At 44.3% G+C, this 139,608-nt stretch overlaps 11 protein-coding genes and 2 long non-coding RNA genes across 16 annotated transcripts; 6 read left to right on the plus strand and 7 right to left on the minus strand.

Annotated features, from left to right (window-relative positions):
• Positions 1 to 8,693: 8,693 nt before the first annotated feature.
• keap1a (kelch-like ECH-associated protein 1a) lies at positions 8,694 to 14,414 on the minus strand. The gene is made up of 6 exons (XM_076972056.1): positions 14,205 to 14,414; positions 13,406 to 13,762; positions 12,386 to 13,062; positions 10,257 to 10,462; positions 9,972 to 10,148; positions 8,694 to 9,498 (listed from the first exon to the last, which is right to left on the minus strand). Exons 1-6 carry the CDS (start codon positions 14,412 to 14,414, stop codon positions 9,332 to 9,334), a joined length of 1,794 nt encoding a protein of 597 aa, XP_076828171.1. The 3' UTR covers positions 8,694 to 9,331.
• A 362-nt stretch (positions 14,415 to 14,776) lies between these two features.
• Positions 14,777 to 36,361, plus strand: crlf1a (cytokine receptor-like factor 1a). 2 transcript variants are annotated; one of them, XM_076972058.1, is made up of 9 exons: positions 14,777 to 14,906; positions 15,059 to 15,252; positions 25,986 to 26,264; positions 27,538 to 27,667; positions 28,003 to 28,172; positions 28,959 to 29,116; positions 32,981 to 33,149; positions 33,964 to 34,145; positions 34,986 to 36,361. In XM_076972058.1, exons 3-9 carry the CDS (start codon positions 25,988 to 25,990, stop codon positions 35,007 to 35,009), a joined length of 1,110 nt encoding a protein of 369 aa, XP_076828173.1. In that variant the 5' UTR covers positions 14,777 to 14,906; positions 15,059 to 15,252; positions 25,986 to 25,987; the 3' UTR covers positions 35,010 to 36,361. The 2 variants fall into 2 exon arrangements, with proteins under 2 accessions (XP_076828173.1, XP_076828172.1); XM_076972057.1 differs by lacking the exons at positions 14,777 to 14,906; positions 15,059 to 15,252 and adding an exon at positions 23,647 to 23,963.
• Positions 36,362 to 38,005: 1,644 nt separating this feature from the next.
• Positions 38,006 to 41,714, plus strand: odf3l2a (outer dense fiber of sperm tails 3-like 2a). Its single transcript, XM_076972059.1, has 4 exons — positions 38,006 to 38,389; positions 39,461 to 39,571; positions 40,065 to 40,178; positions 40,805 to 41,714. Exons 1-4 carry the CDS (start codon positions 38,341 to 38,343, stop codon positions 41,305 to 41,307), a joined length of 777 nt encoding a protein of 258 aa, XP_076828174.1. The 5' UTR covers positions 38,006 to 38,340; the 3' UTR covers positions 41,308 to 41,714.
• Positions 41,715 to 43,715: 2,001 nt separating this feature from the next.
• ebi3 (Epstein-Barr virus induced 3) lies at positions 43,716 to 50,893 on the minus strand. 2 transcript variants are annotated; one of them, XM_076973120.1, is made up of 8 exons: positions 50,737 to 50,868; positions 49,243 to 49,400; positions 45,466 to 45,518; positions 45,160 to 45,363; positions 44,923 to 45,040; positions 44,649 to 44,830; positions 44,121 to 44,278; positions 43,716 to 43,885 (listed from the first exon to the last, which is right to left on the minus strand). In XM_076973120.1, exons 2-8 carry the CDS (start codon positions 49,311 to 49,313, stop codon positions 43,736 to 43,738), a joined length of 936 nt encoding a protein of 311 aa, XP_076829235.1. In that variant the 5' UTR covers positions 49,314 to 49,400; positions 50,737 to 50,868; the 3' UTR covers positions 43,716 to 43,735. The 2 variants fall into 2 exon arrangements, with proteins under 2 accessions (XP_076829235.1, XP_076829234.1); XM_076973119.1 differs by lacking the exon at positions 49,243 to 49,400 and having other exon boundaries at positions 50,737 to 50,893.
• Positions 50,894 to 59,595: 8,702 nt separating this feature from the next.
• On the plus strand, positions 59,596 to 67,278 carry wdr48b (WD repeat domain 48b). Of its 2 annotated transcripts, none has more exons than XM_076973667.1 (19): positions 59,596 to 59,752; positions 60,900 to 61,040; positions 61,293 to 61,368; positions 61,457 to 61,539; positions 61,647 to 61,776; positions 62,160 to 62,248; positions 62,723 to 62,824; positions 62,944 to 63,168; positions 63,577 to 63,651; positions 63,740 to 63,842; positions 64,172 to 64,269; positions 64,361 to 64,468; positions 64,570 to 64,666; positions 64,812 to 64,907; positions 65,006 to 65,114; positions 65,215 to 65,302; positions 65,436 to 65,512; positions 65,644 to 65,839; positions 66,068 to 67,278. In XM_076973667.1, exons 1-19 carry the CDS (start codon positions 59,705 to 59,707, stop codon positions 66,161 to 66,163), a joined length of 2,037 nt encoding a protein of 678 aa, XP_076829782.1. In that variant the 5' UTR covers positions 59,596 to 59,704; the 3' UTR covers positions 66,164 to 67,278. The 2 variants fall into 2 exon arrangements, with proteins under 2 accessions (XP_076829782.1, XP_076829781.1); XM_076973666.1 differs by having other exon boundaries at positions 59,601 to 59,752; positions 61,290 to 61,368.
• Positions 67,279 to 67,308: 30 nt separating this feature from the next.
• On the minus strand, positions 67,309 to 68,639 carry LOC143475748 (uncharacterized). Its single transcript, XR_013121109.1, has 2 exons — positions 68,495 to 68,639; positions 67,309 to 68,372 (listed from the first exon to the last, which is right to left on the minus strand). It is a non-coding gene; the product is annotated as an uncharacterized LOC143475748 (long non-coding RNA).
• Positions 67,891 to 71,929, plus strand: blvra (biliverdin reductase A). Its single transcript, XM_076973668.1, has 7 exons — positions 67,891 to 68,042; positions 68,634 to 68,757; positions 69,027 to 69,146; positions 69,896 to 69,993; positions 70,149 to 70,256; positions 70,354 to 70,522; positions 70,831 to 71,929. Exons 2-7 carry the CDS (start codon positions 68,639 to 68,641, stop codon positions 71,093 to 71,095), a joined length of 879 nt encoding a protein of 292 aa, XP_076829783.1. The 5' UTR covers positions 67,891 to 68,042; positions 68,634 to 68,638; the 3' UTR covers positions 71,096 to 71,929.
• Positions 71,930 to 72,076: 147 nt separating this feature from the next.
• Positions 72,077 to 74,906, plus strand: coa1 (cytochrome C oxidase assembly factor 1). The gene is made up of 5 exons (XM_076973670.1): positions 72,077 to 72,520; positions 72,693 to 72,819; positions 73,602 to 73,753; positions 74,153 to 74,229; positions 74,564 to 74,906. Exons 2-5 carry the CDS (start codon positions 72,726 to 72,728, stop codon positions 74,646 to 74,648), a joined length of 408 nt encoding a protein of 135 aa, XP_076829785.1. The 5' UTR covers positions 72,077 to 72,520; positions 72,693 to 72,725; the 3' UTR covers positions 74,649 to 74,906.
• Positions 74,907 to 77,225: 2,319 nt separating this feature from the next.
• On the minus strand, positions 77,226 to 79,962 carry LOC143475746 (regulator of G-protein signaling 21-like). The gene is made up of 5 exons (XM_076973669.1): positions 79,166 to 79,962; positions 78,952 to 79,038; positions 78,808 to 78,869; positions 78,547 to 78,713; positions 77,226 to 78,270 (listed from the first exon to the last, which is right to left on the minus strand). Exons 1-5 carry the CDS (start codon positions 79,228 to 79,230, stop codon positions 78,088 to 78,090), a joined length of 564 nt encoding a protein of 187 aa, XP_076829784.1. The 5' UTR covers positions 79,231 to 79,962; the 3' UTR covers positions 77,226 to 78,087.
• Positions 79,963 to 80,983: 1,021 nt separating this feature from the next.
• Positions 80,984 to 83,413, minus strand: rgs13a (regulator of G protein signaling 13a). Its single transcript, XM_076972368.1, has 5 exons — positions 83,258 to 83,413; positions 83,081 to 83,140; positions 82,929 to 82,990; positions 82,391 to 82,557; positions 80,984 to 82,144 (listed from the first exon to the last, which is right to left on the minus strand). The coding sequence occupies exons 1-5, from the start codon at positions 83,317 to 83,319 to the stop codon at positions 81,959 to 81,961; spliced, it is 537 nt and encodes a 178-aa protein (XP_076828483.1). The 5' UTR covers positions 83,320 to 83,413; the 3' UTR covers positions 80,984 to 81,958.
• A 2,423-nt stretch (positions 83,414 to 85,836) lies between these two features.
• On the plus strand, positions 85,837 to 92,824 carry LOC143474778 (uncharacterized). The gene is made up of 5 exons (XR_013120854.1): positions 85,837 to 87,760; positions 88,361 to 88,743; positions 88,820 to 88,949; positions 90,748 to 90,918; positions 92,084 to 92,824. It is a non-coding gene; the product is annotated as an uncharacterized LOC143474778 (long non-coding RNA).
• A 740-nt stretch (positions 92,825 to 93,564) lies between these two features.
• rgs1 (regulator of G protein signaling 1) lies at positions 93,565 to 96,955 on the minus strand. Its single transcript, XM_076972369.1, has 4 exons — positions 96,912 to 96,955; positions 96,539 to 96,618; positions 95,808 to 95,974; positions 93,565 to 95,277 (listed from the first exon to the last, which is right to left on the minus strand). The coding sequence occupies exons 1-4, from the start codon at positions 96,920 to 96,922 to the stop codon at positions 95,101 to 95,103; spliced, it is 435 nt and encodes a 144-aa protein (XP_076828484.1). The 5' UTR covers positions 96,923 to 96,955; the 3' UTR covers positions 93,565 to 95,100.
• Positions 96,956 to 102,430: 5,475 nt separating this feature from the next.
• On the minus strand, positions 102,431 to 106,975 carry rgs18 (regulator of G protein signaling 18). Its single transcript, XM_076972367.1, has 5 exons — positions 106,831 to 106,975; positions 105,732 to 105,848; positions 105,433 to 105,494; positions 104,654 to 104,820; positions 102,431 to 102,954 (listed from the first exon to the last, which is right to left on the minus strand). Exons 1-5 carry the CDS (start codon positions 106,950 to 106,952, stop codon positions 102,709 to 102,711), a joined length of 714 nt encoding a protein of 237 aa, XP_076828482.1. The 5' UTR covers positions 106,953 to 106,975; the 3' UTR covers positions 102,431 to 102,708.
• Between the last annotated feature and the right edge of the window lie 32,633 nt (positions 106,976 to 139,608).

A 139,608-nucleotide genomic window follows, 5' to 3' on the forward strand; every position in this document is an offset into this window, starting at 1 on the left:
CGTTAATGACATGCAAATGAAATGCAGGCACACCGACTTGGCGTATCTTTTCTCCACAGTCTAATGAGAAATTCCGTATTTCTTCTAGCACACACACACCCACAGAGCGAGGGGGAAGCCCTCATAAGGACTTGATGTCCGTAGGTAAGTCGCCTACGATGCCGCACGACTGCACACCAGGCGCTAATGACTTCCTCCGCTTTCTCGGATATTAAATGTGCAGCATGCGCAAGAAGAAGTTCAACCTCACTGCAGTTCATTCGCTTTTGCAGCTTTCCTGGAAGAGTTTATCGTGTAGTGCTTTCCTGGACATTTGCAGGACGGTCTCACCTTGGAGAACCGCAAAGTTAATTCCGCACACTCCAGAGTGACGCATAGTTTATTGACTTTATGCAAAATCAAAACTGGCCGCAAACTCTACACCTACCGGTATAGCGCCCGCTAAAACAATAAAATGACCATTTTAATTCAAATAAAGTAAATGACATTTCAAAATGGCAGGTACATTCTCCACAGGTTGCGTCTGTCAAGCCTCGCTCCTATATTATTTATTGATTTATGCTCTTTGACAGCAGGACAGCGAAGAACAGAATAGCATTCTGCAGCCCGTGTAAAAAATGTGACCGGTTTCTCCATAAGCGGTGTGTTTGGGAGGAACCTCGTTAGGCACAGTTTAATTAGCATAGCTCACAGGGTTCAGGATTCTTTGGGCGGGGCCTCGGTAATTAGAGATTAAACACGCAGTCTGATCTGTTGCTATCATCTGATTGGTTTATTTATAAGGTAAAGGTGACATTGTTCCTCCTCCAGACCTCTCGCTCCGTCAGAGAGGCCGGCCTGGCCTTCCATCCCTCCTTACACACTGGCTGCAGTCAATTATCCAGAGCTGCACTTCTCAACTGTCCAAATACCGATTTTTTCAAAGCGCCTCTATTCAAATGGCATGCTAATTGCATAGACATGTTTGCATGTCAACTGTGTTTTTCTGCCTTGCCTTAACGGAGTTCCAGCAAATGCAACCAGGAGGGAGAAGTGAGTGAGAACATGTACTCTGATCTTTAAAGCAGGGAGCAAAGATCATATTACCCAGTGGAGAATACCAAGACAGAGAGTCTAACTGTGAAGAATTCAATAAATAATACAAAATTAAACTTCTCTTTGCTTAAAATAACTGCTGAAGTGCTCTAGTAGTTCTGCGGTTAATTTACTAATTACTTTTTAGTTAGTTCATATTAATATTAATATTTTCTTTCTCTATTCTTTCTACAGTCTGAATGTAATCCTGTCTTTCCCTCTGGCTTACATTACTAATACGTGAAAAAAATCCTGTTTGCCTCCAACAAGCTGATTTGGAGCACTGCCACCAATAAAGCGTGTCTTGCAAGACCAGACCCATAAAAAGCGAAATTTAAATTCTCCAGAGGTTACGTATTGGGCGTGAATGGGCAACTCCAGAGTAATCACTTCCACAGCTTCAGCTGGATTCGAAGTGTCAGCGAGGTCACCGGGAACGAAACGTGACTGGCTGGATGTCTGGCACGGGGCCAGCGTCCTCGCCAACGTGACCGGCGTGAGTCAGGACGAGGCAGCAGCGAACGAGCCCACCGAAACGCGGAGTCGGAGCATGGCGGGCGGGCACCACAGTGTGAGGAGAAGAACGTTCTGGGAAAAAAATAGGGGAGCAAGGTTGATGGGGAAAACAAGAGCCGGGGGAGAGCTCAGGGTGTGTGTGTGTGTGTGTGTGTGTGTGTGTGTGTGTGTGTGTGTGTGTGTGTGTGTGTGTGTGAGAGAGAGAGAGAGAGAGAGAGAGCATGAGCGTAAAGAGGCCATGTAAGATTATCAACCAAAGCCTGACCTAACCTGGCCTATTTCTAACCGATTCTCAGCGCAGGAGCCGATGGGTTTTGGAGAGGCAGGGACGTTGGGAGTTACCAGACGTCACTCTGGGGTGAAGTATTGGGAAACAAACAAGGGTTTAGACTGGCCTGGTGTTCATGCTATTTGAACCTCAACTGCCAATATTTAATTTTTGCACTAAAAGCCATATGTTATTCATAAATTCATAAATCTATTTAAATTTTTTGTCTGTGGATATACCAGACTTTATTTCCTGATGGGTTATTGCTTACTTCCTTTCTTTTGCCAAAACATCAAAATACTACCATACATGGTCATGTTTGACCTCCGAATAAAGAGGACCGGGCCTCCGTCCTCTTCCTTATTCACCAATGAGATACACAGATTGGGGTCTCAAGGGCAGGGTCAGAAAACGCACGTTTCTCCAGTTAAATCTACCTTTTGGCTGCGGTTTCCCCTTCTCCCACCCTTCTGTGTGATTTCCCAGCAGCCAGCAGCAGTGCGCTCTGTAACCACGCGAACCACGTGGTGGTGAGGAGCGTCCTGTGGTGTTTCTGTGGCCCTGGTACTTGTTGTGTGAGTCGTGGAGCTGTGCTTTGATGGTCGCGCCCTGAGCCAACCCCACTGAGGCTCTTAACCTCTCCTTGCGGGGGCCTCTGTGCTCTCCCCCCTCCCCCTTTCCTTTACACACACACATGTACACACACACATACACACTCACGGCATGTGTACAAACTGCAGACACAGAGAGGTAGAAAGGGCCAAGGTTCTCTTTAGTCTCTTCTGCTGAAATAGCTTCGCTTCCGTTCCTTTGCCCACAACCAGAAAACCTATGTGTGTTTGTGTGGACATTTTCAGTCATTAATAATTGCTGGTTTTCCTACCTACACACAAAACAGGAAGTATGGGGCTTTAGCATATTTTTCGCAGACGACGGGTCCTTCTTTTCATCTGTCCGAGCTCTTCTGTTGGGCTGAACATCTGTGGCAGCCCCTCGAGTCAAAGCTCTGCTCAGACTTCCCTTCCGCCTGTGATAGTTTCTCCCCAGCGTTCTGTGGGAACAGCCCCGGGCTGCTGGGCTTTGTCCTTCTCTCCTTCTTCCCCATAGCTGATCGTGCTGGCGATGGCCGGCCGAACGGTGCCGTGGGACCACACCAACCTGTACGGGGTCCGTGGTTTCCTAAGTAGGGAGACAGTTCTCACTACGGGGGTCTTTTCTCTGGAAGACGGCGACGCATTAAGTGAGAGAAAGAGACGGAGAGAAAGTGTGTGTGTGTGTGTGTGTGTGGGGGGGGCTGATCTGATCTCTAGCTGATCTGTTAAAAATGTATAGGTGCTGCATACACTGACAATCCCACAGCCCTAGCACAGACTCTAACATTCAGCTCGGTTAGGAAACATGGTAAGATGGCTGGAGACAAACGGATGGGAAAAAGGACGGAGTCTTTTGTGCCCAGACGATCAGGCGTAGCTGAACATGTGCTCCACAGAGCTGGCTGATGAACCCCACCTGCAGCGCTATGAAGGAGTGCAGGGACTTCTGCACCCACAAAGCTGGACAGTGTGTGTGTGTGTGTGTGTGTGTGTGTGTGTGTGTGTGGGCTGGAGTAGCAGGTCCATACCAATCCAGACTTCTGCAACTCCAGAAGAAAGTTGTGGGACCACGGAGGAGAGATGCATTCTGGGAATGCACAAGCTGCCAGATCATCAAATCAAGTCTCTTGCCCTGGAGGATCTCCACTGCTGTCTGGGCTTCTGCCAGGTTCTCAGTCAGAGTCTCCACACCGATGCTCACGACGTATGACGCTCATTAGGCCATCATCAGGTTCCCACCTCTGTGTCTCCTGCAAGAGAGCAATTGGGGTAAAGGGAAGAGGTTGTGGTGGTATTTGGGGATACGATTAACAGGGACCACTCCACTTTGCTGTATTCAGAAATGAACACAAAGAGCAAAAATGACCCTGGAGGAAGACCTTAAACCCCGGTGGGTTTAATCTGAGCTGGGATTAGACTCCACGTTGTAGTGTTTTTATACACAGGCCAACTGGAGAGACGCAGCTTGTGTGAATTCCATGCCTTATTCAACACGAGTTCACCGCCAGTGCATAGTGAAGCTATAGGCAGAATTACCCCACTAGGCAAAATTACCCCACCAGGCAAAATAACTCCACTTTTCTTTCTCTCTGCTTCATCTGTTCACTGGGAAATTTGCCTTGTAGTTGTGGGTCTTGGCCTTGATCACTGGGGGTCTGGCCATGGAGCTGTATAAAGCTGCTTTTTGACATTTTAAATACCCTGAAACAAATAAAAAGTGGTTTGAGTCGAACCGAACTAAATTCTGCCTCGTAACGCTCCCCCTCTGGACGTGTTCCTGCTTGTCTGCGACCTTGCTCTACCGCGACGTCTAAATTGCCATTTGACCTTGCTCAGTTCCTCCTCTGCCACTTTTGTTAATGTGCAGTATATCGGAGGCTCTCGCTCCGGTCCTCAGGTGCTCCAGCCAGGTCTGCTCTTTGTCTTCTTCCAGGTCCTCATACACCTTAGCCAGGTAACCAAGGGCTGCCAAGCTCAACCTGGCCAAGGGGCGTTGGGAGTTGGGTTAGAGTAAAAATGTCAACTGGCTACGGTTCCATATGGACTGGACTGAGAACAGTACAGACCTACTGCACACGTTACTAATCCAGTCCTAAGAATTCCAACCAGTCCATATTTTTGTTCTGTCCTAAATCACACACCAGTGGTAGGTAGGCAGTGGCCTGGAAAATGACGATTACCCTGCTCAGGTGCGCTGTCTGCTTCTGGAGCCCTGGTGATTCAGACCCAACTTGCACTATGGAACGCAGTTATTCTGAGCCATGTTGACAATAACATGAAAGGAAAAGTCAGGATCGATGACCTAATTTGGTGTGTCAGAGTGGTCGAAGTATCTATATTAGGAAAGCTTCATAAAGAGGAGAGTATAGTTTAGGAACATTCCAAGTTATTGCGTACAGATATTCAGAGGCCAAGTTTTGTGTCCCGAGAAAATGTCACTTTCTGTGCAATTGCTCTTGGCCTTCATTCCTGATTAAGTTTATCGATGGCGGACAGCAATGGCAAGGGGCCCATGCATCGCTCCAACTAACCAAACTAAAAACCAGCAGAGTAGACGGCCGCGATTATCTGGTCCAAGTCTGCGTCTGAACTCCACCAGGAACCCCATGTCCCCGGGGGCTCGGGAGGTCTGCGTTAGAATCGCAGAACACTTATGCGCAGTGGGTATCTTGCAGCTGTTGCAATGGAAGTCAGGCAGACAGACAGCCAGACGGACGTGGTATAATATTTCAGGATGTCTGGACTTCGCTGCTCATTCTGCCGTGATTCCAGACGAGGGGTTTGCTGGCGAAACTGAGAGCGCGGCCGGGCGGCTTTTAAAAAACACACGCCGGCCACTGCCTCGTTATTTCCAAATCGCTTGGCGCCAAGTTCGGTTACACTACGAGATCGTGCAGCACCAACGCACTCCTGTCCCGCCTAGTTTAGGTTGGTGAACACATCGGAGATGCAAAGGTTTGCAGACATGCTCTCAGTATCTGAATATGAACACACCGGAGGAAACTTTAACTGAAACAAGTGAATAAATATATTGTGGTTATTTTATTTATTAAATTTTTTTTTACCAGTGACTCACACTCCTAGAGGCAAGAACGAACCATAATCTAGCAAGTGGAAGTCATTATGATTTGAATAATTTATGGTAACTGTTAACACACAGGATGGACATTGTAATCGCTATGAACCTGACCTGGTCCCATCGATACTGGTGACAAAATCAGATTGTGTGTTTTGTTTAGAACCTTATTGGATTTGTGCATTATTGCATGCACAAAACACTATGAAAAACAGCTATAGAAGAATTATGCTTACTCTAATATTAATATTGAAACAGCAGATTATAATGTTGAAACTTCCTGGATTTGTGATTACTAGGCTATTTTAGTACAAAATTTGTGAAAGTGTGTTTATAAAATAAAGCAAAAAAACCCTTTATGCATCATGCATATAATATTTCATTAAAGTCGTATGCCGTTTACTAAAATAAAAACTCAGCTTGCGCTTTGTACGGTAAAAATCTTACTTATCTAATTTAAAATGTACTAATTTTTTATTCTAGCGGAGGGAGGATGAGACACTGACTTGAACAGCTGCTTCATGACCCAAAAAACTGTCAGTCTTTCCCTGGAATAAATTGTGGAATGTTCCATTTTTTAAGCAGGGAAAACCAAACTCTTTCGTCTGATAGAAAGACCAACGTGAAAGAATATGTTTTCACATTTACATGCCGTTTAAAGTTTAAGACAAATTATACAGTAGTGCGAAGTATTGTACATACGTACATTGCATATTTTAAAGAATAAACGTGAGCAACGCACTCTGTGCCCCCCGCCTCTTGGAGCCCACTTTTAGGCGGACCTATAGTAGAATCAATTCACAGAGTGGGGAGCTTGAAACCGTCGACTCATGCTTCTGAGCTGAGTTTAGAGAAATAAGTGTTGAGCACAGTTTAGATTTCAGTACTTGGCGATGTGGTCCGTGTATCATGCTTATGTCGTATGTTCTGAACGAAACGAATGGTTTGATGTAATCAGTTACGTGCCGATACAAGCACAATATGGGCTCCAGGTAAAAAGTCAGTTGTAGGAATATGTCCTTGTTCGTCTTTGATAGGTCTCATCGCAACAGCGTGTTTGAATTGTACATCGCATCTTTGGCGCAAGAAATCATCGATGTTTTCTGCATCGTTTATGATAAAAATACCTATGCAAGGTCATAGAGTTTCTGTTAGGTAGTCTGAATAAAGGCCTATATTTAATGAGGTCTGGTCAGGTTTCGGTAGGTATTGCGTCTTAGCACATCTAAGGAATTCCGAGTATAAAAACAGTTTTGTGTGTTTAATGTTTTACCTATTTGAAATAAGAATCAAAATAAATCGCTTACGAAACACCTTACCGCTGGATTGCAAAGTTAGTTTCGGTTTATACAGATAACTACTTTCAATTTCTGGAATTTCATGTTATAACAATTGTTAGACGTTGAGTTCCAGTTAAAAAAAACTAATTGTCTTTCAAGCTTGAACAAAGGCAAATTATCCTTAAGAAAAGTTTAATACACACAAAGAATAAAAAATGGAACATCACCTTGATAAAACATAATAGACTCTTACAAAGTAAATTAGTCTGGGCTCCTGTCAACGTCGTTCAAAACTCGGGTCCATAAAGAGTCTCATTTGCACGGATTTACAAGAGGCGAAGCTGATTGTGCTTGGCAAGATATTGGGCTGAACAAGGTGATGGATATGGAGCGATGATGAACACGTCGCACGCGCCTTCGCTGGAGCCGCTGTGTGGCTCGCGCGCCCAGTAACGTGACGACTGGCACGTGGAGGTTTTTGCAAGGCCGAGACGCTGCAGGACACACGGATCTCCAACCCTGTGGCCTTGGCGTTCAGTGTGCAGGCGCTGAACTTCTCGCTTCTGCTCGACCCCTGTGGGAAGACTCTGGTAGTGCACGTCGGCAACGTTGGGACTGCAGCTATACGTTGATGTGACATTATCTTGTAATGTAATTGTAATATATTGTAATCATTGAGATGTCGGGACATCTTGTGGGACGTGTCGGCGCAGTCGTAACGTATAAAAAATACAGGATGCGTCGTAGCAGTCTGAGAATCAAGCAATAATATGGTCGTTTGTGTCTTCGTTACAATGAAACGAGTCCTTTCCGCTGTGAAACATATAGGTGGGCTACCGGTATGAGCTGAATCAGTCGTTCTCCCCTTTGTTTGGGCCGTGATGCTGACACGTTAAGGAGGACAGTGATGATGCATCATGGATGGAGTGATGCTATGCGTGCGCCTGCGAGACACGCACGAGAGCGCACACGCACTAGTGCGTCATGTCTTTGCTCTCTGAGTCATCAACTAAAGCTCAACAATACAACGAACACACACACATATACACGATTTCTCTGCTACCAATCAGATATGAGCCCCCGGGCCTTTACTGCATGCAAACTTCACTCGTTTCGATGTGCGCGTGCGAGGGTCACGTTCTGTTCATTACACACAAACGCACGAACGAGTCGCCCGGTTCCTCCACGACCGGAACCGCGGACGCTCCTGGCGCTGCGCACGCAAAACAAGCCCGTTTGGCCCGCGTGCCACCTGATAAGGCTCGGTATCGATTTCGTCACGGTGCACTTTGGACAAGCGGCCTTCCGTAGGCAAGTATTAAAAAACAAACAACCTCACCTTGGAAACGTCACGCGTCACAAGTTTTACTCATCAAAATGTGTTTATGCTTTGTATAAGCTAAGTAATATAAAAGATAATAAAAGGCTCGTTTTCCTCCACTGTACATTTCTTGACTGTAACAACTAAGTTCATTGTTAGTATATCCCATGAACGTTGGTGGTGTCTTCTAACCTTTCACTAGTGGTCACATTTGGCTACAGGATTGGATATCTCTGGCAAACTCTCACCCGAACTGGGAACCTGCTGTGTCCGGTGAAGTGGCACCAACATCCACAACCAGGTCTGCAGGCCTTCCAAACTATATCTGGTAAGAGGATGTGATCAGAAACCGACCAGGCGATGTGATGTGGCGTGCACACCAGTTTATGGGCTGCAGTGTAATTATACACATATAAACTACTTATTTTATAGGCATTCTTAACAAAGTGGCCGATGAATGATGCAGGTAGAGGTTCCCAATAGGCAGATGTTTCCTATGAGATTGCAGAATATATCTTTGTATTTAACTGGATTTTTAAAAAGTATTAAAAATAATAGATTGATATGAATATAATTAATTTATTATTTATTGATTAAAATGTATCTTTGATACAAAAAGCACAGGGGAAAAGACGATAAAAACCACGCCGAACCTTTGGACATGCGCTTTCCATAACCGTGTGTTAAAAGTGCTCCCATTCCGGAAGTCATAGCCCTCCACCTAGTGGTTATGAAAAATACTACACCTCATAAAATATGAGATTGTCAATTCGGCTCAGTGTATCTTTAGAAAAACTAGTTTCACAGATAGGTCCTGTTTTCACAGGATGGTCAGAGTAAAAACACACAATAATTTGAGTCCATATGAACCTTCAATATTTTTTGTTAGATATTTAAAGAACATATACAGAACAAACTGATTAAGATTGAGTCTTCCGAGGTCAGACAGTGAGTCAGTATACGTCTGAGAGGCAGTGTATTCTCATTAGAGAATCGTGTGAGGAGTCCAGTGATTGCTTTCTAAATAACACACACAAGCACACTGTGACCAGCGAACTTGTCTAAAATACTGCAGTGCTGAAACCATTTGAAATCTTCATGAGGGAATTGTTTTCTAGGGCAAAGCAGTCCCCGCGCTACCTAGCCTGACTGGGCTAATGGCTGGACTTTGAGGGCGTGTCAGAGTCCACTCAAAAGGACCAATCACACCGCTTCTTCCTCCTCCAGGAAGCAGCCCGGGCAGGGCTCCATGGTTACGGCCACGCCCATTCCGCTCCGCCCGACAGGCATGTCCGTCACGTACGTCCACTGGTTGCTCCCCGGACAGTAGCACTCCACACTGGACACGAATCCGCCCTGGTTGAAGCCACCTTGAAGGTACATATGGAACGTTCATTAGTAACTTTTAAACAAAAGTCTTGACTGAATTGACCCTTAGTTCTGGATACACGTCGAACACATACAGATAAACATGACTTACAATTGCTAATTCAACATATGAATAAAGAGATTACAAAATGCAATGCAAGCTGCTATCTAAGCTAGGTAAAGCTAGGTAATCACATCTAAAAGTTTTCAGCTCTGGCTGGGCAGACACAGAGGCGCCTCGAACAGGCAGAATAACGGAGGTAAGTGGATTGCACTGCTGATTAAACCTCCGAGTGACTGACTAGCACCCCCTGCTGACTCGGAAGGGGGTTTGACGCGTGTGACAAATGCACAAATTCGTTTGCGCTTATATTTCACTGTGGAAACACCACGGGGGGAGAAGAGTGGATCGCGGATCTTTGCTTAGCGCCTGACTGCACGCAGAGCTCCGAGTTTCTTGTCGCCGTGGGCTCACCGAACACGAAGAGCCGTCCCTGGTAGACGGTGATTCCATGTGCGCTGCGGCAGTGGGACATGGACGCCACCGTCTCCCAGACGTCTCGGGCGGGGTTGTATCTCTCCGCGGTGTGGAGCTGCGCGTGGCCGTCGTAACCGCCCACCGCGTACAGGAAGGTATCCAGGCACGCTGCCCCTGTGCGGAAGCACCATCACAGAGGAGTTGATGGGTTTAGAAACATCACTCGTGCAAAAACGGCCGTCCCCCATGCCCGGGGAGGGTGGGGCGCTTGTGGTCACTTACCGAGTCCGCTCCGCACGGTGGCCATGGGGGCCACGTGCTGCCAGGTGTTGGCGTCCGGCTGGTAGCGCTCCACCGTGTTCCAGCGGTTTTCGCCGTCGAAGCCGCCCAACACGTAGAGCGCCCCGCCACACGCCGCCACTCCCGCCCCGAGGCGAGCCACCGACATGGGCGACACAAACGTCCACCTGTTCGCCTCCGGATCGTATCTGTGAAAACACACGTGACATTCGGGGTGGAAATTGCACGCCTGTATTTATTTCCACATTATTCATTCTTTCGCCACTGGTTTTCCATGTCCATTTTTTATTTATCTTATATTGGTATGTTTAAAGCATCTGTACTGAAATATGATAAATGAAATACGTAAATATCACAATGAATAAAAACAGCTTATTATTATTATTACTGTGGTTATTATGCAGAGTTTTTATTTGCACAAGAGCAAATGCCTTATCCATAATATGCCGATATTCTTGAAGCACTCACTCCATCAAGTGTCCATTTCCTGATATCTCACAGAGGTTTCTGAGCTGGAATACATCCTGCAGCAGGATTCAATAAATGACGACCTAGGATCAGTCTGACTGCGGCACGAGGCTGTGTTACACAAGCTGCCGAAAACCGTGCGAGCGACCACGTGGCCTTTCGAGGAGGAAACCCCAAGGCTGCAGGAGCCAGCTTCCATTTCGAAACAGACTCATTACAGTGGCTGTCGAGGGACAAGACTTTACAGGATCCCCATATCTGAAATTCCTTTCTCGATAAAGCGATTTTTGGTTGCTTTATATGCCGTTAGTGTCTCTGCTACGTTCTTGCTTTGGATCGGACTGCACGCTCACCTCGACCGACGGCATTCTTAGCGAGGTTGGGTCAGCTCCGTTCAGAGAAGCAAAGAAAAAATAAACACTATCTGTAGGACACATTCTGAAGCATCTGCAATACCGGAGTTCAGGATGGCGTTTTTATTGCCGAGTTATGCATTTCATTAATTCAATCGTATTCAGGTTCTGTTCACAGTGTGCAGGAAGGCAGCGGGAAAGGCACCTTTTCCATTGTGTGACGTTCGCAGTGACTCGGCGTGTACAGTGAAAGTATCTTACGCAAAAGCAAATGGCCCCGTTTGATTAACCTTTGACAGGTGGACGTGACTAAGGAGTGGGGTCAAATCGCAGAGCACATACAATCAAAACGCACGTGAGATAAACACACAGCGTCATCGCCGCACAGGGGCGGTGCCGTCCTTTCGACTACTCCGCCTGCAACCTGGTCCGACTGCTTTTCCAGGGTACCGTCGGATGGCTCGACTCTGGTATGTTGGTTATGAAACAGCGCAACTCGAAGCCTGTTTGTCTAGTGCAACTACTACGACTGAAAACAGACTTCTGAGAAGCCCGTTCCTAGAGGGCGTGCTTCCCGAGTCGAAACGTTCCGAAGCTGCAGGAAAAAAGATGTAAAGCCTGGGCCGGTACGAAACTGGACCTAAAACCTGGAGAAAACCTTCTGCTAACTGGAACCATTGCTCTTCAGCAGGATGTAACAGAGAGTTGAATGTTTGGGGTTAGTTTGTGACCTAGTATTTAACCAAGGCAAAACGCATTTCCAGTTAGACTACCCGACTTTTGTTTTGACATTTGGCAGTATTCAGACAGGTGAACGGATTAGCAACTTATTGTGCAGTATTGCAAAAGTATGTCAGCTTGTATAAACTCATTTCATACCCCAAACAAATTAGCGTATGCTCTGCTACTGCTCAGTTGGAAGCAGGTTTGAAAGGGAAGTCTCGCCTAAAAACTTGGCCTTGATTCTGTGTGATTGACGGAGCTATTTAAAGGCTCCTGTTTACTAAAAATGTCTGCATGCTGGTGTGAGCTGATTCATCAAGTACAAGCACATCCTGTTAAGAAACCAGGAAATAACTAGAAAAAAATGCTTGTTAAACAAATGAATCAGCAAAACCACAGCAAAAGAGGAATCTCATATATATTAGATATCTCACAAAGAAACATAATGTCCGAAACATTCTATCTTTGTGTAAATTTCTGCATATCTTACTAAGGTACAATGGAAAGTACCTAGATTCTTCTTCTCATATATATACAGTATGTATTCTGTGGAAATATGATGCTCACCTCTCTACAGTGTTGTGGTGCGTGGAGCCATGTGAGCCCCCGATGGCGTAGATACTCCCGTCGAGTTCCCCGACGCCCACCCGGTTCCGGGGCATGTTCAACGGAGCCAGCTGGGTCCACTGGTTGGTCATGGGGTTGTAACAGGACAGTGCGGCCGAGTCCACGTTGCTCTCCAGCGAGAGGTTGCGCCCGCCCACGGCGTAGAATAGGCCAAAGAGCACGCAGGCGCCCAGGCCGCTGCAGGGCGTGGCCATGCCCGCCAGGTTGAGCCACGCCCCCCTCCGCGGGTCGAAGGCCTCCATGGTGACCAGCGAGTGTTGCCGGTAGCCGCCGGCCACGTAGATGAGCTGCGTGCCCCGGAGCGGAGGGGGCGGCAGGGGCTTCCGCAGGGTCATGTCCTGGAAGATCTTGGAGAGGAAGTCCTTGCAGGAGTTGGCCTTGCTCAGGATGGGGCACGACTGCAGCTGGCGTTTGAGGAACTTGGCGGGCAGGGCGTAGATGTGGACGGCGTTAAGCAGGGCGTGAAAGTACTGGGCCCGGCCCTCCACATCCCAACGCACCCAGTCGATACAGGCTTTGTACACCTCGGTCTCGCACAGCACCTTCAGGCTGTCCTGACTGATGAGCTCCAGCAGCTGACAGTGGGACAGGCTGAAGAACTCCTCCTCCTTGATCACCTGGGACGAAGCAGACAGGTATCACACCGCTCGACATGGCAGGCCTGATTTTTACCTAAAATCCTCACACAATGCAGGATCGTAGGCAAAAACACCAAATTGGTGACTAATTAATTCGGTTATGATGGGCTTCGGCGGGAGCAACAAGTTGTGGTTGCCTACCTAGGATGCCTACCTAGGCTGCCTAACTAGGATGCTCATACGCTGCATAAACAGAATCAAATTTCCTGAATCGGCTCAAACCCCCAAGCTACCACGGTTCCTCGTGCTATTGGCCAATATGCAGCCGTCAATATCCCCCCCCCACCATCATGGCACCCAAATCGCCCGTCTCCACACCTACCTCGCTGAAGTGCGTGTTGATGTATTCGCGGCTACGCTGGTGCAGCTCCACGCAGCCGATGTCCTCGGCGAAGCGGGCGATGCCGACCACGTTGGACGGCTCCAGGTTCTTGACGAGGAAGTCGCAGCAGGCCTTGGCCACGTCCTCCATCTGGTAGCGCATGGCGGCCAGCAGGACGTGCAGGACGCACTTCTCGCCCACCGTGATGCGCGAGGTATAGGCGAAGTCCACCAGCCGGCCGATCACCTGCGGGCACACGTCCCGCAGGGTCACCTCCGACGCCTGGCACTCCCGGAAGTTGCTGGTGAACATGGCCTTGAAGTAGGGGCTGCAGGCGGCCAGCACGAGTTTGTGCACCTGGGAAATGTAGGCGCAAGTCCGTGACGGGCATAACCAGACTAGAGCGCGGGACGTGCCCTGAAACCACTCGCCTCGCATGCACGCCCTTCTGATCCAGAGCTAAACTGGTCTCAGCCTCACAACAGGTGCTTGAACGAAGCAAACAACACAAGTGCAAAACCAAGGCTAACCCTAGGATCGCTATGCTAAACGCTAATGCTAATTTGGATTAACAAGTGGTCTAAAGCAGCTTTCGTTATTAAAAGGTTTAGCTAGAGCGCTCCTGTATCTGCAGCTACACCACACTTCACATGCTACAGAACCAGTTCTGGTCAGGTTTCGGTTTCATTCTCCCCTCCCTCCCCCGCCCTGGATCAAATCGCGCTGACTTGTGCCCCGACCCGAGCGCCTGCTCCCTGACGCTTTCGTTTCTCGTTGACCGACCCCTGGAAACTCTCACCTTGAAATCCACTGCCATGTCTTTGTAGGTCACATGGAGCACCAGGTCGCACAGCAGCCCGTGGTGTCGGAGTTCGTCCATGAGCTCGAGGGCTCGGGACGGGTGGCTCTCGATGGTGTAGTCGAGGTAACCATGGCCCTTCATGGAGGGCACTGCGATGGCTGAGAAGTCCTCATCCTTGGTGGGCTTCTTCTTCCTTGGACATATCATTCTCTAGAGGCCTCGGGGGTGGAGATATGACAACGGGTTGCGGAACGGGGAAGAGCAAACGGTCTAAACCCAACCGCGGGTCATTGGGAAATACAGACACGACTGGTGGTCGCGGGGAGATGGAGAACTGTGCCGTGTCTGTATGGTTTGAAGGCCAGCATGGTGATGGACCCTCTGGGATCGAATGGGCATCGTTGGAAGAATCCAGAGAAAGCTGCCAGGGAAGAATCACAAAGACATCACCTCTACTCCACTCCTCTGGACAGATGAGCGCTCATCTTCTCGTGGCCCAGTACATCAAATCCACTAACGGACAGGAATTCAGAGTCTGTGCAAAACTGTAGTCAGTTCTCCAGATGTTAGGCTTACACGTTCATTTCGGCCGTTTTCCTGGCCCAGTCCTGTCTTCACTGAGTTGGGTGTCTACAACTCCTGGTCTGTGAGCTGAAGAAGGAATGGAAAAAGGAAGAAATAAAGTCAGTGAGTTCATAAGTAAGCTGGTCGGTAATACTACAAATGGTTTTGTAAGCTTAATAAACAATTTTCATAAAAGTCAATAATATTAAGCCAACACACACAAACATCATATGTGTGCTTGGTGTCCTGTACTTTGCTGATTCATGTTTCACTTCCCTTTTCTCAAGAACGGCTGGCAGGGAGGCCACGCCCACATGCACAAAGCCAACCAGTGACTTCCTGAATACCACAAACCAGTGTGAGCGCCTCGGACCCAGCCGATACTGGGTTTCCACGGAGACGACCCCCATCCCTCACCCTCGGAGGGCAGTTGGCAGTGAACGGTGAACCTCCACTGGATTTCAGACCTTGTTTGCTGAAGGTCAGTATAGCTGAAGAGACTTTGCTCCCCAACACTCACGGCCGACACGCCGAGTGGCCCTCGTGCAAGTGCTTGTCGCGTACACGCGATCATCGCGAGCGCCGCCAACCCCAGCTGGGCTGTAAAAGCTCACGGCCCTACATGGAGATGGCCGCTGCGTATATTGACACCGGTTCCTCCCTCCCGAAGCGGAGAGCTTACTCATTAACTCATTAACCAACCCGAGGCCGCGGCACCAGGAAAGACACGTACGTCGTGTGGCCGGGCCAACGTTCAGTCCCGTTGGTGTTGCGGACGCAGCACTCGGAGGGTCACGTGGCGTTGGTGTGGTTATAATATAACCCCAAAGCCCCAGAGTTACAGAGCTGTTGAAACACGTTTCTGTAGATAGAGGGGGTTGGGGGGGGAGCCAGACTGACACTGAAGTGTCCCAAGGATTCAGAAAAGTGCTGTGAATCAGTAGGCTGTGAATCCAGTTATTAAGAGTCTGTGCATGCAGACAAAAACAAATGGTTGAACCCTTGTTACTTCAATGCGTAATTATTAATTCTTTCAATTTATAAACATTACTAAAAGTGTAGACTAGTACAGACTCTCAAGACTCACTGGTTAATATATAACCTTATAAAATAACAGGAAGCATTACGACAAAGAAGCCAGACCTGCATGACATTCACGTCACTGTACAAATGGCCACATAACAAACCTGTCAAAGGAGCGTTAGTAAAGTTACCGCCAGATAAAAATCCCTCTTCATAAACTTGTGACGTTAAGGCAAATATGTCGGCCCACGTCTTTGTGCCAAAGGATGCTTTATTAGACTTTATCAGAGGCTGGCGGTGATGCATCAGTTCTCAAAAAACAAACAAACAGAAAAGACTCCATGGAATCCACCCCCCCCCCCCCCCCCCCCAAAAAAACGCCCAACACACACACACACACACACAGAGGTCTTCCCACGCTCGACTGCACGTACAGCGACTACAGCGGGATGCTATCACATCCGGAGTGGATAATAGCTCAATGTAAGTTAAATACGTCTGCTGGGATTAGTCGTTGTAACCGACGAGCAGACAGACGCACGGCACACTGAGCATTGTCATATACAACAATTTTGTTTAGACAAACTATCAAACGTTAGATACATTTGAGCAAAATTTGAGTTTTTTTTCCAGTGTAGGTCTATGGCTAACTGCAACTTAACCATAAATTATTGAAAGGAACCGAAACGTCCCAAGTACTTCCCATATAAGTACAAAGGGGTGCGAGCTACTGCCTGCGACAAATGACACCCTGAAAGTCGGAGTTAAGCCAAAGTGGAGCAGCACCGAACTCCTTCATAGAAATAATGTACCGACGTAAACACGCGACAATTCTGGACAACGTTGCACAGCAAACTACATTTCACCAGCGCCTAAACACTCACCGGAAACTGCGCAGAAACAGTCGGCTCGTAAACACAGTGTGGTGCCAAATATCAATCGCTCTTAAACTTTTTAAAACATTTCACGCGTTCATGATAGACCGAAGGTGTAGCCTAACCGAAATGCGCAATAATAATTTGTATTCTAGTAATGAAAACAACTCAAGACTTGTGCATGCACCTTTACAAACCTACCTATCCCTCCAGCTGTCCAGTGACGGTGTAGTGCACGCACTGGCAGCGTTCCACCAAACGCTCGCACGATTTCGACATCAGCATGACGATGCAACTCCGCACCGGTGCAGCCCAGACCGACTGCGTCACGGGCTCGGCGCGCGCGCGCCTCTCTCCTCCGAGCGTTTTCACCACTAGCGAAAGTGAAGATCCCCCCGTCGAGGAGCGCCGAGCTGTAATCTGCTTCTCGAAACATGGCAGATATGACAAAGGGATGTTGGGCGGTTTTATTTCGGTTCGTTTAGCTGTAGTGAAAGTGGATGGATGCGGTACCCGGATGCGTACCGGCGGCACAACACACGCGGCTTGCGACTGAGCCCGGGTTCGTGTCGCGCGAGCAGGGCGCGGCTAATAACAAAACAGCGACTTAGAACTGGGCTGCTGAAACACTCCACTGATGTTAATGCAAAAAAAGCATCTGTATAATAAACAAGCCGTAATGACTAAGTTTGTTAGAAATGAATACACGTAGGCCACAATTAATATTAAGGCATCGGGTGTCTAATAACTTCTAACACTGTTGACACTGAAATTTGGATTGTAATTGTACAGTTTAAATCCTGTCAAATGGTCGTAAACTGTAGTAGGCCTACAAACTATACATCAAAACACAACAGGTGCGCGCAGGTAGACCAGCGAGATTACTGTTTGCTTTTAATCAACTATGGGCCGTTTCTAATGGTTGAGACAAACCTGGGTTACACACTTTAGGCTAGTTACATAGCCAAATGAGGTGTAGGAGCAAATAATATATAAAAAACTCCAAAAGTAAGTGTGTAAGTTGGTGGAAAGACCTTGAAAATTCAGAGATAACACGCATACCGGCAAATATTGAAAGGGCCTCTATAAAGTGCTGGATGAATTGTGGATATAGGATGACACCGCAAACTGGCCGTGTTCTGCAAAGGTTGAGGGAATCTTTAAAAAATAGAACTCTTACACTCTGATAAAGGTGTCGAAATCACATAATGAATGACTGGGATGCAAAATCACATAATATATAATGAATTAGTTGTACACCAATGTTGATCTACAATAAAGACTCTGACCTGTTATTCTCAGGTTATGACCTGTTAATCTGCCTTCTTAATTTTACTGAGTATTGGTTACTTTGTTTCTTGACCATTAAAGGTTTATTAATTGGAATTAACTATAGTGTGGGAGGTACAGGAACCATACTAATAAATCCAAATATATACCTATCAGGAAAGGCACCACCTTCAAAGGTTGCAGTAACTGTTAGGGTTTACAACGCCCTGAAACTGCTGTGAGTCAGAACACGAATACCCTCCAAGTGGCATTCTACAGCAATGAATCAGCAAATTAGGACACTTACAGTGAAAACATGCCCTAAAGTTTGAAGTGCGCTGTAGACCAAACACCCAAGGCCAGAGGACAAACCTTGGGTTGAGCCTGCCGGAAACGTCAGGAGGGTCTGGTTTTATTTCTCTAATGACAGCTTCTAGATCACGTTTTTTTACAACTCATCGTCCAGGGTGTACCGAAAGGTATCACAGTGTTCCGTAAAGTTTCACTGTGTAAATAAATAAATAACGCAGGTCAAGTGAGGGCAGTCGTGGCCTGGTGGTTAGGGAACTGGTCTTGTGACCGGAGGGTCATGGATTCGATTCCCAGACCTGAGGCCATAACTGAGGTGCCCCTGACCAAGGCCCTTAACCCTCAATTGCTCACTTGTATAAAAATGAGATTAAAAGATTCTTTCTTTCTTGTCAGCCAGTTGTTATAAGCACAGGGGACATTCTATTATTTTGAGTAAATGTTGTTTGGGGTACTTGGAAGTTCTTTTTGGTGGGTTACACCCAGACCTTTGACCCCTGTGTGGCTTTGTTTTGACAGAGGTTGTTTTGAAGACTTCTATCTTGTCACAGTTTTGAATAACTTGAAGAGGATTATTGTTTTGTATCTAAATTCCATCTGGGAAGGGCAAGACGAAGAAACCATTTATAGCCACGGGGGGAGGGGGGGGGTAGAGAGAGAGAGAGAGAGAGAGAGAGAGAGAGAGAGAGAGAGAGAGTTAAACACAATTGTAGACACACCCAAAACACAGCAAGGTTTGCTACATGGCTTCATTATCTGCAAGTGTTCTTCGCTTGGCACACAAGGCTGTTTGAGTTGACCATTTACATTAAATCTTTAACACGTTTTGTGAGAGCTTGGCTACAGTTTTCTTTTCGCCCATCATAGTATTGCGAAGATGCACAGTAGAACAAAGTAATTCATAATGCCACGTTAATTATACAGTATCGAGTTCTTACACAGTGGGTTGCGGATTTAGAGTGGATGCGCGTCAGCATAGATGTGTTAGGTGTGTTAGTTTACACTTCCATGCGTGCGTGAACGTTGCATCTCTGCCGTCCTGAACAGCAGAAGGAACCAGAGGAAATCCTTTTACACAGCAGCGAGACAATAAAGTAGGCTGAAACAAAGCTGGCCCCACGGGGCTGTTTTAAACGGCAAGCATTCACAATCTGCAACGTTTACTTTTCATTCAGCCTGCAGTTCAACATGGTCTACACGTAATAATAATAAAACACCAAGCTGCAAGTCAGGAGTGTAGTCAATATACGGTTTATTGGTTTGCAAGCGCTATGAAAGTTGATGCAGTAGTGGGGTTGATTAACTGTGCGTCTGCTGCCCTCTAGTGGTCAGCAGGCGCAAAAAGCAACGTGCTGGCCTGCGATGGTGTCCAGGACGTGACAGATGTGACCACTCTCGTGTTAGTACGTGGATGTTCGTTGTAATAAATTGTGGCGGTGGTGCTATGATCTTTGTTTAGAAAAGAACAGGAGAGCCCGGGCAGTACAAATGCAGCTTTTACACGCAGCTGCAGAGCAAATCCGGTCTGATGGTTCTGAGAGGCATTTTGGCAAAGGCTCGTGCACGCGTCTTTAGCCTGCCGGTAATTTTATCCAGGCCTTTTGAAGCGCAAATGCTGAGCTGTAGTTTGAGTAAATCAGCAGTAAACTGGAGACAGTTGCCTCATTATAGCTGATTGCCAAATAAATACGTTTGGTACGACAAATAAAAGAAGATCAAATGAGTAGAACCATGAGTGGCTTCCCTTCAAGAGCAGAAGACTCCTGGTGCTGAAACACCGTGTTTGCAAAAAGAAGAAAGAAAAAGAAAAAGAAAATGCATGATGTTTGTCTGCCTGACTGTGGCACGCAATACAGCCTTCCCAAGCCCTTAGTACAGTGGACCAAATACTTAAGAACACGATTGAATTACGGAGAAAAGAACAACGAATAGGATCAAGTGGGGAGAGAAAGTTTGGTGAATGGATAAAAACTGGCATGGGGACAACAGAAGCAAAGAAACGATCATTTCTTGGTTTATTGTTGGTCAGCACCACACAACACACTTGACGCATCATCAGATTATCATCTAGATTGCCCAGAAGAAAGATTTGTTTGACTTATTCAGCCTTTTGTCCTAGCAGTAGTGAAGACATGGTTGACACACATCTGCCATGCATTATTGCAGTGGATGTCAAAGGTGCTTTGCCGGAGTCGGTAACTACGCAAAGGGAGCTCCTTCGCAAAAAAAACAATCGGATTTCACTTTCTTTGGCTTTCCTCGCCGCTAAACCACACCCCGTCTCTCACCGACAGCCCTATGAGGAGCAAGCATTACGGGCCCTTAAGCCAAGTTTGGCCAAACCCTGGAAACCTCTGACTTAATTTCAAATACAAGGTCCCCCTCCAATCAACGAGCACCGCACCACTGGGGTCGTTGGCTGTCTCCGCACATTACGAACAAACGGCGTGATTTACGGCGAGCCGAGCGCCGAGCCTCTCCCGCGCCCTCGAGGCGGCCCTAAGAGCCCCGTCCATGTCGGCCACGCTGATTGGGGAAAGTATTGTCGAGGTGGGTTCGGACCGAGGGTCCGCCTCCCCTGGGTAATCACCATTACCTCACCGGCACGACAGCCTGACCGAACACCCCTGCAGTGAGAAGCCAAAGACGTTTAGTCTCTACAACTGAGCCTGAGTCCCCGTGTCCTGGAGAAAATCCCCCCCCCCAGAAAACTTTACGGTGGGATAATGTGTTCCATATGCCAATGGACTCCCACTAAATCACTGTGTCCTGATAACCGACGTTTCCCTTGTCTCATTAGGTTCATGTTGTGCTGTCTTAAAGAGGGCTTCTGGACAATGAATGGCCTCGTAAATTCAGACATAATGGTTTTTCTTTTTGGTAATACACTTATGGCGAATCCTCAGCATGAGGATCGTTAAAAGTTTATTAATGTGGTATATTGTCAGCTTCCTCCTGCATTGTGCAGTTTGGCTCGTGATTAACTCCATACATTGCAACAGCCACAGAGTGTGAGTGAAAGCCCACCACCTCGGGTTTACACGCGAGAGAACCCTGCGAACGCCAGGTGAGATCAATCACTGCTGACGGCTTACACCTGGTCCTACCAGGGCCTGCAGCACTGAGGGAGTCGAGCTCGATGACGGAAGAACACAGTGATGGCCTGTGATATTTCACTACGCAGGAGCCCTGACCCTAGAGACAACAAGCTGCTGCATTATCTGACGGTATCTTGACAAGTGGCCACCGACCCTCCTTCACTTCTAAACGGAGGTCGAAACACGAACGAGATGTTTTTAGATCCAAAGCCACGAGGGCGAGAAATCTGCACAAGGCCTCGGTCCTGGGACGCCAGCCGCGTAGAGTGGGCTTGCCAGGGATTGTGGCTTCTGGCCTTACAAGAAGACCAAGACGCAGAAGATGTGAAAGAACCTTTAATGCAGAGTCCCACACCGTGAAATCCCACTTTGCACTAAAGCCACAGCCGTAGACTCCTTCAAGCCTCACGGTTCTTTAAAGAAAACCGAGTCAGAAACCGCCTGCATGTCCTCGTGCTTTTATGTCAATGCTATGAACGCAGTACTGCTGCTCTCTGGCAATTACATTCATACAAAACCAGAGGAACGCTGAACTGCTCAAATCCACGTTGCCATAACCAAAGAATCTTAAAGAACTCGTACCCTGGAATGCTTGACGTAGACTGTTGTCCTGAAATCGGAAACAGGTCATGTCTTTCAGTTATGGCACAACTAGAAATAAAATGTAGTTTTATTGAAAGTAAATTTCATTGCCAGGGCCTGGAGATACCTGGAGATGCCTTCATTGAATTTGGGTTTTTTGTTTTTTTTTTGCCTGCACCTAACCCAAGCACCGAAGTCTTCAAACTTCACCTTTCTAATCCACTATTAGTTCATTCGTGCCGGTTATCGGAGAGATTGCTATACTTGTCTACTTGCTCGTCTACACCACATACAGTGGGCACTCCAAAAGTATTTTGAGCATATCAGTTGAAAACAGTCAAGGACATTGTTTGATCTTGGATGGAAGTCATATATGATAGTTGACCTCATCTAGTTTTGATGAATGAATTTATCTTTATGTTGCTGTTCACTTCTAACCCCTTCCAACGCCTTCACTGTCCTCAGCAAGAGTTTTAAGACTCATGTTTTTATTGTGATTTACATAAAAATTATGACACACTGGTAAAGAGTGAGCAAGAATACTGTGTGATCAAAAAGTCGTACTTTCCAAAACCTGAAAGAGGCATTTAAAAGGGTATCTGGATCTCAACTCATCATATGCTACAACAGGCACCTTTTCAAAACGCAGTTCCCATAAGAGGGTGTTTCAAAAGTTTCACCCAAAAAAAAATCTGTTTAAAAAACCTTCACACAGTCTGTAAATACTCAGGGGTAAAAAGTGTGTGCGTGTGTGTGTGGGAGGGAGTCTGAGTATCCAGATTCCAGCCGTGTCATTCACGTGGATGACTTCACATTTCCCTGAAGTGCTTTAACTCTCCGAGACATATATTGTGGCTGGCCCCATTCATGGAGCTGCAATAGCAGCTTTCTTTTTTGGGCATACGGGGCTAATAACCGGAAAGGAAATTCACTCACTCATTTACCAGACATTGGCCTGCATGGGATGAGCGGTAAACGTGGCCCTGAACAAGAGCCTCGTCTGTAGCAGATAACACACACCATTGTAGAGCACTGACCCCTGGTCGAACCAGGCGTCATGGTTGTTTCAGTGTCCACACTCTCACTGGGCTAGTGCCTGAGTCACTGACTCCTGCCACACACTACCCAGGGCTATTAGTCAAACTGTGCTCATGTCACTTACATGGGCTGCTAACTCCATATACAGAGACCTTTTTAATAGTTATTCTTATTTAGAGCGATGATACTTTCCATCTCATATTTAAATTGTTGTACTTTTCTTTTGATCATGTTTTGGTTGAAGTTTTCACAAATTTCATTTAGAAGTTTTTATGTTTATTAATAACTTGAAGCAAATAACCATTCTATTGTTTTTGGCTACAGTTAAAAGCAACGGTTAAATCTGGGAAAGACGTATGACAAACCTAAACTTAAACCTAACCCTAAACAGCTCAGCATGGAGTTATGACAAACTTCTCCGTAAGCATCACTTCCCCGTTGAAGGATACGGTAAAGCGCATCAGAAGTTCGAGTCAAACCGTTTCTCGTACATGCTCTTTTGTAAACTTCTCAGGTAGGTTGTGAAACTCGGGTACAACAGGACAGCCGAGTCGACTGTGTGGAAGTTGACTGTATTGGAGGACGTGTAAAGGGTAGGAGAGGGGTAGACGAGGGGTAGGAGAGGGGTGGGGTGGGGGGGGTAACTTGGAATTGAGTGGGAAAGGAAGGGAGGAGCTTGTAATGTATAAACTTGGATGCGTTTAGCTGCGGTGAAGATCACCACGCTAAACCATGACAAAACTGGACGAAGAACACGAACGCAGCGCCATATCTCAGATATAATTTGAAATCGGGCCACTCTTGCTTTCGGTACCATCCGCAGGACGCCTGGTGCGACACGGAGGAGAGCGAGTCCGCACGCAGCTTTCGTGTGAAATATTAGCCAAAAGAAGAAGAGGATTTATAATAGGGGGATATAAACACACCAATCACCTACTGTAATATGATCACCTTGTTGCTGTTCCTGCTGTGTGGTCCCGGTGTGCTGTCCTCGAACCGTGAGTATGATCCACATATGAGTCGTGGCTCGTGTTCGAGTCGGTGCTTCATCGATTGGACTCTCCCCGAACTTGCTTAGCCTGTAAAGATACTGTGCGCGTTTTTTTTTTTGTTTAAAGCTGTTATATATCAAGACAGTTTTGCAATACATATATAAATAGTCTGAGACACATAAACGGAGGCTCAGAGAAAAGTTACATAGTTACATAGACCTTCAGATAAGGAAGAAGAGAAAGTTTCAGTGTCCCGTTCCTAGTTTCCTTGCATCAGTGAACTTTGCAGTTTTGTGTTTATCATAAGTTCACTGCCTGGAAAGTGACTTCTATATATGCACTACAGGTGTATAAAAACTGCATTATACGTTTAAAATAATGTCTGGGTGTACTGGTGCAAAACGGTAGTAACTTATAACAAACTGTCCCTTGTGTTGAGGATTTCTAGAGGACAGGCTATAATTCACGTCCACTTCGGGGTTTTTATGAACTGTAACAAAACTCCTAACATTTTATTTTGTTTCTTAGATTTGTAATCAATGTTTTGCCAAGGTTACTGAGGGAGTCATGTTATGTAGCCTAATGTTATTATCTTGTTTTCCATGTGTGGCATGAAGTAACCCTAACATAAACACTTATAATGCTTTTCCCATCCTGTTTATAATAGCCCCTTGTATTGTTTTAGTTACGTCTGCGGAACAGAAATTGTTCAAATTGAAAGCAAAATCAAAGCTAATCCTATTGATAAAGGATTGTAAAGTTTAGTCTAACGTGAGAATAAACGTGTGGTGTCCTTCCGTGACACGCACAGGTGTGGTAGGAAGGAGGGAGAGTCAGACTGAGACTAATTACACCCCATTAAGGTCTGACACAGTCACACCCTCGTCCCCTGAATTAACAGCCCCTGAAAACGTGGCCACGGATGACAGGATTGTAAGACACTCCTTTTCACGTCTCGTGTTTGAACAGAAGAGCGCCAGAACCGCTTTCACTGGGCCTCCGTTGAATGTAAACAGAGGTAAACCGGGTGGGACTGGACGGGGGTGACATGGTGAGCAGGAATGTCGGATCCGGCGCTAATCCAGGGGATTAGAAAGCGCTGCCTCGGTTTACACCGTTTCCTCAGTCATCACAGGGATACGTGGCTTACCTCACGGGACCTTATCAAAACAACAGATATTTTACAGGCCATTTCCTATTCAGACACGTAAAATAAATAGGCGTAATTGCTGCTGTCGTCAAAGTGTTTAAAGTAAAAAGGCTCTTCGTGACGACTCTGATTTTCGGACTGGGCCTAAGCCTTTGGTCAAATGCGCTTACAATTAATACCAATTCAAGCGTATCTCAAAGGGCTCTGATCTCTTAATGTGTGTTTTACTTTGGTTTGTTACTTTATAAAATATTTATATTTACATAATAAAATAAAGAACAATAACATAGGTTTGTTGACCCATATGAAAGCGTTATTATATTATGATGTGTAATAAGCACGTTATTGCAGTTGCCAGTATAAACATCGTGATTATCAGAATTATGATGAATGGTGCATTTGTGTGCAATTACACAACAGTTGTTGACCAGATCCGGTTGTGCTGGATCTTCTCATTTTTGTTAGCAGTTTGGATCTAGGGTTTGTCATGAAAGCAACCGAGAACATTTTCCCACCAGACTTGCATATTTATTTGTAGGTATCTGAACACATTTTGTATCTGAAACTGTCAGATATAATGTGATTTCCATTTGACATCCAGAGTGTTTTCTGTCTCACTGCCAGCCTGTATCACAAAACGTTAATTTAAACTTAACCAAGCACACAAACAAACAAATAAATAAACAAATATCCAGGTTCAGTTCAGTTGGTAGACTCATTCTCTCTAACAGCACTGCCTGTAGCTAGTTATCCATTGTCTCCAGTAATAACATTGCCATTCAAACTTAAACCTACCTGGATGTGTCTTCATGATCTTCATTAACATTGTGTCTGCAACCCCGCCCCCTGTCCCGCCCCCTTGCCCCGCCCCCCTCCAGAGATGGCCAGCGTTCACCCCCAGGATCCGGCCCTGCGGATGGGAACAAGCATCACGGCCACGTGCACGGTCAGCTCGGAGCTGGGCCTGCACGCCGGCGCCCTCTACTGGACGCTGAACGGCAAGCGTCTGCCCAGCAGCGCGTACGGCGTGTTGAGTCCCAGCACCCTCAGCGTCACACTGACGGACCTCGCTGGGTCACGCCAGCGCTCCGGAGACAACCTGGTGTGTCACAGCAACAGCGGGCACGTGCTGGCTGGCTCCTGCCTCTACGTGGGCAGTAAGTGCGTGTGTGTGTGTGTGTGTGTTTTGCGAGCCTTTCGGCACCGTCGTCCATTGGTACCTGTGAGGTTACAGTCGCTGAGCACTCTGCAGTTCTGAGCAGAGGAGCTCGGCCCGACTGGAGAGATGGAGACGTGGCAACATGGAAAATTCCATTTGATGGCATCCTGAGAGGCAGAGGGCAGGGGGGGCGTGGCAGGACGGAAGGGGCCGGACTACAGGACGTAATGGGCGGGACTGCAGGACAGTGTAGAAATGTGTGTGACAGTGTAAGTCATAATGAGAGAGTGCGCATGTGTGTACGGGTGTGCATGTAGAATGAGGTAGAAAGTGAACCACGGGACTGTTTATATGTGCATGTGTGTGTGTGTGTGTGTGTGTGATTAAGTGAAATGTCATATTCCATTAGGTAGAGACAGAGATGTGTGTGTTTGTGTGTAAGAATGTGTGTGTGTGTGTGTGTGTGTGTGTGTGTAAGAAGCACTGAAGTGCCACCATCCATTAGGGAGATCTCTCCTAGTCTGTGAGGTCTGCAGTGCACACTGGCCTCTCTGTGATGTGATGTGTGTGTGTGTGTGTGTGTGTGTGTGTGTGTGTGTGTGTGTATGTGTCATGCATTAGTTAGATCACTCTTTATCTCCAAGGTCTCCTTTACGGTGCATGCTGGATTATCTGTGTGGTGTGTGTGTGTGGGCGCTTGTGTGTGTGTGTGTGTACCATTAGGTAGATATCTCCACACCTCTGAGGTCTCTGCAGTACACGTGTGTGTGTGTGTGTGTGTGTGTGTACCTTGTGTGTACCGTTAGGTAGATCTCTCTTCCGTCTAAGGTCTCCTCTGTGTGTGTGTGTGTGCGGCGCACGCGGGCCTCTCTGTGCGGCGCGTGCGTGTGTGTGTGTGTGTGCGGCGCACGCGGGCCTCTGTCCGGTTCTGACACTTCCACTGCCTTTTGTTCTCAGTTGAATGGAATCTTGGCGCACGTCCTGAAGTTAATCGAGGGGGACAGGCGAAAACACTCGTCCGTTGTTGCAAATATTTAAGTTGAGACATTATTTTCAGGCTCTGATTTCCCCTCTGTTCCCCCATACGTCTTTCCTTTATGCACTTCTGGCTTGGCAGATGCAGATAAGGCTTCAGAGTTGAGCAATGTTCTCACCGAGGGTTTTCTGAGGTCTCGTGAAACCTCCACGAGGGTTCGTGAAATCTCACGCTAGTTCTGTGTACCTACAACAGGATGACGTCGTGACTCACTTCTTTTCTTTTGCCTCGCCAGTGCCACCCGAGAAGCCCGTCAACCTTACGTGCTGGTCTAGGAACACCAAGGACCTCACGTGCCAGTGGGCCCCTGGGGGCCAGGGGGAGACCTTCATCAAGACCAGATACACACTGAAGTACAAGCTCAGGCAAGTGCTACAGGTCTTGGTCAGAGCGGTGCTTGTGCACAAGATATTTCTTTATGTGTGTATTTCCTTTTAGGTAGGTAGGGTTAAGTGAGGGAGTTTTGGTATCCAGTCGGATTTGTGTAGTGGATAACAAGCTCTTTCCTGTGGAGGATTGGGGTTTAATCCCCCAACAATTCACCTGTGCAATTCTGCACAGGTGAACGTACATGAAAAGTCACTGTGTTTATTGTTTAAGCCGCTCAACAGTCGAAGCATTCAGTGGTTAATTTTACAACCCACCTACTTTTAACTGTACACCAGAGCGACGGCTTAGCTGACGTTGTGCTCTATCGCAGGTGGTATGGCCAGGAGAAGGTGTGTGAAGAATATGGTACGGGGCAGCCGTACACATGCTACATCCCCAGGGACCTCGCTCTCTTCACGCCCTATGAAATCTGGGTGGAAGCCTCCAACCGTCTGGGAAGCGCCACCTCGGATGTCATCAACTTGGACATCCTAGACGTGGGTGAGTGCACGAACTCCGACCCCATTCCAGGCACCACCCCCAGGGGCGTTCCCCAGGAGGGTGTGAAAAACTGGGTGGGGGTGGCCCGTGACTAATTGCCCCACTCCCACCCTTCCCACCCTCTTGACAGAGCTGCCCAGCCCTAGTTTTAACCCCCACCTACTCGGCGGCTCTCCCGCATTCTCACACCACCCGCGGTGAGCTTTTTGTCGCATGAGAACGGAAGTTTTACGAGCGTTTGCTAATCTGAATACCACGGGGCGCCTCGGGCTATGCTTAAACAGTGATACACAATGAAAGGAAGATGGGGGCCTCTGAAATCTCTCGGGACGTTATTATCTTAGAGTACCTCCTGACTTCTGGACCCAATAAAAACAAGATTTAAATCATGTAAAGAAGCCATTGCGCTGAGGGCAAGTTCGTCCTTGGTGAGAAAAGATCGCAGTTCTGCGGGACACACCTGTCGACTCAGGTCGGAGGGGGAACAGCAGGTGGAGGAAGAGGGCGGGGTCTGGCCAGCAATGCCAGAAGGATGACGCACCTACCCCACCCCAAACACTTCCGCTTAGCTACACGGCAGCGCACCAAAACTATTTTTCGTTATGTCATCAGCTGCGTGTCTTACAGTCAAGCAGTGTACAATTAATATCCCCACTTGAAACTGTAAAAATTCTCGCAACTTGTAAAGCTAGAAAAATCCGTCCTGGCTTTGCCGGCGTAGCCTGTCAGACTGCCATCCGATCGTTTTGTTTTCTCCACGCCAAGTCATGCTGTCATCTCTCGCAGTAACGACCGACCCTCCGCCGGACGTGCAGGTGAGCCGTGTCGGAGACCTGGAAGACCAGCTGACCGTGCGCTGGGGCACGCCGCCCGCCCTCAAGGACTTCCTCTTCCAGGCCAAGTACCAGATCCGCTACAGGTTGGAGGACAGCACCGACTGGAAGGTAGTGTGTCGCTCGACGACCACAACCGCTCACGCACGCTTTCACCAGTACTTGTGCAACACCCAGCGACATACTGATGAATGTCACTCGAATTGGGCGATCTTCCAATAATTTAATGATGTGTCCACTGTTTTGTTTTACTGATTGATTTTTGAGTTTTGTTTTTAATATGACCAACTTGTTTTGTTTCTGTTGGTTGCCATATGAAACTCTTTGGTGGTGCCCTTTGGGTTCTGGTATAGCAGTATGGCAGAACTGGGTATCGTGGGTGGTTGATGAAACGACTACAAAGAACTGAGGATATTTTTACTGGCTTTTGAGCAGAGGTGAAGGAGAAGGTTTCATGGTGATATCACATTTAATGGAAGAGGATGTAGATTTATTGGGTAGAAAGAGGATATCCTCTGTCTCTTACAGGTCAGACTCATCGTTACTCCATACCTACGCAGCTTCTGTGTTGAAGGCTCAGTGATACAGAAAATTAGGTGGTGTACTTCCTTAGGCACGTAAGAACTACACCGCCTAATTACCAAGGGCTCTATAGTTCAGACAGACCAACATGAGGGCACTTCCCCAAATTACTGTCAGCGATTGGGATTTTGTAGTTACTAATTAGCGATTAGCAATTTGTACTCATAAATATTGGCATTCCCTGTCTCTGTGAACCATTGTACTCAGTGAAGGGGACTTTAACACCTGGGTATGTAAAATCGTCCCCAGGGGTGACAGGAATATCCTGGGGTAATGTTACTGAGGTGTCATTCTCTATGGCCACGAGGAGAGATTTATTGCTTTTTCCCTTGTAACACCCTAATTCCTTAGGCCAGAAATTGGCTATAATCTGAAAAGAAACGCACTGAGAATCAGAGACATTGGTGAGAAAAAGGGGAGCCGTCGTCACCGAGCATGCCACATGTTTGCAGCCAAGAACAAAGCACTTCATCTCAAAAAATCACAATGGAAAAAGCTGGAGACAAAATGGTGAAACCTGATACCATTTACCCAAAATGGCCAAAGGGAATACACCCAAACTGGTTATATTTAATGTATGGGGCTATTTATGATAGCATTATAACAGTTCTGCGGTTCATATAAATAGTGTTTTTTTTTTTGGTTAATGGATTTAGTAATTGGAGCAGTTTAGAGATGTGGCACCATGGGGAGAGATTATTTGCTGTGAGCAGTAGATGGAATCACTATCATAGATACAGTATTCTTAGTCATGATTAATCTACAGGAATTGTGTTGGTTGGTGAGGGCACTTTAATTACATGAAGTCCTCTGCAAACTGAGCTTTGGGATATTCTGAATAAGGCAGCAGCGTAGAGGTTTGAATCATCTAGATCACATATGTCAAAGTCAAGGCCCGCGGGCCAGATCCGGCCCTCGAATTGATTATCTATGGCCCCCTGGATGATATTTAATTACTATTAGAACTGGCCCGCAGGCCACAGCCGCCCGCTGGTGTTTTGCACGCACAAACACTACATTCCCCACAATGCAACGGTAGCCCGCGAAGTCACTGCAGTGCACACAAGCGGCGAGGGTCCGCTCTGCGAAAATGACGTAATCGCAGTGGCTCCGCCCGTGGGCGAGGGCGTCGCGTGCTGTCGAATTGCGAGGTCATGCACCTCTCGAATTTTGTAACTTTGCGCGCACCAGCACGTTAAACTTAATTAAGTTAAATATTTATACATCTATTCGAAATGATTCGAAATAATTCGCTTTTTATTCACATTATTTAATGGTTGTTTATTTTCAAAACGCCCAATCTTAACGTCTTCACGTTCTCTCATGTTTCGTCCATGGAATTTCGTCCTGGAATAGATATTTGTTGTGAAACGAAGTAATTAAAATTTCAAGCATTTTCAAGTACTTTAGCCTAAATTCCAGCACTTTTCAAACCTTTATTACTTTATTCATTTAATGTACCTTACAGAACATGTTTTCTTTGAAGGAAGTTTGTTTTTATCTGTTTGCTTGTTGAAAAATGTTTTCACTTGAAATTACTGACAGATCCATAAGAAAATATTGCTTTATTCATTTAAGCATTAAATAATAAACACTGTGTTAGGTCTTGGTTCAATAGGCTATGTGCAATCATTTCAATATGTTTTAATAAACATTGAACCAGTCTGGCCCTTGGCTTGTAGCAAATTTGGTTTTTTGGCCCTCGGTGCATTTGACTTTGACATCCCTGATCTAGATGAATCCATAATCTGTGTCCACATTTCATGATTGCCATATACTTGGGGCCCTAGAAAGATCTGAAGACCCACACAAACATACTGATATACGATTTTGATAGAATTCTGGATGGATTTGCAGTGGTGTAGTTGCAAAATGCATACACACAATATCTTGTGGGTTAAGGTTTAGAGAAGCATTTAAAGCCAGCTAGAACCATATCTTGGTGGCTGCATACCAAACGTCATTGCAAGAGCCAGATGAAAAACAATAAAGAGTCCAACGGTGTTCTCCAAGTCCAGCTCTGGGAGGTTCACATAACTGCACTCTTTTTACTGGTTCAGTCATCAAGGGGATGTCTTGATGATTGGCAGACGTGTCGATTCAGGTGTTTTCAGGCTGGGAAAAATGCTAAACCCTGCGGTGGTGTGGTCCTTCCTGGAGCGAAGTCACAGATCCAGAAGCTTCAGGCAGTGCTTCATCCTTCATGGTTTCCTTCCAGGAATCTCCAGTTGTGCTCACAGTCGTCCAGCTTTTTTGAAATGTCATACCCAGCAGGAACAGAAGACCACATGGTTCCCAGTCCTGCTGTTGCGGTGATGCACAGCCCACAGATAAACTAAAGAACGCTCTTCGTGTTCTTCATATGGTTTCAATCAGCAGGCAGGTTCTCTCTGAAGCCGGCTGAAGAGTTGGGTTACATTAAACACAACATGCCGCCATTCTCTCTTTTTTCACCCCCTTCTTTTTGTTTCTTTTTAACTTGTCACTGAGACCCCTGCTCGTCCGACCGCTCCCAAGTCTCCGGCCTTTATTTGCGAGGTTCTGTCGTGGCGTCGCCCGGCCGCGCTCTGTCCGCCCTCTTTCGGCGTTCTGTCAACAGCTCCGGCAGACGGCTGCTCAAGCCCGCGGAGCTGCACCCTGACGAGGCCGTTGCCGACAGGAGTTCCGGTTTTAACGACAGGCCCGTGATGAATCGCAGAGCGATCCATTTGACCGTGGTGACTGCGGTGACTGCGGTGAAACTCCCGGGCGTTTGCTGTTTTCCAGTTGGGAAGGGAGAGAAGAAGGCCCTCAAAGACAGACTGAATCATGCTGGGAGGGCTGGGAAATAATTACTGGGATGGAGAAGGGGGGGCTCCTTATTATCCGGCTTGAAGGCGAGCGACATTCCTGCATTTCGAACTCCTGCTCTTCTCTGCTCCGGCATTCTGTATTCCGAGGGGAAATTAGCCAGGGCGGAGTCAACAGGGGCTGGCTTGGCTTGTGGCCCCGTGTGTGTGCCGTTGGTGCTGTCTTCACCCGTCCAATTACTCAATCTGTAAGAAGTAATAGATAACAGATTTCCTCTCAGGGCAGTGTAGGAGTGTGCCGCGAAGAGCCATTTGCAGCTGAAACATGGGTCTGTATCATTTTCCTGCCCCTGCCTGGTGTTTGTATATGTGTGTGTGCGTGTGTGTTGACTTTTCTCTCCAATTCGTGTTGGATCCTCTTCTGAGAGAGAACAGTAGGGGGTAGGGGGTGATTATTGTCTCAGGCCTGTGCTAGCTCGCTTGCGGGCTTCTATGAATAGCTTTGCTCTGTCATTGAAGTGTGCATGTGTGTGGCAACATTAGGGATGTGTGGTAGTTGTTTATTTTAATGTCGTTCTCTTTGTTTTGGTTTCTGCCTCCTCAGGTGGTCGATGACATGGGGAACCAGACCTCATGTAGGCTGGCTGGACTGAGGTCAGGCACGGTATACTTTGTCCAGGTGCGATGTAATCCAGTGGGCATACTGGGATCCAGGAAGGCCGGTATCTGGAGTGACTGGAGCCATCCAACTGCAGCGTCCACACCACACAGTGGTAGGAGACCCAATGACTCTGTCACATTTTTAAAATCTACGATAAACGATAAAAATGGTTGATAATGATAAAAATGGTTGAATTGTTGAATTGTATTTTTTAAATAACCGCATGGAGTCTTGGTTATATGAATATGCATCTCACTATAGTTGCAATATCTTGTGCTTATGTACACATCTGTAAACAGGACTACCCATAATTCAAATGAGTAAAAGCAGTTTCAGATCTCCTTAATAGTTTTCAGATGATTCGGCTCTTGACGCGTTGCTAAACTGATCGTTAAAGGAGGAAAAAATAGAATGTGTGAAAAATGGCAAGAAAGAAATGTTTAAAAAAGCAGTCATGTTAAAAGCTCACTGCAGACCAAACATCATCCAGCCTCCATTACACCAGTTCTTCCTGATCATGTCCTGCGGTCATTCTCCTAATCCTAATCAGATACACATTCCAGACGGCGCTAAATCCAGCAAGCTAACCCCGCACATGAAAGAGATTACCCATCTCGTACATCTCTTCCCACTTTGCGGTTCGCCAAGCACCCGCGAAGAGCGTTTGATACAATTGTCTCAAAAGACTGTTTCTGAAGATTAACAGATTAACTCCTCGCCATGCTCGTCTTTCTCTCTAACTCGCACGAAACATCTGGAGCAAAGAAACGATGCTATTTATTTAACGCAAAACCGGGTTTATTTTTTGTGACGGCTGGTGTTTAGCTGGGCGGCGTACGCCGTATTCGGGAACGATGACGGGACCAGCCCTCGTTCGTCAAGTCGAGGTGTGTGTTGACGCTCGTGTGATTGTTCGGCCCCTGCAGTGCGCTTGATGGCGGGCTCGTGCGACTCCAAGGCGGGCCAGCAGAACTCCACGCTGAGGCGGGACCTGAAGCAGTTCTTCGGATGGGTGCGCAAGCGTGCCTACGGCTGCAGTGGCATGAGCATCAAACTCTACGACCAATGGCGTGTCTGGCTGCAAAAGTCCCACAAAACCCGGAACCAGGTAGGTGTGCCTCCTCACCACTCAGTTCTGGCTGTGTCAGCTGACTTGAAACTGCTGAATTTATATGCTTCGATGACCACTGGCACATGTCCGGCTGCCTAACCTCAGACTCGTGGACTGTATTTTCTTCTCAAACGTTTCCTCCCAGCCCCAATAAACCGACTATTGTTCCACTGTTGCGAGAAAACCCAAAACACTTTTTCAAAAATGTTGGGTTTTCCACCATAAATATCATATTATTCTCCAGGATGGCAAATACATGGATGGGGTAGTAAACTTTCCGGTTTTCAGTTTCCGTACTAACTCTAAAATGTCAGAATTGTCCAACAGCTGTCAGATTTACTCTTGAAGGAAGTTACTCAAATGTGCAGTAAGGCCAGGTGCAGAGAATAAAGGCCGTGCAGACAGCACGAAGGGGCAGAGGAAATCTCTGCTTAGCACGCAGCGTTCAGCACCGAGTTTGCACTCTGCGTTGCTTCTTTGTTTGGGTACGTGCAGGGCAGAAGTCCAGAAGTGGCTTAGCCGAACACATCCAGGACCCAGAGACAGTAGGGCACCGTCCCTGGGGCTGAGGTCCGTCTCACCTGGGCGGTGGCACATTCTCTGTGCTTCTCCGATGTACAAAAAGAGTCTCATATCACTCTTCCCTATGCAGCATGAAGCTATTCCGATATGGAGAGGCCTGGTGTTAATTATACCACCCAGATATAAAGTGCGCTGGTGTATACTTTTATGCTTCTCCTAATATCGCACATTAACACGTGTTAACAAGCTCGTCGGTCTGAGCATGTAATTGGCCTGTCGACTTTGTTTGATGGCAATAATTTCGTCTGCTTTCAGGTTCTACAAGGGGATAAATCATAGCACGTCGCTCCTGGCAACCAGAACGCTTGATGTGAACCGCGTGCCGCAGAAGGTCTGACTTATTTTTCCGAGATAGCTGGGAGAGGCGCCACAGCTGGACTCGGAGGGGAGGAACGCTCAAGCGCTCCAAAACCGGCGAGCGGTCAGACCTCTGGATGCCGCTTAAATTTGTGCCTTCACCTCTGTCCTTCAAATGCCTTTCACATTACCAGAGAAGTCTTTATTTTTGACTGACAATACCGACGACGACCACGTAGAGGACATCTCGACGGGACCGCACAGCGGACATCTTGGTCTCTCGGCGGCTCCAGAGGGCAGTTTTTCCATGTTGTCTCTGCGGGTGGCGGCGCATGGTGGAACCAGGGCCCGCCGCTCCGCTTGTTTCCGTGGTTTGTTTCCATGACGTCCGACGAAAAAAAAAAAACGGGTTCTTCCTGCCGCCTAGTTCCGCTGAACCTTGTGAACGAGCGGGTCTTTGAACGGACAAGCGGAACATTCCAGGCCGCGGTTTGCCAAAGGTTTTATGCAACTTGAAGGACAGCCTTGAAGAGCGTCCAGTCTTACCAAAGATAACATTCAGGCGTTCCATTCCAGACTTTTCCAGTTTAACACAGTCATCAACTGTGACTGCACCCTAGCCGCTTTCGATACATGTCTTGACACGAATACCTCGCAGTGAACAAAAGAACATTTAGGTCAACAAATACAATTCTTTAAGTTCATTACGACGAATCATTTCAAATGAGTGACGAAGCATTTAATTACACCCAGACTGCATATGTTCATTCCAGACAGGTTGAAGCAATATTTTAACACGTTTTACTATGCGCAAATCTTTTACCACGCACAGCTAAAAGAACACTCTTCTTCTTCATCTACTTTCTCTGTAGAACTGAATGAGTCTTTGTCTTCACGGATGAAAATGGCATTTAAATAGTCCCTCTCCCCTCTCGTTAAACCGTGGCGGTTTCGCTAGTTTTATCACAGCAGGACTCACGGTAGAACCTTGAAGCGTTAGCTACAGTGTTTACATTCACAAACACAAGGCCAGTGTAGAAGAATGGCCTATAGTGTCATGGTTGAGTGTTTGTTAGCAGACCTCCCCAGCACGAGCGGGCGTTGCACTGACCTTCTCGACGGAGCAGTCGAACTTCCAGGACTGTACCTGTAAATTGCAACATTGAACTGTATGAAAGTAATTGTATGCATTTACAATTGTACTGCCTTTATTTTTGTACTGAATTGTAGCAACATATTTAAGAAAAATGTAAAGTTATGTTTCTGCCTCTTAAGTTATAAGTAGTTAGTTTATATTATTATTGACTGAATTATTAAACACCATGAATATAAAATCATCTTGTGAAATAATTATTAATGTCATAAAATTATTTGATCCAATAACTCGAATGTGGTCTTCTGGTCTCGCATTAGTCCATTATACAACCACAGAAATGACATGTCTCTAGACACTACGGCAGGCTGCAAAAACAGAAGTGGTCGAAACTGAAAGGAAAACCCATTTCTCCTGTCTACAGGGAGATTAATGTGTGTGACAGAGGCTGCTTGATGAAATTAGTTCTCCCTCTTGCTAGTGTCCGACACGGTCAGTATTTCTCAGCCCCCATAAGTGACACTGTAAAGGAATAGGAAAAGCATGACTGGTGTAGAGGTTTCCAGCGAGATTTCTTCTGTAACCGCACACCCGGCATAGCGGTCACTGTGCTGGGTCTTGGTTAATGCGGGGATCAGGTTTAATTTCTGCATCACTATTTAGCAAATACAGTCTCCAGGAGCACGGATGACCTTGGAATCTCTCAGGTCTCAGATCAGCATAGCGTCTCAGGTTACACATTTCAAATACGTATCTAATTGCCTGCCAGCGAGACAGCTGGCCTAAAGACATAGTTCACCAAAAATGTTGATTTTGCTAATAGTAAATAGAAACTAGCATCAGAGATTATTACCATTATTCATATGAGCTCTCACAAGTGGATGAGCTTTAGTAAACCTATTAATTTTAATGCCTTTTAAAGTTGTATAATTAAGCATCCTAGTCAGACCGCATGGAATTTCAATACTGCAGGTCACTGTTGCATCCTCACGCACACAGGCTGACTTATGGTCCCAGGGGTGCATTTGAAGGGTGCATTTATGTTTTTTCAGCGGCACAGCAAGACTGCCTGCTTGGAAACGGTCACATTGATCAGCGAAAGGGTCAGGTTGTCTACAGACCCCTTTGACTCAGCCTACAGGTCTAAAGCAGTTGAATATTTAATGCAGCACTTGGAACGGTCCATCTCTGTCCACAGCTACTGAACCACGAGCTCTGCTGCCAGTTCTACATGCAGCACCATCTCTCGTATTCTCTCTTTGCTAAGGAATTAGTGTTCTAGCTCACACAACCAGTGTTTAGTGTTACATCAGTGAGATAGAGAGAGAGAGAGAGAGAGAGAGAGAGAGAGAGACAGACAGACAGACAGACAGACAGGCATTTGATCTAGGAGCTTGTCGAGGTTTTTAATTAAAACATGCTTTGGGACTTGTGGAGCCGTGTGTCCAACCTTCTTCTTAGTTAAATAAGATCAAAAAGAAATAAAAAGCAGATGTAGAAACTGACAAAACAATCGTATCTATAAAGTAACGACAATATTGTTTTTCATAAGTAGCCTAGATCTTTTCCCATGATACTTCAAAATGCAACATTTCTTAAGTATACTACCGATTCTTTATGACAATATGAGAACTGTTAGGGAGTTGTTTATTAATGTTACCTCACCAGGCCAATCACTCTGTAAGATCCGTGTTCACTCACGGGCCCTATACCGTTTGACCTGTTCCTGAAGTCTATAAATCGTCTATAATATAATCCGTCTATAATAAGTCAATAGTGAATGTCCTATACGTATGTGAAACATATCGTATAGATTAAAAATATATGTTATGTAGATATCAGAATCATATCCAAAGACTTGGATTTGTTAAAGTCCTATCTTTACTACTTTTTAAAAAGGAAGTTTAGGATTACAGGATACTTGAAAATCTGTAACACTACATGGCTACCAAGCTAGCGGGTGCATACCTGAAATCCTGCAAGACAGAAAGCTGTAATTCTGGATGTATTCATTGTGGGGACAAGGATAATGTTTCTCGGCCGTGTCACGGTCATCTATAATTCACGTTGAAGTTGTTCCTTCGGTGCGCGTGTCACTGAACGCTCAACCTGTGCCGGACCCAGACAGGAGCCGTGACCAAGCGCGCGCCTAGCTCGAGCCCAGCGCGAGCCCAGCCTGAGCCCAGCGCGAGCCTAGTTTGAGCCCAGCGCGAGCCTTCCATGGCCGGAGTGGTGAGAAGGCGCCCGCTCATAGCTGCCAGGGAGACGGGTGAGTTCTACAGCTGTGGAAAATCAAACAGCTCTTTATATTTACTTTCGGCAAACGTAGAGAATAAAAAAAAAAGTTTTCAAAACGTGCATGCTGGTTTTGTTGAGCCGAAAGTATATCTGTCAGCGTGGAAAAAAGAAACCAAACACGCTATTAAAAGGATTCCACTGGAACACCTGCCCTGCTAAAGTTCCTCCCTAAATAAAAAGTGAGCCTTCTTAACGGTATGAAATTTCACAAGGTAGTAAAAATTTATATGATTTTGAATGAAACTTTTTACAGCCGTGGTTTCAGTACTTCAGAAATATGTTTTGCATGTGTGAACTAGGTTAGGTGGACTGAATTTTTGGACAATACCTTTAAGCTATCACACTAACAAAAACTACAGGTGTCCTTGTTACTGACATTACTCGCAAAATGGCAAACACTAATATAAACGACAAACATTTATTTTTGGCAATAGTTTATTATTATGTATATATAAATGTCTCTTTTAAATGTCGCTAATAAATGCGTAATAAATGTTTTTATGTATGTCTAATAAATGAGTAATATGTCTATTTAAATATCTAATATGCTCCCCTCTCCCTTTCTCTCTACATCACCACTCATTTTAAAAGAGACCTTCATTCATTAGAAACAACGTTTATAAAGACTACAGTCCATCTGTTTCCACACATATTTGTGTTCCTGTGTCTTCATCGGTGCTCAGCTTCTGACCAGAGTTCTGCCGTTAGCTAGGCTAGTTGAAGCGGCAGACTGCGCTCAACCTCTCAGCAACACTGCATATACTAATAATACCAGCACAGCAGTCTCAACCACATGCCACGAAAGTCCTCCGACAACCAATCCCTGAGGCCAACAGTGGGTTTGTGGTCTGAAACAAACTGGTTCATTAAGGACTGGTTGATGTTGGCTAACACTAATTTTGAAGGGCACCTGACGGACAATAGTCTAACTATGTTATAAACATGTTCAAGTAATGAATCATATCTCAGTGATTCTTATTCTTATTAAAAATGCATTTTTTATCCATCCATTCCCCTGCTTGTTTACTGTCCCCCACCCCAGGTCCTGGACCGGGCCGTTATGCTCTGCCACCGACCATCGGCCACGTGAACCACGACTACACCAAGCCCAGCAGCCCGGCGTACTCCTTCCACAGTCGCCTGAGCAGTACCAGTGAGTGGCGTCTGGCCCCGTGTGCTCCAAGCTCCTCTGTTTACGTACGGCTAAGCTAAGAGCTCCCGGCCCTCTGTGAAGGCGAGGCCCACTTGGACGTTGTCCGTGTCAAGCGTGGAGATGTATTACAGAGCTGGTGGGGTATTCGATATCTAAACTACGGTCACATGTATGCTTTTAATAGGGATTGTTGCGAGCGTCCATTATAAACAAGGTTTATGTTATGTGGTACGGTGACAGGATGACAGTGATTGTAATACGGGGAAATATGTGAGACACAGACGTCCTTCCTCAGACCTTCTACATATACCACGGGCTTGTTCAATGTCATAACAAATAATGATAACTACACGTTTTGATTAAAGGAACAGTGCCAGCTCAACCACAGCCAAAGACCTAACCGGCCTTGGCTAGCCAATCATTAGGAGAAACTTCAGGTTTTTGTTTGGATGAGCTGTTTCTATCATGTTCTGTTCCTCTGCGCTCCATGTAGTGGTCTCTGTGGACTCCAGCCCTGGGCCTCTGTATCACGTGGACTCCAGAATCACTCGCTTTGGACGAGATGGCACTCCATCGTACTCCATGCTTGGGAGGACGAAGCCCGGAGGTAAGGGTGTCGCTGCCGTTTGATGACTGTACAACGCATTTGGATTTCAAGCTTCAGAAAAACCACAGAAGAGTTTTTTTTTTTCAGCTAAACTCTTTGTATTCTGATCATTGTTATTAAAGTAGTTTGTCTGAGAAAAGAGAAAGTTGATTAAACTGCCCAGGGCTCTGAAAACAGCAACTAAAAGGTTCAGCACAGTCTGAAAGTACTTATCAATCTAGAAACTACTCTACAAGGAGACGGACGTTCTTAGCCTTACAAATTGCTTTGCACGTGTGCGTAGAACACAGAAGGGTAGGCTGAGACACCCAATAATGGAGAGAGAGAGGGGCTGTGGAGAAAGGTTTGGATGGAGAGTGTGGCATTGAAGAATGGGAATGGGCCCATTTGGTAGCAAACTGAGGTCTACTGAAGTCTGCTGAGGTCTACTGAAGTCTGCTGAGGTCTACTGAAGTCTGCTGAATTCTGTTGAAGTCTATTGAAGTCTAGCAGGAATTACTCAGAACTATTACATCAATTACAACAGCTTTAGTCTCCTCATGTCTTTTTTTCATTCTTGATCATGAATGTAAATAGAGAGGAAGCAATGCTGCCAGAAGTTCTAAATTAATTACTGTGTCTCCTAGCTGAGACCTTCCAAACTCCTGGTCCAGGAGCCTACAGTCCGGAGAAGGCCCCCCCGTTGAACAACCACCGCCAACCGCCCTCCTACACCATGGCCTTCCGCACGCGCTACCGCAGCTTGGACTCGGTGCCCGCCCCCAACCGCTACACCCTCCCCAACCTCATGGGCTCGCGAGCGCCCAACAAATGCTCCAGCGCCAGCTACTCCATGCTGGCACGACGGAAGCCCGGAGGGCCGTCGGAGGACCTGGCCCTGACCCCCGGGCCGGGCCACTACAACAGCACAGACCCCAGCCTCTACCTCTCCCGCCAGCCGTCCTTCTCCATCCAGAGCCGCCACAGCTTCCCCAACGACGCCACGCGGAAGTCCGGCCCGGGAACGCCCGGCCCGGGAACGCACAGCCCGGAAAAGGTCACGGCACACCTGCGCCGGCCGCCCTCTTTCTCGCTGGGGGTGCGCCACACCGAGTTCGTCATGCCGCTCGTGGTTGACGTCATCGATTGAAAGGAGCTCCTGACGTACTTTTACAGAAGCTCCTGGATCGCCGATATTACGTAACTGCCTCGGTGTGCCACCGGAAGGCAAATCCCAGCATGCTCCAGTTGTCGTTTGTGTTTTGAAATGTAAACTTTTGTTTTTTTTATATAGCCGCTTAGTTTATTGTACAAAGCTAATTAACAGACTGTCCTCAAACAAAGCTGGTTTACGTATGCCTTCAGGCCTATAATTGAACTTTATGAATGATATCTTACACCATGATGTATGCCTTTGGGCTGCTTCAAGGCCTTTAAGGATTGGTTGATGATGGTTAGTTAATGAAATAAGATGCAAGCAAATATTATCTTCATTTTTTTTTCCAAATTAAACAGATATGAAATATCCTGATACTGACGCAATAATACACGAGAGGGAGTGCTATAATGGGTAATATCGGCACTGCTGTTCTGCGGTCGTAGCGGCCGAGTGCCGTAGATCAGCACAGCAGTGCCGATATTACCCGTTATAGCACGAACCTCGAGTGTATTATTGCGATTATACCACAGTTCCATTATCGCTGTTTATTGAAAGATTTTGAGTAAAAGAGGACGAGAAAATACGACCTGTTTGGTTAAAAACACTCCGCCAGTTAAAATAGTTCCATTCAATGGCTCGCTGCTAAACTTACACACAGTGATGTCAGTAACTCTAATCTTGCCACTTTTTTCGGTAACGAGTAATATAACGCGCTACTATTTCCAGTCCAGTAATCAGATTAAAGTTACTTATCCAAATAGCCTAACTATGCGTTACTATTTTTATTTTCCCTAGTAAAAATATATATTTTTGCTTTCTTCTTGGCTCAGTTCTACTTTTGCGTCTGACCGTAGCGCTGTGAGACCCTGTGAGAGCGCGAGCGCGTTTTACAAGTCATTTTTTGCAGTGTCCTCCCGTAACGATATGTGGTAGTATAAAGAAACACCCCTCAAAAACAGGGGAAGGAACATTTACCTGAAGAATTTTAATTTTGCACTGTGTTCCACGTTTGAAAAGTGCTGGAATTTTGACTAACGTCGCCTACTTTAAAATGCTTGAAATTGTAATGGTATTTCGTTTCACAAGCTGTCTGACTGAACAGGGGTGGGTTTCCTGAAACGTTCGTAGCGCTAAGTACTTCTTAACCTCGTACGTTTCATACGAGGTTACGAAGTACTTGGCGCTACGAACGTTTCGGGAAACCCACCCCAGTTCGCTTGTATTACGTTTACAAATAAATTTACAAATAATACCGCGCAGCTACACAAACGTAATGTCAGGAGAGTCTTGCCCTTTAAGTGACACTGGGGGGGGCGACTGAGCGCGCCAGGGTTGCGTTATCAATAAAGTTTCCCTCCTCGGGATTTTTGGATTAAGCAGTTTCTGCCTCGGTTACCGAACCTGCTTCAATACATTGTTACTGTTAAAAATGCACTTCCAATAAAGTGAGTATTGGAAAATTTTATTTTGCTGCTGAATGTAACTACTAAAGTAACTTGTAATCTAACGTAGTTACTTTTAAAATCAAGTAATATGTAACGTAACTAAGTTACTTTTAAAAGGAGTAATCAGTAATCAGTAATCGGATTACTTTTTCAAGGTAACTTAGCCATCACTGCTTACACAACACTGGAACAGCCTTACCCAATAAATATTATAGAGGTAAATATACACAAAAACAACTGTTGATAAAGTTGTATTTATTAAAAATAAAGTACAATTATTGACCATCGACGGCTGATTCGTTCAGGTATATGTTCAGTCCAGCTCTAAACCAACGAAGCTGCTGATGCCATATAACTCTCCCTTCACGTTTCTGATGGATCCATAAAAACGTCGTAAAAGCTGATTCATTTCATTTTTGTTGATAATACTAAAATTGACTGCAGTGTTGTTGCTCTTTAACCAGGATGTAAATACGTTAAGAGCCCAGGACGTTTGTTTAATGGTATTAATTTCGTTTTTCTGCATTTCCAGCTCATCCAAATCATTATTTGTAAGCATGACAAACCTTGGAGGCTCATTGGAGGAATCAGGCTGGTCATTTATAACGTCATCCTCCAGTTTCAGATCGAAACAAATGGTTTCGAAGCCAATAGATTTAATTAAATCCATGTAATTCATTTTGATACTTTTGATACTTGTTTGTAGTTGCGCTGTTTGGCTTGTAAACGCCGCTTCGTTGCTAGATTACCTGTATGTGGCGGAGTAATACATGGAGAGCTTCGGTTACAGTGCTATAACATGTAATATTGGCACTCCTAGATCGCCTCTCAGCCAATCACATTGTAGGGTCGGAACTAACTGTGGTATAATGTAATTTTTAGTACATTTTTAGGTAAGGTGAATTGGAACATTCTTTGGTTCTGTGTTTTAACATATGTGCTTCCACAACTGTGTGTTTAGGTGGCACTGCTGATTAGCTTTTGGGTACAGTTATGCTCACGGGGTCACTCCACTCGCTGCTCTGCCCATTACCCAGGACGTCCATGGCAGACACGCGGATGTGATAAGTCCTCCCTGCCACAAGCCCACTCCGGACCATGCTCTCGGACTCGTACGGACCCATCTGGAACACAAAGCCTCAGTGTTGATTATCAGAACAAAATCTATCCTATAGAGAATCAAAATAGAGCTCACCCCAAAATGACGAACAATGTTAGTTATAAAATTAATAAATGCAAATTGGCGGGGAGTTATTTGAACAAGTGTTATGACTTTATATCCAAAGAAGTCATTTATTTATTTGTTTAATAGCACAGTTATCATCTTTGACTTGGAATAGAAGTAAGTGGTTGACTCACAATGCTGGCTATGCTATGTTTGTCCCTCTGGACCTCCACTTTGTATCTGAGGGTGAAGTTCACCGGGTCTGGCCAGGTTGGCGGAGGGGACCAGCGCACAAGGAGCTTTCTGCCTGGCTGTAATGTCACCTTCACCTCAACGGGGGGGTCGGGTTTCACTGCAGGCCGTTCATGAAAGAGAGAACGCTTAACTTGGAAAGGTCTGTTTGAGAGAAGATATTTCTGAAGGAAAATGCTAACGTAGCCACCAACAGAGGAGGGAGGGGAACACTATAGATTCTCATTCATTATTACAAAACACATATTTTTTTTTGTTGAATCGTTCCGTTAAGGAACATCGCACTTTTATCAGAAACTGAAAACGTTCTCTTTCAGAACAGCAAAATGTCACAAAGAATAGCGACCACCAAATGTATAACGAAACAGTAAAGTTCCTGTGTTTTTTTTAGGTTGAGAATGATCACGTTCCCATATAAAATGGGACATGCCTCCATAAAATAGGTATTGAGATTGGATAATGTATCTTACCGATGTCCTCTATTAAGATGGGAAGGATGCGCGTGGCACTGCCTAGGGCGTTGACGGCCGTGATGTTAACCACGTATGGCATTGCTGCGTGTAGCTCGAACTCTTCCAGAACACACTGCCTGTCCAGGTCGCTCTCTCTCTGACATGGAAGGACAAGCGGTTGCTGCCCGGTCCCAGGATACCTATCAAACACCAATACACAAATCAGGGATTCGTAGGTTTTACTGTTTTGTCAACAGTTCCTGAAGCAGGTAGCTGTGTGTCCACAAAATACCAGTAGGTGGCGATGTAATGTGTTGGCAGAATAGGGTCTGGCGTCTGAGTCCAGGAGCACAGTGCTTTGAGTGGATAGCTAGGAGACCAGCACCGCACCTCTGGTAGTGAAGGAGCATCTGTATGGGAGAACATGAAAGAACATGGAAGCATCTAAGCAGCATCTGACGTTTTACAGCCCAGAGAGTCACTGTACAGCACCGCTTTTCACACAAGGTTCAAGCAGGTCTCTACTCACGGCCCATCCACACATGCAGCGTTTCAATGCTATCTCCATTCGGACCGTGGCAGGTGTAGATGCCTTGGTCTTCTAGACTGGTGTTGCGCAAGTACAGAACCGGGCCTGAGACTAGCACCGATCCGTTTAACCTCCACTCCGTGTCTTTCGCCATTCCGTCCCCACAGGACAACTCCACAGATGAGCCTATGGCCACGAAAAGCTCTGAATCACAAGAGAAAATAAGTAAATAAAGGTGTAAGTAAGGTGTAAATAAGGTGAACATCTGTGGCTATAGAGCCTTGATGATTCTATAGTAACTCTTACCCCTCGTGCTGTGTTTGGGTGGGAGACTAGCGGCATCTCCACAGCAGAGTTGGCTGAAGAAGGCAATAAGAGCAGATAAAGAACGTTTCAACTGCATGATGACAGTTGGAGAAAACTGGTGTTCTGGTCAACAGAACCCTCAAAGAGTTGACACTGGTCCTGATTTGTTAATCATTACACACAAAGCAACATTGTGGCTTGGTGGTTAGCACGTTTGCCTCTCAGCACTGGGGTCTTGGGTTCAAGTCCCTATCTGGGACGTTTTCCGTGGTCTCTGGTTTCCTCTCACAGTCCAAAAACATGGAGGTTAGTTAAATTGGTCCCTGACAAATTCTCCTTGAGTGTGTGACTGTGTCTCTCTTTCATGTTCAATAAAAGCAGTTTTCTGAGTGTCTGTGCATGAATGTGTGTGTTTGTGTGCCCAGTGGTGGATGGTGCTCCGTCACTAGGGTCTGTCCTCTCTCCCCTTCCTGCACCCCATTCAGTCCCCCAGGGGGCTGTGGATCCTGGTAGAGAGTACGCTGTGTGCAATTGGCTGCTGCTTCTTGCAGGTGTGTGATTGGTCGTGTAAGACTTGTACCCAGGGCTTAATTTGAGCCGGATCCTGCCAGAACAGGATCCGGGAACTCTTTAATTTTGAAGCATGCGTTCCGGTAACTGTCTGCCTCGATCCGGTAACATTTTATGTTGTCCGCTGTTTGCGTTCCGGCATTGTTTGATTTACAAATTAAGCACTGCTTGTACCTGTGTTAAAATTGTAAAAGCGGCCTTGGGTATCTTGAAAGGCTCTATATAATTCCAACGTTCAACACGTTGGGAAAAAGAGTGAAAGCTGTCTCATGATATTCAAATAAACATACAAAGTAAATTTAGTTCAAATTTAGTAAGTTTATTAGTAATTATAACAATATTACTATTTTATCAATTTAACCAATAACATTTATGCATTTATGATTGGCATATTACTAATATAATACACCTTCACCATTATGCCCTGGTCATGGAGCTATGTGTAATTTCTTACATGTTCAGTTGTCCATTCTGATCTTCATGTCATTGGATTTCACAGACTGGTATTTGTGTATTATTTCCTCCATATTAGCAAAAATCTGACCCAAGCTAAACTTAGCATACCTAAACCTAAATTATAAGTACCAAGCACCTTTTTAAGATAGATTTGTGTGCGTTGTGTGGTGGTAAGTCTCACTCTTAACAGGCCTACGCATTTCAAATCCTTCTTGCTTCTGTATCATTAATTATTTTCACTGTCCAGGTTGTTGCCACCTGTTCTCTGAGTAGATCATACAGATTGTTAAATCCATCCAGTGTAGGGACAGAACCATTGTTTCTCTTCTCAGCTGTTCTCCAGAATGACAGGTACATTATATGGCCAAATGTATTCGCTCACCTTTCTTGACTCATGTATGAGCTTAAGTGACATCCCATTCCTAATCCATAGGGTTCAATATGACGTTGGTCCACCCTTTGCAGCTAGAACTGCTTCAACTCTTCTGGGAAGGCTGTCCACAAGGTTTAGGAGTGTGTTTATGGGGATTTTTTACCATTCATCCAGAAGTGCATTTGTGAGGTCACATACTGTTGGACGATAAGGCCTGGCTCTCAGTCTCCGCTCTAATTCATCCCAAAGGTGTTCTGTCGGGTTGAGGTCAGGATTCATCCACACCAGACTCTGCCATCCATGTCTTTATGGACCTTGATTTGTGCACTGGTGCACAGTCATGTTGGAAGAGGAAGGGGCCAGCTCCAAACTGTTCCCACAAAGTTAGGAGCATGGAATTGTCCAAAATGTCTTGGTATGCTGAAGCATTCAGAGTTCCTTTCACTGGAACTAAGGGGCCAAGCCCAGTTCCTGAAAAACAACCCCACACCATAATCTCCCCTCCATCAAACTTTATACTTGGCACAATGCAATCAGACAAGTACCGTTCTCCTGGCAACTGCCGAACCCAGATTGCCAGATGGAGAAGCACGTTTCTCCAGAGAACGCACCTCCACTGCTCTAGAGTCCAGTGGTGGCGTGCTTTACACCACTGCATCCGACGCTTTGCATTGAATTTGGTGATGTACGGCTTGGATGCAGCTGCTCAACCATGAAAACCCATTCCATAAAGCTCTCTGCCCACTGTTCTTGAGCTAATCTGAAGTTTGGATGTCTGTAGTGATTGACTCTGCAGAAAGTTGGCGACCTCTTCACACTATGCACTTCAGCATCTGCTGACCCCACTCCGTCAGTTTACGTGGCCTACCACTTCATGGCTGAGTTGCTGTAGTTTCCAAACACTTAAATTTTCTTATAATACAGCTGACACTTAACTGTGGAATATTGAGGAGCGAGGAAATTTCACGACTAGATTTGTTGCACAGGTGGCATCCTATCACAGTCCCACACTGGAATTCACTGAGCTCCTGAGAGCGACCCATTCTTTCACAAATGTTTGTAAAAACAGTCTGCATGCCTAGGTGCTTAATTTGATACACCTGTGGCCATGGAAGTGATTGGAACACCTGATTTTGATTTGGATGGGTGAGTGAATACATTTGGCAGTATAGTGTATATCTTGATTAGTGTGGCAGAGTGCATGCTCTGTGGGAATCAACCCCATGAGGCTTTGTGACAGTAACACCTTGCTTTTCCCGCTCTTCCAGATGAGCTTCAGCAGCTCAGACTTATTTTCTAGGCTGCCGGATTATATAAGGTCATAAAGGTTCTGCTGGAGTTGTAGCTTTGTAAGGAATTTTGCAAGACACTCTTCCTCTGATCCAATTAAATCTCACTAGGACACGGACACACACACACACAATGCTCTGGGAAGTTTTTTTTGCTGTATTTATGATTTCCTGTATTCTGCATCAGCAAATTCTTCTTATAACATTCTTCTTTGTATGTGTTCACCATCTGTAGAAAAATGGGCTCTAGATCTCTCCATAAGAACAAATTATTTTACTCCATAGTACAGCTCCAATAACTCTGAGGCTCTGAGGACCATGGAGGAGGTGGATGGAGAATCCGCACCACCATACACCCAACCTGTGACGGGCAGGGAGTGCGAACAAAAAGGAAGCGATCACGCCAAGTCTCAGGGAAAAAGGATGGTTTAATGAAGAAGTGCGCAAACCAAAAACCCGTGAATAGATCTGAATTAAGGATATAATGACCAGCGGTCAACTGGTACAAAGACAAGACATATATAGGCAAACAAACGACCCTCAGGTGAGACGGATCACGGGCTCCGCCCACCTGAGGGACACACACGACGTAACAAAACAACAACAACAGCCGCTGTAGACGGAGGCGACCGGTAGGGGGCCGCCTCACCGTGACACAACCACACTGCAAATACAGCATCTAGAGCCGAGCGAACTCTTTAAGGGTGCACTGCATGAAAAGCAAATTAAATCCATATTTTATCTGCTATAAAGCAAATCACACACAAAAGCAGCTACAGAGAATGATTGTAAATGCTGTGCGTAAATGATAATTGCTATGTTTATAGCATTTCTCTCAATTTCTCCCGGTTAGGAAAGAGCGACTAATCTATTGGGAAGCAGTGCTAGATGTTAGTAAGCCTTACTGCAAACAGCAATATGTTTATATGTTTATCAGCTGCACAGGGCTGCTCTGTCTTTTCCGGGCCTGTCTGCATTCCAGAGCCAACACTTCTCTGGCAGGAACCATGACAACGCAACCATGGAGATCGTGAACATGTTTTCGCAACCTGAGCCATCAGAAGAGAGGTTTGTGCTGGGAGACAACACCTTATCCCCTGGCCTGACAGAACCAAGCTCGGGGCTTCTGGGTAGTATGGCTTCACAGGATCCATGACCATACGAAGCAGACGGAAGAGCGTGCTGGTCCTGTTGTGTCTCAACGTCTCGGCGGCAAACAAAGCGACCCATCAGTCAAAACGTGGGACCTTTAAACGAAGCAGGATGTTACGGGAGCGCCAACAAGTGCGATTCTGGCACACTGCCATCGACTTTCTGTTGCTGACTGTCATGTTTGACGTGGTTTGCAAAGTAAACAGGGGCCACCGTTGTGGGCAAAGTTTGTGTTTGCCTCATACATCAAAACTCATTTGTCATGCTTTTCAGATATTCTCGATGGATCCAGTTAATAGAAAAAATATAAAATTACAAAGCTTTTAATCTTTGTGACAAAAAATTATCATAAAGAATCTTTCTGACCACAAGGCTGCAGATCTCAGATCTCATATAACTGAGTGAAGGACCCTCGTTCTCAGCGTTAACTCCAGTCATGGAGGTGGTACAGTATGTTGTTGGAGTTTTCATGCATGTCAAAGTCGATACAAGTATCGGCTGTAGGTGTCGATACAGGTGGGGGTGAGGGGGTTAGGGGGTGAGGGAGTGAGGGGGTGAGGGGGTGAGGGAGTGAGGGGGTGAGGGGGTGAGGGGGTTAGGGGGTGAGGGGGTGAGGGGGTTAGGGGGTTAGGGGGTGAGGGAGTCGTGGACCACAGAGAAGCACTGAGCCTGATTACATCAGAGGAACTTGTTTCTCAAGGAGCTTGTTCTTGTGAGCAAGTCTTCCAATTACATGTAAATTCTTTTTACATCGACTGCTGATAATGCAGTTATATTCTAGTTGGAAGTATGGGGAGACATTTTAATTAACTTAATTCAGTTCTCTATTCTCCTCTGTCACTAATGGTTTTTGATGTATGCTGTTCGAGCTGTGACAACCGTTACCAGTAATAACCTCATTGATAGATGCTGAATCATAGTTTCTGCGGCCAAAAGAGACCAAATCACTGAAGATGCTTCATCATAACTTTCTTTGGAATGTCAATCTATTTATGCATATTTAGTGTTGAACACTGTGTGCCATGCCAGCAAAGTGTCCAACAAGTGAACTTTCCCCAATAATAGAGATGATGACTAGTCCCAACAGAACTTAAAAAAAATAAAATAAGAAACTTTGTCATTTCAGTAAGATGCAGGCAAGGAGTGTTCCTGGTCTGTAGATGGAAAAATATTAGTAAATTATACCTCACTACTAATTAATACGCAGGTCGCCTCTCATGTTTACAACTTTACCATTACAGTTAACACACGGCACAACATATAATGACAGTCTAGCATAAACAGCAAGAAATTGCAACATTCTCGACGATAACATTTCAATTAGGCCAACTTCGATTATATCTAAGAACAAAGCAGCCAAAATCACTCTAATTACTACAGAAACCACAGAACTGCAAAACTACAGAAATCATTTTTTTCAGCACAACTTACGCTTTTATGGAAGCACACAGAACCAGAAATTTCCATATGAGCATGATCAAATGTACGAGCCAGAAGCGTAACATGCTGAACTCCTGATATCTCCAGCTAAACAGCAAACAAAACAGTAAACGGTTTTGAACCGTTTGGATTAATCAAGTTTGTAAGGCATTCTGGGTAACGTAGTTCCTGTAAGCACCGTGACAGCCCATGTATAATCACCTGTTCTGCCAACAGTAGATAGGGACGTTTTCAACTTCTAGTAAAAATATATGTTTAGAATGAAAAGTACTAATTATAACAGTAACTCAGAACAACCATCGCAATATCTACAACGTATTTTTAACGAACCGTATTGTTAAAACACGTGAATAAAGTTAGCATTGTAATGCATAATTAAAATACACGTGACACAATATTATCTGAGCCGAAATGGGAAGTCAAAGTGTATAATCCACTATATTTCCAAAGCAGATTGCAGATGGCTTCACCTAGAGGCATGCGTGACAAATAAACAACGTGTCAGTCCTGCTTGGTCTCTCCTGCATGGCCTGTGTCTGCGCATGAACAAGAGCGAGCGCGCGAAATGTGAGTCGCGCGCCCACCGCCACGAGCGCCCCACCGTCACAAGCGCCTCACCGCAACGGTCACCCACTTGAGGGGAGAGTCGCGTGCCGTTTCCATAGTGCGTTACTACCATCTTGTGGGTGTTGTTATTTGACACTCAGAAACCTTGTCTCTGACATAAATGATCAGTTTGTCATATTAATGTCATAATATTCTTATTAAAATAAGACAATAAGTTTGTATTATTGACGCTAAACTTAATCACAATGTGTCTTGTTCGCTTAGATTTTCGCGCCAAATAAATAAATAAATATATAAATAATACAGTGCCAAATTATGTTCCATAACATGCCAGCCACATTTAAGACGTTTGATCGATTTTTGTCTATTGATGCATATGAATAATCATTTGTCAAAAATATTGGTTTTACACATTTACGAAACAGCTTTTGTCCGATTCATTAATTTTGACAGATTTTTCTTTACATTTCATTATACTTTTTGATGAAATTGTGTTATTACCACAAAATGTGTAATGTATAAAGCACTTTGAGTTGCATGTGTTTGAAAGGTGCTATACAAATAAAAATTATTATAAATTTTACATTAGTTGATAATGTTAGCTAGATGTTAGATCACAATTGTCAGTACCAGTCTCAGGACTTCTCTGATTTAGCAACTCAGTCACAAAGTGGTAGGCCACACGTAAACTGATGGAGCAGGATCAGTGGATGCTGAAGCACGTAGTGCGAAGAGTCAATCACAGAGATCCAAACTTCATGTGGCCATCAGATTAGCTCAAGAACAGTGCACAGAGAGCTTTATGGAATGGGTTTCCTTGGTCGAACAGCTGCATCCAAGCCATACATCACCAAGTGCAATGCAAAGTGTCGGATGCAGTGGTGTAAAGCACACTGCCACTAGACTCTAGAGCAGAGGAAGCGTGTTCTCTGGAGTGACTAATCGCGCTTCTCCATCTGGTAATCTGATGGACGAGTCTGGGTTTGGTGGTTGCCAGGAGAACGGTACTTGTCTGACTGCATTGTGCCAAGTGTAAAGTTTGGTGGAGATTATGGTGTGGGGTTGTTTTTCAGGAGCTGGGCTTGGCCCCTTAGTTCCAATGAAAAGAACTCTGAATGCTTCAGCATACCAAGACATTTTGGACAATTCCATACTCCCAACTTTGTGGGAACAGTTTGGAGCTGGCCCCTTCCTCTTCCAACATGACTGTGCACCAGTGCACAAATCAAGGTCCATAAAGACATGGATGGCGGAGTCTGGTGTGGATGAATTTGACTGGCTTGCACAGAATCAAAGTCAAAGTTAATTTGCTTTTTACAACACCTGTTGTCACAAAACAGTTTTACAATCGTATGGGTCCAAAGCCCTAATGAGCAAGCCAGAGGTGAATGTGACAAAGAAAAACTCCCTATGATGGTGGAGATTAGGAAGAAACCTTGGGAGGACCAAGACTCAAAAGGGAACCCATCCTCCATTGGGTGGCCCGCTAGAAGTCTGTGTTCATAGTTCAAATATAGTTCTATGTTATAGTTCTAAGCCGAGTAGTCACAGTCCCTTCAGTGTAGATGGTGAGCCTCAGGTAGGAGTTGACATCAGCACGTCCACTTGCGGTAATGGAACGTCCATCCCCTGCATCGGCACATCCACTGGCAAGCCAGACCATCTCCTAGGTGCTTGAACGGAATAGACTTTGGTAGAAGCATGCAACCAAGATATAAAATACAGGTTGAGTATGTGAACATCAATTTAAACAAGTATTGGTTTAAACAGATATACATAGCTCACATGCTAGTAATTACCATGTGGCTCCGACAGGCTTATCTATAGCAGCATAACTAAAGAGAGGGAGGGGCCTAGAGGTGACCACAGTCATGAGGCTCACTGAGACATTGCTTTACAACCAATTCATTATCACAACTAGAGTGATCACATGATGTACTGGCAAAGTTTCGTCAGAGGAATTGCTTGTTATGCCATTGTGCACCATTACATTTGGGCCTTTGATCAAGAACATTACTATAACATGTTAGTTAACATGTTAGTATACAACTAAAATATTTAAAACATCATGTTTAAAACATATTTAAATATGTTATGTATCAATTGTTTTTCTTACACACCAAGGTTTTTGTTGTCTTTCATGCATCTTTTTGTCACTTTATGAATGATAAAATTTTGTAATAAAGTAATACCTAACCCACCAGCAAAACCCCTGTATTTAGGTCATTTAGGTCAGTTTAGGGGAGTTAACCCTATGCATCATTAAGTTAGTTATTTTGACATTTTGAAACAAGGGCCTCTTTGACATGGTTCTGTAATGGTTGATACAGATTTTTCTCTCTTGATTGACAGCAAGGACCTCAATTTCATCCCCTCGTTGGACAGTGAAATTTTGTGCTGTGCCTAGAGGAGGTGATTCAGTTTTGTGTAGATCTTTTGGACAAGATCGTATTTATGCCTCACAAACGTGGCGCTAAGGGTATAAATATTTCATTACATACTTAAAATTGTGTTTATTTGTGCCGTTTTTGTTATTTGCCCATATTTTGTTTCCATTCTTCTCTGCCTTTCATTCAGGAAAGAAGAACTCTGTCACCTGTTGCCACGTCAGCACATCCCCCCAAGGATCCATTCACTTGAGCACAGTGCAACACTGATTTCTCCCCTTCATGGAAACAGGACAAATAAAGGTTCCATACTGTTTGTCTTGTTTTCAGTGCTCCTGGTGGAAAGAACACCGGACCTCCAGTGGACCGATGGAGTCCCACATCAGGTCAACCTTTGGCAAGTTCTCATCTTCTGTTCTCACTTCAACCAATGCACAGTGACCCTCGGGTTAAAGAAGAAAAAAGCTGCTTCACGCTCCCTCTGAAAGGTGACCAACAGGTTCCCAAGATTTCAGCTTCATGCTCCTTAACTTCACCCACTTTTTACTCCGATTCATCCCCCTCTTCTAATGTTCTCTCAGCCCCTCACTGATGGTTTTGATACTCTCCTGTTGACATATCCTCCTTGTCCTTATGCTGGTTTAACTCCAGTACATCTTCTTATTGCTCCTCCCCTTGTTCTTCAGATGTTTTCTCTTCCCCCGTTTATTTACCTTCAGACTCCGACCCGTCGTGCCCTTCTGATGCCTCATCCTCTCTCTCTCTGTCCTCAGCCGCAGCCCTTTCCTCCTTGACCCTCTCACCCTCTTATTCTCCATCACATTATACAAAAAGTGTTGTTTTTGTAGTGTTGTTTAGAGTGTTGCCGAAGGGTACGCCACAAGAGTGCATGCGGATTTATCTCACCCCTCTCTATAAAGATGACGAGGTCAACAAAGAAACGAAGATTCATTCAGGTGGTAACAGGCTACAACACAAGGGAGAAAAGACTAACCAGCACGTGTTTCAGCCGACACCCAACTGCAAGCCTCTTACATCCGCTGCTCTCTCCTCCTCACCTGTGTTGTTGCAGAGACCGGACTAATGCTACCCAGCAAACCCTTGGGTTTTCCCCACCGAACCCTTACCCTCTAGAACTCCGCTCCCTCTCCTGCGGTCTCAGAAGATAACGCCCAGTCTGCCTATGACAGCCAAGGTCAACCAGACCAGACGTCACAAGATCAAACCTAGCCAGAACGAAACCAGGATCCCTGGCCTCCCGGGACAATTACATCTCAACCTCACCAGGACCCCTGGCCTCCCGGGACAATTACATCTCAACCTCACCAGGACCCCTGGCCTCCCGGGACAATTACATCTCAACCTCACCAGGACCCCTGGCCTCCCGGGACAATTACATCTCAACCTCACCAGGACCCCTGGCCTCCCGGGACAATTACATCTCAACCTCACCAGGACCCCTGGCCTCCTGGGACAATTACATCTCAACCTCACCAGGACCCCTGGCCTCCCGAGACAATTACATCTCAACCTCACCAGGACCCCTGGCCTCCCGGGACAATTACATCTCAACCTCATCAGGACCCCTGGCCTCCCGGGACAATTACATCTCAACCTCATCAGGACCCCTGGCTTCCCGGGACAATTACATCTCAACCTCATCAGGACCCCTGGCCTCCCGGGACAGTCAGTGTTTACCAAAAGCCACAATCCATCATCTGCCTTCAGATCATTAACCAACACGACTGCAAACTCAGTTAGTGTGGAGCAAAAGGAAAAGCCAAAATGCTGTAAATGCAAGTCTGTTAGGAAACATTGATACCAAAGTCCACAAATGAGCCACCAGGTTAACTTTATAACCAACCAGATTATAGAGTATGTGAAGGCATCTTCCTAAGCATGACATATCAACTACCTAAGGGGCAAAACACTAATAAATGGATTCAGAGGTAAAGATATACACACCACGGCAGAGCTTACGGCAGAGAACACATTCGTGAATGACAGAAGAGACGAGCCGTTTACCAATAATCCAAAATCCAGCTGCTCTGAGCGCTCCTTCTGTTATGTGTCGCCCCTGGTGCGCAACCTTCTCGTGATAGTACCTGATACTGGTACCTGAAGGACAGCTATATGGAGAACGTTTGGGATAATGAGTGGATGCTTCTCATCTTTTGTTAAATGAGCAGGTGCCAAGCGTCCTCCTATACTGAGGAGGTCATCTTCATCAATGACAGGGTTCAACTTTTTAAGACAGCTTTGCTTTGGGAGTGGCTGACTTGCTTTTATACACCTGTGCTCTTCTTTGAACGTCTCACTTCGTACTGTGTGAATGATAAGCTTGGCTGCTTCAGACCGTTAATCTACAGTGTTGTGTTAGTAAAACACTTCCCGCCTTTACTTTTTACGCTGCTACACATTTTAGTGATGCAATAGTGAGACACAATCTCATCCAATGAGAAAACCTAGACACTTGTGGAGACGGGACCTCTCTCCTGTCGTCTGGAATCATGTCGCATTCAATCAGGTTTGGGAGCAAGAGCTTTACTCTACCATCAACTGACTCAAGCATACAGTTTACTGCTGCTCTGCCAACATTATATGACAGTCCTGAGCACGTTCTGAGTTTGTAAGTGTCCGAGCATGACTTAACATTAAAGAGCTAAAAAAATTGAGACTTAGCTAGTGACATCTTTCTTGCCTGTTCTCTTCTGCCTTCTGATAGACCAGTGGTTCCCAAAGTGGGGGGCGCGCCCCCTAGGTGGGGCGCGGAGCTATTGCAGGGGGGGCGCGGAGCTTGAAAGTAAAACGTGCACATGTGTCAATATTAGGGATGCACCGATTCCGATATTAATATCTGAAAAAATTCTAGATCGGGTATCGGTGACAATGTGACCGATCCATAAAAACAGATCTATTCAGTCTAGTTCTATGCTTATATTGCTTGCTTTTCGGAGTTAGTTCAACCTTAATACTCGTGCTGGTGGTATTCCACTTAGTCCGTTTATTTGCTGGTTGACCAAAATAAACCTGGGCTCCAGCAATACTTCACTGTTCATACATGAACTGGTGAGTTGTCCAAATCTCATTTAATGCGTTACTTACAGAAATGAAATAAAGAGCAGTGGTCTGACTCGGCAGAAAGCTAAAAAAACAACAATATTCCATACGCGCACGCAACTCGCTCCCTTAAAGAGACAGTATACATATTTCTGGCCGTTACATGCTTTGTGCTCTGCGTGATGTCTGCGCTTGCAAACTAGCCGCATATGTATTGCTGTTTCTCTTATTTCATCTCCTTATTTATTTTAAATTATATTTAGAATTCTTGAACCATTTAAAAGGTTTCTTGCAGTTTATTTTTTTCATGTTTGACCAAAGTTGTGAACCTATTGTTTTTGTAAGTTTTCAACACATCCCTAGTCAATATGGGGGGGGGGGGTGTAGGGGGGGCGCAAAAATATTCTCATCTACTAAAGGGGGGCACGGCAGAAAAAGTTTGGGAACCACTGTGATAGACGAACACAGAGCTTATTTATGAGCATGAGTGTGGGCTATCTGCATCACCACAAATGTCTGTGCATTTAGAAATGACTGAGACACTTGCACTTGTTGTGTGTCTCCCTGCCATCATTTTTATCAGTTTCAGAGCGTTCAGCCAGAGCAGAGGGTGGACCTGGATGTAGCGCTGATAAGTGTCTGTCGCTGCCACAGTCTGCACACTTTATTTGCACCCTGCAGTCCGCAACACTTAAAACAGATTCTGTTCTCTCTCTGAAAGGACTTGCGTTCATCTTTTGCACTTTTTAAGTGGGTGAGGCTTCTTATGTATTGGACATAGCTTGTCAGGGCTCTCTATTGGCTTACTGTAACTGCTTTGAGCTGAACTCGTATCTGTAGGGATGTCAGTTTTGTGCACGCTAATCACTTGCCTGTTATTCTCTTTGAAGCTTCTCTCTTTTCTGAAGCTTGTGTTCACAGGAGGCACGATGGCGAAGCTCGGCTTGTTTCTTATTTTGGCCTTGCTGCCTTACAAATCTTGAAAAGACGCTGAAAGGGGGAAAGGCAACTTTGTGTTCCTCTTTGTACTTTGCTCCTGTTGAGATCCATTTTCCTGTAGTCCGTAGGGTGGTTTGTCCAGGATGGTGTTGACATCTTTAGTGCATTCGATTTCCTGCAGAACGTCGCCCAGCTCTCTTAACCTTGTGTTGTCTCGGTTGCTGAGTCTGGGAAACTTTTCATTTTTCACTACTTCAGGAGACCAGTAACATACCTCGAGCCTTTGCCACACAAGGTCGAGAGCTGCATTTGGATTGAAGATGTGGACTGAATGGACTCTTTTGGCTTGCTGACCAGATTCAACTCCAAGCCATCTTATCATTAAATCTAGCTCTTCTTGGGCTGTAACATTTAAGTCTCAATGGCATTTTGAAAAGACGCCTTCCATGCCCAGTAGTTCTCGGGGTGATCGTCAAACTGCAAAAGCCACGTACTTAACATTTCTCTTCGTGTTAAGTATCTTGTAATGTCCGGTACACCTTGTATCCCTGCTGGTGTTGGAATAGTGTCATATGGATACAGTTTGGGGGGATTCAGTTCCTCTCTTGACAGTGTTTGGTACTCCACTTTAATGTTAGCCTTTTCTACACTGTGTGTGCTTCGGTCTTTTTGTTCATAACCATTGTGCACTGGTCACACGCAGCTTTGAGTCTATGCTGCTTGCGTTATCCATGTTCTCTGTATTGTCTGCAAGGTCCACTTGTTCTTCTCCTGGGTCTGGTGTTTCTGAGGTTTCTTCCCTTTCTGGGAGGTTCTGTTGATAGGTCTTTACTGTCCGTAGCCTCATGGTTGGTGTGCTGGATGAATCTCCTCGTGGTTGTGCCCGCTGTGGTACTGTCCTTTTACTGTGCTGTCCTGGCTCTGAGTTATCTAATTTCACCAGATATACAGTGAGTTAATGACGCTTCAAATAATCAAGCTTTATTTCCTTTTTGTGTTGATTTATTTGTAGAATGGCCTCTAACCATTGTCCTCTTTAGGCCATCGTAAAACTAAGAAAAAAATGTACAAGCATAGCATTAGCTATCTAACATCGTAAACTATCGTGTTACATGTTAACTGTAGACCACACAATGACAAATCTATATCAGCAACCCAAATGCACATATTTTACACAAACAAAAAGAAAATCACCATTTTGTCATAGTTCGATACTTACGGACAAATCTCGTCCAAGGCTACAACGTTTGGAGTTCAACGCTCCGAGGAGCAGAACGCACTTCCTGAACCTGCAAGGTTGTTCTGGTTCTATGCAACACACACTTAAAATTCACACTTTACCCACCACGTTCTCATTTCACCAATATAGTTCAGCCGTGATCAGACTCCAGTGGGACATCACTGATGTGTTTCTCTCTTTGGCAGAGATGTCAGTTATGTTGTCAGGTGACACAACACAGGATCCATGTGCAAGTGATTTATGATTGCAGCACTGTAGACACTTCACACTGAAAGCACCTTAATGTGGTTGGGCTTTTGATTCAGAGAACATGTTTCATCAATTTTTTTCTGGCCTTTTCTTGCTCAACTTCAGATAAAAAATTATATATATATTTGCAGTCCAAGAATGTTACATTTGCTTGCAGTACTGTTATTTGGAAGCAATAATTTGTTATTGTTGGTTTGTTATTTTGTTTGTCTGGGTAATTCAATGTACAGTAAAGGTTTCATTGTTTAGAATAAGGAATGCAGTAGAATAAGTTATCTGCTCTTGTTATTGTAAGCGAAAACTAGTAATGCTACTGATTAATATTTCCCTCTGTTAAATATTGTGTTAAATAATAATAATAAAACATTGTTCGTGTGTAAACATTTAACTTGCTTTTGTCACTTTTGTTTTGATTAACATTAGCTGGCTCTAATATGAACGTTAGATTCTTGCATGAACAGGAAGTCGCATTTATTATGCCCGGACGTGACGTTGTGGTTGACTGTCAACATGAAAGATGGCCACTCATCATAGACAAAACGCTGCTGGACGGAGGAAAGTCCAGGTACTCTCTCTTAGGCGTTCCACCTCAACTTTGTACATGCGTTGAGAAATATAAGAAAGACGTTTATTCTCGTATGTGTATGAAACGGACGCACACACACGTTCGTAAACGTGTTTCGTAATGCGCGGGGCTGAAACTGGAGGTGTAGGTGCCGTAATGGTCGCCAGTACCGCCTGGTTGGTGTCCAGCTGACCCACCTGCTTCACCTTCACCCGTCTCCGTCGTCCACATGTGTCCGAAATAACGTGTCCAGCTCCGAGGTGGGGCTGTTGAGACTGTGCCAGTGTGTTTAGTTGCAGTGGTATCTCGCCAGGTTCGTTAGATCACTGCTGCATTCAGCGCTACGTGATCTGGGGTGATGGAGACACGTGAATAGAGACACTAACGTGACTTAAGCCCAAAACCTTTATTAGTTTTATGTTAACTAACTTACTTTTATAACTTTTGCTTTGAAATGATATTTGATCAAAACAAGCTAGCTAATATATTGGCATGTGTCATCTTTTAAGTGGAAGACCTCAAGCAGAATAGCATGAGTTTACAAGAGTGTTATTTGGAGAGTAATCGAGAATGCACGTCTCTTTAATGCAAATGAAAAGGTGTGTTGGTACCACAGCAGGTTGGACCCACACAGGCGCTCTGTTGAGTTGTGCTGCCCATCCAGACCAGCTGCTCAGCGGATAAATCCCTGCTTTTACTTTTTCCTCCATGTTCATCAAATGGAGTGAATTTGTGATGTAAAATAATGTTTTTTTTCCTTTTTTACAGGGAGCATTATTTGATATTACATATTGACTGTCGAGATCTGCTACCCCTTTAATTTTTAATAATGATACTGCAGTAGAGTATAATTACTGCAGTAGAGTATAATTACTGCAGTAGAGTATAAACTGTGCTTCCCGTGGCCTTGCTGTATACTCTTTTTTTTACATTTTTTTAATTAAAATGAAGTTGGGCTGTATCTTTATGGATATACACAACGGTAAATGGAAACCCATAAGGCAGCAACTTCCCGTTACGGTTGCATTTTTCGACAAAGCAGCACAACCCGAAAGCAGTTATATAATAACACATTACGACACATTATAAGCAAGTACTCTTAACGTATCGACGGACTGAAGATGTTTTTTTGTGTCTCCGTCCGTAGGTTTCGTATGTTATCAGAGACGAGATAGAGAAATCCAATCGCAATGGGGTGAACGCACTCCAGCTGGACCCAGCCCTCAACAGAATCTTCACTGCTGGCAGGGACTCCATCATCAGGATATGGAGTGTCAACCAGCACAAAGTACTCTACGTCTGTTATGTTGATGCGAAGTGTTGTGTACGGCGTTAAAAGCTACGTAAATTAGACCCGTTTGCGTTTTGAGGTACTGTACCATAAATCAAATGTAAGCAACTCGGTGCAGTTGTGGTATGAGCGAAGACATGGGACAAAGAGATGATTGAAGATGTTTGTGAAACTGTAGAACTACAGTAATGTGTAATTTTCTGAGATCCTGGAAGTGAGTAACTTTACTGTGGGTTTTTACTCCAGCAGGATCCCTACATCGCTTCAATGGAGCACCACACTGACTGGGTGAATGACATAGTACTGTGTTGCAATGGAAAGACGTGTAAGTCTTCAGCACATTGCGTTTGGTCTTCTCTGATGGACGCAGTCAGATGTTTCACAGACCCGGTCTGTCTCTTCTTTTCCTTTAGTGATTTCGGCGTCATCAGACACTACAGTTAAAGTCTGGAACGCGCACAAGGGATTCTGCATGTCAACATTAAGAACACACAAGGTTGCCCGATTGATCTGTTTTAGGGATCGATTCAAACATAATGACAAATCTTTTTTGATTTGTTTGATGATGGTGATGACGGTGACGGAAGTTGTGTTCTGTCTCAGGACTACGTCAAAGCACTGGCGTACGCAAAAGACAAGGAGCTAGTCGCATCTGCGGGCTTGGACAGGCAGATATTCCTCTGGGACGTTAACACACTAACGGCACTTACCGCATCAAACAACACAGTCACCAGTGAGTCCATTCTCAATCACCTCAGCGTAACTTAATCCAGTCAAATTACTCGCGGTCAGATCGAAAAGGCCATTTGAGCGCTAATGTCGCCCTCTTGTGGTGAAATATGAAATATGAAATTTGAGTTTCAACAAGCAAGGTTCATGGGGTTCATTCATCAAGCACATTTTAATTTTGCATGATGTAGAATTTTAGTCTACCATATTTACCATATATTATACATTAGTTTATTACATAGGTAGGAAGTCGGCCATTATAATCAGGTTGTTTCATGGGTAAACTGATGGGGAAGTATTCATCTCAGATACGCCAGGGTACAGTTTTGATTGGGTAGTGCTGATTGGGTAATATAGTGCTGATTGGTCCATTCTTTTGTGTGACAGCTTCCTCTCTGAGCGGGAATAAAGACTCCATCTACAGCCTGGCTATGAACCAGCTGGGCACTGTCATTGTCTCAGGCTCCACAGAGAAGGTTGGAGAGTCTTTTCTTGCCTTCAGAGTTGTAAATCTTGTCTTAAAGACAACTTGGTGTCCTACAGTTCTAGTTTTGCTAATGCTGAATCTGCTGTAGTGCTGAGCAGAAGAGATTATGCTAACTGATCTACACGAACTTCTACTGATCGTTTGCCTGACTGGGTTACTGGCTCCCAAAAATTACCATGTGTACAGAAACTCTGTTGTTAGACACTTGAATTGTCATAAATTGTAAACTTTGTTTTTTATATAACAATTTAAACATTTCAGAGTATTTTTTTTTTCATCTAGCTAACCATCTTGTAGAATGAGTTACAGTTGTTGAAATGTTGACGTGTAGCTTGATAGGAAAATGGTGTGTTCACATGTCTTGTCTCTTGATGTGCAAACGTGTTCATGCATGTCAAATCCCTTGGTAGGAAAACAGTGTGTTCACGTGGGTTACGTCTCACGTCTCTTTTTCCTTCGGTAGGTCCTGCGGGTTTGGGATCCACGCACGTGTGCAAAGCTGATGAAGCTGAAAGGCCACACGGACAACGTGAAGTCGTTATTACTGAACAGGGACGGCACTCAGGTACACCACTAAACATATGAATATTTCCGTCTAACCGACTCATTTTAAACGCGTCAGCCGCCGTGTTTGGGGTTTGTTCTAAACGATGACCAGGATGTTTGCTCCGCCCACCCTCGCAGTGCCTGTCGGGCAGCTCGGACGGCACTATCCGCCTGTGGTCGTTGGGCCAGCAGCGCTGTATCGCCACGTACCGCGTGCACGACGAGGGCGTGTGGGCCCTGCAGGCCAACGAGGCCTTCACGCACGTCTACTCCGGCGGCCGCGACCGCAAGCTCTACTGCACGGACCTACGTAACCCTGACATCCGTGTGCTCATATGCGAAGAGAAGGCCCCGGTTCTCAGAGTGAGTGTGGCAGAGGCTGTTTACTGTACTTAGGTGGTCCTCTCTGTGGCCGTCGGCGGTTTACCCTCCGAATAAGATGCGGTCGGGTGGAGATTTGATCCATGAGCTCAAACCACTCATCAGAAAAGCAATTTAGAGGAGGTTCCTGATTCTCCGTTCATGGTGGTCGTCGGATATCTTGAAGTGGTGGTTCTGGTGGTAGATGGACTTTTCAAATAACGTATTCACAAAGGGGTTTTAGTTTTATTGACCTGGGGTGGGTTTCCCGAAACGTTTGTAGCGCTAAGTACTTCGTAACTTCGTATGAAACGTACAAGGTTAAGAAGTACTTAGCGCTACGAACGTTTCGGGAAACCCACCCCTGTTTGTTTATTTGTTTATTCTTTCTCCCTTTTCCTCCATGTTCAGATGGAACTGGACCGCTCAGCAGACCCTCCTCCCGCCATTTGGGTTTCCACAACCAAGTCCTCTGTAAACAAATGGGTACAAAACACCACTGTTCCTGGATCAGCTGGTCGGTCTGTGCTGTCTAATTACATTAACGCTCACACTCACACTTCTTTATTGCCAGTCTCTAAAGGGAATGCATAACTTCAGAGCATCCGGTGACTATGACAACGACTGCAGCGCCCCCCTCACGCCACTGTGCACACAACCTGAGCAGGCCATTAAGGGTAAGCCCCGCCCCCATTGTTTATGCCACGCCCACACAGACGTGAACGTAGGGCTTACTGATAAATATTTGATCCTTTTTTGTTTGTTTGTCATTTTATATATTTTCCCTCTTTTATTTCTTTGCCAAAAGTGTAGAAAAGTTTAAGGACAAAACATGTAAACACTCTGAAGTAATTTACATTTTGCAGTTATGATCTTGAGTTCCTCATAAGTATATAGAGAACGGGGGATAAATCAACCGTTTTTTGTGTTGATCATTCGTTTTGTTCAATGTTGCTTTTAATAAACAATGAGCAGATTTTTCAGGTCAGTTGTTTATGGCCTGCAGGGGGCGCCAGCATAATTCAGTGTCATATCCTGAACGACAAGAGACACATCCTTACCAAAGACACCAACAACAACGTGGCATTCTGGGATGTTCTGAAGGTGGGGAGGACTCAGCTGCTATGGTTACAGGGGGTCTAGCTGCTTTTGACCAAAGGCCAAAGTCTCAGTTTGGGTTCTGTTTTGTTTTTAGGCGTGTAAAGGAGAAGACCTCGGTAAAGTGGAATTTGAAGAGGAGATAAAGAAGCACTTCAAGATGGTCTATGTTCCTAACTGGTTTTCAGTCGACCTTAAAACAGGGGTGCGTTTTTAAACACGGGGTTGCTCATCTCTGTGTAAACTGCTGTTGAGAAGAAAGGTCAAAGTTCAGCCGCTGACAGTAGTGTTTCCACTCCCTTATAGATGTTGACCATCACCTTGGACGAGAGTGACTGCTTCGCTGCATGGGTGTCCGCTAAAGATGCTGGTTTCACGAGTCCCGATGGGTCGGACCCGAAGCGTAAGCCCCTCCCCCGTGCCTGTTGTGCAGCTGGCTCCGCCCACATTCTGAAGTGCAGAAACATGGTCAAGAAAACTCTAAACCAACTTGCTAAGTGATACGTTAACCATGCACACTGTTTGTTTGTTTGTTTCTTTGTTTACAGTAAATCTGGGTGGTCTGCTGCTGCAGGCGTTGCTGGAGTTCTGGCCGCGGACGCACATCAACCCCATGGAGGAGGAGGAGGGCGAGGTTAACCATGGTGAGCTCCCCACAACACACACACATGCGCGCACACATCAGGACACCCCTACGTGAGGGATTCTCCTGCTAACAGGGGACGTTCCTTCTGGTGTGCAGCAGTAAATGGGGAACAGGAGAGCAGGGTGCAGAAAGGGAACGGTTACTTCCAGGTGCCCCTGCACACCCCCGTGATCTTGGGCGAGGCGGGCGGCAGGACCCTGTTCAGGTAGGACCCCCGATACTGGAGACCCGAGACCAGCAAAGTGGCTAAAAACAAAATCAAATACCCAATAGTGATACCTGACCTTCGACTGTCTTTCACGTAGGTTATTGTGTCGAGATTCAGGAGGGGAGACCGAGTCCATGCTGCTGAACGAAACCGTCCCACAGTGGGTCATTGACATCACCGTCGACGTAAGCGGTCCCTCTCACCTTAATCCCTGGGACACAAGCCTGAGATTGAGATCGAGATTGAGATTTCCGTGTCCCCCGAGTGTCCCCCGAGTGTCCCCTACACCAGCCATTTCCCCTTTTCTTTCTGTTGCAGAAGAACATGCCCAAGTTCAACAAGATCCCATTTTACCTGCAGCCACACTCGTCCTCTGGAGCCAAAACGCTGAAGAAGTAAGGTCTACTTCCCGTATAGCCTCATGCAAAAGATGATTAACCAATCAAACGATGAGCCATGTAGCCAATCAAACGATATAGCCGCGAGTGACTCAAGCAGGGTGGGCTTGTCTGACTCGCTTTCTCAGGGACCGCCTGTCTGCCAGCGACATGCTTCAGGTGAGGAAGGTGATGGAGCACGTCTATGAGAAGATCATCAACCTGGACGCCGAATCTCAGGCCGCCGTCTCGTCTGGCTCTGCCGAGAAGTCTGGAGAGCAGGAGAAGGAGGAGGACGTGGCGGCGGTGGCTGAGGAGAAGATCGAGCTGATGTGTCAGGATCAGGTGTGGCCACCATCACACACACCCTCATTGCTTCTGTTCTGCTGGTTCCTGCAGCCTGTGCTGAATATCTGAAGTATTTTCGGAAGAACAGGACGAGGAACGTTCAGTGACGTGATCAAATCTGACCTGTTTAGGCCGTTTATGTTTTTGTGCAGCAGAATCATGATGTTGTCAACCTGGGTGGCTACTATAAAGCGTTTGACTGCTTAAGTTTGGGGTTCCTTCCAGGTTTTGGATCCAAACATGGATCTGAGGACAGTGAAGCATTTTATCTGGAAGAGTGGTGGAGATCTGACTCTGCACTACAGACAGAAGTCCACGTGAGACGACGCGAAGGTCACGTGAGATCTCCACGAGCCCGTTATCACCTCTAGCTTGCCTTCCTCTTTGTCAGCCCATCTTCGCCCTCCCGCCCAAAGGAGAGTCGTGGAAACGCTTCACTCTGCACCCCACCACCGTCCTCACGTTTTGGGGATCATCGGAAACGCAAACACGACAGACCTCATCGCACCGGAACGCTTTAAGACGACCGTCGCGGTTTGAGATTATTTGCATTGTGCAGTAAAACTAACCCAGGACGTTTGCCTTGTGTTTTTACCCTCCGTTTGCCTTTCTTCTTTTGACGTTTTTACTATTAGTGTGAGTGAGGGCGGCTTCGAGAAGACGGCTGGAGTCCTCCGGCGTCTCGGTGAACAGTGTGGAAGGCTGTGTGCGCACCCTCCAGTTTAAAACGCGCTTTTGATACATTCCAGAGAGTGAGATGCTTTACTTCATCCTGGACTCCAGCACGCTTCCGTTCCCAGTGCTGATGTACCACTCGGTCCTGTCAGTCTGTCCTGTCGCCCCAGCGTTGCGGGACTTTTGCGGCGGGGTTGACGGACGCCCTCGCTTTCCTACTTTAGCTAATGCTGTTTGTTTTAACATGTCTTCATGGTTTATTTGGCAGTTTGTTTGTTTTCTTTTTTCTTTTTTGTAAATAGCCCACTTTTATTTCAGACTGCTTGACGTAAGTTATTATCCTCAGTTTATGGAAGGTATTTTTGTATTCTCTGACGTTGGGAGAAAGCAAGAGAGGTTGGAACTATCAAAACAACAGAAAGAGCAGAGCTGGTCTCCACCAACTCTTGCACAAGTGTAGAAGAAGTCATCATTTCTAAATGAAAGATAAAAGTACTATGGTCAGATATGCACAATGGAACTGATTGGAATGTTTATATCCTAACTGATTTGACTGATTTAAAGACTTTCGACTCTCTTAATAATGTGGTGTTTTGCAGGTCCACGTCTGTAAGTTTGGGCCCTCCTTGAGGGTGGCCCTAAGAGGAAAAAACAGCTTCTGAATAAAGAGAAATTTCAAATCACTGACAAATCTAAGTGGAAATGATGAGACCATATAACTATTGTATGTTTCCTATTAAAGATGGATGCTCTCCATGCAAGATTGTCTCACTGGACACTGGGCAAAAACAAACTAGGCATAATTTTTATTGTGCATGTTTAAGACGATTAGCTTCAGTAACAACTGACAAAGCTTTGCTTTTGTTAGTACTTAATAATGTTCATGTTGTCAAAGTTAATTCCAGGAAGTCTTATTAAAAATTAAAAAATTGGCTGGCAGTAGCCTAAATGTAAATATGAAGAACAGAAACATGCTTACGTAAGGATTTTATAAAACTTCCCTTTTGGATGTATTTTATCTAAGCTGACATGCTGTTCTCAGAAGGGTTTGTTAACAGCTGGTTTCTTGTTCATGACCTAGAATTCATGAAATGCATGAATTAAAAAAGATTTGAAATGCTTGCACACAACATTTTACACACATCTTAATTACCTAAAACACTTGAAGTCAGCTCTGTAATGAGTGTACACCAGGCCATGTTGGAGTGCATAAATGCAAGGTTGAGATTAACAAAAGTAATTTAAATCTAAGGGTAATGACTAACTTGTGCTGGTTGTGTATTTCTAACACAATCCTCGATGGTCAGGACTTTGATTTTGTTCCAGCAGGCCTAATTTCAGTGTCAGCTACAGGGCGCGTCCGTGTGACCACACATTGCGTCAGAGGCACAGACGCCATTTTTAGCGGCCACTCCAAAGTTGAAGTTTGTGAGTTGCTGCTGAGGCGCAGGAAGCGGGTCCTTGTCTTTGCCCACTAACGGTCTCTAAAGCAGTCTGCAAAAACCTTCTCGGAAGACTTTCTGTGGTAAGTGAGATTTATAACGGTAATTTAGCAGTGTTGCTATACGCCTTTTCTTAGTACTCCACGTCCTGCGTTATAGAATGGCAGGAAGGTGAATTCAAGGCTGATTCTTCTCATGTCACTCATCGGTTGAAGTGGACGGTTCATTGCGCTTTCACACAGGAGTTTCATACTCTTGCACTTAGTTTGCTAAGCCATAATAAGTTATTAAACATGAATATTAAACTGGTAGCTTAAAGTTTTCACACGTAGCAGTGAGTGTTTAAGTCCGTTTTGCAGGATGTTGATCTGGATGGTTGCAGCCCCACTGCATTCTTGTGTGTTTTATTACCCCTAGATTTGGGATTTGTTCAAAAAGCATCTCGTCATTTCACCCCAAAATATTTTTTCCCCATCTTACATGGTTAATTTTCAAAAATAAGGGAATAAGCCCATTAAAGGTCATAGCAGCTCACCTTGCAGACCACGCATGAACCTTCATGAGTGTAGAAGGTCCAGCAGGAATCTGGATCAGATGTCTGAGCTTCAGTGTTCCTCATTAGTGTTGTCAGGTCAGAAGGTAGCTGTCCACTAACACTGCACCCTTGTCTGTAGGCAACATGTTCGGGTCAGTGGTCATAGGTCTTGGCATGGCAGGTAATGCAAGAATACGAGACCTGCTTGCTCCCCTAGAGTCCAGCGTGGCAGAAAAATTCACCATCAAGGGCGTTGTGTCCAGGTTAGTGTCTGAGAAAACAAACCTGTTCAATTTGATAAAAGATGCAAGTTGCAAAACATGTAAATAACACTGGGAAGAATCTTGAAGTGATGGTTGGGGTGGTGTCTTATCTGCAGACGGCCGTTGTGGCCAACAGACGATACGTCTGTAATCATGTTTTAAAAACCAGACTGTCTGTGGAGATATAAATGTCACTTCTTTGGCAAGTAGCCACGGAGCCTTCGTTATGACTGCGGGAACGAGAGCCTGATCGATGTCCCGACCTGTAGGAGGACCGTGGGGGACACGCAGGGAGTCCCGCAGATCCCGCTGGAGGAGGCGCTGTGTAGGAGTGACATCCAGGTGGCCTTTGTGTGCACGGAGAACGCCAGCCACGAAGAGCACATCCGGTAAGGTGGACACGAGATCAGCCGTCAGGGATCAGCCCAGGTTGGCCCTGAACAGCCAGAGATCAGCGTTCTATATTTACCTGGATCCAGCAGGTTATGCACCAGAGTACAACAGTTTCTCACCATTACTGTTCAGATTGAATGATAGTGCTTTTTAGGACAAGGACAGAAAAGATGGATACTGGGAATATTTGCTATTTTTACGTTTTAAGAAATTTAATGAATGGAAAATTATGGAATGGATGTGTTTTGTGTAATAATAATAATAATAATAATAATAATAATCTTTATTTGTATAGCACCTTTCAAACATACGTGCAACTCGAAGTGCTTTACAAAATAATGTAGTAAATGACAAGATCGGCAAACAAATAACAATGGATTATGCAAATATTTTATTCTCTCTTAGTTACATGCAGTTTCTTTATTTTATAAGCAGCAATCCTTGCTCTGTGATGTACAAATATGAAGAACAAACCACTACATTAACCAATTCATGTATTGAAAAAATTAAGATTTTAATGCTTTCTTAATTTTTCTTTGAACTAACAAAAGCCATAAGTTGGTGGACATTTCTAACCCACCTGAAAAATGAGAAATATATTTTTTCCCATGCTGTGATGATTCAGTCACAGTGCACATTTCCTAAGATGTTTTGCAGTCGTAGTGCGGCCACTTCACTGAGAAACTCTGTACTCTGCATGAGGTGCAGTCGCTGGTGTTTCTCATACTGTTCGGTTTCTGGTCAGGCGGTTTCTGGAGGAGGGGATGCATGTGTGCGTGGAGTATCCCATGGCCCTCAGTTACACGTCTGCGGTCGACCTCTGGGACCTGGCTCAGGAGAAGGGTGAGCTGATTCAACACTCACGCTTGGAGGTAGAAGTTTGAGGGTAGATGTTTTGGGGCAGAAGACTTTTGGGCTGGAAATCTTAAACAAAAAAACACGGGAGGGTGGCCATCACCAGATTTCATCTTGACCGCCGTCTTGCTGTGTGGCTCTAGGTTTGGTTCTCCACGAGGAACATATTGAGCTCTTAACTCCAGACTTTAAACAGCTGAAGAAGGACATAGCTGGGAAAACGTTGGAGGAGGGAACTCTTCATTTCACAGGTGTGGGCAGCACAGCAGGTTGAAGTCCCATCTTAAACGAGACATCAGCGCGGGTTCAAGACGCTCATCTCTCCTCCGTCTCGCCCTGCTCACTCAGGAGGTCCCCTCAGGCCGGATTTCGGTTTTCCCTCCTTTGCCGGCATCGCCCGTCTGACCTGGTTGGTCGATCTCTTTGGCGAGCTCACTGTAAAAGTGGCAACGATAGTTGAGGATGTGGAGAGGAAGCAAATGAAGTTGACAGCCCACTTTTTAACCAAGGATCAGAAGTAAGTTTGGTATATCTCAGTCATATGTCTCTAAAAGTAAAGAGATGATGACCGTATACTGCTAGCCTGGGGTGGGTTTCCCGAAACGTTCGTAGCGCTAAGTACTTCGTAACCTCGTATGAAACGTATGAGGTTAAGAAGTACTTAGCGCTAAGAACGTTTCGGGAAACTCACCCCTGGCTAATAATAATAATAAAAATAATAAAAAATCAAAGGAAACTTGTACTTGTGACTCGTAACGAGCAAATTAGAGTCCTGCAGCTTCGTAGTGGAACAGCTCGGGACGTTTGTGTTCAAACACCCCGCAGGCCTCTGACGTGGATCGAGGAGCGTGCGGAGGGCCTGGGCCGGGGCAAGCGCGTGCACCTGCGCTTCGACTCGTGCACGGTGACGGAGCTGCCCGCCGGCCAGAGGGGGGCCGTGGGCCTCTTCATGCAGGACCTGGTGCTGTTCGGCCGGAAGCTGCAGGGGGACGTGCCTCCCGGGGAGCTGCAGGCGGAGCGGGCCCGGATCCTCCACTGTCTGAAGCTGGCCGACAGCATCCGGCAGATGTGTCACGGGTCGCTGCCCTGAGACGGCGGTCCCGCTCCTGAGAAGGACCCTAGCACGGAGATCGGGGTGTGAGTGGGGTGGAGGTTTCATTTGGGATAAACGTGGCAACTTTCCACGTTTGTCTGTGATTTGTAGATGTTTCTCTTGGTCTTGCGTTGCAACGATAGTTTTACCAGCGTTGTTAATGTGGAGCCACTGGAGGTGTGTGGAGTGATGTCTGGTGGAGGGTTTTCTAAAGAAATGTCTCCTCATAATCTATTACCACTTAAGAGGTCTTTTTTAGATCTGAGAAAAATGTTTGACGTGCTTTCACTTGTAATAAGAAGTGCATTCCAAAATGCCTTTAGTCAAGTTTCATTTCTCTTTTTTTTTTTTGTGTGTGTAACCTTGTGACCAAAAATTATGTCTATTAGAAAAAGCCAGAATACAACATTTGGAAAATGCTTTTGTTTAAATCCAATCTAATCTACTCATCTTTACAATAATAATGGGTTATTGTCATTTTGGGGAAATTTTATGTGCATTTTATATGCAAAATATGCTTTTGTTAATACATTTTGAATACTATTATTGTATGTTTTATAGTATTTCACTTTTGAACATTAGGGGACAGATGGAAACACAGAGCTGTAGTTACAATACTAACAACACATTTGAAGCTGTAAAACATCTCTAAATGTTCATTCAATGTGTTGCGACTGCACTGCTAGTCTATTTATTGTTGTTTACACAATGAAAGGTCACACTGATATTTTTCCGGCACAAGATAGATTTGTACAAAAATGATACTCCATGCATTGTTGCACAAATGTCTGTAGTGACAAATAAACCAGTTTAAACCAATTTTTAAAAGTACGTTTGGAAATCTTGACTTTTATTTTGTCAGTACGTTCGGATACAATATGGCCGCCTCCATGCTGCTCATGGTCAGTAGCCGTTCATCATTAACCGTTTATGAAAATGTAAACGTTGCTTCCGTTTGGGTGAATGTCATTATTATGCTTTTTCTCTCGTCATATTTACGTGCAAATTCATAACTTCGAAAAAAGTTACATTATCACAACTAGCTACTTATTCCAGTTAGATAACTAGTTCGCTATCTACGTTTAAGTCAGGAGCTAGGTGCCACTTGACTAGTTAGTTAATAATGTAATGTTTATGTAACGTTATCCGGGTAGATAACGAGCCAGCACGCTTTCTCCTGGTGCATTTGACAGCTCTCCCCTGCAGTCCTGTCGTCCTCTCTGGTCCTTTTCTGATACGGTGTTATTGCTTCTGTGCGTTTGATTTTCCCAGTGTTGTATGTGCTTGTATTCAATGTAAGTTAATGTGTATGATTGGACTTTACAGGCAAACACTAGCACAGATTTACCTCTTTGGTGAAGAAGTCTTGAGCAGCGAAAACGGTTAGCCGAGCATTTTAGGAAAAAAACCACAAGCCAACCGGTAATTCCTCCAGTTTTATTTAAACATTGGGATTAAATATTGGAAAATACAGGCACAGTAATCCTTATTCATCTAAATATAGACTTTCATATCCTGACAAGGTTCATGTTTAAGACTACAATATTCCCCCTCCAAGTCCGATCGCTGCTCACTAACACATCCTGTGTCTCAGGACTGCACCTCTGGGTTTGGGGCTCAGTTCAGGATGGGCCGCCCCACACACCTCCTGCAGCAGCTGACCATCTTCATCACCATGGTTACTGGTGGAGGTTGCGCTGTGATGTACTACCTCATGCAGAGTGAGTGGACTGGAATCCAATCTCCCAGAATGACACAAAGTTGGATTTATTGGAGCAGGGTAAATAGGTTTGGGGCCCCGAACTGGCGGTTTAGACTCTCAACGACGTCTTAGAGTCATTATTTCTGATAGATGTACTAGCAAAGGTTGTGAGAATGTCACGGCGGGTCCCTCTGTAGCTCCTGGTTACAGAGAACAGTTTTATTACTTATGAGCTGAGGTCAGAGCGCTTCTATATGACCCATTTTAATTTAGTCTAAAACAGTGGTTAGCCGTTTTATCTACAACGAGTCATTGTCATTCCAACCGAGCAGATGCACTCCTGAATCCACGTATTTAGTAGACGAGTTGATTCGTGTGAACTCCCGGGCTGTGTTCGAAATAGTCTACTACATACTACTGGCATACTGATCGAGCCCCAAATCAGTATGTCGTATGCAGTATGTGACCAAAATGAAAATTTCCAGTACGCGAAACATACCCGGATGACCTACTACTTCCGCAAAATATTCCAGTACGCAAACAGAGCTATCTTCGTGGTGTACTGCATCCCATCATGCAACGCTACGTTCATGTGACCCTGTAGTGTGCTTTGCTTTTGTCGCATACTGGAAACTGTACTGCATACTACTACGAGGACCAGTATGCAGTATCCAGTATATACCGAGTCCAGTATGCAGTATCCAGTATGTAGTAGTCTATTTCGAACACAGCCACTAAGTGACTGTTCTTCCTTGTTGCCTCTTTGCCCCGCCCCCTCCATCCCACCCCTTTCCATCCCAGAAAACTTTGCTAACTCAGAGTACCATCGATTGGCTGTGGAGCAGCTGATAGCCCACTCCTCTGCTATGGCCAGTCTGGGAGCTCCACCCCTGAAGGTTCATAACCTCCACTTGAGCGATCGGCACAACCGCGTGGACCTCACCAGCGCTCAGGTCAGGTTCTGATGACGCTGATTAAGGAAGCACTGATAACGCTGAAGGTGACGGCCGGTCTATATACCGATTGTGATTGTCGTTTAGGTGATCGTAATGGACGTATTTATAGTTGGAAACATTCTGTGGGATCACACACATTGAAGGAGGATCGATTAAACAAATTAAATGCATCCATCTGCTTTTAAAAAGCTCGTAGAAATAGCAGGAGCTCACAGCATCCCCGTTTATTATCGGAAGTTCACATTAAAGGTCCTTGACTTAGCATGTGGAAGTGGAAGCTATGAACAGCTGCTCAAAGTTGCATTGGTCGATTGAACTGTCCGTTTAATTGAGACGGAATAGCTTGCACGGGGGCGTCCCGTTTTGTGATGGACATTTCTTGTGCCTGATTGGCAGCTGAAAATCCCAGTGACCGGCTCAAGGATGGGGGGATACCTGTACACAACCTCCGTCAGGGACGCTGTGATGAAAAGGTATGTGGTGATGAAGAGGTGACGAACTGAACCTAGTTTTGTTATCCAAAAATCCAAAATCCACTGCTTGAAAAAGTACTGGAAAAATATTTAGTTAAAATGTGATATAAATGCCTGTAAGTATTACATCATGATTGTAAAGACAGCAGATGGATTTTAAAGGTGTCTCCAGACCTACAAACTGCCTTCATGTCTTCATAATAATATATGCCTGTTTAAAAGTTGGGGAAATTAGAGATCACTTTAGCGTAGACCTTCTTCCTGTTGTTGTTAAATTCATGGTCTCCTGTTAGCTCTAAAAACAATTTCCTCTTCCTGGTTCTGTCTTTCTCAGGTGGTGCCTGCGGCAAGTGACACTACAGCTCAAGAGTGGCGAGACCATCGACATCTTCCCCTCAGCGGGATCCTTCCAGCCTTGATGTTCAAGGGCCTTGTGAAAAACACACTGTGCCAACAGCTCCAAAGGACGTTGTGGTGTCCTTCTCTTTTAACAGGAAGTGCAAACGGATGAGTTCCCCCTCAGCGAAAAGACACAGACAGACTGAGCAGAATGAGTTTCATATCAGCAGCTAAACCCTATGTGCTTGTCTGATGTTAAACGTCTGACGTAGTTTTTTGTTATCGTTTGCTCAGCGTCTGATTCATATGTGTAACAATAGAAAGGCAACAAAAAAGTGTTTTGAAGTGCTTTTCTTCTACAAATACATGTCTGTGTTAGAAAATAATTACAGTAACATCCTACGGTGACCTTGTGAAGCCCTAGTCAAGTGAATATGTGCTTACATCTTAACCTGAAGGAATAGAACGTCTAAATGGTATTTTCATTTCTTTTCGGCACCTGACAAACCGCAAACCGATAGAGGCACAAGATATGTAAGCAATTAATTAGGTTTCTGAGGCTGTAGTAAGCTTAAGACTGGATGTACAAGATGTGATTCTTGCAGGTGCTTTGCATTGCTGGGTAGTTTCTGTTGAGAATACAGGACTTCTGGCTTCCTCAGACAAACAAAGCCATCGGACACAAGTCCTGAGTCAGTTTTTAGTTTAAGTGGTTTTCTGTCTCAGAAAGAGGTCCATATAGTGTATAGCCATGCATGATAAAAATTAATGTGATTAGAGAGTTCCGACGCTGCCGCTATTTTGACAGCGATTAATCCGTCACCCGTTATATTGTTTTGACGACTGTCACTAGAGGGCGCTGTTTGTCATGTTTTAACTTAAACCAGCTGCTTCTGGAAGTCCACTGCTGCTTGAGCTGATACTGATACTTACACACTAAATAATCAGGTGTGCTATATGCGTCATTAAGGGCATTCTGAATATTGATGTGGATCCTCAGGTCTTACAATTTCTCCCAGACACACACACTCCTGCTCTCCATACATAATTCTTCCAGGAGTTACGACTTAGCAATAAATCAAGTAAATTTAAATAGTAGCAAATTAACAAAGTCGAATAAAAAAAAAGGGGGGGGGGTGCAGTTAATTGGCATCACCTGAAGTGATGTAAATTATTATTTATCCTAGAAGGCAGCAGTGTTTGAAAGTCTCATCTCCAAGAAAATTCATGGCATCTTGGAGTCTTACTGGATTTGCAGGGGATTTTAAAGACAGCTGAGGGGAAGTTCTGGGGAAAAACGAATATCGCAACAAATGGATTAACACTGACCTTCACGCCCAAGACTTTTGACATCACCTCTAATTAACCCTACCGTGTATGGGAGACGTGGACAATAAAATAACATGGCTTAAGTTACATAAAAGGACATTTAACACATTGGTCCGTTATGGCATTCTGGAAAGCTGAAGTTCAGAGTGCTGAACTCTTAATGAACTAAGTTACATTTCTGTAGCTTCAACTCAAGATTGCTTTACAATTAACACAGGGACGCACTGAGAAACAGCAGCAAATTGTATACGGTGTCAGACCGAAACCTCAGTCACCCCAGGAGAGAAGACAACACCCAAGACAGCACCATCCACCACGGGGCACACACACACACCCAGACAACTCTACAAGATGTGCAGAGATACACAAGTCATTCATGTTTTTGTCCAGTGGAGGAGGTCTATGAGGAAGAAGAACACTCAGCTCAGAACAGGACTTGAACCCAAGACCTCCAAGCCACCATGTTGCCTCCTACATATAACCTGTGTATGGAGCCGTACATACACGTGTTCTAATGGCTCTATCTCACCGTTGGTCATGACATCCACGTCCAGCCCGTTCTCAAGGTATTTTAGAGGAAGTGCGTGTTACGAGTCATGAGTCATGATTTTTTAAACGGGTCTCGGGTCAATAGTTCATCCTACTATTGGGAGGAAGAGAAACATAACTCAAAAAGTACACAGTGTTTAACCTGAAAATAACACAGAAATAGGTGTGATGAAGGCAAAGAAAAATTTCATAGCTGCAAAAAAACCATGAAATCTCAGATAAGAACTAGCAGCAATTTGCCATCTGTTCTCTTAAAACATTATTACAGAAACAGAAGTGGAGAAATTAGACTCCCAAGCTCATGGATATGCACTTATGAGAAAGATCTGTGAAATATTTATTTCCTATAAATAAATATAAACAGCAGTTTGACCTGCATGGGAGTCATAGTAATTCATTCTGTGAACAGACGGCAAACAGTTTATGCAACTGCATGTATTTAGTGTTCTGTAGATTGTTTTTAAAGCTATTCCTCATAATATTCAAATGAGCTTTAAGTCCCACGTTTTTACATTCAATTACATTTTATTCATAGCATCTAGCTCATTATACCGAAATGTCATAGGCTCCGCCCCCATTTAGTTGTCCGTTTCCTGTTGGGTAGGATAGTACGAGTCAGATGTGCCTCCAGATAAATGTTTCACACACCATCACGTCACCTCAATGTTTCCACGTTACCTTCAGCTTCGTGTTTCACTTCATGTTGCATAAACAAACAAAAAAAGTTTATAATAAATTAATGTTCAGATGAAATAAGGGACATCAAACATTGAAACAAATTAATATTAAAAAGTGTTTTTTTAATAAAAAGAGTAAAATCAACATTATTATTAACTTTTTGATGTCAAAGCTGTTTTGACAAGAGCCCCATGGACCATGAGTTTGATTAACCTGGATCAGAAAGGCTTTCAAAGATGCCCACAGAAACAAATTAGTCCATTATCCTTCCATTTAAACTCAAATAGATTCCTCATCTTGCCACTGGAATAGCAATGGATCTCCACTGACCAGAAATTAGGTGATAATTATAATATGTGCAGGAAATGAAAATTGAATTTCTTTTATCCAATACATCACATAATTCAAACTCAGCCTGGTGAAACAATCAATAAAACAAAACTATTTCAGTACCTTATTAACAGTTAGTGTTGCGTAAACAGATCTGTTGGCTTCTGCATCTTTAATTGATGCTTAACTAAGAAACGCTGACATTTTTCAATAAAGACTCTGTACGGTCCATTTAAACATGTTAGCATTTCAGAATTTCTTTAAGTCTACTTGCAGACATCTTTCACCTGACCCATGTGTACAAGCTCTATTATTGTGATTATTATTATTCCACATTCATAGTTCATGTTCCCTTATTATAGTGGTGCCTGCTCTGGGTCACTGCACAGTTCCGTGGAAAGTTCTCCTTCTGCTCCGAGTCGTGTTGCTCATCTCTCATGACGTTGCTCGGAGCATTTGAACAATCCACTGATGACCAGGAACAGCCTGGGTGTTCTCCTGAGGTAGCTGCACTTCTGTGCCCGCTTGATCTGCCAGAGAGACCATAAAATGGCCACCTGTGGACGGTGTGCCGTGGGACAGCTAAAACCAAATTGAACGTCTCAAGAGTTCTTCGTCTTGTTCTTGTGGTCCTCAAGGCCTTCGTGGTCTTTCAGAGCCCCTCAGGGCCTGGTAAATGCCCGACTCCAGGAAGCGGGTGTAGCAGTCATTCTCCATCAGCTGGTAGATCTTTCTCTGGGCTTCATCGAAGCAGTTCAGGGTTGGATGAGGGAGATGCTGTTTGATGCGGCTTCTGGTGTGAAAGTCCAAGTTGACCTGTGGGAAACGCCGTCTTTTAGAACGACTAGGAGGTTGGGGTCTGTCCCCTCAACTCAACAACCCACAGTGTCGTGGAGCTAAGCAACAGAGTATTGGAAACTGATTGGTGGCTGTTTCTCTACCACAATTTAAGTAGTATTTCAGCACATGCATATCAACTGCAGTCTCAATAACCAACCCAATATAATGTGCTGGTTTTGATGTTCTCATACCACACAGTGAGAAACGAACACTTAATGAGAAATGTGGTGGACTTATCAAAAATATAATCACCTCTTTTGGGGAGTCCATACAAATGAATTCTTCATAAATGCTCTCTGCTTTGGTGAGAAGGTTTTCCGGTGTCTTGGATAGTTTGAAGTCCTCACAAGCCAGCCAGAATTCAATATTCTCCTCACAGAACTCTGACTTCAAGAACTCTCGGAATGCTGAAACTCCACCTTACGCAGAAGGTCAAAGAGCAGAAGACGCCGTATTAGTGCACGTTTAACTGAAAACCAGAACCACTTGTTTATAGACCATAGACGAGCTTACTTTTATATTCGAGAAGCTTCTCCAAAGACTGGGCCCACTGGTCTAATTCAGCTCGTGGTGGTCTGAAACGAGAAAACAAAATCAGTATTAGTGTGTTGGGGGTGGTGGTGGGGTGTGGGTGGAAAAGGCAGCACAGTAGCCTACCTGGTTAGTTTCTTTCGAGGTGTTAATTTTAATAATACCGAAGGTTTTTTTAGTAGAAGCTGAAGCTTGAATTCCCAAGATTTGTATCTGCATGAAGACACAATATATATTTTTTAGAAAATTAATTGACAAAAAACGTTGCATATTAGCAAAATGTGACAACCTGTGACTACCTTGATCAACCATCCGATATTGAACAAAAAAATTCACTTACGTGGCCGCTTTGGGTTGGTGATATTTTCCACTGACGCTCTCCGACAGTATTTCGGTGACCTCCATTACAGGTGACGGTCAACTCGATTCCATCTCCGTTTGGTCAAACGTTCATCAGATCGCGGTCAGCCCCGTCTGCTGCGGGACGTTAACTGCGCTTTAGGTGACGCACAAGATCTCAAATCAGTGAAGAGGCGGAGGTACTTCGTTTGACTCTGTGATGCAACGTGTGCTCTTTTATCTTAACGTCTTTATCAGGGTGCCAATTTCCTGTTTCCTTTAAACCTTTTATCTTCACCTTTGCATTTTTTAAATTGTGAAATCCAGCGTGCTATTAATAGAAACGATGCACGTGAGGGCGAGACGCCTCAAGGCATGCTCTGCATTTTAAACGGAACAAAAATAGTCACAAATGCATAACAAAAATGCCTTCTCGAGAATTCAGATTCAGAATTAATAGTCTTTAATGTTCGAATAATTTATAAGTTTCACAGTATAGGCTATAGTAATATATGGACATTTTCTTGCACGTGTTAATTTCAGCAGTTTTGTTTTTTGAAGGCCTGTCCGTCTGGTCTCACTGCTTCTGTAGGACACTTCTCACAGCTCATCTGAGATTAGGCAACTAGGTTTGGATCTCGTGGGTTTTAGTTCCTCTCATTAGTCCTTCTGCAACTTTCGCCCGTCATCACGCGCTGATTTGCAAATCAAACATACGTGTGGTAAAATAGTTGGAAAATCGATATGAAAACTCGCGAGTGAGAGCAACGTTGTCGTAAAGGGACGTAGATCTCTGGGCCGTATGTTGTCGGGCCTTAGCCGAACCTTGATGACGGGGTTTGACCGCCGCCCCGGGCCACGTGGCGCAGTAAAAGTGCCGGGCCCAGATTGGTTTTTCCGGTGAATGATGACTTTGCCTGCGGTTATGTCTTGGAGATCACAGTGTCATCAAGGTACGAAGGTTACACAATGATTGCTTTTGTACTGTTTTACTATAAATTTAGCTGCTATCAAAACAATCTGATAAAAAGAGTATTCTCAAAAATGACCTGCCCACTAAATCAGATTCAGTAATCAGTGATTTAAAACATAAAACCCTCCTCCTCTGCTCTATGGCCTAGCTGCTGTTTGACTGCAAGGTAGTCATGGAGTCAAGTAAAACAAAGTGGATAATGAAAAGGAACAGGTTGTGCCCCCGTCCTCTCCCGAGAGTAATTTCAGAAGTCAGAAACCACTTCGTCAAAAATGTGTGTAGAAACAGGTGGTGTGCGATAGTGCAGCGTCTGACATCACGCTCTGTTTGCGTCTGTCACTTCCTCAATGGGCAGCTTGTGTCTACTCTGTGCTTTTCTGGTACACCACAACGTTGCTGATGATGGCAACGGGCAATACAGTTACAAGTTCACAACACACACCATCCCGGAGACCGCACCCTCCCACCGAACCGGTTGTTGCTAAAGGCCAGCAGGTGCACAGCATCAGGTGAGCTGGCCAGACATGTATCTAATGTGACCACACGTCCTGGTCAGATGATTCAAACACAGTGTTGGAGTGTGTCAGTCATATCTTTAGGTTGCCATCACCTGACTGAAACAGGACATGGTAACCAAGGCAATAGGGGGAAGTGGTAACAAAACACCCGTTGTCACGCTGTGATGTGGTCTTTGACTTTCAGTTGAGCAGTTTCCAGGGGATACCCAAACACCAGGCAGGCACTTTTCATGCATCATCAGACAAGAAAATCAAATGATAAATGATAGAAATCCCCACAAGTGTATGAGTATTTGATTACACTATCAAAAAATCTAAACACATAGACTTCGTTTTACGTTTTGTATTTATTCAGCATTTCAGAGAATAAGCAAGCAAAATACTACATATATATATATGTGCATCTCAACCAGTGAAATACCCAAATATTTAGCATCAACAATAAATAGCCTCAACAACAATATTTAATATATTAAAACAATTATATAAGTTATTTAATTTATTGAACTCATAATATATCAGATGTATATAATGATGTAAGCAGACTACAAAGAGCTTTAAATCAGTTTAAAGCTATATGTGATTCTTAAAGCAATTTTGTTTCCATACTTAATTACACACGTGTTTTCTCTTCAGGACAGACAAATGGATGGAGATCCCAATACGTTTATGATCAAATGAACAAAATTTGAAAACTTTGAAGAATGCCTTGAATCCACTGTGGACAGACACGAGCACTCAGATGCGGCCTGCAGGCGAGACCTCTCGTGGCTGCTCGCTCCATGCAAGGGCCACTTCCTCTTCAATCAGTTGTTTTAGTTTTGGAGGAAAAAATTTCCTAGGTCACAATTTTTCCCTTCTGTCAGAGTATCTCTTTAAACCACTACACATTCAAATATATTATCTTCCCGTTCAACTGTTCAGTGTCTTATTGGTGATACATAGAGATTACTATGAGGACTATCCCATTAAGTAATAACTATCTCAGCAACTTTCCACTTTAGTTCAGGTGACTCAGCTCAAAGAGAAGCTTATTTAGCTCTGTATGTGAGTTCCTCGGATGCTTGTGTAGTGTTCCAGGACAGCGATGCAACAGATGTGTGTATCCCGGGCCAGCCCGTGTGTCGGAGTGGCTGCCATCAGCGGTCTACGTGTCCACACCGGCCTGGCAAGCCAAACCTAGGACTGGGTTCAGTCACACCAACTGGCGCTGAAAACCCTCGTCTGGACCCTCCTGCTGCGATCCTCAGAATCTAAAAAGATTCCTCATTTCGGCCTGGTCTCAGATCGCCGGCCACTCCAGTCACACTTTGATCATGTTCGAGACCGATTCCAGGAGGGTTCGGTATAGGTCTGAACGGAGGAACCTGGGGTAGGAGTCCTTCTCCATCAGGCTGAAGACGATCTTCTGGGCATCGTCGAAGCACTTGGTGGTGGGGGCCTTGATGTTCTGTTTGATCAGCTCCCTGGTCTTATAGTCAATATTGATCTGCAGGACATTAAGAAATAGGAACAAGAAGCATGACACTTGTTTCTAAACAAACAATGCTCGATTGTGCCATCAATTCTGTCACCAATGACCCATGCATCTGTTTGATCATCTTCCAATTCTGCTGCCTCAGAATGAAGCGCATTTGCTTTGGCACTTTTATAACTCCATCGTTTGAGTTGAGGATTTGAGCTAGTCGAATGCTTTGAGAGCAACGGATGATGTGCGCAAATGCATTTTTTTTACCTCTTTAGGAGATTCTGTCTGGATGTAGCGCTCAAAAATCTTCTTGGCCCTGGAGTTGAGCCGAGAAGCAGACTTGATTTTCTTGTAGTCCTCACAGATCACCCAGAATTCAATGTTCTCATCGCTGAACTCCGACTTGAGGAAGGCTTGGAAGGTCGCCATTCCATCTGCAGTTTGCAAGAGAGGGCAGGCATGGGTTGATGTGAAGGAGGTGATGTATACGATAAACACACACCATCAGCGTGAAGCAAATATCTGTGCAAATATCTGAATAATTGTATGAATAGCACATGCAGATGTTTGGATTACCAACACAGTATTTCTGTTCCCTCTCTACATTTTATGTGCATCACCCATGAAACATTTGCATTGAGGAGAACATATTTTCATATGGACGAATTTGCATTCTTACAATAACTGTACAGTGATGTTTACATATGTGCTTATGATTGTTGCTAGGCAACAGTTGCCGCTAGGAAGAGCACAAATATGATCATCTCCTGGAGATCAGCTCGTGAAGGCATTCCACAGTGCTTACCTTTCGATCTAAGTAGAGTTTCCAGCGACTCGGACCACAGCAGGGTCTCGCCAGGGATGAGCCTGTTTGAAGAGGAGAGCATGAGTGGATGAGCGGTGTGAATAATAATGCAAAAAGAAAATAATGCAAAAAGAAAATGACATTACACTCACTTCTCTGCCACGGAGGATTTCACAAACTTGTACTGAAACCGCCACTTGAGGTCTTTTCTCCTGTAGTAAAGAAGCGTTTTAGTTGAAGCAGAACATCGCAGAAAGAATACATGAAGGTTTCAGGTTCATGTACCGAAGCTCAGAAAGAAAGAAATAATCCATCCATCCCCTGCTTACTGAGTTTGTAGTGGCCTCTCTTCCTTGCTCTCTTCCTTGCTCATGGTCAGTAAGCTTGGCATGTTTCTACCGTGTTCGGGCTTGACCTTGTGGAAGCGACGACGTGGATGTACCGTTAGCTATCGCGGGTTATGAACGGGAGCTTCTGTGCCGCCCACTTATATATGTCATCAACTTCTACGTATGAAACCGCAAACTGAAAGAGGAACTCTGGGGTGACGCTAGTTTGCTGGTTTGGACTGGTGCAGTTTTGCTCTCTTGTGTGTTGAGTTGCAAGTGCAGATGCAAATCTGGCAGTGGAAACTTCAGTGATAGATAAATTCTTACCTCAGGGCTTTTAAATGAGGTCTGTAGGTTAGCAAAATGCAATGTGGCTTCCTTTTGTAAGCACAGATGTAATCACAATGAAATTGTGTGTTGTTAGCATTACTTAAGCTACACAGTAAGCATGTTAACATTGAAAACGTCAGGTGGCAGATATGTCCAGCTGTATATAAAGTAATAAATGTGATAGGTCAGGGTTAGGGTTTAGAGTTTAGGGTTAGTGGTAGGGTTAGGCCTATTTGAAGAAAACAATGTATTGATGCTCCATGTACAGGAAACCACAACACATCTGAATGAACTGAACAAAGGTGTAAGAATGCACTCAGACATTTGACAAACACGGTGAACAAGAGGTTTTATAGAATGAGGTCAACTTAGGATAACTGAACAAGTGTCTTCAGTGAACTCCATTAGTAAGGAAGCCATCCTGCTGACATAGGCGTCTTCGTAGGTTTCTGGTTTACCATGTAAATGCAATACCTGGCCTGGTTTTATGCTGTTGGGCATAGCAAACACACACAGGGCTTCATCCTTAGCTGGGCAATTAGTTAACCCTAACTCTAGACCAGGTCTGTACTAGGATGTTAACCGTGCAGTGATATGTCTGTAGCTGAACAGATTTGCTGTGTGACTTCAAGACTTCTTTGAATGCTGTTTCAGAACTGCTGACCACAAGCCATCTAAAGGCGAAACCAATAACCATTCACTGGAATTGGAGGGATTTTTTTTCTCCCTTGAGCACTCTTTGATCTTATCTACTGTACAGAGAGTCAAGAACTTTCTTGGGAATGTTGTTGCATCCTGAGGGATGTTACCAGACAGTGTCTGAAAGTCCCTGTCACTAGTCTCACTTCCCCTTTTCTCCCAGGTCACATGAATTTTCAGACCTGCCATTTTTTTTTTAGATCAAGCTAAATGTCTTTTTCAATATGACTGGTCAGGAGAATAAACAAACCTGGCAAATTCCAAAGGATCACACTTATGCAAATGTCTCACAGGTATCAGTTACAGTACATGGCGTTCAAACATCACAAAAGAAAATGGCTCCCGAGTGTTTGATGACAAAAGTCAGAACATTGAGTACTTTTCAGCAAAGCAGAATTATGCTGTATCTAAAATGCAAATGGATAAGTCCAAACAAACTCCCTGCCCTGTACCACAGTGTATACCTGCAGATATGAAATATATCCTTCAAAGTAAAAGTCATGGTCTAGGATACATTGATACCAGTGGACTCACAGGAAACTGCATTCAGGACTGCACTAAAAACTCTCAAAGTTTTTTGTTATGTTTTTTTCTCCCTGGGGAGGAAGACACATGTGGTTGAATTCTAGTCTTGTGAGGCTGAAATAGTCCATTTCCCCAATGTAAAGGGAATGAGGTAACTCTATTTTTGTGCACTTAACACCCACAGGGACATTAGGGGCCCATGCAGTGTCTTTTGTGAAGGTGGACAAATTTGCTGTAGTTGTAGCTGACTTGTGTGAGCTCTGTGATGGCAATTTATTTTACATTCCTGTAGAGCCCCAAGGACCCAAAATGAAACATCATTGGCCTTTGATAATGCCTCATAAGCCAGCACATACTATAAAAGTAGTGTTGGGATCCACTGTTTTCAGAATGTACCCTATAAATAGCTTCAAACTAAACTCCTACTATTTTGCTCATGTTGTTGCCGATTTGCCTTTGTATCCCCATATGTGCACGTGAACCTGAGGTAGGTAACATTAATCCAAACCTTTCCCCACAGCTCTTCAGCAAGCTGGTGGGCAGGGTCATGGCCCGCCCGTTGTTTTCAAATAGGCCTGTTTAAAAAATGGACCAATGGTACAAACAGAGAAAGGTCAAGACCAATGGTACAAACAGTACAGACAGGAAATCTGCCCACTTATTTGGTTTCAGACCGATGTCTAGCAAGTTTGACACGAGAGCATAAAAATAGTTCTCCACATATGCATATTTAATCATTAGCATACAGTCATGGGATAGATTTATGACACGGTGATTAATGGTATTATGCATCTTTGAAGCTACTTTTCATTGAAATGACACGGCATGGAATCATTTGTAGAATGATTAACCGTAGCATCTAGTAATATTGATTGAGTGCTCCAATATTTTTTTGTGGCAATGTTTAAATGCACTTACGTTAAATAGCATACTCCAGTTCTGATATGTATGTAACCTACTTACTTGAAAAGGGAAAATGAAACAATGTTTACATATTTAAAGATGTGTATGGAAGGTTTGAAACTTTCCACTTGCTGCCTTTTGTGGGTATTGGCCTACGAACAGTGCGGTTTGGATGGCAGCGCGACTTCTAAAATAATACCCCGTAAACAAACAAAATGTACCTTAAACAAAACAAGCGGTTCACGAGGACACATGACACATGACGCACGTCCTCAGTTCATTTATGCAGCAATGAAAGCGGCTATGAGGTGAAGAGGAAGTGCCGAACGACTCACTGTAAGGTTGAGCATTCACACATTAGGACATTGCATTCAAATCGCGACAGAAAGGAAGAGCGCGTTGAAAATAAAACCGCCAATGTTAGTCAGACTGTCTGGTCTGGTTTCAGGGTTACACGCTTGCAGAATCTGTTCTGAGCGGTTTGCACAGGAAAAAGACAGTTGAGAACATTAATAAAACCGGAAACGGGATTAAGAGTAGGCAGATACTCACGTAGTGGGTGGCTACTTGCTTTTAATATTATTTTCATCGCATCAAATTAAGAATAAGTGATATAGCAATGTTTGTGCAATGACTGACTGAAACTTACTCTGGTGAAGGAAATTTGACACTTTTCTGCTTTGACATGCCTGCATATTTTAGAATAGTTTGCATTCCATTAGCAGAGCTACCCAAAGTCATGCTGTTTGAAAGCAGCACTATTGTTCAGTCTAGAATTGTTTGTGTTCTTGTGTTTTGCATTAGACTCCTGGTTTGTCTTCTGTTCCTGGAATATGAATTACAGAATGCCTGCTGTTTTAGGGGCCTTCAAAGGTGTTTTGATAGTCAATTCAAAACCGGTTTGTTTGCATATTAATGCGCACAAATTGTAATATAAAAATTGAAAGTTCCTATTAAAAATGAGAAGACAGACATTTTCGCTTTCATTGTGCAGTTATGCTGTTTTTTTCTCCAAGAGGGAAGCAGACAAACTGTGAGAATATGCATGAGAATATGCTTTTCATAAGCGAAAGAACTCCAATCAGAGGCATTTAACAACGGAAGTTTGTGAATTCCCTGAGTAGTTTCAATTTTTCTGTTGTTTTACCACGATTCTCTTATGTCTCTTATTCTCTTGAAAGTCTCAGGTGAAAAAAGTATTCAATGAAGCAGACCAATCAAATGAGACATCCTTGGGAGAAGATTTGAGCCACGTTGATTAAAAGGGAGAGGAAATCAACCATACTGGTCTTGGCCAGTGTCATGCAAAGGTGTAAAGCACACAGATCAACAACGCTGTGAGGAGAGGAGATGTCTGAGGATATTGAGGAGAAGGTGGTGAAAGCCCATCAGTCTGTGGAATATCTACAAGACCATCTCCATCCATCCACTGTAGGATACTGGAATGGCTTTAAGCACAACATCACTTAGGACCCCCACCACCTCAGTACCAAATTCTTATGTAATTAATAGGCTCGTCACGATATCTTGGTGCTCTTGGGGGCCCCCTAGTTGCGTGGAGGACACTCAGCATCTGTGCAACTCTGCACATAAGTGGATGACCATCAAAACCTACACAATCTGGCCACAATCCTACCCACAGTCACGGGCACCTTGTTTGGAGAATGGTCACCAGTGCATATAAAAAGAAGAACCTCCCATTGTTTTATTAGAAAACAATGACCACGTTTGGATGGTTCACAAACGTTCAAGCAGCACTGTATATGATGTCAAGTCCAGTCAAGCCACGTAGTGGAGTATGGTTTCTTTCAGGGGCAGTATGAAAGACAGGATGTTCAAATATCAGCTTGTGCAGAGAGATAGTTGTGTTCGAAATAAATATGTTTGCATACTATTTGCATACAGATTGGGCCCCAGATCATTATGCAGAATGCAAGCAAAATGAAGGTTTTCAGTGCGAAAGATACGACCAGAGCCGTCTTCAAGGTGTAATCTCCTGCATCCCATTGCCAGAAGCTCTTTCACAAGTGGGCGGTACCTTCATAGGTTCGTGTGACCATACTATGCAAATCATAGTATGGTTTGCATTTGTCAAATAGGGGATAGAGTGTTGCATAGTAAGGTACTAGGATGTAACTTACAATATGAGTGCAGTATGCAGTATGTAGTATGTAGTATGCAGCTATACTGAACATAGCCTGGGTCGCCACCTTTAATGTGGATGCATAAAGGACATGCCCCCCCCCCCCCCCCCCCCCCCCACCCCAGCACTATCACTCACACCTTCACTCACAGTACATTAAAAATAATCTGACTCTGATATTACAATGCCATTATGAATGATAATTCTTTATTATCGAAAGAATGATAATTTGTTATCGTACATCGAAATACATAAAATATGAAGTGCTTTATTCCACGAAACGGAAGTAGAGATGTCTGCATATTAATTTGCGCACGTGTCACGCGTTACACGTGTCACACGTTACACCTGTCCTCGTCTTGTTTGTGTTAGCGTCCTGAAATTGAAAGTAAAAGACGTGCTCGCCTCGATTGGCATCCTGCTTCGTCCCTTGCACGTTGTGGAGTGACACGTGATGCCTTCACACCAGAGGCGTCACGAGGACTCTTTTCTGTGCACGACAGGTGTTCGGAGGAGGAGCTTAAGAGACAATGAGGAAGACCAACTGGTGGGAGCTTTCCACCCTCATGGCCAAAGGTGGGGTGGAGGAGGCGGGGCCTGAGACGAAGAAGTGGGAGGAGAGAGCAGGGATGGTCTTCTCGGAGGTCCGTGCCCCAGTCTTGTTCATGAGAGGGTTATACCTGCCAGGATGTGGACTCTTTTACAGAGCCCAAGGAGGACCAGCCCTCTGACCAGGACTGGTACAACCACTAACTGCGGAAGACGCTGGCCGTCACTGCGGTCCAGAATCCTGGTCCTTACATGATGGAGCCGCTGGATGGGCCTGCTACTTCAGTGTTGTGCGAGTGTGCTTATGTCAGATACTGTTGAAAAGCCGCAAGTTTCTGTAAGTAGGGCAAAGATGACGTGTAGTCACATTCAGCATGCCTGCCATTCATACTGTATCTATATTTTGATGACAGCTTCATACACTCTTGGAGTTTTGTTAACCAGCTTCATGAAGCAGCACCTTTGATGCGTTACCATTCATCCTGAGACCTTCTCACACATGCAGAGCACTTGTAGAGCGAGGAACTAAAGTTCTAAAATAAGGTGAGGGTGCACCTTTCCCAAATTATATTGCCTTATATAGAAAATTAAGCTTAATGTTTTTGTTTTTAAGAACAAACAGCTGGCAATGCAACAAAAGAGTCAAGAACTGACATAACAGAACAGCAGAATGAGCTTCTCAACAGTCACTATAGTAGACCATCTCTCTTCTCAACAGTCACTATAGTAGACCATCTCTCTTCTCAACAGTCACTTTAGTAGACCATCTCTTCTCAACAGTTACTATAGTAGACCATCTCTTCTTAACAATCACTATAGTAGACCATCTCTTCTTAACAGTCACTATAGTAGACCATCTCTTCTCAACAGTCACTATAGTAGACCATCTCTCTTCTCAACAGTCACTATAGTAGACCATCTCTTCTCAACAGTCACTATAGTAGACCATCTCTTCTCAACAGTCACTATAGCAGACCATCTCTTCTTAACAGTCACTATAGTAGACCATCTCTCCTTAACAGTCACTATAGTAGACCATCTCTCCTTAACAGTCACTATAGTATACCATCTCTTCTCAACAGTCACTATAGTAGACCATCTCTTCTCAACAGTTACTATAGTAGACCATCTCTCTTCTCAACAGTCACTATAGTAGACCATCTCTTCTCAACAGTTACTATAGTAGACCATCTCTTCTCAACAGTTACTATAGTAGACCATCTCTTCTTAACAGTCACTATAGTAGACCATCTCTTCTTAACAGTCACTATAGTAGACCATCTCTCTCCTTAACAGTCACTATAGTAGACCATCTCTCCTTAACAGTCACTATAGTAGACCATCTCTTCTCAACAGTCACTATAGTAGACCATCTCTTCTCAACAGTTACTATAGTAGACCATCTCTTCTTAACAGTCACTATAGTAGACCATCTCTTCTTAACAGTCACTATAGTAGACCATCTCTCTCCTTAACAGTCACTATAGTAGACCATCTCTTCTTAACAGTCACTATAGTAGACCATCTCTTCTTAACAGTCACTATAGTAGACCATCTCTCTCCTTAACAGTCACTATAGTAGACCATCTCTTCTCAACAGTCACTATAGTAGACCATCTCTTCTCAACAGTTACTATAGTAGACCATCTCTTCTTAACAGTCACTATAGTAGACCATCTCTTCTTAACAGTCACTATAGTAGACCATCTCTATCCTTAACAGTCACTATAGTAGACCATCTCTCCTTAACAGTCACTATAGTAGACCATCTCTCTTCTTAACAGTCACTATAGTAGACCATCTCTTCTGAACAGTCACTATAGTAGACCATCTCTCTTCTTAATAGTCACTATAGTAGACCATCTCTCTTCTGAACGGTCACTATAGTAGACCATCTCTCTTCTCAACATTCACTATAGTAGACCATCTCTCTTCTGAACGGTCACTATAGTAGACCATCTCTTTTCTCAACATTCACTATAGTAGACCATCTCTTCTTAACAGTCACTATAGTAGACCATCTCTCTTCTTAATAGTCACTATAGTAGACCATCTCTTCTTAACAGTCACTATAGTAGACCATCTCTCTTCTTAATAGTCACTATAGTAGACAATCTCTCTTCTTAATAGTCACTATAGTAGACCATCTCTCTTCTTAATAGTCACTATAGTAGACCGTCTCTTCTTAACAGTCACTATAGTAGACCGTCTCTTCTCAACAGTCACTATAGTAGACCATCTCTCCTCTCAATAGTCAATATAGTGGACAATTGTCTTTTATTATTTTCCCCATGATAGATTAAGTACGCAACCTAACCTTGTACCTTGTTTTTTTGCACAGAATAATTTTTCGTAATGTCATGACTCTTCTACAACACGGTTTGGTATGCCGCTGTTGCTGCCAAGGACGGGGACAGACAGCAGTGCATCATCAACTCTGCTGACAGAGTGTCTGGCTGTAACGTGCCGGTTCTCCACGACCTGCGTAACTCCAGAACCCCGAAGGGAGCAGGTGAGTTCTTGTCCAACTCCTCACACCGTGGACATGAACTCTTTAAAACAGCTCTCTCTGGTAAGAGACTTGTCTGTTCTGAACAAAAACTCTCAACAAGCAAGAAGCTCAGTTTTTCCTAAACTCAAGCAGGTTCATCAACAAGAACCGGGTTCCACACTGCCATAATATCTGCACATCTTTTATCTTGTTATGTAGCACGTTATTGAAAATGTAATTGGCCAACAAGCAAAAACTGATTCTGATTCAGAATTTGATTAATGCTATGACGTTATGGTCTATAGATAAGGTTTGTTTTTTTCTATTTTTATTGTTTTCAGAAATTCTCAGTATTTTATTATGTTTTTCTGAAACCGGTGTGTTCTTGCTTTGTGTGTTAGTGCTGTGTCCTGATATAATCTTTTATTTCCTTTGCAATTGCTATTGCATTGTTAACTTTTGAGGACACCTCAGAAAATGCATTTATACATAGCTAAAACTACACCAACAATACATTACAAATGATATTTTGGAGATGCACCTCCAGACACAAGCATTGATGCTGATAAGGTCTGGGTCGCAGTGACCTTTTCAGTAGACGTAGGTGTTTGCATGTTGCTGTTTGCTGGGGTTGAGGTCAGGGCCTGTTGTTGTGCATGCTGTGTGGGACGTTGTGGGCACCCTGCCCTGTCACATCTCGAGGGGCCCTCCCTCAACCTGCCACAAAGCTGGAACCACACAATTCAATATAATGTCAGCTTTTGCTGTCTGTCACTTCATGTCTGAGTTACTGGTGTTCCTAGATGTTTCCACAACATCACCTAGAAGTCTGTTGGAGTGGCGTAATGAAAATGTTTCATCCTTTCACGGTCCCACACTAAAAGTCACTGAGCCCTCCAGTAGAATTCATTGCATTACCAACGTCCATCTGTGGGAATTGCAACCTTAAGAATATCAGCACGAAAACATTTTAAGAACTTTTGACACGAACATTAGTCCTTCATGACAGCAGAAAAATTATTACAATTTAATGGTTGGTAACCCAAACTTCGGCGTGTGCTAGGGAGTTATCAAAATGAAGTGGCGGTGTACTTCCTGAAGTAAACAACCATCAACAACCTCTGTCATCCGTGTTGAACTCAAGTCGTTTCGGCTGCAGCAGGATATTAATTGGTTAATCTTCCAGATTTGGTGGAGTCATCGTGGTCCGAGATGAGCGTGGTGAGGGTGGTGGAGACACAGCTGAGGGACAGGACGCACGGGGAGGAGAGGACGTAGGACGAGGCCTTGTGAGGAGACGAGATAAAGGTCGGGGGTCAGGGACGCGTTTTCCCAGCTTCCTGTTGCTTCCTGTCATTTCAAAAGTTGGTGATCGGTGGATAGAGCTGAAGGATTGAAACATTTTCAGCACAAAGAAGCTGAGTTGCTATCTTCAAACTCACACAGAGATCTGAAGATCAGCTGATCCATGCAAACGTTAACAATATCATCTGCTGCTCTGTATGTAGATAATAGTAGGTAGTAGTATTTAGAGACTACAGTGGCTAGCTCATATAAAATGATTAGTATGTTTGCTGTATATTTGGCATTCGCTGTCTGGATGTTTACTGTTTTGTAATGTGATACTGTCATGTGAGTTGTTAAGTCTTTTATAAAGTTTGCTCTACTCTGTTACAGTCAACATGACTTAGCATTGTTCCATTTTGCATGAAGCTCAATGTGCATTTTGGATAAAGCTCAGTGAGATTAATGTATTGTCATTTAGTGTTTAATGTGTTGAAGGCTTTTTAATTGCTTCAACAAATGCAGCATCTTAAATGCTTTATATCTGGTGACACATTTTCAGTCTATTAGTTTGTGCTATTCCGCGCTTTTTTATCATCTTTTGTTAAGATCAGAATCATTCGCCCAGTGGGAGGGAAAGTGATGTGGCTACATTTGTGAAAATGTGCATAAACATTATTAAAATTCATTTTTTAAAGATTCATTTAAAAGTCCAGCTAACACCTGTTCCTCAGTCCATAGCAGGTCTGTTGCGAAAGAGGTCAGTAAAAGTGTACAGATCACACAGAGTTCCCCGGCACAGTCAGGTCAGCTGACAAATGTGGTACAAAAAAAAAAAACACATCTGTATCAAGTAATGTAACAGTTAGTTCTGACTGCTTTGTACACCATTCTACCTTTCAGCTAGATAAAGGTCTGTCATCCAGACTAGATTTAGCTACACGTCTGTCACCCATTCATCCTGCAAGTCTTACGCCTTCATTGCGGTCAGGTACACCATCAGAAACAAAAAACACGGCACACTGTCTTTAAAGCAAAGCGATGCAAATCCGTGAGCCTTCTGACCAGGAATGAGAGGTTCCAGTGGGTGAAAAGGACATAAACCTGCAAAAGAGGGTTTATATACAGCAGAAGGTAATAATCAGTCTACCCAGTGCGATGGGCAATCACAGAGGGAAGACTGATAGAGGGATTGACTATATCTCTCCTGCTAAGCAACGTTATGGCTATAATAATGTTATATACGAGTAATACCTTAAGGTGGTATTACTCATCGCTCATCTTTATTGATACTGTAACTGACAGCGGCACTAGTACAGTGACTGGAGGCACTGATACCAAATGCACAGTGACCCCAGACTCACTGGGTGGGATTTCGTTATTGACCAATGACAAAGGCAAATAACTGGTTCAATTCAATAGAGCAGGGGGATGTTTGAGGCTCATCGAGATCTTTTTAATGGACAATTAAGCGTGCATGTCACAGCACGGAAAGAGACGGACACCCGAAGAACCGTGTCACGCAGCCGTCTGCAGATAGAAGCTCTAGAGGTGGCCTGCCAAAGCACTTCATGAGACAATATACATGTCAGAGTGCCATAAGTCATTGTTATCACTGAACGCAAAGCACGAAGTTCCCTTAAGACTCTTGGAAGGCACTGCTGCATGCTGTTGTAATGAAGGGATTGTTTCTTAAGATTTCTTTTTTCAAAACCACAATCTTAAGAGTCCTCAAGTGGCCTTGAGTTTTTAAGACAAACAACGACCACTCACTCGGATGTGGACTGTTAATATTATGTTCAAGAATTTATTTATTGTTTAAAAACGTATGTATTGTTACTGTTGTTTGTTGTGTTTTGTTGCCACCTGCTGTTTATCTGAGAACGTGCGCAATTGGCATTTTGAAACAGGAATATGATGAACATTTAAATGTATTTCAGTCCAAAGGGAAGCTAATCCTGGGAGTGACTGTACTACTCGAGGTTTAGAGGAGAGACTCAAACAGACTTAGCTCATGTCCATTCAGAGAAACAGCTACGGTTTGGACTAAACATTACAATTGTGTTCTCATTGATACATGTCAGAACTTGTATATTGCATCTTAAACACTGAATGACTTACCTTGGGTTGTTTAGGGGGGGATTATAATCTGTTTAGACTGATTTATGAACAACACGTCCTTACAAAAAGCACTGTATGCAGAAGCCTGCTCACACAATCCTCACACAAATAAGAAATATTTTGCATTTATATATATTATTACATTAAGAACATTGTGAGGCTAACAATGAAACCTTAGATTTTATGATAAACAGGTCTTAGACCTATCTACAGCATACAATATTGCTACAGCATACAATAATGCTAACTAACACAGTCTGCTGCAAACGTATTTTTTCTGTACAATATAAGGGGTCAACGAAAATGATCCTTATAACTCTTAATATGCAATACACTCGAACGATCCTTTTTGTAAAATGCGTTAGTTACCAGGTAATAAACTGACAACGAATTTTAAGAATCTGTGTTGGCATGTGTTTAAGATGGTGAAGTTGAATTAGGCTGCAACCTTTTGCAGAAGTCAAGTGCTATAACTGCACCTGTCTGGCATACCTGACGCCTGTTTTTGTGCAGTATAAGTTATTATTGCTGTATCAAATTATTCTTGTTATTGTCAGAAACCTTTTTAAAACTAAACTGCCAGTTTAATTCAGGATTTCAGAGTATTAAAAGTCATGATGTCCTTCAATAAAGAACACTTCATCTCTCTGAAAAGGACAAAATGTCCCTTTCAGGCTGAGTCTTTTTTTTTTTTTATCTCAGTTTGAAAAGCCAGTGGTTCAGCCTGACCAAATTTAAAGGTGCATTTACCTGGGAACAAAACACACTCTGAAAGGAAGAGCTCTCTCCCTAGAGAAGTCAGCTGCTGTCTGCTTTCTGCAGTATGGACTGGTATATATCGGATTTTAAAAATCGGGGGTAGCAGTCCCTCGCCATAAGACTGTAGATCAGCTTCTGGGCCTTGTCAAAGGACTCCAGGTTTGGCTCAGAGATGTTCTTCGTTATGTTTGCCCGGGTCCCACAGTCTATGTTGATCTGCAAATCCCAAGAGGGCAAATGTCACTTTGGGTTTGAAGTATACACATTAAGCAGTGTTTATGTTTCAACAATGATCTCCCTGTAGATTAAATGAATGAAACCAAAGCAAACAACGTCACTTATAAGTCAAATAAAGTCAAAGTAGTTGCCTGACACGCATGTACAATTCTATAATGCTTCTGTAATACACCCGTCATTAAAATCCCAAACTCTTTAATCCCTCCCCGCCTTAATTCAACTGACCAAGATCTAAAATCACAGCAGTGACGTGTTGTGTGCATATCTAAACACTTAGACTACATTCTGTGCACCGACAAAACTCAGAATACAATATACAACATAGAATCCAGAACAAGTCTGCAAGCATTTATCCTACAAAGACTCTTTGGTTGTTGAGTCTGATTCCTAATGACCCTGGTGGAACCTCCACTGGGATGAACCAGAGCTGCTAGAAGACAGTAAGCTGGAAGAACTCTCCTGTCCGCAAGCACAAAGCCTTAAACGCAGGGTCAGAGACTGTGGCATACCTGTCTGGGGGCCTCGACCTGCACGAACTCAGAGTAGATGCGGTTGGCTGCGCTGATCATCTCGGGTGTGTTCTTGATCTTCTTATAGTCCTCACAGGCTTGCCAGAACAGGATGTTCTCCTCACTGTACTCGGACCTCAGGAACTCCTGGAAGGCCTGCTGACCGGCTGCAAAAACAGATTTCCCAGACGTCATGGGGAGGGAATCGTAAACCTCTGGACATGGTGTGAACAAATGCTGCACGTTTCACTTCTCATTTGACTCATTCTCACAGAGGAGATGGAAAACTCAAATTTGAATGTTGGCTCTTAGATTTGAATTACACAAATCACCCTAAAGGATGATGCTTTCAGGTATTTTGAGCATGTTTTTGCATTTTGATCTGTTTTTTTTTTCCCTCAAATTTAAAATCACATTTGGTGGATGTGTGAACAAACTCTGATTGATTGTAAATAAACACATTTAAATTTGATGCTTATATTAAAGAAACCAATTTAAACTATAACTGGGTAAAGCCATAGTTAATATGCAGGAACTTAATAAAAATGTACAAGTGAAACTCAGTAATTTATCAGATTCTACTTCAAATCCATCTGAACTGATCCACTAATCCATACAGTTAATTGACTGTAATTAACATAACAAGTATGTTTGTATACAACCTAATGTAAAAAGCTACTTTTTTACATTAATTTTATTGACGTTCTGAGGATGAGCCATGGGTTACTTACCTTTACATGACAAAAGCCTTTCAATAGACTCACTCCAGGATGCAACGTCTTCAAGAGGATCCTTGGAAAAGCAACAAAGTCTACCTTTGAAAATTACATTGAGATCTTTCACTGGTCACATAGACCGCAAAAACCCTAATCATCCTACAACCGTGCCATTTGCTTGAAATCACATTCTTTTCGAAGAAACCCTCAGGAGTTCACATTATCATATACAATATATGGGACAATACCCATAAAACATTGACATTTTGGCACATTAGTTTGCCAGCAAATATACGACCCGTAACGTCAAACACGGCCTAATCAGTGCTTGAAAAGTTCCGTTCCCATTTGCAATAAGCGATGCAAATAGAATCCTAAACAAACTCACTTTATGGCCATCTCTGCCCCTCCAGTCCTCTGTGGCTGCTGCCTTCTCGGTCGGCGTGTGCGAGTCTGGAGGACTCAGAGCAGGTCTACCTTCCATGAATGGAAGACATGGAAATGAGTATGCAAAGCTCGGGAGGGTCTCCTCACCACAGGCCCCGTGGGGAAGCCTGGCTCACGTTAGGGCTCAGGAGACACTGGCGGGAAGCACCAGGGTCTTTAGGGTTTCAGTAGTTAGTAAGTAGATGATGGCTTCAATTTAGAGGTCACATCCATTAATAGAACTACATATTGTAAAATGAGATAATGTGCTTTGTGGCATATGAACTAATGATATGAACAAATATGAATGAATATATGAAGTATTGTTTAGAAAATACTATACCAAAAAAATGTAAACTTCAAACAGGAAGACCATATCTAGATCAGTCTGCCAAGTTTGCTGTTTATGGCTGAATAGAGCTATTCTATATAATCAGCATGGACCACAGTGAAATTTCCAGGATGGCGTGTATTTCTAGGGCGAACATTTTAGTAGGACTGTAATTAACTTTGCTTCCCAACATGTACACAAAACATTAATGGTTTTATGTCGGACCCTCCTCTGGACCATCATTCGAGCGAATGACCCCATCTTTCACTAGCTTTGTCACTGAGCCATTTGGATGGTTTGCACTGGTTGGGTAGACGGCAGACCCTTCCAGATGTGTGGGGAAGCAGTTGGTCTTGAACATTTGGTCTTGAACTGAGGCACAAATACGACACCTGCTCTTATCTGCTTTTATTCTCGACAATTCTCCTTCAATATACGTGTCTTATTTCATTCTGAGATTATTTGTTGTGTCTCTGTCTTTTGTCCACAGCGAAACTGATGAAATCAGTTAAGGATGAGAGGAAACACCTGATTGGTCTAATCAAGAAAAGCCCTGGTGTTCTAATTGGTCTCTAATATAACAGACTAATATTCTGTTTCACTTAATGCATTAAACAAACACTTTCTAACTTTCAAACTCTACTAAAACTAAAAATGTTTTACTATTTAATATTAACCAAAACTTTAAAATTTTTATTTGCATATCCAAGTACTCTTGGCTTTATAAATTAATAACAATGTATACATATATATCATTTATCCAAGTACTTAGACTGCTGACTTGTTGAGACTGAATACTCACAAAAAAAACATCAACAATGTGTTGTTCTCATTTGGCTGGTCACTACCCAGAAACCCTTCAATCAAGTGGTAGGAATCGAATGTGTGATATTAAAATCACTGGATGGAAATCTGGGCCTAAACAAATAGAGTGTGGTTGAAATAGCCTGTCTCCTTCTATTTGCCTGCTGTCAAACATCAGCCACAGAGCAGCCTGTTTGGGTCAGTATGGAAAACATTCATAGCATCCTTCCTTCTTTCATTCGTCCTTTTGTAGAACCTGGGCGTGTGAGGGAGTGGGAGTGTGTGGGGGTGTGAAGGTGTGGAGGTGGGGGGGAGGGGGGAGACGACGTGAGTGGGTTTGTTGGTTGGGAGAAAGATGGTGGTAGGCTAGTCACAACAGCAGCACCGCAGAAGCTAACGTCCTCACCAGAGAGTGTCTCTGGGCTGGCAGCTCACGTGAATGCTCTTGGGAAGAAGGTTCTTCCAAGGTTCCTCCAAGACCACGCTTACATCCCTTATGCCCGCCAGCTCTGCCAATTAACCCTATCTCAGCAGGTTTCCTGGACATGTAAATGTCCCGCAGGCAGTAGAAAATGCAAGACCAGTCCGGATTTGCATCCGTAATCATCCCTACATGCCCTCCAGAATTTGATTTCCAAAGGAGGTGGTGGAGATGCGCTTAAGCCCCTCTCACACACACACACACACACACACACATACACACACACACACACACACACACACACACATACACACACACACACGCACGCACGCACGCACGCACGCACGCACACACACACACACACACACACACACACACACACACACACACACACACACACACACGTGTTCTTTACCTTCCCCTCTCTTTGTCTTTCTCACGTGCTCCTTCTTCATCTCTGCAGCATTGAGATGTACTGAACAGCTTCCGGCAACCGTGTGCCTGACATTTTGAAGCATGCTGCATCTGTATGCTGAACACTTGGATAATAAGTCTGACAGGACTCAGTACCAGTAATCCCAGAGCTGAATGCTTACACAATACGGATCAACCTTGTCTTTGGTTCTCCTGTAGCCGCACCCCCCCCCCCCCCCCCCCTCCCTCCAGTTGGGCTGAATGTGATAATGCTACATTCGTGCATACGGAGAAAGTTGGACTCTTCTAGTTCAGTCAGCTTTTAAGTGGAATAAGTGCTTGCTGGTGACAATGTGACTTATTTTGGGTACGAATTTGGTTACAGCACCTGTGTGTGTGTGTGTGTGTGTGTGTGTGTGTGTGTGTGTGTGTGTGTGTGTGTGTGTGTGTGTGTGTGTGTGTGTGTGAAAGAGAGGAAGATAGAGAGACGATGTTTGCTTGACAAAGAGACGAGTAATTGCTTTAGCCTGCAAAAAATGAGGCTGCAAACTCTTTTTAGGACATACAGAATACAATCATGTCCTTTGCTGCGTTGTATTTACACCGTTCATCTCGTTTTCACTAAAGCCATTATCCCAGGTAATGCCTCACTCGGCCATTAGGTGGAGCCGTGGCACCTCGTTCGGCTTCCTCTCCCCACGGTCCTTTATTTCTTGTACAGGACGCAGTCGGGAGTGCTGGAGCTCCACGCGCAGCAGTGCCACTCCACTGTTTCTCTAGGCTTGAATTTCCAATGAAGTCTAGCCGACGGTGGTGTGCTGCTCTGAATTCTCCACACACCCCAGTACCTGCACTTCAGTCGTTACAGGAGTCTTACACAACAATGCGTGGTCGTGATTCCCTACCGGCTACTGTAGCCAGTGTTCACCCTGTCACTTTTAACTCCATTTGAAATGTCCCCCTTCGGTTTCCATCTGGCATTTCATACGAGCGCGCGTCACCTTGCTGAAGGGCACGCGCTACAGAGCCGCGCGCTGACACGCTGCGCAAACTTGGGTCCGTCAGATGGCTTCACTTCCACCTCACTCCGCTGCCGTACATGTCGACTAAAACACGCCACCTTAACGAAATTAGAGCTAGTTAAAAGACCTTTTTGGCGACAACTAAGTAGTTCACCTGTGGTGAACTCCTGAACTCTGTTAGCTTGATTTGCTCATTAACAAACTGGCTTCCCTGTGAAGGCCAAACATTAGCTACAGGTGAACACGGACACCTGTGTAAATTGGGGCCCTGTTTGAAAACCACTGTCCTTTGTTGTTTGTATATTTCCAGGACAAAAATGACTAACTATCTAAAAGAGGACAACATGTACATTTTATCCATCGATTCATCCATCCATCATCCCCCGTTTATCCGGGTCTGGGTCGAAGGGGCAGCACCTTAGGCAAAGTCCAAGCTACCGTCTCCCCAGCTCTTACCAGTACATTTTGTACATGTTTACTATTTAAAACTGAAATGTCTTTGTGACATTCAGCACAGGCCCAAGTCTATGGTTCTGAATGCAGGTTTTGTTAGGAACTATGGTGAGTATTAGCAGAATACAGCATTGCTAGGGTTGTGACATTACCAATAACCTCGAGCACGGAATACACCTAAATGCAGTTTCAAAAGGAAAGCAAACAAAAAAAAAAAACTCTGAAGACCACTAAATTGTGTGAAGAAGCCAATGACGTCTTCCACTACCGCACTGCTGTGAAAAACCACAACTTCCACATGCTATAAAGAAGGACAGCTTAAATGATGTCTTAGACCTGCTCAGCTCTGTGTCCTTGAGCTAAGCTGTACACCAGCAGTGCATCGGGGTGATCTGTGAGAGTGTACTGGGGTGATCTGTGAGAGTGTACTGGGGTGATCTGTGAGAGTGCACCAGGGTGATCTGTGAGAGTGTACCGGGGTGATCTGTGAGAGTGTACTGGGGTGATCTGTGAGAGTGTACTGGGGTGATCTGTGAGTGCACCGGGGTGATCTGTGAGAGTGCACCAGGGTGATCTGTGAGAGTGCACCAGGGTGATCTGTGAGGGTGTACCAGGGTGGTCTGGGGTGATCTGTGAAAGTGCACCGGGGTGATCTGTGAGAGTGCACTGGGGTGGTCTGTGAGAGTGTACCGGGGTGATCTGTGAGAGTGCACCAGGGTGGTCTTTGAGGGCGCTATCTGACACCATATCATTCTTAAACCACACTTTATTTCTTAAGACAGAAACGGCCAAAACTTCCTAATAAGATGCAATAACAGCAAACACACAAAAAACATGCAGTTTGAGTCCTGTGACTTTCAATTCCAAATGTGAGATAATTCAAAATATCTGAGTAGCTAACTAGTACAACTCAGTGGTATGTTTATTTACCCCATGTCTGTGGAGATAGGGCTGACAGTGCTAGATGCTAAGCTAACTCCTAAAGCTAAGTTCCCCAAAAGCTACGGACTCTGTACCCAAACAATTATTCCTGGGGTAAACGCATTTTCCGTAGTTTATTATCATACACTAGTTTCCTTCTGGGTTCTGACAGCTTTTACTTTTAAATCAACAAAGATAAATCTTTCATGCGCGTCGATCTTAATTACAAGCATTAAACCATTCATCCTGGCGTTGTTCTGGAAATGAGGATTAATAAGCGTTTAGCACCATAAACAATCCCACCGTTAAAGCTTAACGGCTTTCAGCTCTCGTCGTTTATTACTAATGAAGTTTTTGTTGCCACTGGTTTCCAGAGCTGCTTCGCATTTACCTTTTGTCTGTGTCATTAGTATTTTACCTGAGACCAGTTCTGGAAATATAGATTTCTTCAGTGGTTTAAAGCCTGTACTGAGGCGCTGTAATATCTGGATGTGATAGATTTAACACCCGTAATGCTGTGGCTGATATTACGGCCTCCGTTCTTGTTATCCACAGACAGATCTCAGCCCTCAGCTGCACCTGTAATTGATGTTTGCTCCAAGATCCAAGCACTGTGGATTAAGATATGACGGGAGTGCCTGATGGATTCTGCGCTCAGAGTTCTGCAGACACTAAAGTGTGGGTTACTTTAAGATTTCCGACTTCACTTGCTTCTTGACGTTTTATAAGACATTTATACAATTGCTGCAGCTGTTGATTTTTTTTGGCTTTTGATTTTTCTGCAAACCCGTGTGTGCATACCGCACCTGGAAGCGGACACCCGCCATTCTCTCAATATTTAACGGCACAGTGGGAACTCTGGACGGAAACGTGAAAGCACGCTGAAATATCGTAAATGCTATCTCTCGGAGGAAGAGGGAGAGCGACAGAGCGAGACAAAGAGAGAGTGCTGAAACAGATTTGACTTTGTTTTCATTTTACTTCTGGGCCCATCAGCACGTGCTCCTATTGATTCTGGTCGCAGGGAAACAAAACCAAACAGGTCCATGTTTGGCTGTAAATCTGACACGTGCGTTCACCTACTGAATACCGTCGAGGACAGATCAGGCATTAAATTATATATTAAGATTTTAATATACAGTTATTCATCATGCAGTGTCTATGTACAATTTACAAGTCTGAAGGAAGATTCAATCATGTTGTAAGAAATTGCATGAAATCTTAAGTCAACGGGCAAGATTTTAAATAATGTACAAACAGCATTCGTATTTAAATGCAAATACATTGTAAATATAGAAAACATGAACGTACACGTTTTGCAGCCGTTTGTCAAGTCAGTGAGGTTATACAATGCGTGACCAAGACTGCAAAGACCCAAATCGTAGCTGCTGAACTAAAACCACTCTCCGCTGCTCTCGTGCCGGTCACTGAACACGAAGGATCGAGATCTCCTCCTGGTCATGACTCCGGGGCCCCTCCTCTTGGTCAGGCCTAAGTAGATGTCGGAGGACAGGAACCGTGGATAGCAGTCCTTCTTCATCAAGGTGTAGATCTTGCTCTGAGCCACATCAAAGCTCAACTGGGTGGGCTGAAGGATGTTTTTCTGAATGGTGAGTTTGGTCGAATGATCGATATTAATCTGAAAAACAGTTTGGAGTGCAGTCCAGAAGCTATTACTGTTCGTGTTTTGACACTAATGTAGGTCTAAAACACTAAAACATTAATTATCAACAGTTTTGCCTTTAAGCCACGCAAAACATAATTGCTGTATCACATGCCACTTTAATGCAGCAAATGGGACTTGCATTTATGAAACGTATAATGAGTCAGCAAAACTGTACGCCAAATATTTGTCAATAGCTTTAAGCAGCATCGGTTTCCCTGAGGGCCAACCCACACATAAAACTCTCTGAAACTCCTCCTGCAAAACATCTCCAGGTGCATGGCTCCTCTTTTATTGTATATTGCTTTTGTTGGTTACATTTGTTTCTCCTGTCTCGCCTACACGTCTGAGGAAGCACAACTCCCCCTTCCTCATTCACACCTTCATGTCATTAGCGCTAATGCTAAACTCATCAGCATTAGTTGCACAGCACAAGCTATAACAGCTTCTCCCAGAAGACCAGACACTTTTAATGGTCACGTCTAACTACAAAGTTAATCCACGAAACATCTTATGCCTCTGTAAAATAGTGTTGCTATTCTTTATTATCAGCTGGTGACTGATTTTGGGATTAAAAACAATAGGATGAGTAAGTATTGTTGTCATGGAGACCGGCGTCGGCCAGAGGAGGATGGGTTCCCCCCTGAGTCTTGGTTCCTCTCAAGGTTTCTTCCTCATGCTCTTAGGGAGTTTTTCCTTGCCACTGTCGCCCTTGGCTTGCTCACTGGGGGCTAGGACTCAGACACTTGTAAAGCTGCTTTATGACAACAACTGTTGTAAAAAGTGCTATATGAATAAATTTTGATTGATTGTCATCCGGTGCAGAACTTTCCCAGTCGGTGTGGTCTAAATACCGGCTCTACTCAGTCAGCTGTTCATCTGTGGAGAAGCTACCTCGCTTTGAAATGGACACAACGCTGAAGACGCCTTAAAACGTCTTTCCGTGCAATGGAGCAGCTATCGAACAAACCATGAGAAGGGAGGTTGAGACTGCGAACCCCACTGGGGTTGTGTGGTGGTTTCTCCCCAAAATCATCGGTGCATAAAGAAGAAGAGAGTTCAGTTTATGAGAGACTTGCGCAGAGCGCCCCCATGCACTTAACCACGCGTGAGACGCTGCAGGCTGGTCCCCACCTGGCATGGCGTGGCGTGCACCCTTTCTAATCGTGTGTCACTGTGTTTTCTGAAACTGGTTTAAGGCTATGGTGTGTGTGTGTGGGTGTGTGGGTGTGTGGGGGGTGTTGCAGTCCCAGCCATAGCAATGCAGGCAGGAAAACCACAAAAGTCACATCTCCATCTCAGTCATGTGACCACACGGCAGCTCGGACCGGGGGACAGCAGTGCCTCATGGTGTAAGACGCGCAGACCGTGACGCTGCAGACAGGGGCTGGAGGCGGTGACTTCCTCTCAGCCCTGAAGGGGGGGTTTGCACCACCCCTGGTGAAACTCGGATCCGTCAGCCTGTGAAACTGTGCTGCTGACCCGAAGTGTTACAGTTTACAGTTTTTTTAAGACGCCATATATACGAATTTTTTATGAACTGCGTGCGCTCAAGGACCAAGGCTTCCAAAAGAAAAAAAAAAACCCTCCCAGTGCATACTGCAGCACAGAATGCTAATATTAGCACAGTGCTAGTGCCCCTTTTTATAAAACGAGCAAGGGAGTGCTATCGCACCTCTTTGGGGGCCTCCGTGTCGATAAACACAGCGTAAATCTGCTTGGCCATAGTCTGCAGCTTGGTGGATGACTCCATCGTCTTGTACTCTTCGCACGCCAGCCAGAATTCGATGTTCTCCTCGCTGAACTCGGTGCGCAGGAACCTCGTGAAGGCCTCCAGACCGTCTGTAAGAGCACACGACGTTGAGTGAAAATTTGCACACGTTCACCTCTAAAGGAGACTTTTAAAAACAAGCGTAAGATATCGGATCGGCAGGAACGGATCACTTGTGCTGGTGTTAGCACAATCCAAGCCAGGAGATACGTGTTGTTTCTTTCTGTGCTTGAATCAGCCTACAAAGCAGAAGTGATGAGTTTCAGCTAAATAATTGCTTTCATGGAGAGAAAGTGACAGAGACAAGAGAGAAAGATAGAGAGAGACAGAGAGATAGAGAGACAGAGGGAGAGAGACAGTGTGAGAGAAGCTCCTTGCTTGCCCCAACAGAGCCGACTCTGTGAATGATGTCATGTATATTTGTTTAATGTAAACTTCTAAGCTGTTCTCAGCAGTTATCTGGCTGCTTGGAAATGTCAAACCACCAGAAATATCTCTTGTAATCCCAATCAGGTTCTGCAAACCTGACGACTCTCTGCAGCGAGCACCTGAAAGAGCCGTGACCTAATCATCGTTCTGCTTGTTGCCGAACACCAAACCGTGCGGCCCGGCGGTCTCAGACTGGGCTTCAGAGCACTTACTGAAACATTAAGCTCCGGTGGGCGGAGGTGAAGTAATCTCACCTGGATGACCCAGCAGTTCTTCAAAAGAATCACTCCACCTCAAAGCTACATCAGGTGGGACACTGGAAATCACAGGGAAAAGACATTTCATTACACCCTCTGATTTACACACACACACACACACACACACACACACACACACACACACACACACACACACACACAACCCATTACGTATCTGAAATGTCATACATTTGAGTTATTACTGCTTTAGCATTTCAAGATTTGGCAATTCACAGATCTGATGGGCAATGCGTCGCCATCGTGCCTCGTGCACACAGTAAGGCACAGGGACTCACGGGTTGCCTTTCGCCGGGGTTTTCTTCTCCGGGCTCACGTTTTCGTGCGATCCGGACTTGGCCAGCAGGAGGCTGAGTCTGCCTCTCCGGTCCTTCTCCTTCCCCTTGTCCTTGTGTCTGCAATGGGGATCAGTGAGCAGTAATACCGCGTGAGACCTCGCGTGAGACCTCGTGAGACCTCACGTGAGACCTCGTGAGACCTCGCGTGAGACCTCGTGAGACCTCGCGTGAGACCGCGTGAGACCTCACGTGAGACCTCGTGAGACCTCGCGTGAGACCTCGTGAGACCTCGCGTGAGACCTCGTGAGACCTCGCGTGAGACCTCGTGAGACCTCGCGTGAGACCTCGCGAGACCTCGCGTGAGACCTCACGTGCCTCGCGGGGAAGCAGGACACGCAGCCCCGCAATGCTGACTTATGAAGTCTGGGCAAAAGAAACGAGGTCAAAAGGGGAAGTGTCACTGTCGTTTATAAACACAAGAGTCTGTATGAACCATTTCTGTACTTGTGGCAGAAACTTCCTTTGCTGCTGAAAATAACATGGGGGGGGGGGGGGGGGGGGGAACTAAATCTCTAAAGAACTTTTAGAAAGTTCTGGAAATATATACATCTTATATGAAAAGACCTTATAAACCAATCTGCTTAAGATGTGGTTCCTGTGCAGACCACATCGCAAAGCTACAGCTATGCACTGTGGACCTGTACAAGTGGTAGCAACTGAAGACTTTTAGCATGCTACCTGCCAAGCTAACCTATAGGATTATATCTGCTACTGATATTTGTTATACAATACTCCCTAAACACAGAATATGTACTCATCAGCATTACGCAATGCAATGTGCCTTTGCCTGCTCATCTACGGATTGCTGTGATTATGCATCACGAAATGCATAACAGTCTCATGACTGCTAAAGATGTTTGGATATGTCTTTACTTCACACAGTTGAGCAAATAAAATATATTTTTCTCCAACTCTTTCCAATCATGGAAAAATTTCTATCATAATGAAAACGTATATAGCTTAGGGCTCTGTGCAGGTATGGTGCATATGCATTCAATTTTACGGTTGTTTCATTTAAAAAAAGAGTTTGAGAACATACCTTGAGTGGCTGTCTTTCATTCTTGAAGCACGCAACTCGGTCTCGCCGAGCATTTTGAAATTTACTTCCTCCTTTGTGGCAGAGAAGTTCAATTGAGGAAACAGAAAAACAAAGGTCTCCATGGTCTCCCTCTCTCTCGCTCTCTCTCTCTCTCTCACACACACACACACACACACACACACACACACACACACACACACACACACACACACACACACACACACACACACACACACACTGTCATGTAGATACATAACAGGTTTTATTTGAAGACCAACAACTGAACTCTTGAAATCTGTATTCAGAGGTCATTTCCCCAAATCTGTCATGATATCTTCCTTTCACGGGAACTGCCCCCCGAGCTTATCGGAACACTACTGACTTTCCGACTTGTCAAGTACATCTGACATGTTTTTACATCAGTTGTGCACGAATGATCACAAACTCAGGGCAATTAACATTTGACAGTATGCACCCCCGTTGGATTGTAGAAGGCAGTTTTTGCTAATGCTCAATTCATCAAAGCAATTGAGAAGAACTTTGAGAAAGCGTGCATAGAGGGTGTAGCTGTGTGTTAAGCCAGGAGAGTGCAGAAGCAGAAAAAAGCTCTATGGTTATTGGATATTATCAAAACACTTTTCTGGTAGAGAAGTTGTTGATGTTTGAAATAATGGGGACTGACTGTGCAAAAGGTATTATGGTGTCATTGTGCAAAATTGGGCTGGTGTGTTGAAATTTGGGTTAGGTAGTTACATAATTCTACACAAAAATGTGGATCCTGATATGATTCTGACTGCATTGTCAAGTTCTGAATTCAACCTTTGAATCTACAATTGTTCCTGAGTGTTATTATCAGCTGGTGTGACAGACTCAGAAGCAGTTCTGGTACAATGTTACGGCTTGTGTCTGATACACACCAACAAAAAGCATTAATGCTTGTTGTAGACTTTTGTCAGTTGCTGCGAAATGCATTTTTATTTTGCAATTCATATTGATGCAGCTTAGGGCTTGGTTGGCAAATGTGATATTTGATGATAATGACTACAATTTCACCATTACTGTGCCTGATCATAATACAATTTCACAATCACTCCAATACAACCTGATACTTTCATCTGGAGTACTTGGCAAATGAGATTCGAAACCTCTGAAGTTTCTCCCCTCACAGCCCATGTAGAAGAAACAGAGGTCAAACAAACTAGTGTCAGATCCTGAATTCCCTTTCCTGGCTGTCACCTGTGTAACCACGTCATAAGCAGAGACAAATCTGTTTTGACAGAACGAGAGACAATGGGGAATTGAGACATCCTCAAACTCAGATGAGCCTGGTGGCCCAATCACAACATGGGCTCCGCTGTTGCACTGACACAGAGGTTCTCTAGAGGAAACGTGGCCTTCTAGCGTGAACACTGAGGGTGAACTGACACAAGGGTCATTCTGCACGCAGGTTTATTGATATTTAGCTTCCGCACACCGTACTGCTGGAAACGAGTCCAAGCGTCTAAGGAGAATAGACAGGATTACTACGTTCTGAAACATTTGATGAATTCTGTCAACTGTACATATAACCTAGCCACTAGGGTGCACACACCAGTGTATTCTAGTACATATAGTGCTCATGCAAAACAGATTTACAGGTTAATTATCACCAGGAAGGATTGATTTTCTGATGCATAAATTCGATTATTAAAAAAGAAACTGTTGGTGACTCTCCCCGTGTCTGTGCAGTTCTGTGTTGAGTTCCAACGTCCTCATATGCTGGATGCAGAAATGTTGCAGCTGAATTCGAGGTTTACTCATCACGCCATGGAAGCTGTGCGGCGTATTCTATAATAAGGGCTGGCGGACCTTCTCTTAATGAGAACACCTCGGTGTGTAATCACGGATCGTGGAAACGTTGCGTTCCGTGGTGTCAGTACGCGAGGCAGTGAAGAACATATCCATCTGGAGAAAATCGTCCCAGGACTTTTATTTTTTTTAAGCAGAAAAATGCTAACTGACACACAAGGAGTGTTGCTATGGAGATGCCCTTTAAGGGAGATGTTGTTTTAAATGGAAACTTGTTATTCGTTCGTAATGAGTCACCTTATGGCAACTTTGCGTAATGAGGAGACAGCGTGTGAGTGGCCTGCTATATGCATAGATGAATATTAGAGTCCAGTGCTGTCAGCCATACATCGTCCTCTTGCGTGTGGAAACCAGAGTGAGGTCCAATCCCACCCCCCACAGCCCCTAGCAGACTGGGCCCAGGGAACGTGGTCCACCCCGTCCTTGAGGCCCGACAGCTTTGCCGTCTTCATCCGTGGACGTCTGGCTTCGCATTCAGGGGAAACGGTCTGGCAGTCGCCATCCCAGACTGAACGCAGTCCACGTGATAACGAAGCGACGGCCGCAACTGGACGGTCTGCAAATGTGGACAGAAGGAAGCTGTTTGGATTAAAAGAGAGTTCGGATGATATTGTGAAAGAGCTCTGCACTCAGCCAAGGGTCTTTACGTTCAAGTCAAACAAGTCTAAAAATGAGCAAGACCTTCATTTATACAGCAGAATGTCATGACATGGGTAAATACTAAAGACCTTGAGACTCAAATGGCGGGGGGAAAAAACGTTTTCAAACTGAATTAAAAATGTCTAGTCTAGTCTAATCATGTGGTTGGAAACTGACTTGTGATGGATGGGGTAGACAAACAGATGGAGTCCAATCTCTAGTCTGTAATCGCACTCTTGTGAAAGATAGCTGTACCTAACAAAGTGACCAATGAGAGGATGTGTTTCTAATATGGGGGCTTAAAGTACACAGCTAATGAAGTGAGTGTGGGTTTGTCAGACAGTCAGAGACACGTTCAGAAGCTACGAAGCTTCAGAAGCTCAGAGCTGATCATCACCCATGCACATCAAAACTTCGGGCAGCTGTAAATCCATGTGTTAAAGCTGTCAAATGACTTCTTAGAAACGTGGTCGAGGCAAAAAGAAAAACAGGGGGAAATGCAAAAGTGATCGAAAGTGAAACGTGCTGACGTGTAGAGCTACTTCCTGTCTTCCACAAGCAGGTTCCTGCCTGCTCTCACCCGCTCAAGGTAATTGTCCTGGCATGCAATTGGACCTCCAGCACCTCACCTCCAACACCTCACCTCCAACACCTCACCTCCAACACTTCACATCCAGCACCTCACCTCCAACACCTCACCTCCAACACTTCACATCCAACACTTCACATCCAACACCTCACCTCCAACACCTCAACTCCAACACTTCACATCCAACACCTCACCTCCAACACCTCACCTCCAACACTTCACCTCCAGCACCTCACCTCCAACACCTCACCTCCAACACTTCACATCCAGCACCTCACCTCCAACACCTCACCTCCAACACTTCACATCCAACACCTCACCTCCAACACCTCAACTCCAACACTTCACATCCAGCACCTCACCTCCAACACTTCACATCCAGCACCTCACCTCCAACACCTCACCTCCAACACTTCACATCCAACACTTCACATCCAACACCTCACCTCCAACACCTCAACTCCAACACTTCACCTCCAACACTTCACCTCCAGCACCTCACCTCCCACACCTCACCTCCAACACCTCACTTCCAGCACCTCACCTCCAACACTTCACATCTAGCAACTCACCTCCAACACTTCACATCCAGCACCTCACTTCCAACACTTCACCTCCAACACTTCACATCCAGCACCTCACCTCCAACACCTCACCTCCAACACTTCACCTCCAACACCTCACCTCCAACACTTCACATCCAGCACCTCACCTCCAACACCTCACATCCAGCACCTCACCTCCAACACTTCACATCCAGCACCTCACCTCCAACACCTCACTTCCAGCACCTCACCTCCAACACTTCACATCTAGCAACTCACATCCAACACCTCACATCCAGCACCTCACCTCCAACACTTCACCTCCAACACCTCACATCCAGCACCTCACCTCCAACACTTCACCTCCAACACCTCACATCCAGCACCTCACCTCCAACACCTCACATCCAGCACCTCACCTCCAACACTTCACATCCAGCACCTCACATCCAACACTTCACATCCAACACCTCACCTCCAGCACCTCACCTCCAGCACCTCACCTCCAACACCTCACATCCAACACCTCCACATCCACCTCACCTCCTACACCACAGGACTAGCCATTCCTTTCCTAAGCACATTTTAGGTACTGGCTGATGCTAAGATCATGGAGACAATATCGCTCCATATTCTTCTGAAACGGAAGGTGAATGACAGGTTCATCTTGAGGTGAATGATGTGAAGCACAGTAATAGAACTGTGGACCCCTGAGAGTCCCGTCCGTGTGGTTCGTCTAAACGGATGTGTCGTTCTGTGCAGATTGAGCCATGCCAAATGAAGACAGCTCAATGCATCCTATATGGTGTGGTCTTCAAATATATAATCACCTAGCACGGACACTGCCTTAATACTCTAACCTGTTAATGTAGATACTGCCTTAATACTCTAACCTGTTAATGTAGATACTGCTTTAATACTCTAACCTGTTAATGTATATACTGCCTTAATACTCTAACCTGTTAATGTAGATACTGCTTTAATACTCTAACCTGTTAATGTATATACTGCCTTAATACTCTAATCTGTTAATGTAGATACTGTCTAAAACCTCTAACCTGTTAATATGAACACTACTTAAATACTTCAAGCTGTTAATATGGACACTACCTAAAGACTTCAAACTGTTAATATAGACACTGTCTTAATACTCTAACTTCTTAATATAGACACTATACTCTCGCTGGTTAGTTTGAACAAGCTATTTAAAACTCTGCCTTAATGTTTTAACCTTTTAATATGAGCACTGCAATGAATGTAAATCAGTTCCTGCTTATGCAAAGGTCATGCATGAGAACCTGTTCTAACAGCACCAATAACTCAACTTCTGCATCAAGGTTTGGGTCAGCGCCATGAGAACCTGGTCTAACAGAGGTTTAGAGGCAACTCACCAATAGCTCAGTTCAAATTCTGCAACAAAGTTTGGGTCAGCGCCATCAAAATCTGGGCTAAAAGTCAAGTTTGATTAGTCTGCCCTAATTTCACAAACTCCAGGCGTATTAGATTTGGGAGGTGGGGTTTTCTTTGGCTTCAAATCTCTTGTTGTCTTATAATTTGAAAGAATCAGGAACCCATCTGCAGGACACCAGTGCAGTCAAATTTCAGACAAATTTCAATGAGTGTTCCCAATGTCATCAAATAATTAGACACACGATGTAAACATGGGTAAAATGTACAAGAAACTCCATCTTCTCTTCTTTACCCTGGTGTGATATCACATCTGCTGTCAGTACAACATGCACGCATACAATATCACGACTGGTTCTTTTAAACGGCTTATTTCTTATTCAACTTAAAGATTTGTTTCTGATGGATGACGTGGCGGTGATGTGATGTGTAGGTTCTCCCCAGTCATCTGGTGCTTACCAGAAAGCGAGTGGCTTCCTGTAAAGTCGCTGCTGTTTCTCTCGTGTGTGCTGCCTATAACAACACTGCACACCTGCACAACAACGTAGCCTGAGATAGCTTTGGTGTGATGTCACTTCCTTGACAGCCGCATCTTCAACAACCCTGGAGTCTGACCACAAAGTAGGCAACGAGTTATTCTCAGGAAACAAGATACAAGATGTGGGCCAAACACAATGAATTTTTAAATACAATTCCAAAGAATGGTGTTATGTGGTTGGGGGAGAGGAGAACAGAGTAAATTTCATATTTTAAAAAAGCATTTGGTAGACTGATATTTACAGCATGAACAAATGGCCTGAAACATTTAATTATTTGTTGACTCCAAGTTCATCTGTGCCAGTGATTAGCAGTAAGATAGCTGCTCACTTCGACACCGAGGTCCCAGGAGGCCTCAAGACTGCCCCCTTCTGTTCAGGCATAGCAACTGCACAGTTGTAATATAAGAATTTGATTATTCCATTAATGGCTTATGTAGACTGTTATACAAGGTTCATTAAAGCTCATAATTAAACACGCTTAAGAATGCTGAAATGCTGAGGTTTATTTAGACTTAAACAGTTTATATGCTCCGAGACCATGGGCAGCCTTTGGGCATTCAGTCAACTGATTTATGCAATTGGCATTTAGGAAACTTGTTTTTGAGTAAAATAGAGACATTATATAAGCACTTTTAATAAGACCTTGACTTGTATTATCTTTACACCCCCCTCCCCACAAAAAAAAAAACAAGACGTCTGCCTCCATATTCAAGGCATCAGTCAGTTTGACACCTGTTCATTCGTCACATACTCCATATTTTGATCGATGGCACTGCATGTTTGATTAAACTTTGATGAATCGGCATTTTAAATTCATGACAATCCTGATGGATTGAGGGATGCTGTATTTCAGTTACGAATGCACAGAGCGTGACAATGAACTGCCTTTCCGATGAGAAAAGGCCTCGATTGACGGATTCAGAATCTTAGAGTAGCTGATGATGTCATTTATTAAGTCTTGGTCGCAAGAATCATAAATGCCTGAAAGGTCGATAGCCTGCTAGGAATATGGGTTATCTTATCCTGTGCCTTATCCTTTCATGATTAACCCTAATCCTACTGCAGACCAGCAAGTTAAATGTACGAACTCGTTGGAATGTAAGCACGTTTTTAAGTGAAATTCAAAGTTAAACAGCGTCTCAAAACAAACAAACAAACATAAACTCCTGGGCATGTTTTATGTTTTTGTGTGTCACGGGAAAATAACGTGCAGACAAAAAGAAAGTGAGACAACCGCGAGTCTCCAGCTGAAGCCCTTAAAGAACGACACCGAACATAAACTCGCTCTAACGACAACAAAGGAAGCCAATGTAAAATCAATGAACACCGGTCATGAACTCAAAACAGGCTTAAATAAGGCATAACATAATAACATATCCTCAGGTGGTGTGGCTACTCATGTGCCAACACACAGCTGAGCGAGGCATAGACACGACACAACTAGACAAGTGACAACGTAAACACAAGCGTGCTAGACTGCCGCCGGGTACCGCTAGTTCTCGGCAGGGGAACGGCATCGTGCCAGTGTTTCTTAGGTATCACATGGCAAAACAAATGGCTATGGAAATTTATTGTTCATACTACAGTAGTTGTGTTGTAATTCCAACTTAAGACCCGATAAAGAGTTGAACACATAATCTTATAACTCACTTCACAGCTCAAATATTTAACTGCTTGCTTCAATGATTGCTTAAATGATGTGGCTTATTGGAAATTTGCTGAGTAAAGTGAATGAAGCCTCTTTCAATTCTAGCCTCCTCTAAAACGAGACTCCTCTAGATCAAGCCTCCTCTTGAAAAGTCCCACATACTGTTCTGCTGTTAAACATGCCTTGGGGTGGACGCTAGTGTCCTAGCTCTTAAGTTAAGACGACTTCATTAAGTGTCCCGCCAGTCTGAGCGATGCCCCAGCGAAGAGGTCGAGACAGTTTTCTCTGCCTAGGTCTATGAAACACTCACAGACCCAGCGGAAATCAGACACAAGTGCCGATAGTGATGGATCCCACCCTCCAAGGTACCTGCTGGCCAATGCACACGCCCACACACACACACACACACACACACACACACACACACACACACACACACACACACACACACACACACACACACACCAGAATTTACATGCCAACTCCACTTGATCAATATACATCCTCTCCTTAAAAGAACCACTGGGCCTGAAAACCACTTTATCAATCAATCAATCAAATTTTATTTATATAGCGCTTTTTACAACAGTTGTTGTCACAAAGCAGCTTTACAAGTGCCGAGTCCTAGCCCCCAGTGAGCAAGCCAAGGGCGACAGTGGCAAGGAAAAACTCCCTTTAGCGTAAATGGCGTAAATGGAGTTGCTGCAGCAGACTGTGGTTCTGAACAGGGAGTGAGGCTGGTCCTCTTTTCCAGTTTCCCAGTCCCTGCAGAGCGCTAACGTGTCCGCTATGGCCGAAATGGGGCCCATGTACTGGAAAAGAGCCTTTATAGTGCCGGCCAGTCAGAAAGAAGAAGCGGTCGCTGAAGCTTCAGTGTATCCACCACAATTAAAAATTGATTATACTGTTCCCATTAACTGACAAGATCATGTCATGGTGTTCTGTGTCACCTACATAACAATTTCCTCTTGTGGGGACAACATTGCAATATATGCTCCTCGTAAGGACAAACAGTAGCGCAATTCTGGTGGAAACACATTTATAATTGGTCAGGGGCTGTTTAGTTTACTAATGAGGCTCAAGTGAACAAACACACGCCGATCTGAATGGTTTATTTCCTTTAATATGCCATTGGGCATACAGTGTTGGGATAGAAGTGCATTCTTGGTTTCTATTGATTAATTCACAGTGTACGCCATTGTGATAATCAAAAATATTAGCCAACTGAAAGCTGTTAGACAGGTGTCAAGCTGGCAATAACTGTTGAAGGACGTCACCAGTCCATTCCTGTGTTGCCGTCTAATCACTTTTGACGGGCCAGCACACACACACAAAGTAACACCGCAAGACACCGACGTCCAAAATGTCCATCTGCCTGGCCGTGGCGACGGGGTCTTCACGGTAGATTGAAAACGCTCCGTGTTTCATGCCTTTTTTTGCAGGGAGATGGAATGGTGGGGTTCAAATTATTATGGCTGTTCGCTCCAGTTCAGTGACTTTCATAACGGTAGCAGCAGACAGGGTGGAGGGAGTGGGGGTGATGGGGTGGGGGGGGCACACCGTTTCAAAATGGACGACGCTGAAGATGATGTGGAGATCAGTTTCATCTGAATGATTTCTGTCCTCACTGTGTCCACTTCACAGTCCTGGAGAGACGGACAGGTTTTTTTATCTTCACTTTTACCCCCAGAGCTTTTGAAATCTGTCTTTTTCTGTTACACCGTCTCTTCCACATAAACAAATTTAATCTTGTCTTAAAAGCACGGTGGCTGTGAGGAGCTTGAAAACGACTGTAACAGGGTGCGAAAGCCACAAATGTACCTCACAGAAGGCTCTTGTAAGGAAAGCCCTACAAAAAAGAACCAACACTTGCATACTGTATAACTGCCCCCGTGAGATACTGAAACAACAGTACTGAAATAATAAATGATCCCTGTAGATGCTCCCCGCTTAGTCATGTGTTTTATGACCGGGATTCAGATTTGAGTCCCAGCTGTGCCATGTGACGCACCTGGCCACTAGGAGAAAAGGGGTGGTGTTCTGCCCCTCCCCCTGTCAGTAACCATGGCGGCATCTGCGTGATCTTGCAGTGCTGTTCCCCGAACACGCAGAGGGATTTGATTGCTTTAGCCTGCAGATCCCCCACACACTTGTACCACAGTGGATCAGTTCATAAATGCTAATGATCTATTGTAACGTTCTAAACGAGCTTGCCTGATATATCCCAAAGTGCTTGGCCCACAACCCAAGCATCTGTTAGACGCTGGCATGATTTGTTTAGGCACTCAAAAACATTTCTAGTTGTGCACAGGTTTGAATTTGCATATTTTGTGTGCTGTTTTTAAGATAACGATTCATGTGGGACTGGCCTAGTTTTCTAGAAAATGGTGTGTTGTAACTACTTCTTCCAAATTCGCAGGACAAGAAATCGCAAGCCAGTCTTATCCAGATTTCATTCATCATTTCATCCACACTCTCTTGTTTGTTGGCCAAAGATCAGTTTCTTTTTATAACGATGGAAATGCAAAAAATTACAAGGTATTTTGCAAACACCTGTTTGAAAGAGACATTACGCTGTGTCAGGTGCAATGATCCCTTAATCTTTTGCAATGCCCAAAAACGATCTCTCTGAACAAATTAAGTGCAACGTTACTCAAGCAAATGTGCTCAAAACGCAGGAAGGAGCCTTGATGGGTATTTCAATCCAGTAGAGGCTGTGAAGTAGCTCCAGCAGAGTGGAGATATGTGAAGCTCCGTGAACGAGTGCTTCCTCTCTCTTATTATGGTCGTTACAGCACACAGAGTCTTTTAAAGAACTTTCCTACAGTGTATTTGCAGTGACTCCACTAATGTCGCTCCTATGTCATGACAGTCATCCTGGGCGCAGTCTAATGGGTGTGATGTCATGCCGCGATATCATTTTCAAGGTATTGCCAGAGTGTAGCACTTCAGCTGTGGGTTGGGGGGAAGGGGGGGGGGGGTTGGGGCGGTAGAAGTGGGTCGTAGTCCTTTCCCCGGTGTTTTTCTAAGCTGTGCCGTAGAGGGTACATTAACAGAATATAAGTCATTATCACAGGTTGTTCTGTTCACTTATTCCCTTGAACGGGCACGCACGCACGCACGCACGCACACGCGCGCGCGCATCATTACACACAAACACGTGCACAAGGGGAGGAGATAGGGAGACTGTGAAGTCAATACCGTACGATTTACCCAGTGTCTAGAATGTGTGCGCCTCATTAGACATGGGCTTCTGCTGGCGTGCTTTCTAAACATATCAGCCCCGTTTAATGAGGCTGTTATCTCTGAAATCCCATGGCTTTCCTTACCCGCGCAGCAAAATTAAAATGCACCAAATACCAGGTCATAACAATAAAACCTGTCGGTCAAGATACATTACAGCTCGTTTTCACAGACGCAGAGCGCTAACTGATCGATATTTCGGGCCGCTGGCCACTAACGCGCCAGGTAAGGAAGTCCTTCTCTTACTGCTCTGCCACCAGCATCTCGGTTCGGCCCAACGCAGTTTGATGGACTCCGACTGGCGTGCGCTCCGTCTCCGTGTGCGCGCTCCGTGCGCGCGCTCATTATGACAGCAGCACACGTAACGAGCGGGACGCAAGACTTACCGGAGCTCGTGCAAACCGAGTGGGACCCCAAGCAAAGGAGGACTCAAAGCATTTAGCTGGCACAGTGCACTCCAACATAAATATGTCATAAGCGGAGAGGCACAACAGGTCACTGCTCTAGTAACTGTAGTGTCATTTTAATACAAAACACATGTTCACAGTTAATTATTTAGTTGTGGTAGTCTGCGAATTATTCGGTCAAATGTATAAATGAAAATGTATTCCTGTACAAGCAATTCCCGAAGACACGAATGTCCCCAGGCGTCAGAAATGTGCAATTTATTGCAAATTGATCAAATCACCAAATAGCATGAACGTTTCTGTCCTTGTTCATTGTATAACACTTAATCCACATAACGGCTTCTTTCTTCCGGTGACTGAAAGTCCATACTAACCCTAATTAACCGGGCCGCGCGTGCTTGTTAGTGGGTCTCAAGGGACAGAACAACACGGTCTTCACACGGGAAACAGGAGGGAGGGGGCACACATCAACCTAAAAGATCTTTATATGTTTCAACGTCCAAGATATATGAAAACTTACACTTCCAAGAGACAACCAATAGTTTCGTAATAATCAATCAACAGGGACGTTTTATATTCAGGAGTTTGCAGGTGTTATGCATAAAGTAACAAATATTTGGAGGTGGACACCGCTACTGTCTCGGTATTCCAACTGTCCAAGCTGCGCCTCAGTCCATCAAGCAGAGATCCTCGATAGTAGCAAAGTAGAAAAGCCTTCAGTCCAGCATATATCACTTTAAAGGGTTCTTATTCAGAGGACAGCAGAAACATCGATTGACTGGGAGGGCCTAGAAATGCCATTATGTCAGCAGCACCAGAGAAAGGTGGGCAGTGCATCATAAGCAAGACATCTGAGATGATGAGGTGTTAAATCTCCATCATGTACCCACCAGAACCGCAGTGTCTTACGAATTAACAGTAAAAACAAAGACCGTTAAAATACTCATGAAATATACATTACTGTTGTTTACTTTGCAAAGCATGATATTGACGCTTTGTGAGAGTGATAATCAAATCTCTCGTGCTCTTTGAAGATAAAGCAGACAATCCATATTTCATTACTCCAACGCCTTTCCCCAAATGTGGCATGCAAGCACCTCTGAATAGCCCGTTCTGCGTAATGGAATAGAGGTAGATTAATTATTCAACTTACACTTTTACGCTCTCTAGAGAAGCTCAGTTTAGCTCTCTCCCAGGGACAGCTATATCAACCAAAAAGAATAAATATAATTACCAAAAATTATCAAATGGAATTCATTGTAGTCCCAGCACTCCCTCTCGATCTTTTATTAATATGGTTAAATTACTTTTCCAGCATAGGACATCCACTTCATATTTACATGGTATTTCTCATCAGAATGCGAGAACGCTGAACCAGACCCTCGGGGCATTAAGCCCTTGAAGACACAGGTATGCCTTTATCCCATCATCAAAATAATCTTGCCATACATCACCTGCCATGCGGCTATAGAAGCCGGTGGGAGAGACGTACTACTGCGTCCCGGGTTTGAGCCGCAGCTGTCGTGTCATCTATGAGATCCATAGAGTGGAAATGGATGCATTTTTTTTTCTTTCTCTCATTTGTGCAGGCCCACTGTGTCTCGCTAAGTGCTGAATTCACTAAGGCCTCCCCATAGATGTCTGGTGACGGATGGGGTTCTTTCTTTCCTAGCAGCAGGACCCCATGGTGTCATTCTGGGCCGGAGAAAAGACGTAGGAGTTACAGCTGCCATACAGCCATATGCCATTTTTGTTCACTGCCACTTTTCGACTAGAAATCTCTTGACCACAAGCCTCCGACGCTGAGCACTGGCAAGCCAGAAGTGAATCTTCTAACACATCGATAAATAAAACTTCCAGTGTCTCATGGGAATGTTACTTATATATTTAACCTAATAGCATTTGATATGTTATTTGTTCTTTATGTTTGACATAATAATGAGAACAGGCTTTATTTCCTGTTAATATCCTGCTATTTTTTTGCTAGTTTTTACTCACCACACAAGATAACTGTTATGGCTACAGTTATTTAAGCCAGGACAGGATTAAGCTCTTTTGTGGTTGCCTAGGCAAAAAAAATTTTGGTTTCCTCCATAAACTGAACTTTTTATACATACAATATAAAAACCAGGATAGCGTAATAAATAGGTCAGTATAAGCAGTTATGTGGTATGATTGCACAAAACGTTATTGCGACAGGAAAACAAAAACAAGGCAGACTGACTGAGTGGAAGTATAGCCTAGCATATGATTGCTACAAAAAGTTGCTGGACCTCTTCTGAAACACATGGTGAATTCAGGACTTGCATCGACTCTTGAGATGGTCTCGTGAGATGGTCTCGTGAGATGGTCTCGTGAGATGGTCTCGTGAGATGGTGGATGTGGATGAAGTCCATCAAAAATGTGTTTCAACTGTTCTCCTGCACTATTGGGGCTGCATCTTATTTAGTCTGCATGACTAATCCAGGCACGACCAGCCTAGCTTTATCTGTGCCAATGTAAATACTACACAGAAAAGGTTAGAGATTACTTTAACCCTTAGATAATTGGACTTTACTCTTTTAAAACTGAATTACATTGGTGAATGTGAAAAAACAAAAAACCCACAATACACAATTGGCCAAACATGGAAGGATTCTATTTACACTCATGCTGACCTCAAGTCATTTTAAAACTCCTTTGCTCCAACATCAGGTTTTGTTCTGTGAACAGTCCAATATTCCAGAATATACTGATTCTAAAACATTGATTCTATTGTTATATCTATATGTTATAAGTATCTATATATCTACATACTGATTCTAAAATGTTAGATAACAGAGCTGCTACTGCCTACCATCTCCATCTTACAGCTCTGGGTTTGTAAGGTTATGCTATCGGAGAATCACATTTATCACCCTGAATCTATCTATTGCATTAGATGGTCCAAGCAATGATGTAGCCAAGTACAGATTCACGGTTCGAGGACTTTTTGATAAGTTTAAAAGCATGTGACTTCGTTACGTTTTACACCCCTGATCAATCATGTTATTTAGACGAGAACATACATTATCCCCTTTTGGGCTATTTGATTGTGATTTGGGGCTGTCAGACATGAACATTAGATCTGTTATATGTTTTGTCAGTACAACTGTGCTTGTTAATTTTTCCCTTTCGTATTTTGCTTGTCCACTCTCTTTCTCTTGAGTGATGACTTCCACCAAACAAAAATCTTTGCTTGCAGCATCCTCTTAAATTAAAAAGAAAGTCCTTGCTCATTTTTCATTTTACAGCCCACACACACACACACACACACACACACACACACACACACACACACACTAACAATGATTCTGCTGGGTCAATGCCAAAGTTACATTTGAAGAATAATTCATGATATAGATGTCAAGCAGATTTTGAAGTTGAACAGAGCTGGATGGCTCCTACAGCGATGAATCATGAAGTATTTAAAAGAGTTCTTCAGTATTCAGAAATACTGAAATAACAGACATAGCTGCAAGAAAAAAATGCATATTTGATTTAGCATTATATTGATCATATATAGATTACGTAAAGACCTAAGACAGCGTTTTTTGTTATTTCTCTACATTTCCCTCCAGCTCATTATATGAAAATATGTTTGACATATTAAATACATTCACTCAGAGGTCAAGCTAGGTCACACCGTACCCTCTCACGTGACGTTTGAATAATTACACCAGTTCTGCGCTCGCTATATGTGGTCTGCATTGCAAAAAAAATTAAAAAACAACAGAAATTCTAATGATCTTGTGAAAGTTGAAACCTAATCTGTGATAATGGGGCAATTAGTGCAGAAGCATGTTACAACTCCAAGAAAGACACGGCGCGTTTTTAATGAAGACTTTTCCTCCCACAAGTCAGATTAATCGTGGAAAGAGAGGGAATAACAAATAGCACGGTGCAAATGAGGAGCCTCAGACAGGGTTAATGGCAACCTCTCCACAGCGGGAGACGAGCCCTTGTCTTTCTAGATATCTACTCCATGTCTTTAGAACTTAATGCTTGGTTTGTGATACGTGTAAGATTGGTACTGAAGACAAATGGTGAGTTGGTAGTTAGTTTCAACTGTGATTTTTAAATATTTTCTCATCTTTGCCATTTAGTAAAGATGAAAGTTGCTATGGCTTTGTTGTTGAATACAGAAGTACAAGACGTTTACAGGAGCACCGTGATGCTTGATTCCAGTTATGCAACCAACCAGTACTTCCTATATCTATATTTGTCATATGTATGTATCGAGGGGAAAGAACACAAATTATTAACTATTCAGCACGACTCTTATATTCAGCACCACTGAGAGAATTGGCAGATCTATAGGGGGCAATACTCTGCAAAAAGACAATATGATTACTTCGAACTCGCTTATCTGATTTAATATTTTTATATGGATATTAAGTGGACCAGTTTGAGTTTCACAAACTGGCTCACGGCTCGTGCAGCAACAAGCTGACTGTCGTTATCTTCGCTGGCATTTCGCACTCTGCAGATATCAAAATGGCCCTTGCAGCATGCCTGCGAGGGGCACGTGTCGCTCGCGGCGGCAGGGCCGGCTGTTAACCGCGCGCCTCGGAGTGCGTGTAGAGTTCCTTAATGATCCTCCTTTCAGCTTCCGGTTCTCATCAAGCTTTCATTTGCGATTCCTAACTTTGAAGAGGATCCACGAGCAACGAAGAGGATCCCCCCCCCCCCCCCCCCCCCCCCGCGGGGGCAGACTTCAAAACCACGGAGCACATCAACGCAACACCCCCCCTCCTCCCGCCGCTGATTGGAAGTCGTTCCCCCGTTTACTTTTTTAACCTAATTAACACACACCGATTGCATCATATGGCTACGTTCAACAATACCTTCCACGCGCCGCCAGGGGACAAGCTCGCGTGCCTGTAGGACTTAAGCGTCACGTGGTGCTGAATCTGAAATGCTAATTAAAGATGTACAAAAGTCAAAAGGTAAAAATAGTTTTCACTCCCACGATTCACGCTTCCCAGTTGTATTTACGATGTGCAGTAGTGTGCCTGGGAGGTAACTACAGCAACATCAAACAAACAAACAAACAAACAAACAAACAAACAAACGAATACATTATACACGCCCCCCCCCCCAACAAAAGTTTGTCCAGACCCAAATAGGCCTACATACCAACATGCATGTGAACAACACAACGGCCGAAACAATGACGAGTTGTAAAGTTATTTAAACTTTTTTTTTCTTTAGTGTTTTTATTGCTTTATTAATGAAACTGCTCTTCATTTAGCGATATATGATAATCTGTGACTGCTTTTGTCAGTATAATTATCATGGTTTGTGTCAGATAAGCTATGGATCATCACACAGCAAATGTTGGGAGACCAAATGTCTTCCATTAGTGCCTGTGAATTCTGCTGTAAACACGTTCGTCATTTTAGAATGTGCAGCGATATTCATGAAATATTCATCAAAAACCACAGGAACATGGGAGATGTGTGATGGCTCACAAATGATCCACTTCAGAGCTGTCCATGTGACAACGCAATTGTTTCTTTCTCTCGGTTTTATAGCCAAAAGCGTGAATTATTTGGCCAGATTACCCCAAACCCCGAACTAGCTATTGAAAACACACGAGGGCATGTCTTAGCTCCCTGGAAGCTCCTTGTTTCATGTAACGCCTTCTGAATTTCCTTTCTCAAAAGAAAGCAGGTGTAAATATGTTGGATGATTCTTGTTACTGATTGGTGGTTTAAAAACCGCTGAGCGGGGAATAGCAGGAGGATGTTTTGAGGATTTTAAGGGATGTGAACTACAACATCTGGGCAACACATACATTCTCCGACCTCTTCATATCTTGGTTCAAGAACAAAGAGAAGGAAGAGGTTGACAAAACTCTAATACCACGAGCTACACGTGACAATGTTAGTTAGGGCATTTAGTTCATAATGTGCAACTCTGAACTATTAATATAAATATTGTACTGACCCTAATTCCCATGAATAAAACAGCCTTTTCTGGATAAAGGGTAAAAAAAAATCACTAGCATTTTACAAATGCTTAACAGAAACAGTCAACACTTTCCCTTTTTTATTACTATTTCCCGAGGACATCTTAACGTTTCATTTTTTTTTCAAAGCACCATTCTGTTTTGTCTTTCGGCTCCTCAAAGCCGGGGAGATAAAAGTGAGATGCGAAAAGTGACGTATCAAAGCGCGAGCTGTTTGAGGTGGAATTCCAGCACGCGGATCCAGCACGCGGATCCAGCACGCGGGACCAGCGGCGGTAGGTTCTGCGGTTCTCTCCTCTCATTTCCCCAGACTTTCATCTGCTCCTGCTGACGCCTGAACTTCCTCTCCTCCCCGCACAGCCAAACGGCGCGCGGGAGCAGTCAGCGCACACACTCACGCGCTATTGTTTTTTCTTCATTCCCCTCTTTAATGTAGTGTAAGCAATCGGGCCCCGGAAAGTTCAGAGTTTCTCCTGAATATGTGTAGCCTCGTGAAACTGCACATTTTGGCCTTTGTCAAGAGTTCAGGGCCTATAATTACACCTTAGAAATAACTCACGGGCGAATGGGGTGTATAGTGAATAGGAACAACTCCAACAATAAATGCTTTGATGTTATTCCAGGCAGATTGCTGCGTGCACTTAGTACAAACACATGTTCGCAGATCTACTTCCTGCATATATCTGCGTGCTGTTCAGCCTCGCACGCGTCAGTGACACCACGTCCAAACGCCTCGCGACTTATCGTGATCATCACGTGTTTAGTGAAGCTTGACTGATAGTCATTTATTATTATTAACAGAACACCCAGGTAAACAACCAATTCTGCAAACAGTATCCTGCAGACCTACTTATGTTCACGCGATTCTCCAGAAAATATGCAGAATAAACACCTAATACTGATTTCTCAAAGGTAACATCAAAAATATCTTGTGTTTATTCCCTAGTTGCATAGTCAAGTAGATAGTAAGTCTAAAAATCATATTGAACATTAATGACATAAGTACATGCGAATCAGGTTTCTTTATTTTTGTTATTTTACAATAGAACTCAGGTGTGGAGGTGCTTATAAGTTATGGAACAAAAAGTTCAAACAAGTTTCATGATGTGGTGTGGCTCACGGCATGTCACATGCAAATTGTAATTCTGACACGATTCAGAGAAGACGCGACCCTATGCCCTGCGCGCATATCTTTATTGTACTGTATTCTTACCCGGGGGGTGGTGACAGTCTGCATTCAAACTATGCATCCGAGTCTGTGATCAAAATACAGCACATTTTATTCGTCCTTATCCAAGGTCTCTCCCCAAAACTCTACCTCAGCGTTTCTGAACAAACCAAATTAACTGGATTAAATGCGCCGCTAAGCTATTCCTAAAATGTAGGCATTTAATTTCGAACATGTAAACCGCTGCGTGAAACGCGATTTTCTGGACTGTCAGCAAGTCTCGTTCCCTCGTGCTCAGATTATTCTTGCATTTGCCTTGTCTGATTTAAAATTGCAATGAGGCTTTGCAAAAAAAGAAAAAAGAAAATCCCTCTTTTCTATAGGACTATCCATCCTCTGTATAAATGTGCTTAATCTCATTTAATCTTAATTTAATCTCCACGCCATTACATAGCTGCCAATGGCGTCATATGAAATGCAAATATAAAAGATGTATCAAAATTCACGGGCTGCCAAACAGCTAGGCCTTCGATCATTTGAGCAACACGGCAGAGTCGCAGCACCAGTCATGATAAACGATGCGTACACCGTTTCTTCGTTCTGCATACTCGTGCAGTATTGCAGGCGAACCCGAAGCCGTTGCTCGTTTCCGCGGAGCACGCGGTTGTTTTTCAGACCCCAGAGGTCCACTGCCGGAGGACCCGGTGAGACTCATGTCTCGTCCCTCGTCTGTCAGCGGCTGTGGATATCACAGAGACAAATGACCCCATACTCACAGTGTGGGCTCACTCCATTTCACAGTTTAATGTGCAAACTGAGAATATGTTTGACCACTTGCTGTATAAATAGGGTCCAGGTGCCCACATAAACCTTGCAAAGTGGGACAGTTCGTTTAGTAAAGTGGGACAATGGGTTAGTTTATGACACAACGGAGGTTTCCACAGCCCGGTCTCTTTGTTGCATGCCTGATTTAGCCCATCAACTAAATATTATTTTCCTGATTGAGCTGATTCAAATTCATCAGTGTAGGGGAAATAACTCTGCAGAGGATCATGAGCCATTATTTGCAGTCGTTTATTCATGTGATATTTGGTCTGTTCATCGGGGAAAAAGGTTTAATTGGCTTCCTCAGCGCTAAGCTAACTGGTGTACAAAACAAAAATGAGTAATAATGGGATAAGAATAATTACTCCAGTTTGAACATTTGAACTTCAAAATATTACAAGCAAATATTACAAAGCAAAAACCACAGTTCACCCACTGTTTGTTTACATTGCCACTATATTTGTGCTTTTCTCTATATTCAAACAGGTTGCTTTGACTTTTCAATCACATTTCAACTTGCCACCTTCAACGGCGGTAAGATGATAACTCTTAGTTTTTAAACTACAGCATCTTACAGCACCATTCAGTGTGTGGACACACCTATACTTAGAACGATCTTTATTGAATAGGTCTTCCATAGCTTTGAGGTTTGTTTTGGGTCGTTGTCCTGCTGAAAAACCAATGACCACTCAACTAAGTGCAAACCAGGTGGAATAGCACATCATTGTGGAATACTGTGGGAGCCATGGTAATCCAGTCTGCCTTCAAGTCCGTATAAATCCCCAGTGGTGTCACCAGCAGGCCACCATATCATCACACCTCTGCCCCAGAGGTTGACAGTAGCTGCAGATACCGTGCGTTTATCTTCTCTTTTGGACATTTGGACTCATCAGACCTGAGGACACATGTCTACTTGTGTGATGTCCACTGTAATCTTTGGCCTCAGTCTAAGCATTACAGTCTAAGTATACTCTAAGTATTTCCTTATTGGTCTTTCTTGCAGTGACGTTTTTGCAGTAATTCTGCCAAGGAGGCCTGATTTACGCAGTCTTCTCCAAACAGACTGAGGGGATGTTAACTTAAAACCTCCGAGGCAGCTCATTGGGACGATCCTTTTCTGTGCAGTAGCGCTAGCTCACTAGCTGCTTCTCCTTTAGCGATGCTCATTAGAATCCGCATCACCTTAGCAATTAATGCTATTCCGCCACTGCACATTACTTCTGTCTTAAAATGGACGAATGAAGCTCGGCAGTTTCTATCTTTAGATGTTCAAAGTAAAACTGATGCATTTTAAACTAAAATTTAATGTTAAAGTGTAACATTTGGAAGGGTATTTGTACATAGGTATTAACCTCTGGATGTTTAAAAATATGTTTCAAGCACATTAGCCATAAGCCCTTAGATCAAAATGTTTCTGTATCACCAGAAACCAACATTCAGTCAGATGTGTCCAAACGTTTTATTGGTGATGTTACACTCCAGAGCTCAAATTCTTTAGATTCGTCTACTAACTTTGCTACTCTTATTCTGGTTATATTGATGAGTTACTGATTCTGTCACACTATCACAGTATGCGTGCAGTGCTGGTGTTTGTCTGCTGTGGAGACTAAGTTCACAGTGATGGCAGTACAGTGACGTGTTGGTCTGTTTGTGAAGATGGACTTACGTGTTGGTCCCTTACTGAAGACTGGCTTGCTTGTTGGTCTCTTTGCGAAGATGGACTCGCGTGTTGGCACCTGTGACGTTATTTACCCACCTCGCTATTGTAAAAGGACAAATTCAATCCTTGAGTCGCATGTTCACTAAACAGCTAACTTCGTGACATGCATTAGACTTTTATTTATTGGAATTTTGAGAAATTCGTGCCTTTCTGCATCATATGAACAAACAAAGCATTCTTTCTTGAATTTCTTGCCTTCCTTCAGGTCAAGTTATTAGTCACTGCCATAGTTATAAGTGTGAAGCAATCAGACAGGGGCGTCTGTGGCCCACGCTGTATGTCCTTGTTGTATTTTGAAAACACTTACAAGGTCAGTATACCCTAATTATTTCATATCAGTCATCACCACCATTTTTGTTCAAGACTGGTTTTCCATTTAAAGTTGATCCCATCAAGCTTAACTGATATTTAGACTCCATCACTGGGTCCAGAACCAGTAAACCATGGACGTAATTTTGATTTCAAAAGTGGGGGGGACATGGATTCGTAGCTATTTAAATATTTGGTTTTAACCGTAAAAACTGGGGGGGACCAAAGCCGGCTTTTGAAAAAGTGGGGGGGACATGTCCCCCCCGTCCCCCCCCAAAATTACGTCCGTGCAGTAAACCAAGCCAACCAGTAAATAAAGAAATTACCTTTAGCCTTGTGGTTGACATCATAGATGTCTGATTTTCCAACTTGTAGTCATAGATTTGTTCTGAAGCAGTAGTTTTATAGATAACATTTCATTTTAAGGTGTCCTTAACTAACACGAAAGGCTTTAGCATTTATGAGTCATAAATCATTGTATCAAAACTGTATTGGTACATTAAGTCTGTTTGGAAGCATCATCCACCTCATCAGTCATCCTTGATTCAGACAGAAGTTTGAATTACTTGTGTTAATCTCCACACCATTACATTAAGTGCCAATGGCATTATATGTAATATATAAAGGTGCCACCTTTTCTTCTGTGGGCCATGTTCAAACTCGCAGAATTAGGGTTTTATACAACAATCTGTAAAATATGAATGAGCAATATCTCCGAGATGCAAAAGTCAACACTAGGAGTTTGGAAGGGGGGGCTAATATCAAGTGTTTTTAGTGCATGAAGCCATCACGCAGTGATGCTATCCCATGAGATCTAATAACTGCCAAGATGACCTTTGTGATCCCAATCTCCTTCGTGACCTTTTCCTCATATTCACACTCAGCCGACAGAGCAACTCCCCTGATAATAACCATCTTACAGTTCTCCTGTGTCATTGTTTCTCTTTCTCTCTCTCCCTCTCTCTCTCTCTCTCTCTCTCTCACGCACACACATGCCCACACACAGTACATTTCTCACTCTCCCGCTTGCTGTCTCACTCTCCGACTCCTCCTGGCCTGTCTCTCTCTCACACATCACTCTCTCCGGCTGTCTCCTGGCCTGTTTCTGCCTTCCCTCCTGACTCATTAACTGTAATACAGTTCTCGCTCTCTCTCAGAGAGCTGCACCGAGCCTGTATTCCCGGGGCTCATTACTGCCACACCAGAGTGCCTGCCTAAGGCTCGGCGTCTCCTCGACCTCACTCTCCCACTCCTCAGCTCCACATCCACGCCAAGCCCAACATCAACATCAATATGTCACCCACAGCACTAAGCTGCAATGTAATCGCACATACGGCGGGGACCCCACCGTTGAATTAACACCTACAGTATTTATGTGGGTCCACCTGGATAGAAATGAACACAGAGTTCGTTTTGTGAAGTTTTATTTACTTTTATGCATTCGTTTTATTCCACTTTTTTTTTGTCTGATGTTTTCTTTTTGAAAAATTCTTTCTGAGTGTCCACGGCTGGGTTTATACAATAATGCCAGTAAGAATAGATTATTAGAGCACACTTGTGCGGAAGTCATTTCTTTAATGGGAAGCCTGAATTAGACTAAAGCTAAATACATTTGCAGAAGTGGGCTGCACTTCTTTCAAATGTAATATCAGCTCAGAGCTCTGCCCTCTGTTCTACTAGAGAATACCAATGGATCAGCTGACTGAGGAGGCAATATGGTCATTGCTGAGTTTCACTTCTGTGGTAAGATCATTCTATTCGAGGTTACACCTCACCACAGATTTCAGGATCCGCTCCAGCCTGACGGGAAATATTCCCGGAGCGCGGCGTAATGAGACGCCTGCTGCTCCGTGTCCGCTGCTGGATCAAAGGTGTCGCGCCCGGAGGCGAGGGGCGACCCGGAGAGTGACGGCTGGGGGTCACGGGGCCTCCTGTCCCCTCTCGGACGCTGCAGCTGCGATTGCGCCACGTGCCCCGAGAAACGCATGCCGCAACCGGCCAGCAGGGCGGCGCTATGACACCTCCTCCGTCTTTTGCCCCTTATTGTGGCTTGACAGGCTTCTCTTTTCCCGACATCTCTCCAGGTGGCACGGGACGCCCCACACGACCACGTGGGACCTGCTCCGCGGCACCTGCAGCCGACTTTGTTGCCAGTGACATTGAAACGGTGAACGTAGGAGGCCAGATTGCCACTTAAGTGAAAAATCTATACATGTCTGTGGCAAGCAGGCAGTGCCTGTCAGACCAACACCACAATGCACATGTGGTTTGGCCACCCAATGCCAGAGCTGTTGTTCCCCTCTCAAAACAGGCTCATTAATCTCCCTGAAGGATTGCTTTATTCTCGAAGCACTGCACCTTATTAAAAATAAAACCCAAAACAAAAACATTTGATTATAGCAGATAAACATTAATGGCTGAAATCCATTTCACCGCATTGAATGCTACACCATTTTACTGTTTATTATACGGAAGTGGTCGACACGGGAATGACCTTTCAGACCTTCTCCTTGATGTTTGGGTTCATGTGCACATCTGTGGGATCAGAACATTGCGATTCCTTGCTTTTGCTTCTGGTGTTCTCCGTCGCTCCGAGCTGCGTCGCCAAGGCGATATGGTTCAGAGAGTCAAAAAACAAAAAAGCCCCAAGAACAAATAGTGCCGTCTCCTTTCAAGTGCTCTGACACTTCTCTGACACGTCTTACATATGAATGAACATCTCACAGGTGTCCCTAAAATATAACGAACCTCTTCGACTGATCTCATGCAAGCCAAGCAGCTGTTTACACAAAACAAAAACGTACTCCCTGACCATACAACAGTGTTAATATGGGAGCGGCGTAACGTCGTTCCGATTCGCCCTTAAATCGTCGTTCTTTTTTTCTTTTTCCTTCTTTTTTTTCTTCATTGTAGGAGAGACCATCTGGTGGGTGTGCGTGTTAGACAAGCACATGGACAGGCGTGACCTTGCCGTGCTGGGAACGAGACGGCGGACAAACGCAGACACGGCCCGGAGACAGATCGGTCCGCACGCCGGCTGAGGGGAGCTCTGCTCTGGTTATGATCGACAAGAGTGGGACTACAGCCAGCACCACTCCCCCCAACACTGTCAGAAATAGACGCTCCCTGCCCAGGTGCAGGTAGAAGGGTCATTCTATCCTAGGCCTCGTGTGTGTGTGCGTGTGTGTGTGTGTGTGTGTGTGTGTGTGTGTGTGTGTGTGTGTGTGTGTGTGTGTGTGTGTGTGTGTGTGTATGTGTGTGTGTGTTTGTGTTTGCATCCTACAGTTGTTAACGGCCATTACAGTTTTGTGCTGCAGTCACTCTGTGACACAAGAAAATGGTTCTTTTGTTTTTAGACATATTGATGTGATGCTTGCATGTTAATCACTAACAGTACCCTTTTATGATCGTTTGCTAGAAATGAAACCGGCATGTTTTCTTTGCTGAGAACCTTCCATTATTTTCGGTAGCTTTGTCATCTCCGTCACGGTGTAAGCGTGCGTGCATTTCGGATGCATCATCTGAGGTAGAAAACACACAGCCCCTTGTCGAGAGAGTGCGGCTCAAATATGAGAGATTTTGTGCAGGAAGCCAGGCCGGTCATGTCTCTCGCTTTTGAATAAGTGACACTCAAAAGCCGATCGCACCACGAAGCCTGTCCTCCATGACAGATGGCAGTTTTTACAGACTCATAAAAAGAGCCTTGGCAACCAGAATGCCGTCCATATTTTTACGGAGGACCATCACAAGTAATTGTACATGAGGTGTGAGTGCTCCGTCTCTCTTTCGGTGGATATGGTACGTTTTTCCAAGCCATGATTTTGCAGTTTTTTTGTGAGGGCTAGTTGGGCACAGACTATGATCAATATATTACGTGTAGTAGCTAACGCACTGCTCACAAATGCCAGCCCTTAATCCTAGAGAAGAGGCTTCAAGCTGCCTCTGTGGTCTTTGAGCTCAACTGAAGAAGATTTTCATACTTTTTCAGCTACCTCCTTCCCTGTATCCGCAAACCACCACAAATATTTATTTCATAAGGATACTTATTTCATAAAATTGTAGTTAAAACTGTAGACAAAAAGTAGTCATTTGATGTAAAAGGTCACATAACTTTTTCAGTCTGTGCTGGTACTATAAATCACAAGTGAAAAGAGGAAATGTTTACCTGACAACAGGAACGTTCACACACCATGAAATTTTTATACAAACATGTGTAACAAAACATTTAAAAAGCTCGTCAAAGCTACAAAATGAGGTAGCCCTCAGTGACTGAACCAGATGCCTTTGAGTTGTATCACGTGTTCATGCCGACAATGTTCAACAGCAGATAAACTTTACAGAGTCGAAATGTCCAAAATCATTGAGCTTGGAAAATTATTCCATGTCTCTTTAGAAGACAGTAATGATTCATTTAGTTAATTTCATTTCCATAAAATAAGCCTCAAAGAAGAGAGTAGTATAAAACTGTAATGCACACTAATATGTTTTTGTGTAGACATGTCTGTGGGCATGTTACTTGTAGTGGAGATGATGGTTCTGTTTCATCCATTTTAGAATGGAGAGACCCACTGTTCTAAACTATTGAGTTTAGCCATTACATTTTTCCACATAATTGAGCTCCAATAACCAGTAGCCAGTGGTCCAGTAAAGGACACAGAGAACCTCAAAGTCACGTCTCATCACTGGAGGGAACGTAGCTGTCCGGCAGCCATTTCCCAGAAATGCGCACCCTATAAACCAAAAATGGATTTTATAACACTTCTTTCCCATTATACATCTAAAATGAGGTTGGAGAGATATAGTATTGTGGTCCGGTTACTGTAAATGTTCTTGACGGGACGCGTTCCCCAAGGAAGTGTTGCCTTCGATATGGCTGAAATTGAATCTACTCAGTGCCCCGGTAACACGGTGTCGGTGACGGATGAAGGACACGGGTGTGGAATGGCCCAGTTGATGTGTCGCCGTGACTGATTGGGGCATCAATCACACACGTGTCGTCACGCGTGGACATTGAAGAACCTGGAACGTAGCAGGTCAGGGGTCGGCACTGTAGCACAGCTGTCGGCATGAGCTCAAACCAAGACAGACACCTGAGGACATCTACTGTACACCTGAGGACGGCTAGTGTACACCTGAGGACAGCTAGTGTACACCTGAGGACGGCTAGTGTACACCTGAGGACAGCTAGTGTACACCTGAGGACAGCTAGTGTACAGGTGTGTGTAACCTGAAGACAGCTACTGTACACCTGAAGATAGCTAGTGTGCAGGTGTGTGTAATCTGAAGACAGCTACTGTACTCGTGAGGATGTGTTTGCAATGTTTTTTTTTCTTTTTGACCAAGATACTATTACCTTGTTGAATATACTTTATAAACTGTTTCTTCCTTGCAGCTACAGGCGTTGGGCAGCGAAGACGCAGATGCAAACGCTGAGAAGAGTGAAATTTAATAGAAGGTAATCCGAACTCTGGGTCAGTTAAACAAGCAGAGGTCAAATCAGAGAGGGAATCCATAACATTATCATACCCAACACGAATACTTGGACACAAAAACACAAACCGTAATATTTAACAAGTAACCCATCACCACACGGAGCTGTACATTTAAACAATGACCAGTACAGACTACACAACTCAGGGCTTAAATACACAGGACTGAATGAGGAACCACAACACAGGTGGGAATGATAATCAGGAGGTTAGGGTTACAAAACACCAGGAGGGACTAGATGTGACAGACAGAACCACATAGCTGCATAAACACACGTAACAGGTTGGGGCGGGGCTAGAAGTGACAGATATCACACACACACATCATTCCCTTTTTCAGTAACACCTACTTTGAATTAATGAATACCTTTATTGATGCCAAATTTGGCAAATGACAGTTTAAAGCACCGTGAACCCAGAGTGGCCGCAGTGTCTGAAAGAGACAGAGAGAGAGAGATGAAAGAGAGAGAGATAAAGAGAGAGAGATAAACATTAGGAATGAGACAAATAAATATGATCATGAGGTATAAGGTTGGTCTGTTACAGTTTTTTGTGTCAAAGTTTGCGGTGGAAAGCGAGAGCCAACCTCCGACAGTCTCTATGTGTGGGAAGGAGCAGGTAACCAAGACGACGACCTTCAGGAAGAGTTGTGTTTGGGCGACAAATGTAGATACATTTACATTTAGCGAGAAGCCCGTCCACTTTGAGCACGAGAAACTCCTCTGAAGTCAACGGTCTCCGAACTGATCCAACTTCGCCTGTAGAGCTGTGAGCCTCTCTATGATCAAATCGATGTTTTTACTAATAGTTAAAGTTTGTGTTCCGACAGCTTTACCCATCATAACAATCATGTTGGGCAATATCTGCAGGCGTTCGATAACTGACCCCACTCTAATAATTTCGAATAGATATACGTCCTCAACATCTTCCAGGGAGAGAGGCGCAAGACACAAACCACGCCACGTCGCCCACGACTCGAGCACACATCCAGCTGAGAAGGTTCCGTCCAGACATGTGGGTTCTCACGACCCGTGACTCCTGGGTATCAACTGTGTTGAGAGACCACTTAATCGAATCCATACTTCTTGTTTAGAATTCGAAGTGCAGCGTCAGGGTACTGAGACGAGACAGAGACGAGAGAGAGACGCTGAGCTAAACCAGAGAGTGCAGGAGCAGAAGAAAGCCGGAAGAGAAAGCGGGGCTAGACGTGACAGATATCACACACACACACACACATACACACACACACACACACACACACACACACACACACACACACAACACTCCCTTTTTCAGTATTACACTCGCTGGTCACTTTATTGGGTCTGCACATCTCAACGGTGCACAGTTTTGGACTGTAGCCTGTCCCTTCCACCCTGACCCAAGTTCATCACATACAGCCACGTCGCAAGAGCCTTGAAACACTGTGTGGGTAATAACTTATATGTATAGAAATACATATTTCTGATTAAATGCACGGTGAGTGGGCACAGGAGTAAATACGTGTACCAGTCAAAAGTTTGAACCCACCAAGTCATTGTTAATGTTTACTAAAATGTCAATATAACACATACGTGATCGTTCTGTGTTAAATAAGCGTCGACCGTCTGAGATCGTAGATTTCTCAAAGCAGAAATCTCTGGTGGCAACGCTGGTCTTGGTGTGATCATCACCAGCTTCATGACGCGGCCATGATGTCATCTAGAAATTCATACGTACAACGATCGCTTATGGGTGAGGGACTGAAGTTCTGAATGAATGTAACTTACTGAGGTTACATTTAAAATCTACATTTTAGATTTATTTGTTTTACTGTTTTATTTATTTTTTATTTGGAAATCTGTTTAATATTTGTCTTAGAAACAAATTATGCATAAAGCAATAGATTAAAAATTATTTAAGACATACATTTATATATTCAGTCAGATGTGTCCAGACCTTTGACTGCTACTGTATGTGGTAATATCATCTCTCTTATGCATTTGAGTGAAGTGCAAAGGATTTTTGAACATCAAAACCAGCAGAGAGTTCTCAGCAGACAGACGCAGACAGGCTACGAGACGGAGATGTGGAGGAAACAGCGTGCAGCCTAGATTAAGATACGGACTTGATCAGACAACAGACGACTGCTTCAAAACACTCGTCCTGGCGCATTTCGGTCCTTTCAGCTCGCCGCCTGTTCTTTTTCCCGCTCCGTCCCACTATTTCATGACCCCAAAAGAGGGGGAGGTTTATTTAAAAGCAGTAGGAGAAGGTCAGGTATTGATTTGCAATGTTTCCGGGTCAGGTCGAAGTTTCGCGAGACGGAATGTCCGCACGGCCTCCTGGGAACTTACAATTCTGGCATAATTTCTCCGCATTTCCAAATACACACAGAGTCAGTAAGTGGCAGAGACTGAACCTGATTCCAGATCAGTAGTCCACTCAGCGAAGGGGGGCCCCAGATCGCATTTCATTCATGTCAGGTCTCTCTCAGGAAATAACTCAACATTATGTTTAGGAGGGTGAGGAGAATTGCTATTACTGCCATGTTGACACAGACGAGCAGATGGCAGTAGAAATGCATAAGTCTGGCCCATATGTGCTGGCTTGGTTTGCCAACCTAAGAGGGTTTTCTTACTTCCTCAACTGGACCATTTTTACCGATGCCTGATTTTGTAATACTGAATGCTAATTCTGCAGAAAACAATCGTGAAATGTAGTGCTGAAAAAAAGAAGAGTTAAATTAAGAGAAATGAAGGCCGGGGGAGTGTCTACATTAGGATTAAGGACAAAAAAAGCAGTTTTGGCTGTTCACTGGAGTTATGCATGCTCACAGTACATAACAGTAGCTATATGAAAGAAATGACACAAGTAAACATGGTTAACGTAGGTACAGGTAATTGCAAGTTTTCTTGTTACCATGAAGGCTTTACTTTCAGATGCAGTGGATTTTTTTTGTGTGTGGAGAAAAAGTGAGGCAGAGCGATAGAGAAATCATTTTTCTTTGTTGGCTTCGTGTATGAGACTAGTCATACCAGCTGAGGCCTGGCTCGTCTTGGCACGTTTCTGACTTCGCCATGGAGAGATTGCGACGCGCGCAGGCACGCGCGCTCTCCCGGGGGTCGTGGGCGTACGCGGGATGTAAATTTGTCAGTACCATTCAAGCGAAAATAACACGCGATATATGGCGCGTGTGTCTGGGGAGGCGAAATGTCGTGTTCTCCAGTCATGTTCCCAGCTTTAACGGTTGGATCGGAACGAGAGCCCTCCTCTGAGGAATTCCGGGCAGAAGCTGTCAGGCTGAAGCGTGGGCCGGCTTGAATGGGGTCGCTCCTGTTTGAAGCTGCCCTCTCAGTCTGGACTAGGATCGGTTTTTCCCCTACAGTTTGTTTATTACAGAAACGTAAAAGCCGGTCTCGGACCAGTCTAGACAAACAGCTCCTCTGGATGTTAGACAGTGATCCACAGAGCTAAAGAAGAGATGCATCTGAGGGCGTGATGTAACACCAACGGTTTCTTTTCATAGGACAAAGAGTGACTATTGAAGTTGTGTACTTAGTTCTATTATTTTACATAAACGCATTGCAGATAAAGGCATTTGTTTTGAATGTCCTGCACGATTATGACAGAAATGTGCCAATGTAATGCTATCTAAAAGAATTTTCACTTGCTAAGAGGTTTACATTGTCATATTGTGGTGTCCTCACACCATCACAGCCATCACAATAGCCATTTACTAAATGCTATTACATATGGAGTCAATAATAATTATTGTAAACATTATAATAATCTCAGTGCTTTCCACAAAATGTCTCAAATCAATAGAACTTTTTCAGCATTTTGACAGCAAGTAACAGGCTATTTGTATAGTGGCTTCTCTTAATATGCTTTTGCTATCAGACAGTGTTTGAAATAGTGGCCTAAACAGATTCATATGTAGGATTACGTACAGCCACTCCTCAAGACAATTCTCAGTCACTTCCTCTGCAAACCACTCAATCTTAATACTACTAAGTGGTTTATTAATTAACTTGCATGATCCTCTAGTATCACTTAGTCAGGCAAAGTGGTGAAACCATGTAAAATAAATTCCAAAAAAAAAAAAAGTCAACTGAAAAATGCACAATTTTATGGTTTTGATGAGTTCTTTGCAAACTGAATCAGATACTGTGGGATTACTGTTGGGCTCGTAGTCGATTATCAGTCAATTCACAGCTTTGAACCACCTTGAAAGTTCTAGATGCTGACTTTGATGGCTAGCTCAGTTCTCAGTATTAGTACATTATAACGCCGTTCATCCCACATTTAAATATGTTGACGACAAAGGTGGATTGAGGAGTAAAACTGTTTTTTTTCATTGCCAACATGATTTTGAGAGAGTGTGAGAGATGTATGAGTGTAGCTGTCCAAAAATATTCTGGCGTGAAAACAGCTCATTCACACGTTCTGGCTAGAGATCAGAACTGGCATTTGTGTCTCTCAGTCGGTGTGTCCTCATAAACGGTCGATAATGAAGTATTTCCCACAGTGCTTTGTTACCGCGTTGCTGGTGCAGGCTGTCGTTTTTATGCTGATTTTGAACCAGCACTGCAGCTTCCCTTGTAATAGCTACGAATGAACAAAGCGCACAGGAAACTGACCCTCAATCAGCACAAAAAAGTTAAATGTGCACCTGGGCTGAGGTGTTTCACTCTCTACAAGGAATGTTTTTGCTGAGACACTGTCAAGTAATGAACCTGCTACGAGACACTGTTGCAGGGGTAAGAGCACTACAATGCATTTCAAGAAACCCAGCGGGGCACAATACACACAACATCAATGGGTCCAGAGCACTTACTAAATTGCCGGAATGAAAAGAAAGACGCTTCAAAAGGAAAGTCTTGCCTCAGCATGTAACAGACAAAGAGGGAGGAGGGAAAAAAAAACCAAAACTAATGGAGTAAAATGTATTGATCATTTGAAATGTGCCTTCGGTGTTGGTCTGTGAAGGTCGACATGCCAAGCTGCTGTAATCAGCTTGTTTGAATGAACAAAAGAAATCACCTACATTAAAGGGAGATTCCTCAGTTTATGAAATGCTATTTACAGTGATTTTTTTTTTACAGGCCGTACGTACCGGAGCCATTGAAAACAAGCAGATGTTTAACAATATTAAAGGAGCTAATATTAATCCATGACCCCATATTCAGGAATCTGTGATAAAAGCAATAAAAAAATTTTCTAGGACAAAGCAGACAAAAACTTATAGCAAGTTCTTCAAAGTTACCATTCGCATTCAAGCAGCAAGCTACGTGTTTATTCCCAGATCCGAGCGACGCGTGGGAGATGCTTCGTGGTGCCCCTGAGGCATTTCAGAAAGCAGAGCGCACTATCTCTGCCTTCATACGCCAAAGTCTGCAGTAAACCATTTATCCATGCTTACGGTCTTTCAGGCCAGATCACAGTGATTGTTTTTGCATCTAATGACAGTCTGGGTGCAGAGATAAAGACTTCTCCGAGTCGCCAATAACAATCAGATCTTGGCTAGGCTAGGTTATCTAGCTAGGCTAGGTTATCTAGCTAGGCTAGGTCCATGCCCTTTCTGTTGGTGGCGAATGCTGGTGGCTTAAGTTCCTGAATACACTTGTGCGGTAATACTGCTGTTTGGTGTACCCGCCTCATCTTCTACTGACGTGGTTTGATTGTTCAATGTTCATAATGGAACAATAATCGTTTGCAATAAAAGCATTAATCCAGACATTTACTTTTTCAGTAGGTGTAAACCTTGTGAAAATGTCCCTCATTATCTTCATAATGCAGACTAAATGACATCACCCTACACTCCTTAAATCCCCGATCCCTAGACACTAGGTTTTTATTTAGTACAGGGTAAATTACTACTTAGATTACAATAGAGCTTTTGCTACAGGAGCATGGTCATTTGTAACTGGGCTTGAATGATTAATGATATTGGCAATAGAGGGGAGGCTTATAGTGAATGGTAGTGATTTTACCCGTGTGCCTCAAAGATGACACTACATAATAAAGAACCCATCTCATTCCCCAACTCGCCGTCATTTTACCACAGATAATGACCGGGCCCACAAAGGGAAAGATCTTACATGCTTTGATGGCAGCTTGGTAATTACCTGCACGGGATTTCAATTATTTGCTCCATCTTTTCAAACGCGGGGCAAGGACACCAGCACTGGAGATTAAACAAGGTTAAACAGTGGGTTCTGACAGGGTGATGGGCTTTAAGATGATCAGTGCTTCATATTAGTAATTGTGGGAGAGCGCGAATGAACTTTCTTTGTTGAGTGTTTTGCCTGGAGGAATCACTTGCTGATGTAGTAAGCAGTATCACAGAGTTCTTCACACTTAACAACAGCACTCCAGACTATATTTGACTTTTAAGGACTCCACCTTTAACATCATTCCAGCATTGT

This window comes from Brachyhypopomus gauderio, chromosome 14 (genome assembly GCF_052324685.1).
Source record: "Brachyhypopomus gauderio isolate BG-103 chromosome 14, BGAUD_0.2, whole genome shotgun sequence".
Taxonomy (NCBI): Eukaryota; Metazoa; Chordata; class Actinopteri; order Gymnotiformes; family Hypopomidae; genus Brachyhypopomus; species Brachyhypopomus gauderio.

What these genes read in the sequence shown, in the direction of transcription:
- coa1 (XM_076973670.1), top strand. Translation starts at nt 72,726, where the DNA reads ATGGGCCGCCCCACACACCTCCTGCAGCAGCTGACCATCTTCATCACC. An exon ending in TGGACCTCACCAGCGCTCAG is followed by an intron (nt 73,754 to 74,152) that starts GTCAGGTTCTGA and finishes CCTGATTGGCAG; the next exon opens with CTGAAAATCCCAGTGACCGG. An exon ending in AGGGACGCTGTGATGAAAAG is followed by an intron (nt 74,230 to 74,563) that starts GTATGTGGTGAT and finishes TGTCTTTCTCAG; the next exon opens with GTGGTGCCTGCGGCAAGTGA.
- LOC143475746 (XM_076973669.1), bottom strand. Translation starts at nt 79,230, where the DNA reads ATGGAGGTCACCGAAATACTGTCGGAGAGCGTCAGTGGAAAATATCAC. An exon ending in CACCAACCCAAAGCGGCCAC is followed by an intron (nt 79,039 to 79,165) that starts GTAAGTGAATTT and finishes GTCTTCATGCAG; the next exon opens with ATACAAATCTTGGGAATTCA. An exon ending in GTATGGACTCCCCAAAAGAG is followed by an intron (nt 78,271 to 78,546) that starts GTGATTATATTT and finishes CGTTTCCCACAG; the next exon opens with GTCAACTTGGACTTTCACAC.
- blvra (XM_076973668.1), top strand. Translation starts at nt 68,639, where the DNA reads ATGTTCGGGTCAGTGGTCATAGGTCTTGGCATGGCAGGTAATGCAAGA. An exon ending in ATCAAGGGCGTTGTGTCCAG is followed by an intron (nt 68,758 to 69,026) that starts GTTAGTGTCTGA and finishes CCCGACCTGTAG; the next exon opens with GAGGACCGTGGGGGACACGC. An exon ending in GGGAACTCTTCATTTCACAG is followed by an intron (nt 70,257 to 70,353) that starts GTGTGGGCAGCA and finishes CTGCTCACTCAG; the next exon opens with GAGGTCCCCTCAGGCCGGAT.
- odf3l2a (XM_076972059.1), top strand. Translation starts at nt 38,341, where the DNA reads ATGGCCGGAGTGGTGAGAAGGCGCCCGCTCATAGCTGCCAGGGAGACG. An exon ending in CAGTCGCCTGAGCAGTACCA is followed by an intron (nt 39,572 to 40,064) that starts GTGAGTGGCGTC and finishes CGCTCCATGTAG; the next exon opens with TGGTCTCTGTGGACTCCAGC. An exon ending in TGGGAGGACGAAGCCCGGAG is followed by an intron (nt 40,179 to 40,804) that starts GTAAGGGTGTCG and finishes TGTGTCTCCTAG; the next exon opens with CTGAGACCTTCCAAACTCCT.
- crlf1a (XM_076972057.1), top strand. Translation starts at nt 23,909, where the DNA reads ATGATCACCTTGTTGCTGTTCCTGCTGTGTGGTCCCGGTGTGCTGTCC. An exon ending in CGGTGTGCTGTCCTCGAACC is followed by an intron (nt 23,964 to 25,985) that starts GTGAGTATGATC and finishes GCCCCCCTCCAG; the next exon opens with AGATGGCCAGCGTTCACCCC. An exon ending in CTCCTGCCTCTACGTGGGCA is followed by an intron (nt 26,265 to 27,537) that starts GTAAGTGCGTGT and finishes TTGCCTCGCCAG; the next exon opens with TGCCACCCGAGAAGCCCGTC.
- rgs18 (XM_076972367.1), bottom strand. Translation starts at nt 106,952, where the DNA reads ATGGAGACCTTTGTTTTTCTGTTTCCTCAATTGAACTTCTCTGCCACA. An exon ending in ATGAAAGACAGCCACTCAAG is followed by an intron (nt 105,849 to 106,830) that starts GTATGTTCTCAA and finishes TCCCCATTGCAG; the next exon opens with ACACAAGGACAAGGGGAAGG. An exon ending in AGAACTGCTGGGTCATCCAG is followed by an intron (nt 104,821 to 105,432) that starts GTGAGATTACTT and finishes GTGCTCTTACAG; the next exon opens with ACGGTCTGGAGGCCTTCACG.
- keap1a (XM_076972056.1), bottom strand. Translation starts at nt 14,414, where the DNA reads ATGATATGTCCAAGGAAGAAGAAGCCCACCAAGGATGAGGACTTCTCA. An exon ending in ACATGGCAGTGGATTTCAAG is followed by an intron (nt 13,763 to 14,204) that starts GTGAGAGTTTCC and finishes TACATTTCCCAG; the next exon opens with GTGCACAAACTCGTGCTGGC. An exon ending in TCAACACGCACTTCAGCGAG is followed by an intron (nt 13,063 to 13,405) that starts GTAGGTGTGGAG and finishes GCTTCGTCCCAG; the next exon opens with GTGATCAAGGAGGAGGAGTT.
- wdr48b (XM_076973666.1), top strand. Translation starts at nt 59,705, where the DNA reads ATGGCCACTCATCATAGACAAAACGCTGCTGGACGGAGGAAAGTCCAG. An exon ending in CTGGACGGAGGAAAGTCCAG is followed by an intron (nt 59,753 to 60,899) that starts GTACTCTCTCTT and finishes CTCCGTCCGTAG; the next exon opens with GTTTCGTATGTTATCAGAGA. An exon ending in TCATTGACATCACCGTCGAC is followed by an intron (nt 65,303 to 65,435) that starts GTAAGCGGTCCC and finishes TTTCTGTTGCAG; the next exon opens with AAGAACATGCCCAAGTTCAA.
- rgs13a (XM_076972368.1), bottom strand. Translation starts at nt 83,319, where the DNA reads ATGCCAAGCTTACTGACCATGAGCAAGGAAGAGAGCAAGGAAGAGAGG. An exon ending in GAGAGGCCACTACAAACTCA is followed by an intron (nt 83,141 to 83,257) that starts GTAAGCAGGGGA and finishes TCTTTACTACAG; the next exon opens with GAGAAAAGACCTCAAGTGGC. An exon ending in AACTCTACTTAGATCGAAAG is followed by an intron (nt 82,558 to 82,928) that starts GTAAGCACTGTG and finishes TGCAAACTGCAG; the next exon opens with ATGGAATGGCGACCTTCCAA.
- rgs1 (XM_076972369.1), bottom strand. An exon ending in AAGGCTTTTGTCATGTAAAG is followed by an intron (nt 95,975 to 96,538) that starts GTAAGTAACCCA and finishes CTGTTTTTGCAG; the next exon opens with CCGGTCAGCAGGCCTTCCAG. An exon ending in AGGTCGAGGCCCCCAGACAG is followed by an intron (nt 95,278 to 95,807) that starts GTATGCCACAGT and finishes TGGGATTTGCAG; the next exon opens with ATCAACATAGACTGTGGGAC.
- ebi3 (XM_076973119.1), bottom strand. Translation starts at nt 50,810, where the DNA reads ATGTTACGCTTCTGGCTCGTACATTTGATCATGCTCATATGGAAATTT. An exon ending in ACCCAAACACAGCACGAGGG is followed by an intron (nt 45,364 to 45,465) that starts GTAAGAGTTACT and finishes CTTGTGATTCAG; the next exon opens with AGCTTTTCGTGGCCATAGGC. An exon ending in AACATAGCATAGCCAGCATT is followed by an intron (nt 43,886 to 44,120) that starts GTGAGTCAACCA and finishes TTTGTGTTCCAG; the next exon opens with ATGGGTCCGTACGAGTCCGA.